The 127,135-nt window shown below is 43.9% G+C and overlaps 1 protein-coding gene across 1 annotated transcript; it reads right to left on the bottom strand.

Annotated features, from left to right (window-relative positions):
• Positions 1–5,885: 5,885 nt before the first annotated feature.
• Positions 5,886–92,247, bottom strand: LOC311123099 (GDNF family receptor alpha-2-like; the record flags this gene model as incomplete). Its single annotated transcript, XM_084197373.1, has 10 exons — positions 5,886–6,020; positions 7,239–7,286; positions 8,298–8,482; positions 8,711–8,851; positions 11,889–11,998; positions 36,377–36,564; positions 36,696–36,889; positions 72,254–72,331; positions 86,838–87,137; positions 92,208–92,247. 10 exons carry the CDS (start codon positions 92,245–92,247, stop codon positions 5,886–5,888), a joined length of 1,419 nt encoding a protein of 472 aa, XP_084053499.1.
• Positions 92,248–127,135: the final 34,888 nt, after the last annotated feature.

Raw genomic sequence — 127,135 nt, 5'->3', positions numbered from 1 at the left:
GACCTCGCTTTGTACACGGGGACATTGTCATGTTGAAACAGGAAAGGGCCTTCCCCAACTGTTGCTACAAAGTTGGAAGCGAAGAATCCTCTAAAATGTCATTGTATGCTGTAGCTTTAAGATTTCCTTTGCTGGAACTAAGGGGCCTAGCTCAAACCATGAAAAATAGCCCCAGACCATTATTCCGCCTCCATCAAACTTTATGGTTGGCACTATGCATTGGGGCAGGTTGCGTTCTCCTGGCATCCGCCAAACCCAGATGGTGAAGCGTGATTCATGACTCCAAAAACGCGTCTCCACTGCTCTATAGTCCAATGGCAGTGAGCTTTACACCATTCCAGCCGACGCTTGGCATTGCACAAGGTGATCTTATGCTTGTGTGCGGCTGCTCGGCCATGGAAACCCATTTCATGAAGCTCCCGACAAACAGTTATTGTGCTGACGTGGCTTCTAGAGGCAGTTTGGAACTCGGTAGTGAGTGTTGCAACTACGGACAGATGATTTTTAAGCGCTACGCGCTTCAGTACTCGGTGGTCCCGTTCTCTGAGCTTGTGTGGCCTACCAATTCACAACTGAGCCATTGTTGTTCCTATACGTTTCCACTTCACAATAACAGCACTTACAGTAGCTCTAGCAGGGCAGAAATTTTACAAACTGAGTTGTTGGAAAGGTTGTATCCTATGATGGTGTCACGTTGAAAGTCACTGAGCTCTTCAGTAAGGCCATTCTACTGCTAATGTTTGTCTATGGAGATTGCATGGCTGTGTGCTCGATTTTATCCACCTGTCAGCAACGGGTGTGGCTGAAATAGCCGAATCCAGTAATTTGAAGGGGTGTCCACATACTTTTGTATATATAGTGTATAATATTTTGAGTTTGCATCCCAATATTACACTTTATATGCATCACAGAAAACTGAAATATTGCAAAACTGTTTCACATATAAAAACTGGATTTCAGCAGTTTTTTAAAAGAAAAATATTAATAACGTTCCACCCATGAGGCCAAAGAGGGCGCTTTTGGTCATTGACTGCAGGAAAGGGTTAAAAACCTGTCTCTCCCCTCCTCTCTTCCTCTGTCTCCCCCCCCCCCTTTCGGTTTGTAATTAGCCTTTTCCCAACGCACTTGTTGCTATAGCGATAGGCAGGAGGGCTGAATGCCCCATTGTCTTTGCTGCTGCATATTCACACACACACACACACACTGACACACACACACACTGCAGATAAATCCTCACATTATCAGCTTATGTTTTAAACACAGTTACAGCAGGAGGATAGAATTAAGACTGTGATTAACTCCTCTCACTGTCAGTGTGTGTGTGTGTGTGTGTGTGTGCGTGCGTGCATGCGTGCACATGTGTCTGTCTGTCTGTGCTCTCACGTTGTGAAAGAAAAATTGATTGAAGATATGTTGTGACCTAGCTTTCCCTGAAATGGAGAGCTAAGGATAATGTACTTGGTGTCCCAGGTCTGAATCAGTCCCTGATTAGAGGAGAATAATTAAAATTAGCACAGACCTTGAGATCCAGGTTTCCTAAAAGTTGATAAAATAATACTGTTTCATTGTCACATACACCGGATCGGTGCAGTGAAATGTGTTGACTTACAGGGTTAGCCATAGTAATACAGAGCCCTTGGAGCAAATAAGGGTTAAATACCTTGCTGGCTCATCGACAGATTTGTCACCTTGTCGGCTTGGTTATTCAAACCAGTGACCATTCGGTTACCGGCCCAACGCTCTAACCTCTAGGCTACCTGAAACCCTCAAAAGTTACACTATATATACACAAAAGTATCTGGACACACCTTCAAGTGTGGAGTCTGTGTCAACTGTAAGTGCTGTTATTGTGAAGTGGAAACATCTAGGAGCAACAACGGCTCAGCCGTGAAGTGATAGGCCACACAAGCTCACAGAACAGGACCGCCGAGTTCAGAAGCGCGTAGCGCTTAAAAATCATCTGTCCTCGGTTGCAACACTCACTAAAGAGTTCCAAACTGCCTCTGGAAGTAATGTCAGCACAATAACTGTTCGTTGGGAGCTTCATGAAATGGGTTTCCATGGCCGAGCAGCCGCACACAAGCCTAAGATTACCATGTGCAATACCAAGCGTCGGCTGGAATGGTGTAAAGCTCGCCGCCATTGGACTCTGGAGCAGTGTAAATGGGTTCTCTGGAGTGATGAATCACGCTTCACCATCTGGCAGTGCAACAGAGAAATCTGGGTTTGGCGGATGCCAGGAGACCGCTACCTGCCCCAATGTATAATGCCAACTGTAAAGTTTGGTGGAGGAGGAATAATGGTCTGGAGCTGTTTTTCATGGTTCGGGCTAGGCCCCTTAGTTCCAGTAAAGGAAAATCTTAACGCTACAGCATACAATGACATTGTCCACAGACCTTTGGTCATGTAGTGTACTTCATAGTAGTAGCTGAGGTCTTTGTACTAAATAAAACCCCTTGCTGAATGTAGGAAGAACACAGACACACATTAGTCAGATCTCATGACGTTTGTATTAACCAATCACACAGAGAACTCAGGTAATGTTACAGATGTTTTTATTCAGGTCTTTAGACACATATTTCATTTACACTGCTGTAGCTCAGTAAAAGCGTACATAGAAACCTGCACCTTATAATCCTCCCCTCCTCTCCTTCCTCCTCTTACTTTCTCTCATTTTCTCTCTCCCCCTCTTCTTCTCTCACAGCAGGAAAAGAAAAGATGACAAGTACAGTAAGACCTGACAGAAATGAGTGTTGGCACCGGCAGTATCCATAGCAACAGATGATTTACACACATTCCCCCGACAACAAGTGTGTGTCACGCCTCTGTCCGTGTTCTGGATCTCCACTAGCCTCACACTCCAACATAGAAAATACTCCACAGAGTCTCAGACGTATAATACACACAATTATAATACACACACACACACACACGCACACAAATATATAATAAAAATGTATACACTCAAACTGCCGCACACGGCTGTGTAGTGAGACATACTTTTTTAATAATGTGTTTATATTGACTCTATTATCTTTTTTACAGTTTTAACAACACAACTGAGATAGAAAACCACTTCAACCTACAATAGTGTCTGCAGAAGTCTGCAAGGTGTCCTTGATGTGTTTCTGTAAGTGTGTGTGTGTGTGTGTGTGTGTGTATTTGCACGTGCGTGTGTGTGTTTGCACGTGTGTGTGGAATGTGTGTGTGTGTGTGCACGCACGTGTGTGTATTAACCATCTGCCAGGCAGTGAGAACTAAAGAGGTTGAGGGAGAAAGTCTGCAAGGTGTCCTTGAGGTGTTTTTGTAAGTGTGTGTGTGTGTGTGTGTGTGTGTGTGTGTGTCTGTGTGTGTGTCTGTGTCTGTGTGTGTGTATGTGTGTGTGTGTGTGTGTCTGTGTCTGTGTCTGTGTGTATGTGTGTGTGAGATGTGAATGTGATAGGTGTGTTACTGAGGTGAGAGACAGAGGAACAGTCCCCCTATCTTGACTTTCTGCTCAATCACAATAGAGTCAGCGCAGTCTGGTCCAATGCCAGTAGAGTCCATCTAATCAAAGTAGAGTCAGAGGCCCTAGCAGGTTAGTCCTCTCCTTGATTGTTGCCCTGGCCCATTCTTCACACTTGAGGTTTAAAGTCAGAGTGCGAATTACACCATGACATTCAGGGGGGTCTCTATCGAACAAAATATATGGCCTAATAATGAAGATTTAAACGGTAAAAATGAGTACTTTTTAATGTGGCATGAAAACAACCAGTCATTATATTTTCATCTGATTATCAAACAAATCACTTCAAAAAGTAGGCTACCTGTGCATGATCATATACTCCAAAATAATTGTATGGCATGTATACTCATGCCATTTGATGAATGGAAATAGACATCTGTTACAAAACACAAAAGTGTGCCTAATGACATTCAGCGATTGCCATTGATTGGGCCGACATTAATTGATGCGTCTTGGTGACAAATTGACATTTTTTGTAGCCTGAAAAGTCGGGACACATGAAATGCGTCGGAAACTGTCCTGGGAAAACGGGATGTTCACCCTAACACACAGGGTCATCTTACTAGATTAGGCTACAATGTGTATTACCATGAAGTTCAAATAGGCCTACCGGTAGCCAGTGATGTAGTGGTAAAAAAATAGGTGGGTAAACTCTGATTGCCAGTTGCGGTGAAAAAAGTAACGCTCCCTATAGCCTACTTTCAAACAGCGTTTACTTGCATTTACCTTCCACTAGGCCGACACCACTGCCGGTAGCCTACCCTCTCAGCCGAGGTAATTTTACACACATGAACACACACGCAGAACAGGTAGCCTACATTCAATATAATACATGAGTTGAATCAAAACATGTTTTACACCCTAGTTCATGAGTTGTCCATAATTCATGAGTTGATGCTTGGAGTCTTCACAGATCGTGTGACATAAAACACTACCTTTCTTTCCTTACATTGATTACATTTATGATAGTGTTATTTGTCTTAATTAAGCGTTTAACAATTGAATTAGAACATTGAACTTAAACCCTGTACGAATCATGGATCTTGGAGATTTCGGAAAATGCACTGTAAGTGTACCTAACAGTTCTCATGGGCACACAAATCCAAAATAATGTAGGCCTATGCCATGGCAAAATCTAATGCTTCTAACCAAACGAGTCACCTTAAAGGCCTACCTACTGTCATTAATGTATACTTGTTGGATGGACTGGATGCACATTGGTGTCTAGCTGTAGGCTAGTTGTTTAGTGATATTGTCGACCATCAGCTGATCCAGGAACGAAAACAAATAACAAATATTGATAGAAAATAATAAAGCTAAATATGGTCTACTACTTCTGGCCACGGATGGCACAGAGAACACCAGTACCAGCGTGCACCTGAAAAACAAAGCATGAGTGCTCTAAACAGCTGACTGACAAAGCAAACAATGATAAATCAACAAATAAATCTAATGCATTTGAATAAAGGCTATTTTTTATCAAGGACACATTGCAAAAAATTGCAAAAATTAGGAAGTACAAGGAAATGTATGCGGTAAAGGAGCTCAGCTGAGGCCAAAATTCAGCAGGACTGAGTGACAGCGGCTCTAACATAGAAATAAATGTTTTAAACCATGACAGAGCGATGGGGGTGTTTGATTCATTTGGAAGCTTTTATTCTCATATTTACCACTGTAAAACATATTTACCACTGCATTTTAAACAATAGGAGAATGGTTTAATTAGCATTATTATAGACTTTTGTTGCATTTAGGGGAGCTAACATCTCATTCAGGGAGTTGAGCACCCCCCGTCTCCCCCGTAATTCGCACACTGTTTACAGTTTCTTTTAATTGCGTATGAGGAGGAATTTCTGGAGGTGTAGTGTCCCATCAGATTTTTTAGGAAGTGAGTCTGTTGTCAGCACACTTCCCCAACTCATTCTGCACTCTATCAGTTAGACATCACAAACTGCCGTCTCAGGCAAAGTGTCTATACACTCAGAAACACATCACGGACAAAGGGTGGTAATGCAGACCTGAGAGTCCACAGTGTTCAGGGTGGGAGGATGGGACAGGGCCTGTGTATAATCATCCATCCAGCGTCTGTCTCCCTTCTCTCTCTCCTTTGTCTCTCTGTAGAATGAGTGCCAGTCTCTTCTCTGTCCTCTCTCTCTCTTATCCTCCCTCACCTCATCACTTCTCCTCTCCATACCTTCCTCCTTTCTTCTACTCTGCTTTAATCTTCTCTCAGTTTTTCTGTTGATGTTGTGTTTTGGTTGCCGTTGACATGGTAGTGGAGGATGTGATGTCAAATAACTTCCTGTGGGTGGCGTTTGGGCTTCGTGTCTGACCCCGAGGACAGGGTTTTGAGGTCATTAGTCAGGAGTGTGTGTGTCTGCTACAGAGCCTGGAGCAGAAGCCCCAACATAGACATGCACACACTCACACACTCTCTCACAATCAGGGTTCCAGGGGCTGCTGCAGAGTGCTGGGCTCTACCCTCCTCTCCCTCAGAACCCTGGGCCAATAACGCCTGAGAGCGAGAGAGAGAGAGAGAGAGAGAGAGAGAGAGAGAGAGAGAGAGAGGGGGGGGGGGGGGGGGGGGGGGGGGGGGGGGGGGAAGGAGAGAGAGAGAGAGTGAGAGAAACAGAGAGAGAGACAGAGAGAGAGACAGAGAAAGAGACAGAAAGAGAAGAAAGAAAGAAAGAAAGAAAGAAAGAAAGAAAGAAAGAAAGAAAGAAGAAAGAAAGAAAAGAAAGAAAGAAAGAAGAAAGAAAGAAAGAAGAAAGAAAGAAAGAAAGAAAGCAGAGAGAGAGAATTAAACATAAGATGTAAATGTGTTTTGAGGAGAGGAGAGAAGATTGAGAGAAGAGAAGGGGAAAGACAGGATGAGTGAATATATGGTTGGATGAACAGAGTGATGAGATAGTTAAAGATGGAATGAACAGAGTGATGAAGATAGTTAAAGATGGATGGACAGAGTAGATGGAGATGCAGAGAAGAGTAAACCAGATATGATAAATGGACAGAATGTGGAGAGTGTTACAAAGCAGGAGGAGAGATTTCAGCCAGGTCGCTCAAGATTCAATTCGAATTGAACATCAATCCATGTCCAGAGGATGTTGGGAGATGCCTTAAAAAAAAATGTCACTAGAGGCAACGTTGAGCGTTAATACCATCAAGTAGGCTTGGGTTTTGCTAACGCAGGGATGGCGGATGGGCATAAGCCACAAGCTCTGGCTCCGAGGGTCGTGTGTTCAATCCCAGTGGTAGACACTATTTATTTAATTTTTTTACCCTATCCCAAACCTTAACCCTTAACTTAACCATTCGGAATGAATGCCTAGACTTAAACTTAAGATAAAAAAGAATTAAGAATGCCTAAACTTAACCGCGAGCTCCGGATGCAAGGGTCATGTTTTCAATCCCAGGGGTAGACATTAGTTTTTGTGTGATTTTTTTTAACCCTATCCAAACCTTAACCTTTCACTTAACCATTCGGAGTTAATGAAAGAGGAGCCGCAGCAGGAGGAGTAACACCGGGTCAAAAACACAAACGTGGATAAACGTCAGACTCTGATGTCAAATGTATTGCTTTCATACAACCTATTATTTGTTCTGTCAGAGACAGACATGCAAACACACACACACACACGCACATGCAAACACACACACACACTCAAACACACACTAATGCACAGACACTAATGCACAGACACTAATGCACAGACACTAATGCACAGACACTCACCTCTTCACACTCAAAGTCACTGGAGGGAATGCACTTTTGTTCTCCATCCTGTAAAAAAAAACACAAACAATCAGCATCGACTTACACACAGCATAAACAACAACACACTCACCTGAATCATATAATCTAGCCTATACTCACTCACTCTCTCTCTCTCTCTCTCTCTCTCTCTCTCTCTCTCTCTCTCTCTCTCTCTCTCTCTCTCTCTCTCTCTCTCTCTCTCTCTCTCTCTCTCTCTCTCTCTCTCTCTCTCTCTCTCTCTCTCTCTCTCTCTCTCTCTCTCTCTCTCTCTCTCCTCTCTCTCTCTCTCTCTCTCTCTCTCTCACGCCAGCATCTCCAGTTATCTCCCTCTCCCATCAGCCCCTCTCTGGGTCTCATTAGCATATCCCCGCCAGCCGCCTGGCTGGAAGAGCCAATCAGATCTTATCTCTTCTCAGAACAAGAAGAGCTGTTTTCATGGCCAGGAAATCAAGACAATAATAGAGAGCAGAAAACTGAGAGAGAAATAACTAGTTAACGTTATTAAACACACACACACTCTCTACGTGATCAGTCTGAATGTCAGGAGTTCCGTGCAGGAGACGGCAGTCCTGGGATTAGACTCCCAGCTGAAGGGCTCTGACAGTTTAAACATACACTACATTATTCACACCCACACACACACGCACATGCAAATTCATGCACAAACGCACACACACGTACGTATACATATACAAACAGCATGAACTATTTCGAACTGATACTTTTGTGTATTCTGTCTGTGTGTGTATTTCCCCCTCCAGCCTCCATTCCAGTTAGACTTATATATAGAGCGGCAGGACCAGATATTTCAGATAATTCAATCATTCATACATTACGCCCCATATCCGCTATGAAAGTAGATACACTACTTCACCTGAACCAATGTCACTACACACACACACACACACACACACACACACACACACACACACACACACACACACACACACACACACACACACACACACACACACACACACACACACACACACACACACACAGACACACACACAGACACACACACAGACACACACACACCTTAAGGTTGGCGCAGGTTGAGAAAACACAGGTGCTGTCCTGAGGCTTGATTTCATTGGCATGGAGAGAGGGGGCGGGCTTAGAGTTGAGTGGTGGCTGTATGGGAGGAAAGGGCGTGGCCAAAGACTCTATAACAGGAAGTACACTCCCCTCTGGACCATAGTCAAACGCCTGGATGGCATTCTCTATAAAAATAGGCAGGAGAAAGGGAGAGAAGAAGAGACAGGTTGTGACTTTAAGAGAGGCAAGATGGAGTGCAGGTATTGTAGGTAGGTCACTGTTATAAAAAAAAAAAACACCTAGGGACCTCTCTCTCTCTCACACACTCACATATACACACACACAAATACACACACACAGTCACACACAGAGACATATATATACACACACACACACGCTGGCACTCCACTCACTGAGGCAGGTGTTGTGTGTGAAGTCTCTGAGGAAGGCGTCACACTCCTTTTCCTGGTTGCCAGTCCCTCTGCAGGAGCACCAGGGAGAGATGGTGCTGTTACTGGGACTGCTGTCCATGTAGTTAGGAGTCACATCAGACCCTGGAGAGAGAGGGAGGGAGGGAGGGAAAGATGATAGTTAGGACCAAGAGTACGTTTGAAGAACACTTCAGCAAATTGCTGTAATATGGAGAAAGTATGTGTGTGCGTGTGTGTAAATCCATTTCAATTCAATCACATTTTGACAGCACCCCTTTTGATTTGAATGAAACCCATTGTAGAAGTGCTCTGAAAGTGACTTTTTTGACCTGAATGTCAAAACAGAAGGTGCTCAAAGTTGACCTATTTTGCATACCCAACCATACCATGTGACATCCATGTCGTCATCATTGGAAAAGATAAACGGTTGAGATTTATATAATTTAAAAGTTTAAAAACAGGGTTGTCAAACTATTTAAAAAATATATATACACTACTGTTCAAAAGGTTGGGGTCACTTAGAAATGTCCTTGTTTTCGAAAGAGAAGCAATTTTTCTGTCCATTAAAATAACATCAAATAGATCAGAAATACAGTGTAGACATTGTTAATGTTGTAAATGGCTATTGTAGCTGGAAACGGCTGATTCTTTATGGAATATCTACATAGGCATACAGAGGCCCATTATCAGCAACAATCAGTCCTGTGTTCCAATGGCACGTTGTGTTTGCTAATACAAGTTTATCATTTTAAAAGGCTAATTGATCATTAGAAAACCCTTTTGCAATTATGTTTGCACAGCTGAAAACTGTTGTGCTGATTAAAGAAGCAATAAAACTGGCCTTCTTGAGACTAGTTGAGTATCTGGAGCATCAGCAATTGTGGGTTTGATTACAGGATCAAAATGGCCAGAAACAAATAATTTTCTTCTGAAACTCGTCAGTCTATTCTTGTTCTGAGAAATGAAGGCTATTCCATGCGAGAAATTGCCAAGAAACTGAAGATCTCGTACAACGCTGTGTACTACTCCCTTCATAGAACAGCGCAAATTGGCTCTAACCAGAATAGAAAGAGGAGTGGGAGGCCCCGGTGCACAACTGAGCAAAAGGACAAATACATTAGAGTGTCTAGTTTGAGAAACAGACGCCTCACTGGTCCTCAACTGGCAGCTTCATTAAATAGTACCCGCAAAACACCAGTCTCAACATTAACAGTGAAGAGGCGACTCCGGAATGCTGACCTTCTAGGCAGAGTTGCAAAGAAAAAGCCATATCTCAGACTGGCCAATAAAAATAAAAGATTAAGATGGGCAAAAGAACACAGACACCGGACAGAGGAAGATTGGAAAAAAAGTGTTATGGACAGACGAATCGAAGTTTGAGGTGTTCGGATCACAGAGAAGAACATTTGTGAGATGCAGACCAAATGAAAAGATTCTGAAGGAGTGCTTGATGCCATCTGTCAAGCATGGTGGAGGCAATGTGATGGTCTGGGGGTGCTTTGGTGGTGGTAAAGTGGGAGATTTGTACAGGGTAAAAGGGATCTTGAAGGAGGAAGGCTATCACTCCATTTTGCAACGCCATGCCATACCCTGTGGACGGCGCTTGATTGGAGCCAATTTCCTACTACAACAGGACAATAACCCAAAGCACAGCTCCAAACTATGCAATAACTATTTAGGGAAGAAGCAGTCAGCTGGTATTCTGTCTGTAATGGAGAGGCCAGCACAGTCACCGGATCTCAACCCTATTGAGCTGTTGTGGGAGCAGCTTGACCGTATGGTACGTAAGAAGTGCCCATCAAGCCAATCCAACTTGTGGGAGGTGCTTCAGGAAGCATGGGGTGAAATCTCTTCAGATTACCTCAACAAATGGACAACTAGAATACCAAAGGTCTGCAAGGCTGTAATTGCTGCAAATGGAGGATTCTTTGACGAAAGCAGAGTTTGAAGGACACAATTATTATTTCAATGAAAAATCACTATTTCTAACCTTGTCAATGACTACATTTCCTATTCATTTTGCTATATTTCCTATTCAAACTCATTTCATGTATGTTTTCATGGAAAACAAGGACATTTCTAAGTGACCCCAAACTTTTGAAATGTAGTGTACATTATTTCGTTTTTTTACCTAAACGTCAATAATCTAAAAACGCGTAAACGTCAGGTTTTTGTGTTGTGCCCGCAATCGGTTGAGACACAACATGCTCTTGAATACAGGGTGGGTTTCATTTTTTGGCTGCTAAAATGGGAATAAATTGGCTGCTAAAATGGGAATAAATTATAAATGTTGACTTTCAAAACGTACCACAAAGACGGTTCGAGGTCCACACATCAGAGAATGTTTTTTATTTTTTTATTTAACCTTTATTTAACCAGGTAGGTTGAATGGGAATATCTGTTGTTTTTAAATGGTACTGTCAAACCTCCATAGGAAACCTACTGAAATCATAGAAATACAGATAATAGAACAGACATGACAATTTAAGTTGACATTCGACGGTGGGTGGACCGGCGGCCATGTTTGTGGTAGTAATTTAAATTTCAATGGTGTGCCAGCAGTGGTCTGAAGGGATCCATTCTATGAATTATATTTATAGGATTGAAATGACACCCACCCTGTATTCAAGAGTATGTTGTGTCTCAACCGATGGCGTGCACAACACAAACATTTGATGATGTAAAATAGGGTCTAAGCTACATCATATGCGAATATGAAGAGAATTAACTTTGAACGTTTTATTTTATTTTATTTTTTAAAGAAATTATAAAATAGTTTGACAATCCTGTTTGTAAGCTTTTAAAGATATCAAACTCAACCGTTTTTCTTTTCCAGTGTTGAAGACATGGATGTCTCATGGTATGGTGGGGTATGCAAAATAGGTCAACTTTGAGCACCTCTATCTCATGAATGTTTTGGCATTCACATCCAAAATGTCACTTTAAATCAAAAGGGACGTTGTCAAAAAGTTTTGAATTCAAATGGCTTTACCCTTTTATTGTCACATAGGTGCAGTGAAATGTGTTGTTTTACAGGGTCAGCCATAGTACTACGGTGCCCCTTGAACAAATGTGTGTCATTTTCCTTTTCTCAAGGGCACATCAACAGATTTTTCACATTGTCGGCTAGGTTTGTGTGTGTGTGTGCGCGTGTACTCACCAATGAGGCCTACGTAGGCCATGAGGCAGCCGTGGTAGTTATCATGGGGACAGCTGGTGATGGAGTGACCAGTCATCTGACAGTTCATATGGAAATCAGCCAGTCTTGATCTACATGCACACACACAGGCACATTTTACATTTTCATCATAACATGGTCATTTTACCATCTTATTAAATTAAGGTCTATGATCATACTGTAGGGTTATTTTATGGGAGATGTTGTTTTCTAAGTCACTGTTGTATAGTTCTAAGATATTGTGAATCAGTTGTTTTGAATTGTAATGTTAATGATTTATCTACCTATCAACTACTTTGCACTTTTCTGATTGGTTGGATGTTAGTTATTTGTTGGAAGAGAACAGGAAATGGTTGAGTCGATGCATGGCTGTAACTGGGTTTTGACTAGATAGTATAACATTTGTCAGAATTGACTTTTCGTAGCAGGTTAGGAGAACTTACGCAGCAGGTTAGGACAATTAACGTAGCAAGTTAAGAGAATTAGGTTAAAGTTAGTTAAAGGGTTAGCTAAAATATGATATCAACTATATCCCATCTAGACATGACACTGTAACTGTGGTCAGTTCATCCAAAGATTATGGATATACTGACAAGATTACATGTCTCTCCACCACAACAATGGGAGTCGTTGTCCACCAAAGGCACAGCAAGCTGTCTAGCTCCCGCCTATCCTTTCTTTGGATTGGTGGATATATCTAATTATTGTAAACCTTTTTTGAATATTCAATGAGGGTTGTTGATGTCAACCGCCTGTATTCAATGGTGAGAGATGCTATGCTACTAGCCTCATGCCATGAATATGCCTAGCCATCTCGAGGCAACTCCGATATAAATTGTTTTTCTGTCAAAGTTGCTGTGATGTCACGTTTCCTACTTATATTAGTACACTCGTAACAACTCAAGGATTACGAAACTTCTATTTGATCAAATAAACCTAACTTTGAAAATAAGCCATTCATTTTTTTGTTGACCAAATTCAACACTCTTTCATTGACCTCCATACAAAAACTCCTTGCTTGGTGGGCGAAACAACAACAAAAAACACCTGCTGGAGGGAGACAGATTTTCCCCTGAGTTGGGCCTCTCTCTTCCTCTCTGGTTCATCATTAAATCAGCAAAACAGTAATCGGTATTCATCCAGTGTTTGTCTACAAAGTGAGTCATCCATCCACAATCTAAAGAACTCTTAAACTACAATACTATCATTGCACATTTTAAAAACATGTGATGTAATAAAAAAAAAAAATCTGAATCCTTCTCCTGTTTTGTCCGGATGACTCTTGAAGAGTCTCAACCCCATGAAGAGTCAACTCTCACAATATTCATCAAATGGCCATTGCGTAGCGGTTAGTTGTGAGTCTTAGTAGCCTCCAATCAGTTACCATTGCAGGTTCGCACCTTCTATCATGCTTCCCTTTTTTGCTGTGAATCCCTTTTTTTTTGCTGTCAAAAACGGAATCTATGGCATTATGTAGGATGCCTAAGACTGAAGCTTGTACTTTACTCAATAAAACGAATTGTTTAAACAACAATGTGCAGAAAGTGTGGTGTCACATAAAACGATTTTCAAAATAATATGCCTTTGCCACGATTTGACCCCATTCCCTGTTGTCTGAGTGTTCTGATCCTCGAGACCCCAACTCTACCTGCCAAGCTACCATTCAGGTGACGCTACATGAAAAACTAAAAATGTGTAAGTACTGTGTCCAGTAGAGGTCGGTGTTTGAAAGCAGCTTGGACTCGAAGAAAGCACCGGAACCACAGTGAAATCAGTAGGATCTTGCATTTTGCAACACATTATTTGAAAAACCAGGTGATCAAATAAAGCTTTGGACGTCATTGATCACGTGATAATGTTTACTTTGAAACGAGCATCGTTACGTGTTAGTTCAGTAGTGCTTTAAAAACTGCATCAGAGCTCCGGTATCAATCATCCCATTACTAATTCTCACAGTCCACTCCAATTGATTTGAGTGGAAAAATAATCAACTTCTATAGACATTTTTTAATGTGCAATATGCAGAAATTGCTCCGCCATTTCCTGGTTGCTAAATTTCTAATAGTTTGCCTAATTTCAGTTTATGTGACACAACAAACAGTCATTGTGTAGATAATCATTTGACCATCTAAATCGCTGTGAAATATATTTTCCATAACCCAAAATATTGTATTTTCAGCTGTTTGAAGCTGGCATACAAAACCGAAAGTAAAAGTAAAAACTAAACCTAAGAACAGGAATCATTGAAACAGCGCACATAGAACAGATCTACCGCTACTTAGACTTGCTTTCAATGAAAATGACAGATCTATACCTCACATTTCTATGTGAATTTGGTTGGGTTGCCCAAAGAGTTGCATATTGCAGCTTTAACAGCTTTTTGAGGAGGAGAGGAAGTGAACACTAGAACCCCAAAGAACCTCTGATGTATTTGTAAACAGCTAGCTAGCTAGCTTATTCTAGTTATTTTCTCAAGGTCACAGTATCCGTGGGTGGGTTGGTCCTTGCGACCAGGGACAAATCTATTTTTGAAAGTTTTCGTTTATAGATTTCCCAAAGAAGCATCGCAGTGGGCAGCATTGCCTGCATGGATAGTAACGTTAGCAGCAGGAGGTGGCGGTGCAAGGATGATGTGTAGCACACAAGTAAGTTGTTTATCATGTTAACCATCTATTCTAGGTAACATCAGCTAGCTAGCTAGCTACATATACTGAAAATAGGATAGACAGCCATCCAATATTAGTTTGATTTGCTAAAAACAACAATGTTAGCTACCTAGGTAGTAGCTAAGCTAGCTAGCTAATTAACAGGTTTCCAGTCCCAAAGAGAGAGCTATGACAATACAAAACACAATTGCAACAAAATATAAAATGTTATTATATCACTTGAGAATAATGAAGCAAGTCCTGGTCTCATTTCTATGTTTCTTAACCTCAGATACAGAGACCTGTGAAAGCTGCTAAACCCTGTCTGCGGATGAAGTCCTGGAGAGACTGAAGGGTATATCTCCAATGAGTTATATATGCCATTGGTTTACTGTTAGAATTGGTTGTAGGACTACAAAAATACTGTTAAAAGTAACAATGTATAGACCTAGAATATGCATGGCCAACCTTGCTCCTAGAGATCTAGCTACTGGGTGTGGAGGTTTCTGTTCCAGCCCAGCCCTGACATTCTGCTTATTATTTGCACTAGACACTATTCATTTAACTATTCAATCAACTCTTGTTTTGGAGATGTATGTCTAAACCCACTAGGCATTCTTTGTATAATATTACATAAAGTGTTGATTCTTTGAATTAAGTATAGTGTCTTTTTTGGTCATTGAACATTCATTTTTTGTCTGTTTTATTTGGTTGTCACTCACTCTAATCGTGTCTGATGGTATTGCACAGATTTGCAGCTAAAGCTGATGTCCTTGATCATTGGTGTGGGTATAACAATCCCTGTATGGCTGACCTAGGATGCAACCCCTGTCCACAACTGCACTTCATACCCACAAAGCAGAGTCCATTATCCTACAAAAACCATTATCTTGGTTGGGCTAGGATAACAATACTTTAGGTCTCATGGCAGGTGACATCACCACACGATGGCTTCTAGGGCTTTGTCTTTCTTTGATTACTTGCATCCTATCTCCTCACCTGTATTGTATCGCAAATGTATTGGAGGAGAAGGTACAAGTTCCCTCCCCTCTGACCTTCTTCTCCAATGGGTTTTGAGAAGAAGGCGATGAGAGGAAGGATGAATTGATAAAGAGCCTAGCACTCACTGTCACGGTTTCGGCCGAGGCTGCTCCTCCTCCTTGCTCGGGCAGGCTTCGGCGGTCGTCGTCCCCGGAGTACTAGCTGCCACCGTTGTATGTTTCATGTTCGTTTGGTTTTGTCTTGATGTTGTACACCTGTTTCCAGTTAGTGTTCATTAGAGTCCTATTTAGTTCTCGTTGTGTGTGTCAGGTGTTGTGTGTGATTGCGATTCTGTTTGGTGTTCTGTGCTACGTGTTTTCCTCCGTTGTTTTGGAGAGGGTTTCTCGCACATGTTAGTGCGCTTTTTGTTTGACGCCTGTGTGCGCCTTTATTTCGCCTCCGGGCTTGTTGAGCTCGTGTACTAAGTGAATATTTCACTAAAGTCTTTTGGACTTAGTTTCTGCGTCCTGCGCTTGATTCCTGCACCACACCCACCTACAGCACCCGTGACAGAATCACACACCTTATAAATGGAATCAGCAGGAGCAACAGCCACACCTGAGTCGCTAGAGGAGCATGTCCGCGGCCAGGATGACCAGATCAGAAAACTGGGGACCGCTCTACAGGATGTCATCAACACCTTGCACTGATGGGAGTCCAGAGGGTTACCCACACCTCCACCTACCTTGCCACCACCATCGGTCGGTCCACCAGTCCCAGGTCCGGAACCCAGTGGGATTCGGCTCTTGCTCCCGAGGGCGTATGACGGCACAGCTGCCGGGTGTCAAGGGTTCCTCCTGCAGGTGGAGCTCTACCTGGCCACTGTCCACCCGGTGCCCTCGGGACACGAGAGCGTTTCCGCCCTCATCTCCTGTCTCACGGGCAAGGCGTTGGAATGGGCCAACGCCGAGTGGAGGAGGATAGACGCCACCACCATCTCCTACGCGGAGTTCTCCCGTCGATTCAAGGCCGTGTTCGACCATCCACCTGAGGGCAAAGCGGCGGGGGAGCGTCTATTCTACCTCAGACAGGGGAGGAGGAGCGCACAGGCGTTCGCTCTGGAGTTCCGGACTCTAGCGGCAGACGCAGGGTGGAATGAACGGGCCCTCATCGATCATTTTCGATGTAGCCTACGGGAGGACGTTCAACGTGAGTTGGCCTGCAGGGACACCAATTTCACCTTCGACCAGTTGGTCGACATGTCCATCCGTCTGGACACCCTGCTGGCCACCCGTGGACGTCCCGAGTGGGGTCCGTCCATTCCACCCTCCAGCACCTCCGAGCCGAGCCCTATGGAGCTCGGGGGTGCTGGCGCTAGAGAAAGGAGGAGAAGGAGCCCGAGGGGGCCTGTCCCCTGCACCAATTGCGGTCGTGGAGGGCACACTGCGGCCAGGTGCTGGGGAGGGTCTCCAGGAGGAGGAGACAACAGGCCACGCACTGGGGAGCATTCCCAGGTGAGTAGACGCCCCACTTACCCAGAGCTCTCTGTTGTGCACTTTTGTATACCTGTTCGTTTTCCACAGGTTGCACCCCATTCCCAGCATAAGGCGCTAGTAGATTCAGGCGCAGCTGGGAATTTTGTTGATCTGAAGTTTTGTTTAGATTTAGGGATTCCCCTCCTGCCTGTTGACAAGCCTTTTCCCATTCATGCTTTAGATAGCCGCCCGTTGGGGTCGGGGTTGATTAGGGAAATCACAGCGCCACTTAGGATGTGTGCGCAGGGGGGTCATGAGGAGACTATACAGCTATATCTGATCGACTCTCCTGCGTACCCGGTGGTGCTGGGAATTCCCTGGTTAAGTACCCATAACCCTGCCATTTCGTGGCAACAGAGAGCTCTCAATGGGTGGTCTGCTCAGTGTGAGGGGCGATGTCTGGGTGTTTCCGTTGGGGCGACTTCGGTGGAAAGTCCAAACCAAGTGCCCGCATTGCACATTCCGCCTGAATATGGGGATTTGGCTATTGTGTTTAGTAAAGCTAGGGCGACGCAGTTGCCTCCTCACAGACAGGGGGATTGTGCGATAGACCTCCAGGCAGGAGCAGCGCTCCCACAGAGCCACGTGTATCCTTTGTCTCAAGAGGAGAGAAAAGCTATGGAGACTTACATAGCCGAATCTTTGAGAAAGGGATACATACGGCCCTCCACTTCTCCTGCATCCTCAAGCTTCTTTTTTGTGAAGAAAAAAGATGGAGGGTTGCGCCCGTGCATTGATTACCGTGGTCTCAATCAGATTACTGTGAAATACAGTTATCCACTCCCTCTGATTGCGACCATGACGGAGTCATTGCACGGAGCGCGGTTTTTCACAAAACTGGATCTCAGGAGCGCGTATAACTTGGTGCGCATTAGGGAGGGCGACGAATGGAAAACAACGTTTAGTACCACCTCGGGTCATTACGAGTATCTCGTCATGCCATACGGGTTGATGAATGCTCCGTCAGTCTTCCAATCCTTCGTGGATGAGATTTTCCGGGATATGCAGGGGCAAGGGGTGGTCGTGTACATTGATGACATTCTAGTGTACTCGTCTACCCGAGCCGAGCATGTAGCCCTGGTGCGTCGTGTATTGAGGAGGCTGTTGGAGCACGACCTGTATGTCAAGGCAGAGAAATGTCTGTTTTTCCAGGAGTCGGTCTCCTTTTTGGGTTATCGGTTGTCCGCGTCTGGGGTGAAAATGGAGGTGGACCGTGTGTCAGCCGTGCGTAATTGGCAAACCCCAACCACTGTCAAAGATGTGCAGCAGTTCTTGGGCTTTGCGAATTACTACCGGAGGTTTATCCGGGGTTTTGGACAGGTGGCAGCTCCCATCACGTCCCTTCTGAAAGGGGGTCCGGTGCGCCTGCAGTGGTCAGCTGAGGCGGACAGGGCTTTTGGGAGACTGAAGGACCTGTTTACGTCGGCTCCGGTGCTGGCGCATCCGGATCCCGCCTTAGCCTTTCAGGTCGAGGTGGACGCGTCTGAGGCCGGTGTAGGGGCCGTACTCTCTCAACGGTCCGGCACGCCACCTAAACTCCGCCCCTGTGCTTTTTACTCTAAAAAGCTCAGCCCGGCGGAGCGAAATTATGACATCGGGGACAGGGAGCTGTTAGCTGTACTTCAGGCCCTTAAGGTGTGGAGGCATTGGCTTGAGGGGGCTCAACACCCTTTCTTCATTTTGACTGACCATCAGAACCTGGAGTACATCCGGGCAGCGAGGAGACTGAACCCTCGCCAGGCTCGATGGAGTATGTTTCTCACCAGGTTCGTATTTAAAATCACGTACATCCCTGGGTCCCAGAACGGTAAGGCAGATGCTCTGTCCCGGCGGTATGACACGGAGGAGAGGTCCGTTGAGCCTACTCCCATACTACCGGCGTCTTGTCTAGTGGCACCGGTTGTGTGGGAGGTCGATGCTGAAATCGAGGGGCGTTGCGTGCCGACCCTAGCCCTCCACAGTGTCCTGTGGGTCGGAAGTACGTTCCGCTCGAGGTTCGGGATCGACTCATTTACTGGGCTCACACGTCACCCTCCTCTGGACATCCGGGTATTGGCCGGACAGTGCATTGTCTTAGCACTAAGTACTGGTGGCCCACGTTAGCCAGGGATGTGAGGGTTTATGTCTCCTCCTGCTCGGTGTGCGCCCAGTGTAAGGCGCCCAGACACTTGCCCAGGGGTAAGTTACAACCCCTGCCCGTTCCACAACGACCCTGGTCCCACCTCTCAGTGGATTTTGTGATAGACCTTCCCCCCTCGCAAGGGGAATACCACCATCCTGGTCGTTGTGGACCGGTTCTCTAAGGCCTGTCGTCTTCTCCCTATGTCGGGTCTTCCTACTGCCCTACAGACCGCAGAGGCACTATTTACCCACGTCTTCCGGCATTACGGGGTACCCGAGGATATAGTGTCTGATCGAGGCCCCCAGTTTACCTCCCGAGTCTGGAGAGCGTTCATGGAGCGTTTGGGGGTCTCGGTGAGCCTTACCTCCGGGTACCACCCGGAGAGCAATGGGCAGGTAGAACGAGTCAACCAGGATGTGGGTAGGTTTCTGAAGTCGTATTGCCAGGACCGTCCAGAGGATTGGGCTCGGTATATTCCCTGGGCGGAGATGGCCCAAAACTCTCTCCGCCACTCCTCTACCAACCTAACCCCCTTCCAATGTGTGTTAGGTTACCAGCCGGTTCTGGCACCTTGGCAGCAGAGCCAGATCGAGGCCCCTGCGGTGGATGATTGGGTGAGGCGCTCGGAGGAGACGTGGAACGGTGCACACGTCCATCTGCAGCGGGCCATCCGTCGACACAAGGCGAGCGCCGATCTCCACCGCAGTGAGGGGCCGGTGTATGCACCTGGAGATCGAGTCTGGCTCTCGACCAGAAACCTGCCCCTCCGCCTGCCCTGCCGGAAGCTGGGTCGGCGGTTTGTGGGGCCTTTTAAAGTCCTGAGAAGACTGAACGAGGTGTGTTATAGGTTACATCTGCCTATTGAATATAAGAATATTAACCCCTCGTTCCATGTGTCTCTTCTCAGGCCGGTGGTAGCTGGTCCACTCCAGGAAGGTGAGATAGGAGAGACTCCTCCACCCCCACTGGACATCGAGGGGGCTCCGGCGTACACCGTTCGGTCCATGTTGGACTCGAGACGTCAGATGGGGGGTCTCCAGTATCTCGTGGAGTGGGAGGGGTACGGCCCGGAGGAACGGTGCTGGGTGCCGCGGAGGGACATCCTAGACCCGTCTCTCCTGTCGGAGTTCCACCGGGGGCATCCCGCGCGCCCTGCTCCGCGTCCTCCTGGTCGTCCCCGAGGCCGGGGTCGGCGCAAGGCTGGTACCGCGCGTCAAGGGGGGGGTACTGTCACGGTTTCGGCCGAGGCTGCTCCTCCTCCTTGCTCGGGCAGGCTTCGGCGGTCGTCGTCCCCGGAGTACTAGCTGCCACCGTTGTATGTTTCATGTTCGTTTGGTTTTGTCTTGATGTAGTACAACTGTTTCCAGTTAGTGTTCATTAGTGTCCTATTTAGTTCTCGTTGTGTGTGTCAGGTGTTGTGTGTGATTGCGCTTCTGTTTGGTGTTCTGTGCTACGTGTTTTCCTCCGTTGTTTTGGAGAGGGTTTCTCGCACATGTTAGTGCGCCTTTTGTTTGACGCCTGTGTGCGCCTTTATTTCGCCTCTGGGCTTGTTTAGCTCGTGTACTAAGTGAATATTTCGCTAAAATCTTTTGGACTTAGTTTCTTCGTCCTGCGCTTGATTCCTGCACCACACCCACCTACAGCACCCATGACACTCACCTGTCAACTAGCTCACATGTGCTACACACTCACCCCTCTGCTACACTAACACACCACCTCCTTCTCCTCAGCCAACAGAGCATACTGTGTGAACTGAGTCAATCTAGCACACACAGAATTCATTTTGTGGGTATTTCATTCTGCTACATTGACTCAGATCACACAGTCAGCGGCTGATTTATACTGTCGGTGTCATAGGAGGTGAAAGGGGTGTGATTAGCAGAGGTGAGTTCTAGTAGCATCTGTGATGTGATGTCATCCCCCCTGCGACTTGAAGTAGTGTTTTCTATCTATTATGAATTTATCTATCCTTGAATAAAGTAAGCATCTCAGCTGCGGGAGGATCTCCTCCTGCAGTTTTGTGCCGATTTGCTTAATTCTGCTACACTCACTGTCCTCCTTCGCCAGTGGTTGGTATGCCAACTACAAGTGTCATTTGATTAGGGTTTGCACCCTGGCCTGGTCAGCCATACAGAGATGGAACTCATAGATTACAGGGCTACTTTGCAGCCCATTTAAAAGTGACCCTTCACGGTGGTGACTCTCCAGGGGATTTTTCTCTTGCCTCCACTATCTGTGCTCTACCCTTTTGGTGACATTGCTTACAGTTGATGTGAGATTATTTATGGCATGCATGCCCAATGCAAACATATGATGGGATTAGTATTGGCCTTGTGGGCATGTCCAATGCACTTGTACAGTGGGGAAAAAAAGTATTTAGTCAGCCACCAATTGTGCAAGTTCTCCCACTTAAAAAGATGAGAGAGGCCTGTAATTTTCATCATAGGTACACGTCAACTATGACAGCCAAAATGAGGAAAAAAAATCCAGAAAATCACATTGTAGGATTTTTAATGAATTTATTTGCAAATTATGGTGGAAAATAAGTATTTGGTCAATGACAAAAGTTTGTCAATACTTTGTTATATACCATTTGTTGGCAATGACACAGGTCAAACGTTTTCTGTAAGTCTTCACAAGGTTTTCACACACTGTTGCTGGTATTTTGGCCCATTCCTCCATGCAGATCTCCTCTAGAGCAGTGATGTTTTGGGGCTGTCGCTGGGCAACATGGACTTTCAACTCCCTCCAAATATTTTCTATGGAGTTGAGATCTTGAGACTGGCTAGGCCACTCCAGGACCTTGAAATGCTTCTTACGAAGCCACTCCTTCGTTGCCCGGGCGGTGTGTTTGGGATCATTGTCATGCTGAAAGACCCAGCCACGTTTCATCTTCAATGCCCTTGCTGATGGAAGGAGGTTTTCACTCAAAATCTCACGATACATGGCCCCATTCATTCTTTCCTTTACACGGATCAGTCGTCCTGGTCCCTTTGCAGAAAAACAGCCCCAAAGCATGATGTTTCCACCCCCATGCTTCACAGTAGGTATGGTGTTCTTTGGATGCAACTCAGCATTCTTTGTCCTCCAAACACGACGAGTTGAGTTTTTACCAAAAAGTTATATTTTGGTTTCATCTGACCATATGACATTCTCCCAATCCTCTTCTGGATCATCCAAATGCACTCTAGCAAACTTCAGACGGGCCTGGACATGTACTGGCTTAAGCAGGGGGACACGTCTTTCACTGCAGGATTTGAGTCCCTGGCGGCGTAGTGTGTTACTGATGGTAGGCTTTGTTACTTTGGTCCCAGCTCTCTGCAGGTCATTCACTAGGTCCCCCCGTGTGGTTTTGGGATTTTTGCTCACCATTCTTGTGATCATTTTGACCCCACGGGGTGAGATCTTGCGTGGAGCCCCAGATCGAGGGACATTATCAGTGGTCTTGTATGTCTTCCATTTCCTAATAATTGCTCCCATAGTTGATTTCTTCAAACCAAGCTGCTTACCTATTGCAGATTCAGTCTTCCCAGCCTGGTGCAGGTCTACAATTTTGTTTCTGGTGTCCTTTGACAGCTCTTTGGTCTTGGCCATAGTGGAGTTTGGAGTGTGACTGTTTGAGGTTGTGGACAGGTGTCTTTTATACTGATAACATGTTCAAACAGGTGCCATTAATACAGGTAACGAGTGGAGGACAGAGGAGCCTCTTAAAGAAGAAGTTACAGGTCTGTGAGAGCCAGAAATCTTGCTTGTTTGTAGGTGACCAAATACTTATTTTCCACCATAATTTGCAAATAAATTCATTAAAAATCCTACAATGTGATTTTCTGGAATTTTTTTTCTCATTTTGTCTGTCATAGTTGACGTGTACCTATAATGAAAATTACAGGCCTCTCTCATCTTTTTAAGTGGGAGAACTTGCACAATTGGTGGCTGACTAAATACTTTTTTCCCCCACTGTACATGTGGCTTGTCATTTCTATACTAAAACAGGATTAGCAAATCCTCACACATTGTTTACATTTTGTTGAGATGTTTTCTCCATTTGAAATGATACTATTGGAAATAGGAAAAGCACTCACACGTCTGAGAAATGATGTGGGTGGGAATCATTTGCTAATAACTTGAAAGAAAATAAAAGGCTGATACTGGCAAGACCAGTGTGTGGGTTTTTATTTTTATTAGACAATTAATGAGGCTAACCATGTTGAAGGATACCAGATCTGACTTCTACAGCTACATGCCTTCATTAAAATGGATTAGTGCAAGCCTTACCCTTGTAATGAAGGTAGGTCTTAAAGTGGAACTGACAGCGTTTTAACTACTTTGCAGACATGAAACAAACAGACAATCATAATATCAGTCAAAAATATCAAATTCCCAGTTTATGCTACAAAACCAACTTTATAAGAGGTTTAAAAAAATTGGTTATATTTGACTTAACATTCCATGACGTACACTAAGGCATTGTTGACAGAATAGATGGCTGCAGTTCAATGCATGATTAATATAATTCACCAATAGATTTCTTGGTAGTCTAAAAAATATTGCTATCAGGTTGTAAATCACAGCTGGCCTGTACATTGTTTGCTGCCTCCATTCGGGATGCAGTGTTTCATTTTCAATGACTCAATATTTTGGACAAAAACTGATGAATGTAACTAAGGCTGAGAATGTCAATACAATCAAACTAGCAAGGGCAATGATCACAAGTCAGTCATAACGTGGCTAAAAGGCTAGCATATCTATTTACGTACCAAGCTAAAAACACGGAACCTAATGTTAGCTAGCTAGCTGCTAGATAACATGTAAACAGCCTAGCAAACCAGCTCTGCTAGGGTGAGTGGGAGAGAGCCTACCTTTTCATGGTTGTTTGATCAATAGGACTGTAAAGTTCCCAAATGTAAGAGGACTCCAGTGGTATTGACATACTGTATTTGCAGAAATCCATTCACGTAGCTTTTGGCGAATGCGTTCTAATGATCTAAAGTAGCGCTGTTGCAACTGCCTGTAAACACACAGTCCAGTTCAAAGTGAATGATGGCAGGCCTGTGTAGCTAATGGCTTGTTTGCATAAAGGCCTACTGTAGCTCTGGTTGGCTATGGTGCACCGATCTGCGTAGACTTCGGTCCTGTACCAGACAGATATTTTTATTAGGTTTTATTTACTGCAGTGTCTATTAATTGTCCAAACGCACGGCTGCTTTCCCACTCTATATTGCTATAGACTTTTCACAAATGCATTAGAATTTCTGGGAAGTATGTATACTAAGAATTTATGAAACCGTGAAAATGACTATATATATAAGTGTTCGCTTGTCAGAAAAAGTTTTTAAAAAGTGTTTTAATAAGATTTCATGTTGCTAAAATGCTGTCAGTTTCACTTTAAGGATTACTTGCACAGGAGAGAGACATTATTAGCAAATATCACTATCATGAGGGTGTGCATAAATTAATATTTTAAGGTAAATTTGATTTCTTTTCAAAATACATGTTGCTTGAAACAAAGTTGCAATTTGTTTGCTTCATGTTATGTATCATCCTGGTGTAATTATATGCAGTTCAACATTATCACCACAAGGTGCCAGTGCTAGCATTTGTATTATAGTCTAACTTTACTGTAAACAAACCCCTAGCCAGGTCTCGTAACATGATATCAATAATACATGCCTAGCACAATCTAGCTGATAATTAAAACTACAGTATGTTTCTTAGTTGAAAGTAAAAGGGCAATACACCTGGGTAAAATATAGTTGTGTTTTGTGTAAGCAGACAAAGAGCTAGGGGAGACAGATCATCACCTCTTGAAGAGCATAGTCAGATCTAAACATTTCAGATTATTCCATGCAAAACAATTGCGCACATTAAGCTCTCTATCATCAGAGTTATACAGGAAGTAGCTGCATGCTTTTCATGATCAGTAAACATCAATTGGTCATGTAATTTCAGATAACCTATATGACGGTAGCCTCACGATATCTCTCAATATTGGCCACCATTAATTGGATATTTGAGTGATATAAATAATAGTGAACTATACCTGACAAGTATGAGTGGTTAGGTTAATTTCCCATTCCTTTGTGGGCTCTACCTGTCTAGCAGCAGAAGGGTGCATTTGCCGATATACTGTTAGCTAATAATGTTTACTACCAGTAGAAACTTTGTACAGTTGGCTAAACATGTTGGTAAGTAGACCTAAAGTACTTGTTCCTCCAACAACATAGGCCAACCTAGCAAAGTTATCTAACATTATCCCCCTTTCAACATTGTTTTTGAGTGTTTAATCACGATTGCCGCTGACAGACATGATAGGCTACATTGATTGAAGGACCACGTCAAGTTGACTAGCTAATAACAGATCACGTCAATATGGCTAGTTAACAAGCTAACTTTCAGGGGATAAACTTGATGGATAGCTATATCTAAATATTGTTTGATTTGCATGCCCTCTTTTGTGGTGATGACAGTAGCGTTAGTCCGACTGACAACTTTACCAGGACAATGTCAAGATCTTTCCAAAAGCCTAAACTCTGATGAAGCAAGCTAAATGACACATGTTGTTTGCTTAGCTAGCGAGCTACAAGCCAAATATATATATATATTTTTTCACCTTTATTTAACCAGGTAAGCCAGTTGAGAACAAGTTCTCATTTACAACTGCGACCTGGCCAAGATAAAGCATAGCAGTGCGATAAAAACAACAACACAGAGTTACATATGGGGTAAAAAAAACATAAAGTCAAAAAATACAACAGAAAATATATATACAGTGTGTGCAAATGTAGCAAGTTATGGAGGTAAGGCAATAAATAGGCTATAGTGCAAAATAATTACAATTAGTATTAACACTGGAATGCTAGATGTGCAAGAGATTATGTGCAAATAGAGATACTGGGGTGCAAAATAGCAAAATAAATAACAATATAGGGATGAGGTAGTTGGGTGGGCTAATTTCAGATGGGCTGTGTACAGGTGCAGTGATCGGTAAGGTGCTCTGACAACTGATGCTTAAAGTTAGTGAGGGAGATAAGAGTCTCCAGCTTCAGAGATTTTTGCAATTCGTTCCAGTCATTGGCAGCAGAGAACTGGAAGGAATGGCGGCCAAAGGAGGTGTTGGCTTTGGGAATGACCAGTGAGATATACCTGCTGGAGCGCAGGCTACGGGTGGGTGCTGCTATGGTGACCAATGAGCTAAGATAAGGCGGGGATTTGCCTAGCAGTGATTTATAGATGGCCTGGAGCCAGTGGGTTTGACGACGAACATGTAGTGAGGACCAGCCAACAAGAGCGTACAGGTCACAGTGGTGTTTAGTGTATGGGGCTTTGGAGACAAAACGGATAGCACTGTGATAGACTACATCCAATTTGCTGAGTAGAGTGTTGGAGGCTATTTTGTAAATGACATCGCCGAAGTCAAGGATCGGTAGGATAGTCAGTTTTACGAGGGCATGTTTGGCAGCATGAGTGAAGGAGGCTTTGTTGCGAAATAGGAAGCCGATTCTAGATTTAACTTTGGATTGGAGATTCTTAATGTGAGTCTGGAAGGAGAGTTTACAGTCTAACCAGACACCTAGGTATTTGTAGTTGTCCACATACTCTAGGTCAGACCCGTCGAGAGTGGTGATTCTAGTCGGGTGGGCGGGTGCCAGCAGCGTTCGATTGAAGAGCATGCATTTAGTTTTACTAGTGTTTAAGAGCAGTTGGAGGCTACTGAAGGAGTGTTGTATGGCATTGAAGCTCGTTTGGAGGTTTGTTAACACAGTGTCCAATGAAGGGCCAGATGTATACAAAATGGTGTCGTCTGCGTAGAGGTGGAGCTGAGAGTCACCAGCAGCAAGAGCAACATCATTGATATACACGGAGAAAAGAGTCGGCCCAAGAATTGAACCCTGTGGCACCCCCATAGAGACTGCCATAGGTCCAGACAACAGGCCCTCTGATTTGACACACTGAACTCTATCTGAGAAGTAGTTGGTGAACCAGGCGAGGCAGTCATTTGAGAAACCAAGGCTATTTAGTCTGCCAATAAGAATGCGGTGGTTGACAGAGTCGAAAGCCTTGGCCAGGTCGATGAAGACGGCTGCACAGTACTGTCTATTATCGATCGTGGTTATAATATCGTTTAGGACCTTGAGCGTGGCTACCCTCACCTATCAGAAAAGACATCAGAAAAGACATGATCAATTGATGTTTACTGATCATGAAAAGCATGTAGTTACTTGTTGTATAACTCTGATGACAAAGCTAAATGTGTAAAAATCGAAAATGTGTAGTCATTTGTAACAAAAAGGGCATTTTTATAGACAGACCTGAAAGCCAGATCAGTGATTATTGCTAAAAAAGCAGGTACAACTATTTTGATAAAATATTTAAATGATTAGTGGGTCTTATGGTTGTGGAAGGCATATGGTATAATTTCACGAGCTCTGACTTCATTAGATTATTGCTGACTGTTTTAAATGCTATGAATTTGACCTTTAATTGTATAACAAAGCTTATTTTGAAAAAACATTTAAAAAATCAAGATATATAGTACCACTCAAAAGTTTGGAGACACCTACTCATTCCAGGGTTTGTCTTTATTTTTTATATTTTCTACATTGTAGAATAATAGCAAAGACATCAAAACTATGAAATAACACATATGGAATCATGTAGTCACCAAAAAATTGTTAAACAAATCAATATATATTTTATATTTGAGATTCTTCAAATAGCCACCCTATGCCTTGATGACAGCTTTGCACAATCTTGGCATTCTCTCAACCAGCTTCACCTGGAATGCTTTTCCAACAGTCTTGAAGGAGTTCCCACATATGCTGAGCACTTGTTGGCTGCTTTTCCTTCACTCTGCCATCCGACTCATCCCAAACCATCTCAATTGGGTTGAGGTCGGGGGATTGTGGAGAACAGGTCAGCACTTACATAGTCTGGAGGTGTCCTGTTGAAAAACAAATTATAGTCCCACTAAGTCCAAATGAGATGGGATGGCGTATCGCTGCAGAATGCTAAATAAATCACAGACAGTGTCACCAGCAAAGCACCCCCACACCTAACACCTCCTCCTCCATGCTTTACGGTGGGAACTACACATGCGGAGATCATCCATTCACCCACACCGCGTTTCACAAAGACATGGCGGTTGGAACCGAAACTCTCCAATTTGGCACCAGACCAAAGGACAAAAATCCACCGGTCTAATGTCCGTTGCTCATGTTTCTTCGCCCAAGCAGGTCTGTTCTTCATTTTGTTGTCCTTTAGTAGTGGTTTCTTTGCAGCAATTCAACCACGAAGGCCTGATTCACACAGTCTCCTCTGAACAGTTGATGTTGAGATGTGTCTGTGAAGCATTTATTTGGGCTGCAATTTCTGAGGCTAGTAACTCTAATGAACTTATCCTCTGCAGCAGAGGTAACTCTGGGTCTTCCATTCTTGTGGCGGTCCTCATGAGAGCCAGTTTTATCATAGCGCTTGATGGTTTTTGAGACTGCACTTGAAGAAACGTTCACATTTCTTGAAATGTTTCGTTTTGACTGACCTTCATGTCTTAAAGTAATGATGGACTGTCATTTCTCTGCTTATTTGAGCTGGTTTTGCCATCATATGGACTTGGTCTTTTACCAAATAGAGCTATCTTCTGTATACCCCCCCCCCCCCCCCCCCTACCTTGTCACAACACAACTGATTGGCTCAAACACATTAAGAAGGAAAGAAATTCCACAAATTAACTTTTAAGAAGGCACACCTGTTAATTGAAATGCATTCCAGGTGACTACCTCATGAAGCTGGTTAAGAAAATGCCAAGAGTGTGCAAAACTGTCATCAAGGCAAAAGGTGGCTATTTGAAGAATCTCAAATATAAAATATATTTTGATTTGTTTAACACTTTTTTGGTTACTACATGATTCCATGTGTGTTTATTCATAGATTTGATGTCTTCACTATTAATCTACAATGTAAAAAATAGTATAAAATAAAGAAAAACCCTTGAATGAGTAGGTGTGTCCAAACTTTTGACTGGTAGTGTTAATCATGAATCGGCCATAAGTTACATTTTTTTGGGGGGATATGATGTTTAGGCCATATCGCCCAGCCCTAGTCTCAATGCTGTGCTGTTGACAATCTCATAGAGGTAAGTCACTCTATGGGAGTGTGTGCACACCTGTGTGTGTTTGGGTGTGTATGTGGGTATCGGTTTATGTGTGTGAGGATGGATGAGCAATGCTTTACGGGAACCTTTAAAGTGGGCACACACTGACCTCTGTGCCCTTGGTTTGGAGGAGCTGTGATGGTGCATGTGGTGTCTGACTCATAGTCCACAATCAAAGGGCGGAGTGTGTGTGTACATGCGTGCACGCATGTGTATGAGTGTGTGAGTTCATATTCAAAAAGAGAACTGTGTTGAAATACAGACAGACAGGAACGGTTTGGTGGTTCCGGTTCCGGTGGCATGCATTGAAACACGTGGATTTCTCATGGCTTTGCAAAAACAACTATGAATTCACTGACTTATTTTCAAATAATTGTCAACATATAACATCACATTAAGGTGGGGACGATCACTGTATTACAAGGAACAATAGCAGGTCTATTTGCTCCAGCAGCTGGCATAGTCTGTCCGTTCACACTTCACCTGTTGGAACATGGCAGCTCTCAACACCCGACAACAGAAAGAGTTGGCCGCTACTATCTGAGAGATTGTTTGTGAGGAAATTACCTCTGCCCTCGACTTGCAATTAAAACCGATAAATACATCTCTTGCACTGATCACTTCTAGAGTGGATACCTACTCAAATAAAGTGAACATTTTGGAGACAGCAGCCAATGTGACAGAGGGGCGATTCCATGACCTGGAAACAGCACAAACTAAGCTAGAAGGGAAATGAATCTCCTAAAAAAGACAACAGAATCACTCAAAAATCATTCCCATAAATTCAATGTGCGGGTCACAGGACTTGAAACTGGTGTGGAAGCGGGCAACCCAACTTCCTTCATGAGCAATCTTTTCTATGAACCATTTGGGCAGGAGAAGCTGTGTCCCATGCTGCTCTTGGTGTAGGATTGTACGAATCCACAGTTTTGACTTCAAACTGCAAATGATTCGCCTTGTAGCGGAATCAGGGGCTTTAACCTTTGCGGAGAAGAGGATCAGCATCTACCAATATCTGAGTGCCGAACTGCCGAAACAGAGGGAGACCTACAATGAGGTGAGATCCCAGCTACGCAAGCTAAACCTGAGATGTGGCTTCATCCACCTGGCAAAACAAATCTTGACCATCAAGAATATAACACACAAATTTTCCACTGCCAAGGAGGCTCAAGACTTCTTCGAGAAGCACATCAAGCCCAACACACAAGGGGATGACCCGACAGATTTAGGCTAAGCCCAGTTTGACTGGCTCAATAGTCAGGTATGCTATCACGCAGCCTAGCCTCAGTCGGGGTCTCAACTTATTGTTGAAAGTTATAATAATAGAATACACAAGGTGCAAGTTCGAAATTTGGTTGTGCATCAACTGTTTTTCTCTTGTTTTGTCAGTCACTGACAGTCACTCAATTAGCCATGTCAGCTAACAATTTTTAGATTAGTAAGTTAGTTTAGCAAGTTATCTAAACTTGGAGTAATCAGTGTATTCCATTAGCGCCGGCTGTTGGCTATTCAGCCGGTTACAGAATTATTTTCAGCCAGCTACATTTTCGACTTAATATTAACTGGGCTACTTTTCATTTAAAAGTTTCAACGATATGCATCTTCTAGCGAACTATTGATAGGATAGGCGCCTGTCAGTCACAAAGCGAGTGATGTCAGAGAAACAAAGCAGAGAGGAAGAGGGGAGAAGTGAAAGGTTTCACGCTCGCCAAAATCTGTTCAAAATAAGCCCAATGCGTTTCTATGGGCATATTTTGGACCTAAGCTTGTCGCCTGCCTTCCTGCCTTTGGGACAACGACTCCCATTATTAGGGCGGAGACATGAGTAACTCATCATTATATATAGATCTCTGGTTGCAGTCAAATTTCTTTACACAGAGGAGGGAGAGAGAGCATGATGCTCATACATTTGCACGTCCCATGTAATGTAAGTGGTAACAATAAGTTGAAATCCACGACTTAGCCTAATTATTGTTTTCTGACACATTCATTTATTTTATTTTGCGTGTTTCACATAGCACAACTGAACAGCAAGTGTTGACTAGTTTATAAAAGGTGTCGAACTGACTGAATAAAGTCGATCTCCTATATCCCTTTGCCATTCTTAAATCATGCAATGTGGTTATATGTCCATGGTATAGCATTGGGACAAGTAGCCTAAACCAAAGAATTTCCAAGGTTTCCTTTCGTAGGATGTTGGGGCTTGCCAGACAGTGACGCTAAAGTGAGTGACTCTCGTCTCGTCAGCCAGCCTACCGAATCGCATCGGTGAGAGAGCCGTTCATTTTGCTCCCTAATTTGCATAGCCTACTAGTAGGCCTTTTTGGCGATTATCTTCGGATAAATTCTGAAAACATTCGATGAAGATGGTGAATCATCACTGCAGGAACAATAGGTGTGGAGAGACTCATTCTGGTCCAAATATAATAAATAGGGCCCTCACTGAATCCAGGCATTAAAACGAAATTCAACAATATTCAAAAATGTATTGATCTTATTAGGGAATCAACTACTGTAAATGTATTGAAAATGTATTAATTTTCCCAAATGTATCATAAGACATGAACAGAATGAATCAGTGATTCATATTTCCTGCAACATTCTGAAGAGGCAACGAGAATGCCCCTGTCTCTGCGTGCGTCTACCACTTTGTGTAGCCGTTATCGATGATGCTAATGAAAACAGTCTTCTGGTAGATGGGAAGGCTTTCCAAAAACCTTCTCAATTAAATGTTAACTACAAAGTAGCCTATTCTTACCTTGCAAACTTTATTTGTCACATGCACTGAATACAACAGGTGTAGACCTTACTGTGAAATGCTTACAAGCCCTTAACCAACAATGCAGTTCAAGAAAGAGTTAAGAAAATAATAAATTATTATGCTTTAAAATATGAAGTGTGGTACTCAGTGATGTGTTTTGTTGGATTTGCCCTAAACATAATGCTCTGTATTTAGGACATAAAGTTAATTTCTTTGCCACATTTGTTTTCAGTTTTACTTTAGTGCCTTATTGCAAACAGGATGCATGTTGTGGAATATTTTTGTTCTGTACAGGCTTCCTTCTTTTCATTCTGTCATTTAGGTTAGTATTGTGGAGTAACTACAATGTCGTTGATCCATCTTCAGTTCTTCTATCACAACCATTTCACTCTGTAACTGTTTTATTAAAGTCACCATTGGCCTCATGGTTAAATCCCTGAGCGGTTTCCATCCTCTCAGGCAACTGAGTTAGGAAGGACGCCTGTATCTTTGTAGTGACTGGGTGTATTGATACACCATCCAAAGTGTAATGAACAACTTCGCCATGCTCGAAGGGATATTCAATGTCTGCTGTTTTTACCCATCTACCAATAGGTGCCCTTCTTTGCGAGGCACTGGAAAACCTCCCTGGTCTTTGTAGTTGAATCTGTGTTTGAAATTCACTGCTCAGCTGAGGGACTGAGGGTACAGAGATGAGGTAGTCATTCAATAATGATGTTAAGCACTGTTATTGCACACATAGTGAGTCTATGCAACTTATTATGTGACTTGTTAAGCACATTTTTACTCCTGAACCGATTTAGGTTTGTCATAACAAAGGGGTTGAATACTTATTGACTCAAGACATTTCAGCTTTTAATTTTTTATGAATTTGTTACAAAAATCAAAAAACATAATTCCACTGTGACATTATGTGGTATTGTGTGTAGGCCAGTGACACAAAATCTCAATTTAATCTATTTTAAATTCAGGCTGTAACACAACAAAATGTGGAAAAAGTCAAGGGCTGTGAATACTTTCTGAAGGCACTGTAGACCTAGAACTAGACAATATCCAAAAGAACTAACACTATACACTGAATTTATACATTTTCAGTCATTTGTGTCTTTCTACGCAATACCACAACACTTTTTTTCATTCTGGGAGGTGAACTCGATAAAATACTAAATACTTATGTTGTGTATTTCAAATGGAATCAAGAGGCACCAAAATAGAGCTACCTTCTGCATATACAGTGGGGAGAACAAGTATTTGATACACTGCTGATTTTGCAAGTTTTCCTACTTACAAAGCATGTAGAGGTCTGTAATTTTTATCATAGGTACACTTCAACTGTGAGAGACGGAATCTAAAACAAAAATCCAGAAAATCACATTGCCAGACTTCAATCCACCGCATTACACTGACACTCGTGACAGGGTGTGAACGATGCTGACCGGGTGTAGACAAAGAAGAGCTCTCCAGTAGGTGTACCAAAACATTCAAAGGCCATTTCCTCAAAAGTGAGGTTACAAGTTTATGAACTTTGAAAGCAGAATTACTTTCCCATTGTTCTTCAACTGTAGTGTATGATATACCATTTTCTAGCTCTGAGTCTCTACTTGTATCCAGTGTAAAAAACACAATTTCAAATGTTGCTACATAAGACCCGATTCGAGCAGGTCGGTCACATACTGTATATACACTGCCTTCAGAAAGTATTCCCACCGCTTACTTTGTTCCACATTTTTTGTTACAGCCTGAATTAAAAATTGATTAAACTTAGATGTTTTTGTCACTGGCCAACACACAATACCAGATAATGTCAAAGTGGAATTTTGTTTTTCAGATTTTTTAAAACAAATTATTTAAAATGAAAAGCTGAAATGTCTTGAGTCAATAAGTATTCAACCCCATTGGTATGGCAAGTCTAAATAAGTTCAGGAATAAATATTTGCTTAACAAGTCACCTGATAAGTTGCATGGACTCACTCTGTGTTGCAATAATAGTGTTTAACATGATTTTTAAATGACTACCTCATCTCTTTACCCCACACATACGATTATCTCTAAGGTCTCTCAGTCGAGCAATGAATTTCAAACACAGATTCAACCACAAAAACCAGGGAGGTTTTCCAATGCCTCGCAAAGAAGGGCACCTATTGGTAAATGTGTTACAAAAGCAGATATTGAATATCCTATTGAGCATAGTGAAGTTATTAATTACACTTTGGATGGTGTATCAATACACCCAGTCACTACAAAGATACAGGCGTCCTTCCTAACTCAGTTGCCGGAGAGGAAGGAAACCGCTCAGGGATTTCAAAATGAGGCCAATGATGACTTTAATAAAACAGTTACAGAGTTTAATAGTTTTGATAGGAGAACTGAGGATGGATCAACAACATTGTAGTCACTCCACAATACTAACCTAAATGACAGAATGAAAAGAAGGAAGCCTGTACAGAACATCCTGTTTGCAACACAGCACTAAAATAATACTGCAAAAAATGTGGAAAAGCAATTAACTTTTTGTCCTGAATACAAAGTGTTATGTTTGGGGAAAATACAATACAACACATTACTGAGTACCACTCTCCATATTTTAAAGCATAGTGGTGGCTGCATCATGTTCAGGATAAAAAATAAATGGAATGGGGTAGGCACAGGCAAAATCCTAGTGGAAAACCTGGCTCAGTTTGCTTTCCACCAGACACTGGGAGATGAATTCACCTTTCAGCAGGACAATAACCTAAAACACGAGGCCAAATCTACACTGGAGTTGCTTACCAAGAAGACAGTTAATGTTCATGATGGGTTGGGATTATCTTTGTATGCATTTCCTTTATTGTTTTTGTACCTGTAACCCCCCCCATCATGAACATTAACTGTTGGGCACAAAAAGATATACAAGACAGACATTCAGCGTGACAGTTAGCTGCTATGTGCTGTATTCTAGTGTTCATAAGCTAACAACCTTGGCTGGCTAAAGTGATGTGCATGCATATCTAATGAGGACATGGACTCTCTCTCCTCTCTATTTCCCCCCTCTCACTCTCACTCTCTCTCTCTTTCTCCCACCTGCTCTCTACACTCTCTCTCCACTCTCCTTCTATCCTTCTCTTTTTTTCACCCTCCCCAGCTCTCGCTCCTCTCGCTCTCTTTCCCTCTCTCTCTGACCCTGACTTGTCAGTCACAGTAAAGCAGACTCACAGTTATCCCATGGGAGACACCTTATTATAATATCTACATTAGCAGAGGCAAAAAAAACATACACACACATATCCACACAAATACACACACACACACACACAATATACAGTGGAATTATAATAACATATAAATGCATAACTGACACTGCTGACCTTGAAAACATAATCTAGTCAGAAATAGCCTAAACTCCCATTTAAACAACTTGTACCTATATTTTACATGAGGAGAGGAGAGGAGAAGAGAGGAAGGGAGAGGAGATATGAGTGTGTAAATGAATTACTTAAAAATCATACAATGTGATTTTCTGGATTTTTGTTTTAGATTCCGTCTCTCACTGTTGAAGTGTACCTATGATACAAATTACAGATCTCTACATGCTTTGTAAGTAGGAAAACCTGCAAAATCGGCAGTGTATCAAATACTTGTTCTCCCCACTGTATGTGCGTGGGTATGTTTGTGTCTGTTTTTGGTTATAATTAGACTGTTTTGTCTAAACTTTCTCTTTAATTAATCGTCCCTCACTGGGACTGCTCATTTACATATTTACCATATTTGCATAGCTAATGAGTTCCTTGCTGCCTGTTGCAATTAGCATCCAACTCAGAGGTTGCCCCAAGTTACACCCGTTACCATCTCTAACTCTTCTCTTAATCTCTCTACCGCTCTCTCTTTCTTTCTCTCTCTTTCTCTGCTCTCTCTTTTCTTTCTCGTTCCATCTTTGCTCGCTCTCTTTCTCTCTCTCACTCTTTAAATCGCCCTGAAAGCCTTTCAGTACACACACACACACCAAACCACCCAAACAGATCCACACACCGCTGGGTTATTTTTGACATTATGTAGGAGGCAGAGAGGAAATTAAATGCATGAGGCAGTCAAAATATTCGGATCCCAGTGCTCAGGTGTGGGTGTGTATATGTATGTGTATGTGTTTGTTTGTGTGTTCATGCATCGATGAGCGTGCACACTTGAGTGTGTTTGGAATTATGTTTGTGCATGCGTGTGCAAATACGCGTGTACACTTGAGTGTGCGTTTTGTAGAAGTGTATGTGTGTTTGTGTGTGTGTGTCTGTCTGGGTCTGTTTACCTGCAGAGTGCGTCGGAGCGGCAGGTGCGTCGTAGCTCTAGACAGGAGGGTCTGTGTTTCTCCTGGTGGGAACAGGCAGGTACAATGGTCTGTCTACGTCTCTCAGCACAGGCCTGGTCCGGACACGAGCAGAACAACAGGGGGTAACTCAGCTCCCACTGCACACGCTCAAAGAACTGACGCAGCGCCTGGGAACACAACATAATAATATCATTATTGTCATCATCATCATCATCCACTATGTGATGGGGCTCTGGTCAGAAGTAGTGTATTACTAGGGAATAGGATGTCATTTGTGACAGGTCCAACCACCACCCACCTTGTGACATCGTTTGCGACTGCAAGGCTCCTGGTTGGCCAGTGAGGGCTGAGAGGGCTTGTTGCAGATAGCGATGTAATTGGAGCGTTGTCTCTTGCAGGTTTCATTGAGGTTGCAGGCCTTGGCTGCATCGAGACATGGGTTACAGGGTTTCCCTGGCTCTGAACAGGGGCTGGCCTTGGACAGAGAAGAGTCTGGGAGATGGGTTGGATAGAGAAAGAGAGAGAGGCAGAGAGAGAGAGAAAATTATGAGCACAAAAAGTTAACAGACACAGACACACTGTGTAACCCCAGTGTTTGTCTTGTTACACATCACTAGCGTCTAATGTGACTGTGGCTAAATATAAACTCACTATATTATCTGTTTAATGAAGCTACAACAGAAACCCACACATGCGCACACACACACACACACAGTTTAATGAAGCCATACCGTGCATTGGGAGGAGAAATGTAAGTGTTGTAAAGATCAAGGCCTAACACAGTTTGTTGTAGTGGGAACACATTTTATATTTGCATTTTTATTTCATACTCCACATCCTATATTAGACTTCTAATCACAAGCGGCCGGTGGCATCTTAATTGGGGAGAACATGGTTCATAGTAATGGCTGGAAAATATAAAATACTAGACCCCCCCCCCCCCCCCCCTTCTAACTCTGACTCTACTGATAGCTACGTGGAATTATGGATTATGGATTAAATTATGGATTAACGTCAATTTTATTTTATTTTTTACATACTATCTACCTGCAGTGAAGCTGCTCAACATTTACATTACATTCAGTCATCCAGCAGACACTCCCATCCAGAGCGACCCACAGGAGCAACCAGGGTCAAGCACCCTGCCCAAGGGCATAAGGACAGATCCCCCACCCAGACCTCTCGGCCACCGGCCCTAGCTCCCAACCGCCAGGCCACCAACTATCCAAGATCCCCCCACAGTTCCCCCCGAGAGCTGCCCCTCAACCATCCAAGACCCCCCACAGTACCCCCCCTGAAAAAAACTCCCCTTCCACTCCTCACCCCCCCCCCCCCCCCCCCTAAGAGTATTAGTATATTAGTAATTGACTGATCAGGTCTCTCCAATCTCCCAACAATGCTATTTCTGGGGTCAATTTTAGATTAATGTTATGTTTTTTCAGCCATACCTGAACTGAAACAAGAAACAGGCTAACTGAGGGCAATATGAGAACAAATGGTCTATTGATTCTGTATCCTCGCAACAAAATCTGGAGAGGTTGTATGCCCCAAATATTGAATATTTTGTTGGTGGCATAATTTTTACTGATAAGCATGAAGTCTTGAATCTTGTATTATTTTATATATCAACTCATGCACCCTGTGCCATGGAATTGGTAGATCAAAAATCTCTTCCCAGCTATTTTTCAATCTGTATGGCACAGCGGTCAACATCCTGGTCCCCAAATGAAACAGGGTTATATTCCTATTTATGCTATTTTTGTTTCTCCGCAAGTATTGATCCTTTATATTGGGCAGACAGACCAGTTCCCTACCTCCTCCTGCTACCAACTGCCTCCTCCATTTTTGGGGTAATGCTGTAATCAATTGGTTGTAATCTTGGATTGAGCATACCTTCCCATACAATTCGGATAGCTCCATGAAAGACATACAATATTATTTAAAAACAAAATACCCTTCTCAAACATATTTTCCATAAATACAGGTATTTTATCAACCAGCACATTTGAGTTCAACTATAACATTTATTGTAATATTTGTTCTATCTTTTCTGTGGGATTAAATTGAAATTGTAACTAGCTCTGCATTGCTTGTTTGAAAAGAGAAATACTTTGAACAAGGTTTCATTTCATTTCTGCACAAAGGCAAAAAGGCCATTTTTAAACAAGTGATGATATTTTCTTAGTAATCTACTTGAGAAGGCCTTTTGAAAATCCGCTATGAATACCAGGCCTTCTTAGATGTTTCATGTTTATTTTTTTTATTTTTTTATTTCACCTTTATTTAACCAGGTAAGCCAGTTGAGAACAAGTTCTCATTTACAACTGCGACCTGGCCAAGATAAAGCTGTCAAGGTGTGCTGTATGTGGAAGGTGCGGGAATCAGGCGCAGGACACAGAAGCTTCGTACAACAGTCTTTAGTGGTGAAATACGAGCACAAGTGCTCGGAGACGAGCGATACGCACACAGGCGTAAACAAACAGGAAAAAATACATAAGCGCACAGAAAGTGCGAAAACCTCTCCTAACACACAAGGAGGGAAAACCAATACCGACACGTAGCACACAATAACACACAACACATGACTAACAAAGCGAGAACTTATAGGACACATAATCAACGCTAACTAACCACAGGTGTACAACAATCAGACAAAAGCAAATGAACATAGAAACATACAACGGTGGCAGCTAGTACTCCGGGGACGACGACCGCCGAAACCTGCCCGACCAAGGAGGAGGAGCAGCCTCGGCAGATTCCATGACAAAAGCAAAGCAGTGCGATAAAAACAACAACACAGAGTTACATATGGGGTAAAAAAAAACATAAAGTCAAAAAATACAACAGAAAATATATATACAGTGTGTGCAAATGTAGCAAGTTATGAAGGTAAGGCAATAAATAGGCTATAGTGCAAAATAATTACAATGTCGTATATTGTCTCCAACGTATCGTCCATGTAAAAACCTGTCTGATCACGATGAACAATACCTGGTAAAACCTTTTTAGTTGTGAGTGCTATGCATTTTGCTAGATTTTTGCATCACAACATTGAAGTGTAAGATGCCTCCAGTATATGCCATCAAGCCCTGGGGTTTCTCCAGACTGAAAGGATTTAATAACCTCAAAAAGTTATTCCTCTGTCATTTGGCCTTCGCAGTGATCTTTTTGTGTATTTGTTAAATGTTCTAATTGTTTTATTACTTGGAAAGAATTCCTTACAGTTATCGTCATTTAGAGGGTGAGGAGGAGATGGAAAATAAAACATCTGCTTAAAATATTTAGCTTCCTCTTTTAAAATATCATTTGTAGAATCATGGATGACTGTCTTTAGTAACGAGTTTCTGCTCATTATTTTTGGTAGCATACCTGTGTTGAAGATTCAGGAAGAATTAGGTGAATTTTTCTCCATATTCCAATCACGTTGCTTTATTTTTGTAATAGATTACATTAGATCGGTCTTGAATAAATTCCTCTAACTTGTTTTGTACCTCTGCAGTACTGTTTTTATTGCTATCTACCTGTACTATTAGTTCCTGTATTTCCCTTGTTAGCCTTGTATCTTTAGACAGAAACTGCTTTTTCTTTACAGATGAATATTGAATTGATTGACCTCTGAAGGTACATTTAAAGGTATCCCAAACAATAAGGGGATTTTCTGAACCTATATTATACTGGAAAAATTCAGTTATAAATTATTTTGTCTTTGTTAAGAACAAATTGTCCTCCAGTAGACTTTGATTACATTTCCAATATCCCTGTCGAAGTGGAAATTCTGTAAGAGTTATGTGAAGGCCAATTAGATGATGGTCCGATCTCATTCTGTCTCCTTTCAATACTTTTTTAACCTTTGATGCAAGAGAGAAACAGACAAGAAAGCAGTCAAGAAGACTATCTTTATTAAGTCTTCTCCATGTACAGTGAGGGAAAAAAGTATTTGATCCCCTGCTGATTTTGTACATTTGCCCACTGACAAAGAAATGATCAGTCTATAATTTTAATGTTAGGTTTTTTTGAACAGTGAGAGACAGAATAACAACAACAAAAACAGAAAAACGCATGTCAAAAATGTTATAAATTGATTTGCATTTTAATGAGGGAAATAAGTATTTGACCCCCTCTCAATCAGAAAGATTTCTGGCTCCCAGGTGTCTTTTATACAGGTAACGAGCTGAGATTAGCAGCACACTCTTAAAGGGAGTGCTCCTAATCTCAGCTTGTTACCTGTATAAAAGACACCTGTCCACAGAAGCAATCAATCAATCAGATTCCAAACTCTCCACCATGGCCAAGACCAAAGAGCTCTCCAAGGATGTCAGGGACAAGATTGTAGACCTACACAAGGCTGGAATGGGCTACAAGACCATCGGCAAGCAGCTTGGTGAGAAGGTGACAACAGTTGGTGCGATTATTCGCAAATGGAAGAAAAAACAAAAGACCTGTCAATCTCCCTCGGCCTGGGGCTCCATGCAAGATCTCACCTCGTGGAGTTGCAATGATCATGAGAACGGTGAGGAATCTTGTCAAACTACACGGGAGGATCTTGTCAATGATCTCAAGGCAGCTGGGACCATAGTCACCAAGAAAACAATTGGTAACACACTACGCCGTGAAGGACTGAAATCCTGCAGCGCCCGCAAGGTCCCCCTGCTCAAGAAAGCACATACAGTGGGGAAAAAAAGTATTTAGTCAGCCACCAATTGTGCAAGTTCTCCCACTTAAAAAGATGAGAGAGGCCTGTAATTTTCAACATAGGTACACGTCAACTATGACAGACAAATTGAGAAAAAAAAATCCAGAAAATCCCATTGTAGGATTTTTAATGAATTTATTTGCAAATTATGGTGGAAAATAAGTATTTGGTCACCTACAAACAAGCAAGATTTCTGGCTCTCACAGACCTGTAACTTCTTCTTTAAGAGGCTCCTCTGTCCTCCACTCGTTACCTGTATTAATGGCACCTGTTTGAACTTGTTATCAGTATAAAAGACACCTGTCCACAACCTCAAACAGTCACACTCCAAACTCCACAATGGCCAAGACCAAAGAGCTGTCAAAGGACACCAGAAACAAAATTGTAGACTTGCACCAGGCTGGGAAGACTGAATCTGCAATAGGTAAGCAGCTTGGTTTGAAGAAATCAACTGTGGGAGCAATTATTAGGAAATGGAAGACATACAAGACCACTGATAATCTCCCTCAATCTGGGGCTCCACGCAAGATCTCACCCCGTGGGGTCAAAATGATCACAAGAACGGTGAGCAAAAATCCCAGAACCACACGGGGGGACCTAGTGAATGACCTGCAGAGAGCTGGGACTAAAGTAACAAAGCCTACCATCAGTAACACACTACGCCGCCAGGGACTCAAATCCTGCAGTGCGAGACGTGTCCCCCTGCTTAAGCCAGTACATGTCCAGGCCCGTCTGAAGTGCATTTGGATGATCCAGAAGAGGATTGGGAGAAAGTCATATGGTCAGATGAAACCAAAATATAACTTTTTGGTAAAAACTCAACTCGTCATGTTTGGAGGACAAAGAATGCTGAGTTGCATCCAAAGAACACCATACCTACTGTGAAGCATGGGGGTGGAAACATCATGCTTTTGGGCTGTTTTTCTGCAAAGGGACCAGGACGACTGATCCGTGTAAAGGAAAGAATGAATGGGGCCATGTATCGTGAGATTTTGAGTGAATACCTCCTTCCATCAGCAAGGGCATTGAAGATGAAACGTGGCTGGGTCTTTCAGCATGACAATGATCCCAAACACACCGCCCGGGCAACGAAGGAGTGGCTTCGTAAGAAGCATTTCAAGGTCCTGGAGTGGCCTAGCCAGTCTCCAGATCTCAACCCCATAGAAAATCTTTGGAGGGAGTTGAAAGTCTGTGTTGCCCAGCGACAGCCCCAAAACATCACTGCTCTAGAGGAGATCTGCATGGAGGAATGGGCCAAAATACAAGCAACAGTGTGTGAAAACCTTGTGAAGACTTACAGAAAACGTTTGACCTGTGTCATTGCCAACAAAGGGTATATAACAAAGTATTGAGAAACTTTTGTTATTGACCAAATACTTATTTTCCACCATCGTTTGCCAATAAATTCATTAAAAATCCTACAAAGTGATTTTCTGGATTTTTCTTTCTCATTTTGTCTGTCATAGTTGACGTGTACCTATGATGAAAATTACAGGCCTCTCTCATCTTTTTAAGTGGGAGAACTTGCACAATTGGTGGCTGACTAAATACTTTTTTTCCCCACTGTATACAGGCCCGTCTGAAGTTTGCCAATGAACATCTGAATGATTCATAGGAGAACTGGGTGAAAGTGTTGTGGTCAGATGAGACCAAAATCGAGCTCTTTGGCATCATCTCAACTCGCCGTGTTTGGAGGAGGAGGAATGCTGCCTATGACCACAAGAACACCATCCCCACCGTCAAACATGGAGGTGGAAACGTTATGCTTTGGGGGTGTTTTTCTGCTAAGGGGACAGGACAACTTCACCGCATCAAAGGGACGATGGACGGGGCCATGTACAGTCAAATCTTGAGTGAGAACATTCTTCCCTCAGCCAGGCCATTGAAAATGGGTCGTGGATGGGTATTCCAGCATGACAATGACCCAAAACACACGGCCAAGGCAACAAAGGAGTGGCTCAAGAAGAAGCACATTAAGGTCCTGGAGTGGCCTAGCCAGTCTCCAGACCTTAATCCCATTGAAAATCTGTGGAGGGAGTTGAAGGTTCGAGTTGCCAAACGTCAGCCTCGAAACCTTAATGACTTGGAGAAGATCTGCAAAGAGGAGTGGAGCAGAATCCCTCCTGAGATGTCTGCAAACCTGGTGGCCAACTACAAGAAACATCTGACCTCTGTGATTGCCAACAAGGGTTTTGCCACCAAGTACTAAGTCATGTTTTGAAGAGGGGTCAAATACTTATTTCCCTCATTAAAATGCAAATCAATTTATAACATTTTTGACATGCGTTTTTCTGGATTTTGTTGTTGTTATTCTTTCTCTCACTGTTCAAATAAACATACCATTAAAATCATAGACTGATCATGTCTTTGTCAGTGGGAAAACGTACAAAATCAGCAGGGGATCAAATACTTTTTTCCCTCACTGTATATTTGTTTAGTCTCCAAATATTCGCTATTTCTAATGTGTCCATGATATTTGTGATCTCCTTAAGGGCACGAGGATGATAGTTTGTAGAGTGATTTCCTTTACGGTCCATTGAGGTACTTAACACTGTGTTATAGTCTCCCACCATAATTATTTGATCGTTTGTTGCCTGTAAGTTCAATATATTGGTATAAATCTTTTGGAAGAAAGGTGGATCATCCTGATTTGGACCATATAGCTTAATCAGCCAAATCATCCACTTTCATATTCAAAAGGATCTTCCTTTCGGATCCTTCCTGACTGTTTGCACATTTGGATCGACATTTTTGTTAATTAGTATCATCACACCTTTTCAGTTCCTTTTTCCATGACAGAAAATTATTTCACCGCCCCATTCCTTTTTCCACGCAACTTCATCTAAAGATGTAGAGTGAGTTTCCTGTAAACAGTACTGTATATGTTATATTCCTTTTCTTTTAGCCATGTAAAGACTGATTGTCTTTTCTTATAATCTGCTAAACCATTACAACTATAACTGACTATACTTATTTCTCCCCTTTCCATAACTAGATACTATTCTCAGTCTAAATTGACCATAATTAGTGCTTGTAAAGTTGCCATAAGAGGTATCATGACTGTCAGAAACAAAGATTTCAAATGTCTGATGTTCAGAATTCAAGAAACAGGTTCTAGCAATATGCACAAAGCAACTGGTGTTTTCATGTTATTTCTGTTCAATATATATATATATTTATTCCATTGCCTGTTTGCCTGTGAGCCAATGCCTCAGATGTTAGAACATTTTGTCAGGATATTATGTGTGTAGTAAATCTGAATAGGTTGATGTGTGTGATATTGGATGTGATTTAGTGAAAGTGTGTATGATGTCTGAACGAGAGTAAGACTATAATGTGTGATGTGTAAATAGATAATAACCCAGTCAATTTGCATGGTTCAGTGTCTATGTGTGTAACATGAAGTGAGTGTAGCCTTAATATTCAAGATGATCATTGTAATCCATATAGTATCAACATCAAAGTTGCATTAAACATCATATTCATAGAAAGAACACATCCCAGCATTTCCATAGTAATTGACATTTCAGATGATTATGAACGAGACACTGCATTACTTTAATAATAATAATAAGCCATTTAGCAGACGCTTTTATCCAAAGCGACTTACAGTCATGTGTGCATACATTTTTGTGTATGGGTGGTACCGGCGATCGAACCCACTACCTTGGCATTACAAGTGCCGTGCTCTACCAGCTGAGCTACAGAGGACCACAGAGACGGCTTCACTACAGTACAAATGTATCCCGTACAAAATGTTATTTCCTAATGTCCCTGTTCTGATATCTTCCCATTGCTTGTCGTAAACATAAATAGACATGTAGACAGACAAACAAGAACCATTTTGAATTATAGAAAGTTCTAGACAATAGAGAGAGGGGGGAGAGAAGGAGAGAAGAGAGAGAAAGAGAGCGAGCGAGATCAAGTGTGTGTGTGTGTGTGCGTATGTTTGCGTAAGTGAGCGTGTAATTGAGTGTGTGTGTGCGCATAACAACTTCAAACTGTTCTGATATTTTACAGTCCCCATAATTTTTTCTGTAACCTGGTGTCCCCGTAGAATTTAGTATAGCCATGGTGTTATGGAGCTGTCTCGGAATAGCTGTACGTCTATAAAAAGTTTGTCCACAATGAGAAAGGCACGCTTACCCCTCTCCCTCTGTTGCCTCTGTACAGGATATTGCAATGTCCGTTTATCTCCCAGGGAAATTGGTCGTTTAGACCGAATTTTGTGGTTACAGGGTTAATCCCGCGTGGTTACAGGGTTAAAACAGAAACAACTCAAAAGTTAACAGTTTAGGCATTTATTCTGAGTGGTTAAGATTAGGTCTATGGTTTGGGTAAGGCTTAAAACAAAATAATTAAAAATGACACACTATTACCATCAAGTATCACCAAGTATTCTCACGGCTTGCTAGAGCATTGTGAACTGAGGTGGCACAGTGGTCAAAGCAGTGTGCGCAAGCTCTGAGCATCACGAGTTTGTGCCCAGTGCTGGGCAATCGTTTTTTTCTTTTTTGTTGTGAGCGCCCGAGGAAGGCATATATCGTTTCCTCAGGACCTTTTCAAATGTTCAAAATCGAAGTCTATTTCTAGTGATCAGGCTGCTAATAGAGCAGAGGTGTGTTCAACAAGGGAAATAGTTTGTGAAAGTTGGCTGACGTTAGCTAACATATTCCATTTGTTTTGTGTTAGCCGTGACCATTCGCTAACGTTAGCTAACAGTCTGAGAAGGTAGTGTGCAGCGAACGTAAGTGTCTGTTTCGGGTCTAAACTGCCACTAAACATAATCAAGTGGCCATGTAGACTTTCTACTATATTTAGTAGGAATTGCTAAGTCATTTTCAGTTTGAATATTGTCGCTAAAAACGAACAGTAATCCTTACAAAAAGTAGCTGTTTGATGTTTCACCGTAACATTTTGGAGTGTTCATTCAAATCGTTCAACTGAAATTGTTACTCTGGCAACATGTAGCCTTGTTGAACTCGCCTCAGGACTGGCATAGGATATGCGTTTCCAATAGTAATGTGAAGTCAGCACACAGCGTATTAGCTTCCATAGTAGACTAAGTACAACTAACACGTGTCCTGTCTGTCAAGCCTTATAGAGCATGATTGTTCCCCCTACGGCAACTCTGACACACACACAGACACATGCACACACACACCCTTCCTCCTCCTCGTAGTGTATTGATTGTGTGAAATGAGCTGAGCTCAAGGTGATTGTAGTAGACAAGCTTTAATGACTGGAGAATAAAGACTTCATTACATGTGTGCACTGATGTCCATATTCAATTCAGGTGTGTGTGTGTGCTTGCGTGCGTGTGTGTGCATAATCCTTTACATGTAATTGATTACTAAAAACTGTAACAGTAATCCGTTATGTTACCAGCAAAAAAATTTGTAATCAAATTACTGATACTTTTGAAAAATGATATGATTACTTCTAGGATTACTTTTAAATTCAGAAAGAATGTTTGCAAAACAATTATTTATGACAACCTTATGCTTTATCAATGACATTCAAATCAGCATTGAAAAAAGGCTCAAGTTTAAGTTTGTTCCACCTGAACGAATCAGACTACAAGTCAGAGACCACTATAATGACACAAACAAATGCGTTTTAATGGATCGCAGGAAAAGAGCAGGAATAGGCTTTTTGTGGGCTACAGTCCACGCTGGCTTCCAAATGGTGTGACTGCTGTCGGAATTCATTATACATCCAATTTGAATAAACACTTGAAGGTGAAGACAGCAGCAGCGGTGTAGCCTACTGGTGATATGAATATAACGTATTAACAATATCTACAGTACCAGTCAAAAGTTTGGACACACCTACTCATAATAGTGAAGACATCAAAACTCTGAAATAACACATATGAAATAATGTAGTAACCAAAAAAGTGTTAAACAAATCAAAATATATTTTACATTTCAGATTCTTCAAAGTAGCAACCCTTTGCCTTGATGACAGCTTTGCACACTCTTGGCATTATCTCAACCAGCTTCATGAGGTAGTCACCTGGAATGCATTTCAATTAACAGGTGTGCCTTGTAGAGAAGTTAATTTGTGGAATTTCTTTCCTTGTTATTGCGTTTGAGTCAATCAGTTGTGTTGTGACAAGGTAGGGGGGTATACAGAAGATAGCCCTATTTGGTAAAAGACCAAGTCCATATTATGGCAAGAACAGCTCAAATAAGCAAAGAGAAATGACAGTCCATCATTACTTTAAGACATGAAGGTCAGTTAATATGAAACATTTCAAGAACTTTGAAAGTTTCTTCAAGCAAAAACCATCAAGCGCTATGATGAAACTGGCTCTCATGAGGACCACCACAGGAAAGGAAGACCTAGAGTTACCTCTGCTGCAGATGATAAGTTAATTAGAGTTACCAGACTCAGAAATTGCAGCCCAAATAAATGCTTCACAGAGTTTAAGTAACAGACAAATCTCAACATGAACTGGTCAGAGGAGACTGTGTGAATCAGGCCTTCATGGTCAAATTGCTGCAAAGTAACCACTACTAAAGCACACCAAAAAGAAGAAGGGACTTGCTTGGGCCAAGAAACATGAGCAATGGACATTAGACCGGTGGAAATCTGTCCTTTTGTCTGATGAGTCCCAATTTGAGATTTTTGGTTCCAACCGCCGTGTCTTTGTGAGACGCTGAGTAGGTGAACAGATGATCTCCGCATGTGTGGTTCCCACCATGAAGCATGGAGGAAGAGGTGTGATGGTGTGGGCGTGCTTTGCTGGTGACACTGTCGGTGATGTATTCAAGACACACTTAACCAGCATGGCTACCACAGCATTCTGCAGCGATACACCATCCCATCTGGAAAAGTAGCCAACAAGTGCTCAGCATATGTGCGAACTCCTTCAAGACTGTTGGAAAAGCATTCCAGGTGAGGCTGGTTGAGATAATGCCTAGAGTGTGCAAAGCTGTCATCAAGGCAAAGGGTGGCTACTTTGAAGAATCTAAAATATAACATATATTTTTAATTTGTTTAAAACTTTTTTGTTACTACATGATTCCATAGGTGTTATTTCATAGTTTTGATGTCTTCACTATTATTCTCCAATGTAGAAAATAGTCAAAATAAAGAAAAACCCTTGAATGAGTAGGTGTGTCCAAACTTTTGACTGGTACTGTACATAGCGCAATTATGTAAATCACACTGCTGCTCTCTCATTTAGCTATTTGCGCCTTATGGATTGTGATTGCTGTCGATGGCTGCTCCCAAATGTATATACTTTGGTTGTTGGCCAAGATCTCGCGATACATGGCCCCATCCATCCTCCGCTCAATACGGTGCAGTCGTCCTGTCCCCTTTGCAGAAAAGCATCCCCAAAGAATGATGTTTCCACCTCCGTGCTTCACGGTTGGGATGGTGTTCTTGGGGTTGTACTCATCCTTCTTCTTCCTCCAAACACGGCGAGTGGAGTTTAGACCAAAAAGCTATATTTTTGTCTCATCAGACCACATGACCTTCTCCCATTCCTCCTCTGGATCATCCAGATGGTCATTGGCAAACTTCAGACGGGCCTGGACATGCGCTGGCTTGAGCAGGGGGACCTTGCGTGCGCTGCAGGATTTTAATCCATGACGGCGTAGTGTGTTACTAATGGTTTTCTTTGAGACTGTGGTCCCAGCTCTCTTCAGGTCATTGACCAGGTCCTGCCGTGTAGTTCTGGGCTGATCCCTCACCTTCCTCATGATCATTGATGCCCCACGAGGTGAGATCTTGCATGGAACCCCAGACCGAAGGTGATTGACCGTCATCTTGAACTTCTTCCATTTTCTAATAATGGCGCCAACAGTTGTTGCCTTCTCACCAAGCTGCTTGCCTATTGTCCTGTAGCCTATCCCAGCCTTGTGCAGGTATACAATTTTATCCCTGATGTCCTTACACTGCTCTCTGGTCTTGGCCATTGTGGAGAGGTTGGAGTCTGTTTGATTGAGTGTGTGGACAGGTGTCTTTTATACAGGCAACGAGTTCAAACAGGTGCAGTTAATACAGGTAATGAGTGGAGAACAGGAGGGCTTCTTAAAGAAAAACTAACAGGTCTGTGAGAGCCGGAATTCTTACTGGTTGGTAGGTGATCAAATACTTATGTCATGCAATAAAATGCAAATTAATTACTTAAAAATCATACAATGCGATTTTCTGGATTTTTGTTTTAGATTCCGTCTCTCACAATTGAAGTGTACCTATGATAAAAATTAGAGACCTCTACATGCTTTGTAAGTAGGAAAACCTGCAAAATCGGCAGTTTATCAAATACTTGTTCTCCCCACTGTATGTGTATTTTAACACAATAATGGATAAATTGAAGAAGTTTAAGCTGCCTATCAATCATTGTTTTTGCGACCAGTGAAAAATGCGCTCTTCCAACAGCATAGTGGGGATCCCAGCCTATGGAATTAAAGTTTGAGGGAGTTCCTCCCTTTTAAACTCCTCTGTGGTATTGTGCTCCACATACTGTCAAAAACTAGTTTAATGTAGCCCTTTCCTGCAGTCAAATGACCTAGTGGCCTCATGGGTGGATTGCTATTAATATTTTTCCTAATTTCCTAATTAATAAACATTATTTCAAAAACCCTGCCTAGAATCCGGTGTTTCTATGTCTAACAGTTTTGTTATATTTCAGTCTTCTGTGATGTATATAAAGTGTAGTATTGGGATGCAAATAAAAAAGTTTATACATTTCAACTCTACATTATATCTGACATGGTACAGGTGTCTTGTTTTTGACCCCATAACCATGTGTGTGATGTGTATACTTTTGCTTCAAAGTAGATTTGTTGAAGACTCTGTGTGACCCTGATTTAGCCCACTGCAGTAAAAGGTTAAGAAGACCACAAGTGGGGATTTTATTGCTCAATCAAATTTGTGCTGATTAAAACACTTATCGAGATATTAAAGTGTCATCAACAAAAAACTAAAACAATAGGCCTATAGCAAATGCATCATATGGCATTAATTTTTCACATGCAAATAACACTTTTTGGTAGCACTCAATGAGAGCAGCATTTATTTGTAAACTCGAAGCAATGAACCCAATCCTTCATGACAACAAAATCATAGACAACAGAGTAGGCTAATAAATCCTTCATTTTGGGGTTATGCTCAGGTAAAATAATTTGACTAATCTATATTTTCATATTTCCAAGTCCTATTCTTGAAGATCAAGGGTATTCAATTAATTGGAATGACTGGAAATCGGACAGATATAGCCTAATTGTATTACTATCTTTATTGAAGTAGAAAGCAATGGGTTAGAAGAAGCCAACATAACCCATAAAGTAAAATGCAACATCAATTTATGGCCAGCTATGTAAACTTTAACATTGATTTATCCTGCAATAGATGTCGTTCAATTGGTAATATTCCATTTTGTCTTCTTCTAATGCCTCTTATGGGAAAGTAATCTAAAAGTAACTGAAAGTAATCAGATTAAGTTACTGAGTTTGGGTAATCCAAAATGTACATTACTGATACAAATGTTGGACAGGTAACTAGTAACTGTAAAGGAATACATTTAGAAAGTAACCTACCCAACCCTGTTGATTGTAATCTAACCTGTGTCTTCTTGTTAAAAGGCCCTGTCTATCTCTTAATCACATGTCAATCCTTCTCCTCTCCTCTCCTCTCCTCTCAACAAAATATCATGGTTTGACCAATTTTACTTCAGATTCCGATGTCAAATTTCTAGCTGTTTTGGATACCCTGCGTTGCTCCTCCTGCTGCAGCAGCCCCCCTGGTTGCACCGCTGCTGTTGCCGATGCCTCACAGCTGGTTACATTTATGCATTAATTCTGAATGTTTAAGTTTAGAGTTAAAGGTCCAATGCAGCTGTTTTTATCTCAATATCAAATCATTTCTGGGTAGATATTAAGTACCTTACTGTGATGGTTTTCATATAAAATGGTCAAAAAGAAACAAAAATAGCTTCTTTGAAAATAACAATTTCTCAAGCAAAAATTTTGCTAGGACTGTTATTGGCAGAGAGGTTTGGAACACTCTTTCTTATTGGTCTATTCACTAGGCAGACCAAAACTCCATCCCGCCCAAACAGGCTGACACAGCTCTCACACTAAAAGGACATCAGATGCTCTATTGGGATGAGGTCTGCGGACTGCGCCGGTCACTTAAGTAAACTGAACTCACTGTCATGTTCCAGGCAATGTTTTCCACTCTTCAATTGTCCAGTGTTGGTGATCGTGTGCCCACTGGATCCGCTTCTTCTTGTTTTTAGCTGATAGGTGTGGAACCCGGTGTGGTTTTCTGCTGCAATAGCCCATCAATGACAAGGATCTACAAGTTGTGCGTTCCAAGATGATGTTCTGCACACCACTGTTGTACTGCGCCGTTATTTGTTTGTGGTCCGCATGTTGGCTTGCACGATTCTTGCCATTCTCCTTCGACCTCTCTCATCAACAAGCTGTTTTCGCCCACAGGACTGTCGCTGAGTGGATATTTTTTGTTTGTCGCACCATTCTCAGTAAACCCTTGACACCGTTGTGTGTGAAAGGCCCAGGAGGGCGGCCGTTTCTGAGATACTGGAACCGGCATGCCTGGCACCGACGATCATACTACGTTCAAAGTCACTTAGGTCACTAGTTTTGCCCATTCTAATGTTCAATCGAACAGTAACTGAATGCCTTGATGCCTGTCTGCCTGCTTTATATAGCAAGCCACGGCCACGTGACTCACTGTCTGTAGGAGCGATACATTTTCGTGAATGGGGTGGTGAACCTAATAAACTGTCCAGTGAGGGTATATAAAACACAGGAAAATCTAGTTTTTGACAGCACTGGGCCTTTGGGAAAGGGATAAAACAAAAACAACTCCACAGTTAAGTTTACGCATACATTTTGAATGATTAAGTTAAGGGTTAAGGTTTGGAATAAGGTTGCCTATCACTGGGATTGAACATGCAACCCTCAGAAGTGGAGCTCGCGGCTTACGTCCATCCACCACCCCCGTCTACTTAATTGTAATAGCGCTCACCGTTGCCCCTTTTGGGTACCTGGACGGACGTCGGATTTAGAAGTGGATCTTGAGCGACCTAGCTGCTCCTCCCCTCCCCTCCCCTCTCTTCTACTCCCCTCTCCATCCCTAGCCTATCCTCTCCTCTCTTTCCTTTAATAAACGAAGTGAGGGATCCCAAGAGAGGGAGAGTGAGAGATAGAGATGGAGAGAGAGAGGGGAGAGAGAGAGAGAGAGAGAGAGAGAGAGAGAGAGAGAGAGAGAGAGAGAGAGAGAGAGAGAGAGAGAGAGAGAGAGAGAGAGAGAGAGAGAGAGAGAGAGGGAGAAATAAGTATCTGGAGTGAGTGCATGGGCCAATTAGAGTGTTGCCCTGGGTCGGCTGTTATCTCTCTCTCACATAGCCTTTACAGCATCTACACACAAAGCCTTGCCCCCAGGCACACACAGACACTCACTCACACACACACACACATACACACACACACACACACACACACACACACACACACACACACACACACACACACACACACACACACACACACACACACACACGTGCACCAGGCGCATGCACACGTACACACACACACACACACACACACACACACACATACACACACACATACACAAACATACACAAACACGTATGCACACATATACTATGTGTATACACACACTTACACACATTCACGGTTTCTTACCCATATGTTTTATTTAAGTACTGCAGTCAGGCAGCCTCTCAACTTACATCCCTCACACACACACACATCGTATCGAGGCATGATCTAACAAGGTTAGAGAGAGGGGGCAGCGAGGGAAGAGGAGAAGAGAGGACAAGGGGGAAGTAGAGAAGTGAGGAGAGGAAAAAGAGAGGAGGAGGGATTTGACAAGGAGGGGGAAAAGAAGAGAGATCAAGAGTCGCCTGAGATCAGGGTAGACACAGCTGGCTAGCCTGACAAATGCCATACACACACATCCATAGTTAGAAAGATGGACAGAATATGATAGAGAACGATATGGAGAATTACAGATTTATAGATGAAGCTAGACAGAACAGAGCAGAGACATACTATACAGAGAGACCTACAGTATACTGTACTGTTAAGTACCCCAACAAGAAACAAAAAATGTGTTTATTTGGAACCAACAAAGAGTCACTGACAACAACCAAAATGAAACAGCTGGGGTTCTAGGAGGGGTTGTCCACTGAAAGTTGACTAGCAACAACAACTGGGACCTAAAAGACACCCACCATGAGCGCCCACAAGATTTGCCCAAAAAGAAGCAAACAAAATAAAACCCACACCAAACTTAAAGACAGGAAGCAAACCAAAGAGTGGAGCAAAACGAAAACAGGGAAGATCAGAAGAGACAGGTTAGAAATCAAATAGGGAGAGCCAACTAAAGGTGTTAACCCTCCACATCTCTCAAGACAAATGGAGCACTGGGCCAGCCGCTCTTAAATATCACCTCACAGGTGACACACCTTCCGACTAACGAGATGACAAGCCAGCACAGGTGTAACGCACACTGACTAAAGAGGTGACACCAATCGGTGCCTGTAACATTACAGACAGACCTACAGTATACTGTACAGACAGACCTATGATGTGTCAGATGAAAGAAGAACCTTGTTAGAACCAGACTGATAAAAAAACTGCTGAACATGGAACGTATTCAAACCCCCTCAGACAATAGATAATAATGATCAATATCTAGAGTCCCCTTGTACTCAGAAGGTACTGCAGGGAACACATACAAATTAGCTAATGCGCACGTAGCAGGGTAGCACAACAGGCATACAAAACACACACGCAAACACACACACACACAAGCACATACTATCACGTTTCAGGAGAAGACCCAGATGCAGACAGTGTCGAAGTAACAAAAGTTTATTACAAAAACGGGGCAGGCAAACGACAGGTCAATGGCAGGCAGAGGTCAGTAATCCAAATCAGAGTTCAAAAGGTACAGAATGGCAGGCAGTCTCAGGGTCAGGGCAGGCAGAGGTCAAACTAGAAAACAGGAACTTGAGAAAGCCAGGAGCAAGGGGAAACCACTGGTAGGCTTTACGAAACAAAACGAACTGGCAACAGACAAACAGAAAACACAGGTATAAATACACCGGGGATAATGGGGAAGATGGGCAACACCTGGAGGGGGGTGGAGACAATCACAAAGACAGGTGAAACAGATCAGGGTGTGACACATACGCACACACAAAAACACACATACAGGAGGGTAAACTACAGGTGTAATACCTTGCTAAAACCAAGTATAGAGTTTATTTGTTATAATTCATTGGTATTAGATTTAAAAGGTGATCGACTAGCTCCTGATTTGTAATGTCATTAATGCATTTCTTTTGAAGCAATGTTTAAAAATTTTTTACAAGTGAATAGGTTGGTTTACTTTTAAGTTTAAGTTTCCCACGTATCTCGTAAAAGTTTTGAACAATGAGGTAACTTGTTAAGTTGTGGCCAATGGGAGAGTGGACTGGTTGCTGGGAAAGAAAAGAGAGGGAAAGGTTGAAAGAAGGGAGAGGAGAGACGTTAGTGGGGTTGGTGAAGGAAAAACGACCAAAGGAAACGATAAAGAGAGAACAAAACCATAACTACAGAGTTTTTTAAAGGGAAATCCTGATTTTATTTCTATAAGAGAGTGTTTATTATTTAGTTAAGAAAGACCTAGTGGAGACTGAAGCTGCCGTCGCATTGTGGAGACATTCGACATCCTAGAGGTTAGCCTAGCATCGTGCAAGACTTGGAGAGAATTGCTTGTGACGATCAACGGTGTTCGGGTTTCCAACGGATGTCTGTTTCTGCTACGGAGTACTGGCTGCATTGATAGCTGTGTTCACCTGTGGATCTTGTGAGGACACCAGCACGGAGCTACTATATTTTGCTGAGGCATTATCTACAAGTAGTGAGTAACTACAAATGTGGGGTGGACTTTGGGACTTTATGTGTGTCGTCATTTTTTTTATGAGCTCCAACGCGCGCCCAGGGTTTAAGCAAGCTTGCAAATAATTTGGACATGGGTTGTGGAAAAATCATTGGGGTTTATTATTTTTATTTATTTTGATGTGATACATTGAAAATTGATTAATATAGATCTTGAACCTTATGTCTGTTGTATTGGTGGAGTCATTTACTGTTTCAGTTTCATTTAATGCATGGGAAAGCATATAATAATAACCAAGTCTATAATCTTTCTATCTGAAGTTAATACCCTATTTGTCATTCACCCTAGCAAGTTTACAATAGGGATTCTTATTGGAGATGTCCTTCTCACCTAATATCCCATGCTGTTCTGATATTCTAAATAAGGTAATATTGTGAGAGTCAAATTCGAGCCTGGTGAGAGGGTTACACAGGAAACAGAGGGCAGAGCAAGCCCCCAATCACGGCAATCAGTACCGATGCACCAAGTCTGGAAACAACAGGACCCTGCAGCTTCTACCTCCAAGCCATAAGATTGCTAAATACATTTAGTTATTTAAAAAGTTAACCAAATAGTTATCCAGACTGCATTGACCCTCTTTGTACTCACTTTTTTGACGCATCACATACGCTGCTGCTACTGTTTATTATTTATCCTGTTGCCTAGTCACTGTATTCCTAGTTATATGTACAGTACATACACTATATATACAAAAGTATGTGGACACCCCTTCAAATTAGTGAATTCGGCTATTTCAGCCACACCTGTTGCTGACAGGTGTATAAAATCGAGCACACAGCAATGCAATCTCAATAGACAAACATTGGCAGTAGAATGAGCTCAATGACTTTCAATGTGGCACCGTCCTAGGATGCCACCTTTCCAACAAGTCAGTTAGTCAAATTTCTGGCCTGCTTGAGCTGCCCCGGTCAACTGTAAGTGCTGTTATTGTGAAGTGGAAAAATCTAGGAGCAACAACGGCTCAGCCACGAAGTGGTAGGCCACACAAGCTCACAGAACGGGAGCCCTGAGTGCTGAAGTGCGTAGCATGTAAATATTGTCTGTCCTCACTTGTAACACTCACTACCGAGTTGCAAACGGCCTCTGGAAGTAAGATCAGCACAAGAACTGTTCGTCGGGAGCTTCATGAAATGGGTTTCCATGGCCGAGCAGCCATACACAAGCCTAAGATCACCATGCGCAATGCATAGCGTTGGCTGGAGTGGTGTAAAACTTGCCACCATTGGACTCTGGAGCAGTGGAAACGCGTTATCTTGAGTAATGAATCACGCTTCACCATCTGTAAGTCCGATTGCCGAATCTGGGTTTGGTGGATGCCAGAAGAACGCTACCTGCCCCAATGCATAGTGCCAACTGTAAAGTTTGGTGGAGGAGGAATAATGGTCTGGGGCTGTTTTTCATGGTTCGAGCTAGGCCCCTTAATTCCAGTGAAGGGAAATCTTAATGCTACAGCAAACAATGAAATTCTAGATGATTCTGTGCTTCCATCTTTGTGGCAACAGTTAGGGAAGGCCCTTTCTCGTTTCAGCATGACAATGCCCCCATGCCCAAAGGGAGGTCCATACAGAAATGGTTTGTCGAGATAGGTGTGGAAGAACTTGACTGGCCTGCACAGAGCCCTGACCTCAACCCCATCAAACACCTTTGGTATGAATTGGAACGCCGATTGCGAATCTGGCCTAATCGCCCAACATCAGTGCCCGACCTCACTAATGCTCTTGTAGCTGAATGGAAGCAAGTCCCCGCAGCAATGTTCAAACATCTAGTGGAAAGCCTTCCCAGAAGAGTGGAGGCTGTTATATCAGCAAAAGGGGGACCAACTCCATATTAATGCCCATGATTTTTGGAATGAGATGTTGGACGAGCAGGTGTACCTCAATTACCTCGTACCCCAGCACATCGACTCTGTACTGGTACCCCGTGTATATAGCCAAGGTATCATTGCTCATTGTGTATTTATTATTACTTTTCTTATTACGTGTTATTACTTTTCTATTATTTCTCTATTTTCTCTTTCGCTGAATTGTTGGGAAGGGCCCGTAAGTAAGCATTTCACTGCTAGTCTACACCTGTTGTTTACGAAGCATGTGATGAATAGAATTTGATTATTTGATTTGAAACTGTGATGTATGACTAAGCTGGTAATTGGAGCTTATCTGCCAGAACAGCTAAAAGTAACTATATCCCCTCTTCCTCCCTCCTTTTTCCTTTCTCTCTCATTCTCCTCTCCGATCCTCTCCTCCCCCCTTCTCTCCTCTGCTTTCCTTCCCTCTCCTCTCTTCTCCTTTGGTCCTCTCCTCTCTACCTTTACTCTGTTTGGCTCTCTTTGCCTTCTTCTCTTCTCTCTTCTCTCTTCTCCTCCCTAACTGTTTACTATGTTTTTTGTGTCACTGTTATGACAGTGATTTGTAACTTCATAACATAGGGTTGTCTCACAGCTCATCCCAACTCTCTGTCCAACAGCAAAAACAGTTAAACATCCCAGTTGAACTCACTCTGACAAATGTATCAAAGCAGCTGTCTTCTGAGAAATACAGTATGCATGTAGACACACACACACACACCCTATTTCTCTCCCTCTCTTTCACACACACATTTGCGTCAGAGCTGTCTATATTGATGTGTCTCAGTGCTTTGGATAAAGAAGTGTGTTTGTTGGTGATTGTTTCTCCGCTGTCTGCTAAAATGTCCTTTGTCACTCACATACACACACACACTCCCTCTCTCTCTCTCTCTCTCTCTCTCTCTCTCTGTCACGCTCAGCCTTTCCCTCCAATCGATTGGTAACAGTCTTGTCTAAGACATACTTTAATGTCCTACTCCTTTTCCTTCCTCTTTCTTCCGCACACGCTATTTAAAACTCCTCTATATCATCCTCTTATCTTCCTCTCCCTCCCTCTCTCTAGCTCTGCTTCCTTCTCCCTCTCTTGTTGCTTCCATCCCTCTCTCTCTCTTTCCCTACCTCCCTTAATCTCTCTCTCTCTCTCTCTCTCTCTCTCTCTCTCTCTCTCTCTCTCTCTCTCTCTCTCTCTCTCTCTCTCTCTCTCTCTCTCTCTCTCTCTCTCTCTCTCTCTCTCTCTCTCTCTCTCTCCATCAGGTCTCAGATATCTGCATGGTGAATGGATAGTGGATCGAGTACTATCTAGGGATGAGTGGGCATCTTCACATGAGATTGTTACAAATCGAATCAGACTGATAGGATCATTTTATCTCTGTCTATAAGGTCATCGCCTCACTCTAAACAACACAAGCACGCACATGCACGCACTCACATGTACAAACGGAATGGTGGAGTCTTTGGTCTTTGTGTGTGTGTGTGAATGTTATTTATTCTGCAGTGAAGCTGTCTCCTAGAGAAGCTGCAGATTACCTCTCAATGCTTTAAATAATGAGAATTGTGAACTGGCGCATACAGAAATTGGAAAGAAAATAGCTTTTCGTGACAGGACGGAGGATAGCTTCAGTTACAGATACACACACACACACACACACACACTCGCGCACACACACATGCTTCTGTTACAGACAGAAAGACACACACACACGTTCAGAAGATAGCTTCTGTTTGTTCATCTCAATCAACAGAGGAGCAGTGCGCTGAGCTTTCCATATTTGTATTCTGAGTAGCCCCTCCATATCCGAATCACACTCACAAAGACCAACAGACCTGGGTTCAAATACTATTCATGGTATTTCAATTACCTCCATAGACATTTGGTAGTAAGTATTTGGGAGAAAATAAAACGTATGCTATTTATAAGAAATAATTAGAAAATACTCAAATACACAAAATTAAATAGTTAAAAAACAAATAATCAAATGCACACAAGGTTATTATAGTTTCATGATATAATATTGTTTTTTTATTTATTTTTATTTGAAATTCAGTTCAGTTTCAGTTAGTTTTCATACTTGATTTACTCGTTTTTATTTAGTTTAAGTGAGGATTAAAACATTTCAATTCCATTTTTATATTATTTAGCTTCAGTTTTAGTTTTAGTGTTATGGCTAAGAGCCACTTATGTGTTGTAGGGCTATAGATTTTTTTTGGGGGGGGGATTTTACTTCTTGCCACTGGAGGGCAGTAATGCATACGGTGTTGGGCCAGGACCATCTCTGATGGCGTCTGTGAGAGCATGGGGGCGCAATTAAGGCCAGCTCAATTTTGAAATAGTCAATTTTCTTTGCGAGTAAAATTCATTGGCTGATCCCTCCTGATGACCCGGCTGTCACGACTCCAACCGTGTCATTAAGTCATGCCAACTGGGTCATCAGGAGGGATCAGCCAATGAAGTTGGATGTCCCACCCAGTTGACTAAATCTAAAAGGCGAAAGTGCTCAATGGCATTGCCCATGCTAACGCAGGCTTTTGGCCACTAGAGGACTCCATACAACTCTATGGACTCATAGGTTTGGTTAGGTTTAAATTATAAATCAATCCTAATGTGACTTGGATTTAAAGGATAAGTGCCTAGACTGATGCAATACATATGGTGGAAGGAAACTCTTGTCCATGTTTACACCAATCCAACGCTTTTTTTACTTTAGCATTAGATGTTAGAAGAATCAAGTAACTTTACCTTTATCTGACAGAGAGAGAGGAAAAAACAACAAATGAAGTCATGGCCATTTGACGTGTTATGTTTATGTAATATTAAAGATGTATCTCTGACTAACCCCTTCAAATAGGGTTAATAAAAACAGCTACAAACAACAGCAAAAACAAAAGCAATACAACACTTCTTCACAAATCTATCAGTTCACAGCCAGTGTGTGTGTGTGTTTCTGTTCAAGAAGACTACGCATTCCAGAGAGGTGGTTGTTCGGTTTCTCAAGCCTGACGACAGTTGTCAACAGACAGAAAATATTCTCTCCATGAACGCTTGGGATGCAGGGGCAGAAACAGTCATCCTTCCATGCCAGAACTGGAGAGGTGACTCTGTAAACATGCCCCCTTTACCTCTTCCAGGTATTTCCATAGCTCACACGGGGCACTTAATGCCCTGCCAGGTTAACCCTCTGGCAGGACAGTGATCTCAGACACAATCTTCGATGTGAGGAAGCTATATTTCTGAAGCACTGTGGTCGAGAGGCTTGCTGAATTCATCGTGCTGGCATCTTCCTGGGGTCCTGCTGCTCCACGGCTGTACTCTCTGATTTGCTGAAGTACAAAAGACTCTGCTTCCTTTTCAGTGGCTCCATCTCTGTTGAGCGAAGTGCCAGAGACACAATTGGGTCCATCAGGCAAGGTGCTGCAGGGGTTGGATCGAAGTTGGCTGCCAGAGGATTGGTGCCACGGCACCACATCAGACAGTGACTGGCTGTCAGTTTGAAGTTGGTCAGTGTGGATTGCCAATGGCTCCAGAAACTTCACAAACTGCTCTAGCTTGGCCCAGTCACTGGTCAGCAAGTTGGTCGGTGTGGATTTTCTAAAGGCTCCAGCAACTTCACAAGCTCTTCTAGCTTGGCCCAGTCACGCTCCGTGCTCACCCTCATATTTCTTCCCTGTTAGCTAGTGATAGCTAGTGATAGTGATGCACAAGCTAGGCCTATTTTAAACATCAGCATCTACTGGCAGCATTTACCCACAAGATTCAGAAGCTCAAAAACCCCATTAGAAAAATAACAACTTGAAAACCACATTAGATTTTTGCCCAAAGTTTAGAAGAAAAAAACAAAAACAAAAACAAATTAATTATGTTTTATATTTAATTTTAATTAGTTTCGCAGTCAAAGATAATGTTTTCAGTTATTGTTCACTAGTTTACTCCAATTATGGGAGGGGTGGTGGGGTTGGAAAGTAATAAAGGAAAATATATATTTTTTAAAGGATATGTATATATATGTATCGTGGCAGATCAGGGGGTTGGGTCAAGACGTTTACACAGATCAGACACGGACAGAGTATGAGTAGCTTGGTTTCATGGGTGTTTATTAATAAAATAATCAAAAGAAAAGGTTAGGTCTCCCCCATGAGATTCTCTCCAGGATACCATCTCCAACTACACGGAAGTGACCTTACTTCCCCCAGTCCTCTCTCATGTGCTGCCCTTCTGGCAGCTTTATGGGCCATGCACAGCTGGTGAGCAATCCGCCCTTAATCACTCACCAGCTCCCAATCAGCCCCAATTAGTCCTGTCCGGGGAGCCCGTCGACACCTGGCACGTCCAGCAGATGGAGCCACCGCCTCGTGATGTATACTCCATCTGTTACCAGGCCTCGACGAGTCTCCACCTGACCTTCTGTACCTGGTCAGCTTTCGGCTGATGTACATGATGGGGTGCTCCTCCCCTTCGTGTATCTGGACCACCATCTGCACCTGGAAATCGGGCGTTACGAGAATCGGATGGGAGAACAGCACTTCCTTCAGACGGCTGAACGCCGCTTCTGTCTCGTCCGTCCATTTCACTGTTTTCGGGAGGCGGACCCTGATTAGATCGGTAAGGGGGAAAGCTATAGCCGCAAAGTTGGGAGTAAACCGGCTATAGTATCCTGCCAGTCCCAGGAAGGACTTGACCTGTGTCTTGGTGCGTGGAACAGGCCAGTCACGTTCCGCGTGAACCTTCCTCTCCTGGGGCTTGACGTTCCCCTGTCCGATCAAATACCCCAGGTACTGCACGTCGTTGAACCCTAGCTTGCATTTCTTGGGGTTTGCGGTCAACTCGGCTTGTCTGAGCGCGTCCAGCACCGCCTGGAGGTGCGTCAGGTGCTCCTCACAACTTTGGCTGTGGATGATGATATCATCCAGATAGGCTGCTGCGTACTGCTGGTGGGGTCGAAGCACTCTGTTCATCAATCGCTGGAATGTGGGCGGGGCTCCGTGGAGACCGAACGGGAGCACCCGGTACTGGTACAGACTGTCTGGTGTCGAGAACGCCGTCTTCTCCCGGGAGGAGGCTGCCAATGGTACCTGCTAATATCCTTTGGTCAGGTAAAGGGTGCTGATGTACCGGGCCTTTCCCAATCGGTCGATTAGCTCATCCACCCTCGGCATGGGGTAGGTGTCGAATACGCTTATGTCATTCACACCCCGGAAATCATTACAGAAGCGGAGGCTACCGTCCGGTTTGGGCACCAACACGATGGGGCTGCACCATGCACTGTGGGACTCTTCAATGACCCCCATCCTCAGCATAGCCTCCACTTCTTGTTTCACAGCCTTCCGTCGGGCCTCCGGAATTTGATACGGCCTCTTTCTTACCGTTTCTCGGGTACAGATTTCTTACATCCGGGTACGGATGTGGTGTTCAATGAGGGTCGTGCGGCCCGGCTTCTCAGAGAACACCGCTGTGTTCCGATCGACAAGCTCCCGGAGCTCTTACTTCTGGGCCGGGTCGAGGTCCTCACTGCTCGAGTCCACCACTGGTACCGTTGGCGTCCTGGGTCCCGACCATAACACGGCCAAGGCTGTCCTCTTGCGCCACTTCTTCAACAGGTTTACGTGGTAAATCTGTTGAGGTTTCCGTCTCCCCGGTTGCCATACGCGGTAGTTGACAGGTTCCAGTTTCTCGACCACCTCGTATGGTCCGTGCCATGTGGCCAGGAATTTACTTTCGGCTGTGGGGATCAACACCAACACCCTGTCTCCCACCTGGAATTCTCAGGGTTGGGCTCCACAATTGTAGACCTGGGCTTGGTGCGCGTTGGGCCTTCTCCATACTTTCCCTCACGACTGGCCATATGGCTGTCATCCGTGTGGCAATGGAGGATTGGGGTACTTCTCGGATTGAGAACATTAGGTGGGGTAGCTGCTGGTCCGAGTTCTTCCTGTCCTGCTCGATGACCTTCCGCAGCATCTGTTTGCGTGTTTTGTTAAAGCGCTCAACAAGCCCATCCGTCTGCGGGTGAAAACGGAGGTCCGGATCTGCTTGATCTGCATGAGGGCACACAACTCTTTCATGAGACTTGGTCTGTTAGGATCTCGTTCGGGATGCCCACCTGGCTAAAGAGGTGGAACAGCTCCCGGACGATTCCCTTGGATACCGTCGCCCGTAGGGGAATGGCCTCGGGATACCGGGTGGCATAGTCTACTATTACCAATATGTACCTGTGTCCTCATGCAGTCTTTACCAGGGGTCCCACTATGTCCATGCCGATGCGTTCAAAGGGCACCCCGATGATCGGCAGGGGGACTAGAGGGTTTCGGAAGTGTGCTTTCGGGGCAGTGAGTTGACACTCCGGGCAGCTGCGACAGTAGTCTTCCACGGCCCTCCTCATCCCGGGCCAGTGGAACCGGGCGGCGACCCGTTCCCGGGTCTTCTCCATTCCCAGGTGCGCCCCAACAGGTGGGTGTGGGCCAGCTGAAGAACGATTCCTACGTACTGTCGGGGCAGCAACAATACCTCTCGAAGTTCCCCTTGTTGGTGCAACACCTGATACAAAAGGTTATTCTTAATTTGGAAATGTGGGTATCGCCAGTCACTCACCCCCGGAACTAGCTGTCCATCCACTGCTATCACTTGGGCTGCGGCAGCTTTCAAATTTGGATCCTCCCACTGGGCCGTCCCGAATTGTCCCCTCAGTTGGCCCCCAAAGGGGGTCTCGACTGGCCCCTCGAAATCGAGAAGGGGAAGGCTGTTGTTCCCCAGGGGGTTCGGGTTCCGGCTCCCCCTCCGACTCCGGACCCGTGGAGTCAGGTTGGTTAACCGGTGGCGTCTTGGCCGCACAGGCGAGGGGTTGTCCCCGCTCTCTTCTTCCGCCGGCTATATCTTTTTTTTCAACTCGTGCCCCCCTAGGGCTGCGAACAGCGGAAAATCCCGTCCCACTAGGATAGGTACCGGCAGCTCTGGTACTGCAGCTACCATCATCTGGCAGCTCCCTTGTGGTGTCACGATGTTGGTCCATACGGCGGGATACCGCTTTGTGTCACCGTGAACACAGGAAATGGACATCTCCCTACCCCGTCCAGTCTCCTGGTTCAGCAGGCTCGTGGTTATGAGTGTATCCATGCTTCCGGAGTCTAATAGCGCTTCCGTGTCGTGTCCGTCAACCTTCACCGGGACCATGGGTGCAGTTGATTCATGGTGCACCCAACAGGAGGTGACATAGTTCACGGTGTGACCCACCTGGTCTCCGGTGCTAGCTGATGGCATCGACTCCTCTCGAGCAGGGCAATTCCTGGCAATGTGCCCCCGGGCGCCACACTCAAAACACCTCCGTTGGTCTCCATCTACCTGGGGTCGGCGGTGGCGGGTCTCTCTATGGGTTTGCGGTCCCTTGGCCCTGCCAACTGTCGGTTCGGGGGACACCGCGGTGGGGTTGTCCTTCCGTCCCCTCGCACAGGTCGCCGACTTGTCCCGGCTCCCCCTCATTAGGGCCTGAGTGTTCTGATGTGTCTCCACTGCTTCCAGGAGGCCCTCCAAGGTCTGGGGCGTGCATAGGCTCGCTGCCGTCTTCATGTCATGGGGTAGCGCCCGTACGAAGCGATCCAGGACCACTTTGTCGAGAAGGGAGAGGGTGGATACGTTGGTTAGGAGCCATGCTCTGGTGACGCACAGAAGGTCGCTCATCTGGGCTCGGGGGTATGCGTCGGGTACAAACCTCCAGTTGTGGAACCGTTGAGCCCGATGGGCCAGGCTGTACCCGGAGTGGCTGAGTATCTCCCGTTTGAGTCTGTCGTAGTTAGCCGCCTGTTCGTCGTTCAGGTCCCAATACGCCTTTTGGGCATTCCCAGAGAGGAACGGGGCCAGCAGACATCCCCACTTCGGCCTTGGCCATTCTTCCCGTTGCGCTGTCCGTTCAAACGTACAGAGGTATGTTTCAATGTCATCGTCTTTCGTTACCTTGGTTAAAAACTGGTTGGAATGGGATTCAGGAGACGCTCCTCCTTGCAGCTTCCTGACTTCCTCCACAAGGCGGACGTTTTGTAGTCGCTGTTCCTCCAGCGTTCGTTCCTGAACCGCCTGTTGTGCTTGTTGGGCCCGGACGAACTGAGCTATCAACTCGTCCATGCTGATGCTGTGTAAATGTCAACCCTGACCCGACCACGTTATCAAGATGCCCGTATTCTCCACCACTTGTGGCAGATCAGGGGGTTGGGTCAAGACGTTTACACAGATCAGACACGGACAGAGTATGAGTAGCTCGGTTTCAAGGGTGTTTATTAATAAAGTAATCAAAAGCTTTATGGGCCTTGCACAGCTGGTGAGCAATCCGCCTTTAATCAAACAAATCAAATCAAACTTTAATGGCCACATGCGCCGAATACAACAGGTGCAGACATTACAGTGAAATGCTTACTTACAGCCCTTAACCAACAGTGCATTTATTTTTTATAAAAAAGTAGAATAAAACAACAACAAAAAGTGTTGAGAAAAAAAGAGCAGAAGTAAAATAAAATAACAGTAGGGAGGCTATATATACAGGGGGGTACTGGTGCAGAGTCAATGTGCAGGGGCACCGGCTAGTTGAGGTAGTTGAAGTAATATGTACATGTGGGTAGAGTTAAAGTGACTATGCATAAATAATTAACAGAGTAGCAGCAGCGTAAAAAGATGGGGTGGGGGGGCAGTGCAAATAGTCCGGGTAGCCATGATTAGCTATTCAGGAGTCTTATGGCTTGGGGGTAGAAGCTGTTGAGAAGTCTTTTGGACCTAGACTTGGCACTCCGGTACCGCTTGCCGTGCGGTAGCAGAGAGAACAGTCTATGACTAGGGTGTCTGGAGTCTTTGACAATTTTGAGGGCCTTCCTCTGACACCGCCTGGTATAGAGGTCCTGGATGGCAGGAAGCTTGGCCCCAGTGATGTACTGGGCCGTACGCATTACCCTCTGTAGTGCCTTGCGGTTGGAGGCCAAGCAGTTGCCATACCAGGCGGTGATGCAACCAGTCAGGATGCTCTCGATGGTGCAGCTGTATAATTTTTTGAGGATCTGAGGACCCATGCCAAATCTTTTCAGTCTCCTGAGGGGGAATAGGCTTTGTCGTGCCCTCTTCACGACTGTCTTGGTGTGTTTGGACCATGATAGTTCGTTGGTGATGTGGACACCAAGGAACTTGAAGCTCTCAACCTGTTCCACTACAGCCCCGTCGATGAGATTGGGGGTGTGCTCAGTCCTCTTTTTTTTCCTGTAGTCCACAATCATCTCCTTTGTCTTGGTCACGTTGAGGGAGAGGTTGTTATCCTGGCACCACACGGCCAGGTCTCTGACCTCCTCCCTATAGGCTGTCTCATCGTTGTCGGTGATCAGGCCTACCACTGTTGTGTCGTCGGCAAACTTAATGATGGTGTTGGAGTCGTGCCTGGCCATGCAGTCATGGGTGAACAGGGAGTACAGGAGGGGACTGAGCACGCACCCCTGAGGGGCCCCCGTGTTGAGGATCAGTGTGGCAGATGTGTTGTTACCTACCCTTACCACCTGGGGGGCGGCCCGTCACTCACCAGCTCCCAATCAGCCCCAATTAGTCCTGTCCGGGGAGGCCGTCGAGACCTGGCACGTCCAGCAGATGGAGCCACCGCCTTGTGATGTATACTCCATCTGATACCAGGCCTCAACAAATCTCCCCCTGGTGGCTGACCTGCTGTACTCCACAGTATGTATATGTATTTATATGTATGTATTTATGTATGTATGCATGTATGTATGTATGTATGTATGTATGAATGTATGTGTATATGTATGTATTTATATATGTATGTATGTGTATGTATACACACTACCATTCAAAAGTTTGGGGTCACATAGGAATGTCCTTGTTTTCGAAAGAAAAGCAAATGTTTTGCCCATTAAAATAACATTGTTAATGTTGTAAATGGCTATTGTAGCTGGAAACGGCTGATTTTTTATGGAATATCTACATAGGCGTACAGAGGCCCATTATCAGCAACCATCAGTCCTGTGTTCCAATGGCACATTGTGTTTGTTAATCCAAGTTTATCATTTTAAAAGGCTAATGGATCATTAGAAAACCCTTTTGCAATTATGTTAGCAAAGCTGAAAACTGTTGTGCTGATTTAAAGAAGCAATAAAACTGACCTTCTTGAGACTAGTTGAGTATCTGGAGCATCAGCAATTGTGGGTTCGATTACAGGCTCAAAATGGCCAGAAACAAAGAACTTTTTTCTGAAACTCGTCAGTCTATTCGTGTTCTGAGAAATGAAGGCTATTCCATGCGAGAAATTGCCAAGAAACTGAAGATCGCTGTGTACTACTCCCTTCAAAGAACAGCACAAACTGGCTCTAACCAGAATAGAAATAGGAGTGGGAGGCCCCAGTGCACAACTGAGCAAGAGGACAAATACATTAGAGTGTCTAGTTTGAGAAACAGACGCCCCACAGGTCCTCAACTGGCAGCTTCATTAAATAGTACCCGCAAAACACCAGTCTCAACATCAACAGTGAAGAGGCGACTCCGGGATGCTGACCTTCTAGGCAGAGTTGCAAAGAAAAAGCCATATCTCAGACTGACCAATAAAAATAAAAGATTAAGATGGGCAAAACAACACAGACACTGGACAGAGGAAGATTGGAAATAAAGTGTTATGGACAGACAAATCGAAGTTTGAGGTATTCGGATCACAAAGAAGAACATTTGTGAGACGCAGATCAAATGAAAAAATGCTGGAGGAGTGATTGCCATCTGTCAAGTATGGTTGAGGCAATGTGATGGTCTGGGGGTGGTAAAGTGGTGGTAAAGTGGGAGTTTTGTACAGGGTAAAAGGGATCTTGAAGAAGGAAGGCTATCACTCCATTTTGCAACGCCATGCCATACCCTGTGGACGCCGCTTAATTGGAGCCAATTTCCTCCTACAAAAGGACAATGACCCAAAGCACAGCTCCAAACTATGCAATAACTATTTAAGGAAGAAGCAGTCAGCTGGTATACTGTCTATGATGGAGTGGCCAGCAGAGTCACCGGATCTCAACCCTATTGAGCTGTTGTGGGAGCAGATGGCCGCATGGGACGTAAGAAGTGCCAATCAAGCCAATCCAACTTGTGGGAGGTGCTTCAGGAAGCATGGCGTGAAATCTCTTCAGATTACCTCAACAAATTGACAACTCAAATGCCAAAGGTCTGCAAGGCTGTAATTGCTGCACATTTTTTACATTTTTAGTCATTCAGCAGACGCTCTTATCCAGAGCAACTTACAGTTAGTGAGTACATATATTTATTTATTTTTTTCATACTGGGCCCCCGTGGGAATCGAACCCACAACCCTGGCGTTGCAAACGCCATGCTCTACCAACTGAGCTACATCCCTGCCGGCCATTCCCTCCCCTACCCTGGGCCAACTGTGCACCGCCCCATGGGTCTCCTGGTCACGGCCAGCTATGACAGAGCCTGGATTCTAACCAGGATCTCTAGTGGCACAGCTAGCATTGCGATGCAGTGCCTTAGACCACTGCGCCACTCAGGAGAACAAATGAAGGATTCTTTGACTAAAACAAAGTTTTAAGGACACAATTATTATGTTTTCATGGAAAATAAGGACATTTCTAAGTGACCCCAAACTTTTGAAAGGTAGTGTATATATACAGTGGGGAGAACAAGTATTTTATACAATGCCAATTTTGCAGGTTTTCCTACTTACAAAGCATGTAGAGGTCTGTCATTTTGATCATAGGTACACTTCAACTGTGAGAGACTGAATCTAAAACAAAAATCCAGAAAATCACATTGTATGATTTTTAAGTAATTAATTTGCATTTTATTGCATGACATAAGTATTTGATACATCAGAAAAGCAGAACTTAATATTTGGTATGGAAACCTTTGTTTGCAGAGATCATACGTTTCCTGTAGGTCTTGACCAGGTTTGCACACACTGCAGCAGGGATTTTGGCCCACTCCTCCATACAGACCTTTTCCAGATCCTTCAGGTTTCTGGGCTGTCGCTGGGAAATACGGACTTTCAGCTCCCTCCAAATATGTTCTATTGGGTTCAGGTCTGGAGACTGGCTAGGCCACTCCAGGACCTTGAGATGCTTCTTACGGAGCCACTCCTTAGTTGCCCTGGCTGTGTGTTTCAGGTCGTTGTCATGCTGGAAGACCCAGCCACGACCCATTTTCAATACCCTGGCTGAGGAAAGGAGGTTCTCACCCAAGATTTGACGGTACATGGCCCCGTCCATCGTCCCTTTGATGCAGTGAAGTTGTCCTGTCCCGTTAGCAGAAAAACACCCCCAAAGCAAAATGTTTCCACCTCCATGTTTGATGGTGGGGATGGTGTTCTTGGGGTCATAGGCAGCATTCCTCCTCCTCCAAACACGGCGAGTTGAGTTGAGGCCAAAGAGCTCGATTTTGATCTCATCTGACCACAACACTTTCACCCAGTTCTCCTCTGAATCATTCAGATGTTCATTGGCAAACTTCAGACGGCCCGGTATACAGTGGGGGAAAAAAGTATTTAGTCAGCCACCAATTGTGCAAGTTCTCCCACTTAAAAAGATGAGAGAGGCCTGTAATTTTCATCACATCAACTATGACAGACAAATTGAGAAAAGAAAATCCAGAAAATCACATTGTAGGATTTTTAATGAATTTATTTGCAAATTATGGTGGAAAATAAGTATTTGGTCACCTACAAACAAGCAAGATTTCTGGCTCTCACAGACCTGTAACTTCTTCTTTAAGAGGCTCCTCTGTCCTCCACTCGTTACCTGTATTAATGGCACCTGTTTGAACTTGTTATCAGTATAAAAGACACCTGTCCACAACCTCAAACAGTCACACTCCAAACTCCACTATGGCCAAGACCAAAGAGCTGTCAAAGGACACCAGAAACAAAAGTGTAGACCTGCACCAGGCTGGGAAGACTGAATCTGCAATAGGTAAGCAGCTTGGTTTGAAGAAATCAACTGTGGGAGCAATTATTAGGAAATGTAAGACATACAAGACCACTGATAATCTCCCTCGATCTGGGGCTCCACGCAAGATCTCACCCCGTGGGGTCAAAATGATCACAAGAACGGTGAGCAAAAATCCCAGAACCACACGGGGGGACCTAGTGAATGACCTGCAGAGAGCTGGGACCAAAGTAACAAAGCCTACCATCAGTAACACACTACGCCGCCAGGGACTCAAATCCTGCAGTGCTAGACGTGTCCCCCTGCTTAAGCCAGTACATGTCCAGGCCCGTCTGAAGTTTGCTAGAGTGCATCCAGAAGAGGATTGGGAGAATGTCATATGGTCATATGAAACCAAAATATAACTTTTTGGTAAAAACTCAACTCGTTATGTTTGGTGGACAAAGAATGCTGAGTTGCATCCAAAGAACACCATACCTACTGTGAAGCATGGGAGTGAAAACATCATACTTTGGGGCTGTTTTTCTGCAAAGGGACCAGGACGACTGATCCGTGTAAAGGAAAGAATGAATGGGGCCATGTATCGTGATATTTTGAGTGAAAACCTCCTTCCATCAGCAAGGGCATTGAAAATGAAACGTGGCTGGGTCTTTCAGCATGACAATGATCCCAAACACACCGCCCGGGCAACGAAGGAGTGGCTTCATAAGAAGCATTTCAAGGTCCTGGAGTCTCCAGATCTCAACCCCATAGAAAATCTTTGGAGGGAGTTGAAAGTCCGTGTTGCCCAGCGACAGCCCCAAAACATCACTACTCTAGAGGAGATCAGCATGGAGGAATGGGCCAAAATACCAGCAACAGTGTGTGAAAACCTTGTGAAGACTTACAGAAAACGTTTGACCTGTGTCATTGCCAACAAAGGGTATATAACAAAGTATTGAGAAACTTTTGTTATTGACCAAATACTTATTTTCCACCATAATTTGCAAATAAATTCATTAAAAATCCTACAATGTGATTTTCTGGATTTGTTTTCCTCATTTTGTCTGTCATAGTTGACGTGTACCTATGATGAAAATTACAGGCCTCTCTCATCTTTTTAAGTGGGAGAACTTGCACAATTGGTGGCTGACTAAATACTTTTTTTCCCCACTGTATGTGCTTTCTTGAGCAGGGGGACCTTGCGGGCGCTGCAGGATTTCAGTCCTTCACGGCGTAGTGTGTTACCAATTGTTTTCTTGGTGACTATGGTCCCAGCTGCCTTGAGATAATTGACAAGATCCTCCCGTGTAGTTCTGGGCTGATTCCTCACCGTTCCCATGATCATTGCAACTCCACGAGGTGAGATCTTTCATGGAGCCCCAGGCCGAGGGAGATTGACAGTTATTTTGTGTTTCTTCCATTTGCGAATAATCGCACCAACTGTTGTCACCTTCTCACCAAGCTGCTTGGGGATGGTCTTGTAGCCCATTCCAGCCTTGTGTAGGTCTACAATCTTGTCCCTGACATCCTTAGAGAGCTCTTTGGTCTTTGCCATGGTGGAGAGTTTGGAATCTGATTGACAGGTGTCTTTTATACAGGTAACAAGCTGAGATTAGGAGAACTCCCTTTAAGAGTGTGCTCCTAATCTCAGCTCGTTACTTTTATAAAAGCCCCTGGGAGCCAGAAATCTTTCTGACTGAGAGGGGGTCAAATACTTATTTCCCTCATTAAAATGAAAATCAACTTATAACATCTTTGACATGCGTTTTTCTGAATTTTGTTGTTGTTATTCTGTCTCTCACTGTGCAAATAAACCTACCATTAAAATTCTAGACTGATCATTTCTTTGTCAGTGGGCAAATGTACAAGGTCAGCAGGGGATCAAATACTTTTTTCCCTCACTGTAGCTTTTTGGTCTAAACTCCACTCGCTGTGTTTGGAGGAAGAAGAAGGATGAGTACAACCCCAAGAACACCATCCCAACCGTGAAGCATGGAGGTGGAAACATCATTCTTTGGGGATGCTTTTCTGCAAAGGGGACATGATGACTGCACCGTATTGAGGGGAGGATGGATGGGGCCATGTATCGTGAGATCTTGGCCAACAACCTCCTTCCCTCAGTAAGAGCATTGAAGATGGGTCGTGGCTGGGTCTTCCCCCACTGTATATGGGGGATTGGAAGTGATGCAGACAATTACATGAATGGAAGTTACAATCTATCTGCAATATTAAAGCTGATCTACCCCCTAAAAAATTTATCATAATAATAATATTAATAATAATAACATTAATATTTTCAGTATAGTTTAGTTTTTCAAATGTTTTAGTTTACTAAATTATTTTTCCAATTTTAGTTTTTATTTTAGTTTCAGTTTTCGTTTACTTTAATAACCTTGATTTGAACCCAGGTCTGCACACCAACCCTGTTACCTATTTAGACATAGACTATACACACACATATCCAGTGGTAGGCTACCTGAGATGATGGAGGCGTGTCTAAACTCTTCTGAGAATTCGTGGAGCTCGTAGGGCGACATCTCATAGAAGTCCTCCCCTGGAATAAAAAAAAAACATAGAGAGATTGAGTTTGTGTGTAATGTGTGTGTGTGTGTTAGAGAAAGCGAAAGAGAGAGAGAAAGAAAGAAAGAACGAAAGAACGAAAGAAAGAAAGAAAGAAAGAAAGAAAGAAAGAAAGAAAGAAAGAAAGAAAGAAAGAAAGAAAGAAAGAAAGAAAGAAAGAAAGAAAGAAAGAAAGAAAGAAAGAATGTGATGAGTGTGATAGAAGGAGTCAGGTGCAGGAGGGTAATCACCGAATGCAGAGTTTATTCTGTCGTACACAAAAAGTGCTGGATAGCGACAAACGAAACAGGCACACGGGAACATCTACCCTGGCAATACAAGGTAATGGTAGCTCCAACAATAACAGGCACAGAGGAAATATCTACCCCGGCAATAACAAGGTACGAATAGCTCCACTGAGCTACACTACTCTCACAAATAAACAATCACCCACAAAGACAAGGGGGGCAGAGGGAACACTTATACACAGACTAATGAGGGGATAAGAACCAGGTGTGTGTGATTGACAAGACAAGACAAATGGAATGATGAATAATGGAGCGGCAGTGGCAAGTAAGTCGATGATGACTAATGCCGAAGCCTGCCCAAACAGGCTGACCAAGACCCCCAGACGTTCCATGAACACCTTCCAAACTTTGGACGTGAGCTGGGGACCTCGGTCGGACACTATATCCTCTGGCACCCCATAGTGCCGGAAGACGTGAGTAAACAGGGCTTCCGCAGTCTGCAGGGCCGTGGGGAGACCGGGCAGAGGAAGGAAGCGGCAGGACTTGGAAAAGAGGTCCAAAATGACCAGGATGGTGGTGTTACCTTGGGAGAGGGGAAGATCAGTCAAGAAATCAACACTAAGGTGAGACCATGGTCGTTGTGGAACTGGTAAAGGTTGTAACTTACCCGCTGGTAGGTGCCTAGGTGCCTTACTCTGGGCGCACACTGAGCAGGAGGAGACGTACACCATTACGTCCTTAGCCAAGGTAGGGCACCAGTACTTTCCGATCAGGCAGCGCACTGTACGACCGATACCTGGGTGACCAGAGGAGGGTGACGTGTGTGCCCAGAAGATCAGATGATCACGGATAAGAGCAGGCACGTACCGCAGCCCAGCTGGACACTGAGGTGGAGATGGATCTGTGCGTAATGCCTGCTCTATATCCGCGTCTATCGCCCATACTACTGGCACCACAATGCAGGAGGCCAGGAGTGTTGTCTCTGGGCCTCTCTGCTGTGTCATACAGCCGAGACAGTGCATCTGCCTTCACGTTCTTCGTACTCGGAATGTATGACAGTGTAAAATCAAACCGGGTGAAGAATAGGGCACACCTGGACTGGCGAGGATTCAGCCTCCTCGCTGCCCGCATGTACTCCAGGTTACGGTGGTCTGTCCAGACGAGGAAAGGGTGTTTTGCCCCTTCAAGCCAATGCCTCAACACAAAGGCACAGGGGCGGAGCTTGGGTGGCGTGCCCGAGCGTTGGGATAGGAAAGCGCCTATCCCTACCTCGGACGCATCCACCTCCACTACGAACGGTAGTGATGGATCGGGGTGGGCCAGTACCGGGGCTGAGGTGAACAGACCCCATGTCAGCCTCAGCAGACCAGCGGAGCCGGGACGGCCCACCCTTCAACAGGGATGTAATGGGAGCTGCGACCTTGACAAAGCCCTGGATAAACCTCCGATATTAGTTGGCAAAGCCAAGGAAGCGCTGCACCTCCTTAACCGTGGTTGGAGTCGGCCAATTACGCACCGCTGAGGTGGTAATGCAGTATCCGAGGAAGGAGACGGACTGCTGGAAAAACATACACTTCTCTGCCTTGGCATAAAGGTCATTCTCCAAAAGTCGGGCCAGCACTTTGCGAACCAGGGGCACATGCTTGGCGCACGTAGCGGAATACACCAGTATGTCATCGATGTAGACCACCACACCGCGACCAAGCATTTCCCGAAACACCTCGTTCACAAGTGACTTCCTTTACAAACCCGGACCCTAATGGTCGACTATCAAGTGCTCTGATGGGGAGTGGAATGGATAGGGGAACCAATTAACCGTAGGGCATCACCAGGTATTCATAATGCCCTGTGGTTGTGCTGAATACTGTCTTCCACTCACCCCCCTCCCGAACACGCACCAGGTTGTATGCACTCCTGAGATCTAGTTTACTGAAGAAGCATGGCCCATGCATTGACTCAATCACTGAAGGAATGAGGGGGAGAGGATTACTAAATCTTATCGTTTCCTTGTTCAGTGATCGATAATCAATGCACGGGCGCAGACCGCCATCTTTCTTCTTCATAAAGAAGAAACTCGAGGAGGCGGGTGAAGTGGAGGGACGTATATACCCCATGCCCAGGGACTCGTGACGTATGTTTCCATAGCCCCCGTTTCAGCCTGTGACAGGGGGTACACATGACTCCTGAGAGGTACACATGACTCCTGAGAGGTACAGCGTCTACCCAAAGGTTTATCGCACAATCCCCCGCCCGATGAGGTGGTAATTTAGTCGCTCGCGTCTTTGAAAACGCATGCGCAAAGTTGAGGTATTCGGGGGGAATGCGCACAGTGGAGGTACCGTCTGGACTTTCCACCGTGGTTGCACCAACGGAAACACCTAGACACCTACCCTGACACTCTCGCGACCACCCCGTGAGAACCCTCTGCGGCCATGAGAAGGTGGGGTTGTGGAGTGCTAGCCAAGGGATACCTAATACCACAGGGAAAGCAGGAGACTCAATAATCGAAAGTAACCTGAGTCTCCTGGGTGATCATGGTGACTGGTACAGTGACTTCCTTTACAAACCCGGACCCTATTGGTCGACTATCAAGTGCTCTGATGGGGAGTGGAATGAATAGGGGAACCAATTAAATGTCTTGACGGCGTGAGAATGCCCTGTCCATAAAGTTCCCAGCTGCGCCTGAATCGACTAGAGCCTTACACTGGGGAACTACCATGTGATTGGGAAAATGGATAGGTAGGGTACAATGCGCAGCAGAGAGCTCTGAACAAGTGTGGGTGTTCGATACCTGGGGTGATGCGAGAGTGCCCTGCCTGCCACCTCCAGGCCCAAAAGAGTGTTGACTACGACGTGTGGTGTACTGTCCCTTCGTGCCACCAGAGTGGCACTGACGCTGTCGTCCCCCGCTCTCTCGGACGGCGGCTCCACCCAGCTCCATCAGCTCGGGATCCGAGCCCCGTTGAACGCCCGTGGTTGGGATATCTGGATCCCTCCGGGTGCTGGGGTGTAGGTGGCTGGATTAGGTTGGCCAGCTGGTCTCGACAGATCGGGTCCTCTCCTCTCCAGGCATTGGACCACCTGAAGAACCTGATCCATCACTTCCCCCAAGCTGGCCAGCATCGTGGAATGCTCCTGGACCCGTGCCACGACTCCAGGCATGCGCTCGTCTCCCGCTGACTCCATAGCAGGTGGGTGATTCTGTGATGAGTGTGATAGAAGGAGTCAGGTGCAGGAGGGTAATCACCGAATGCAGAGTTTATTCCGTCGTAAACAAATAGCGCTGGATAGCAACAAATGAAACAGGCACAGGGGAAAATCTACCCTGGCAATACAAGGTAACGGTAGCTCCAACAATAACAGGCACAGGGGAAATATATGCCCCGGCAATAACAAGGTACGAGTAGCTCCACAGAGCTACACTACTCTCAGAAATAAACAATCACCCACAAGGACAAGTGGGGCAGAGGGAACACTTTACACGGACTAATGAGGGGATAAGAACCAGGTGTGTGTGATTGACAAGACAAGACAAATGGAATTATGAATAATGGAGCAGCAGTGGCTAGTAAGCCGATGACGACGAACGCCGAAGCCTGCCCGCACAAGGAGGGGAGGCAGCCTCGGCGGAAGTCGTGACAAAGAAAGAAAGAAAGATGTAAAGAGGTATCAAGGCCTGTTTAGCATTGGGATTGAACCAAAGACAGCAGCCATCAAACAGTTAGAATATAACATTTAAAAAAGCTAAGACATAAACCATTTATTTTTCAATTCCAGCAACAATGTAGCCTAACTTTTAACAGTTGACTACACATTATCAAGCATTCACAGTAGACCTGACAAAACACATTCTATTCTGCTGGTGACTCGCCAATGATGTGTGTGTGTATGTGTGTGTGTTTGTGTGTGTGTGTGTGTGTGTGTGTGTGTGTGTGTGTGTGTGTGTGTGTGTGTGTGTGTGTGTATAGAGGTGTATGGTACCTTAGGGGTTTAGTGAAGCGGGTGACAAGGCTCCATGTTTATGTATGAGGCTCTGAAACAAGGTTTCTGTCTGTAAGACTGATTCACCTGCAGCCATACATATTGTTACTGACTCAACCTCTCCTCTCCTCTCCTCTCCTCTCCTCTCCTCTCCTCTCCTCTCCTCTCCTCTCCTCTCCTCTCCTCTCCTCTCCTCTCCTCTCCTCTCCTCTCCTCTCCTCTCCTCTCCTCTCCTCTCCTCTCCTCTCCTCTCCTCTCCATTCCAGAACACATGCACTAACACACACACACACACACACACTCCTGACAAGTCTTCATTGCAGGGGCGTTCAGATTACAGGTGGGTAATTTATGTAAAGTCGCTGTTTCGCTTCCAACAGATCACCTCTTATTACATGTGTGTTTCTCTCTCTCTCTCTCTCCCTCTCTCTCTCTCTCTCTCTCTATCTCTCTCTCTCTCTCTCTCCCCATGTGCTCAGGAGAGAGCTGCTGTTACTAGCTGACCACCTGCCTGGGTAACAGAACCCTCAGTCAGAACGCCAGTCACAATGTCTGGAGATGAGTAAGATAAACATCAATGCTCACAACACTAATTTGGGTGTTAACGGTAACAATATAAGCATGGACATAACAGTTGTTATGTGGTTCACCTCCACTACATCCCTGGGTCTACACAGCTAGTATTTACTGGCTCTGGCACTTTACATTCCTGGTCATACACACTGGTGTATAGGCGTCCATGTTATTCAACTTTCGTTCTGGTCTATATTAGCTCAGTGTTAGTTCAAATTCTAGTTCAAATTAGCGCAATGTAACTTCAAGGTTAAAATACTTGAAATTACAGTGGCTCAGTTTGCTAGAGGAAGAGTGTGTGTGTGCGTTTGTGTGTATGTGTGTGTGTATGCGTGTATGTGCATGCGTGCGTATAGTGTGTGTGCGTAGAGTGAGTGCTGGTTTATAGGCGTGATTGCATGCGTGTTGTGGAGTAAGCTGAATTTGAGGCGTGAGGAACTGCTGTAGCTGCACTCATCTCTCTAGGCCTCCTCTCATCTTTCACTCCTCCCTCTCATCCCCTTTTTAATTATTACTGACAATACAGAACACATACTCACCCACTCTTAATATACTTCCTCTCTCTCCCTTTCTCCTATCTCTTTCTTGTTGATCTGTTTTCCTCTCTCTCTCTCTATCTCTCTCTCTCTCACTCAGTCAAACTCTCTCTCTTTCTTAATTCAATTCAAGGTGCATTATTGGCATGAAATACATTCAGCAAACGTTGTCTCCATCTCCATCCCCCTCTCCCTTTTTCCTCTCTCCCTTCCTTTCTCTAGCTCCCTCTCGCTGTAGTGATGTGTTAGTCTGAGTGTATCTGAGTCTGCTGCTTTGTGAGCTAAAATAAAGAGCAGCATGTAGTTAAACAAACATGGATCAGAGCAATTAATACAGCTATTACTGTCAAGGAGAGAGGGAGGGAGAGAAAAGAAAGAGAGAGAGAGAGAAAGAGAGAGAGAGAGAGATAGAGAGAGAGAGAGAGAGAGAGAGAGAGAGAGAGAGAGAGAGAGAGGAAAGATAAAGTGAGAGAGAGAGGAAAGATAAAGTGAGAGAGAGAGAGGAAAGATAAAGTGAGAGAGAGAGAGAGCGCAAGGGAGAGAGAGAGAAAGAAAGAAAGAAAGAAAGAAAGAAAGAAAGAAAGAAAGAAAGAAAGAAAGAAAGAAAGAAAGAAAGAAAGAAAGAAAGAAAGAAAGAAAGAAAGAAAGAAATAAAGAAAGAAAGAAAGAAAGAAAGAAAGAAAGTGTGAAGGGAGGGAGGGATTGAGAGAGTGGAAAGAGAGAGAGAGAGAGAGAGAGAGAGAGAGAGAGAGAGAGAGAGAGAGAGAGAGAGAGAGAGAGGTGTACAGTAGGGATGTAGATTTGTTTTGTTTATCCTGTAATGAGTGAAGCTAGCAGAATGAGAGAATAGTTACATTTAATTACCTACTCTGTCTGTGTGTGCCTGCCTGCGTGTGTGTGTGTGTGTAATGAGCGAGCTATGTGTGAGTTCTTAGTGGGTCTTTCTCCTCTAGCTAAGCTGCATACTGAGCAGTTTCTCAACTCTCTCCTGGGGGACCGCCACACAGTGCACAGTTTTGTTCTAGTCCAATACTGACTCTAAATCACCAGCAACACACGCACGCACACACACATCAACGCACAAACACACGCATGTTCTCACCGTCTTTTTCTGACTATTCTGTCTTTGGACTCTTTTAATAATTTCTCTGATGAATCGCTGTTCCTTTTTGCTCTATTGTGTGTGTGTGTTTGTGTGTGTTTCCTGACAGAAAATGAAGTGAGTAAACAGAGAACAACAGTGCCATTCCTCAGTGGCACAGCACTAATCTGCCTCAGACTGACTCATTAGCGCTGAATGCTAAATAACTCCCTGATTAGTCTGAATGGCAAATGAGTTATTTATTTGCCCGAATGCTACATACCCCAGTGATAAGCTTGTAGGCTAAATACCTGAGTCAACGCTAAATGAGTAATCTGTTAGCCTGCCCTGGATGCTAAAAGCCTGAATTATCCTTGTTGATGTGTTAGCCTGCATGATAAGTACCTGAGTCAATTCTAGACACCTGAGATTAGCTTGATCACTAAATACCTGAGTAGGAATCATTAGAGTGAATGGGGAAAAGGTGATTTATTAGCTTGGATGCTAAATTTTGGCAGTGCCAAGCTGCTCTTTGTTCGACAATTTGTCGCAGAGAATAATACCTTATGAATCATGCTCTCCCTGTGTGTGTGTGTGTGTGTGTGTATGTGTGTGTTTGTGTGTGTGTGTTTGTGAGTGTGTGCGTCTTTGTGTGTGTGCGTGCACGCATGCAAACTTGAGGGATCGGGCTCAGTCCTGTCAATCTAATTAGCACTTAACACAAAGAGCCGTCAAATGACGGACAAGAGCTGTGTATAACAGCCAATCAGAGTTAACCCTAATTAAGCAAACAGTGTGGGACTGGCTGCTTCTAATTTCTGAAAATACTGTGTGTGCTTGCATTATATGTCACATTTTACTTGTAAATGATCAGATTAGAAGCAACAAATAATGGTTCTCATCTGTGTGATGACACACCTGCAACCAAGGGGGTCCTAAACAACCACAACTACTTATTCATAACAAGACAGGATGACTCACTGATTAGGAGCAGTTACTCCGGCCATTAGAAACAGTAGTAACACTGTGAATATATGGCTGATATATAAACACATCTGTTATGTTGTTATTTGATATACAGAACACTTTCATTCTTAAAAAGGGGGGGGGGGGGGTGATAAAATAAGCTGAAATATGGAATTGTTTTAAGATGGTCATACTATGGATCGTTTAGCTATTTGATTTAGAATTGTAGGACCCCTTTAAGTATACCTTTTTCATACAAAAATTATTTGATAAAATATAGAATTTGGCCTTCACTACTATAGCCCAGAGAAACACATTGAACAACACATTCATGAATGGCAAAAAAGACAGTCAAAACATAAATCATGAGAAACAAGGTTTTGAAGTGTTTGTCCTATACCTAGGAGATACAGTTGAAGTCGGAAGTTTACATACACCTTAGCCAAATACATTTAAACTCAATTTTTCATAATTCCTGACGTTTAATCCTAGTAAAGATTCCCTGTTTTAGGTCAGTTAGGATCACCACTCAGAATAATAGTAGAGAGAATGATTTATTTCAGCTTTTATTTCTTTCATCACATTCCCACTTGGGCCAAACGTTTCGGGTAGCCTTCCACAAGCTTCCCACAATAAGTTGGGTGAGTTTTGGCCCATTCCTCCTGACAAAACTGGTGTAACTGAGTCAGATTTGTAGGCCTCCTTGCTCGCACATGCTTTTTCAGTTCTACCCACAAATGTTCTATAGGATTGAGGTCAGGTCTTTGTGATGGCCACTCCAATACCTCCACTTTGTTGTCCTTAAGCCATTTTGGCACAACTTTGGATGTATGCTTGGGTTCATTGTCCATTTGGAAGACCAAGCTTTAACTTCCTGACTGATGTCTTGAGATGTTGCTTCTATATATCCACATAATTTTCCTTCCTCATGATGCCATCTATTTTGTGAAGTACACCAGTCTCTCCTGCAGCAAAGCACCCCCACAGCATGATGCTGCCACCCCTGTTCTTCACGGTTGGGATGGTGTTCTTCGGCTTGCAAGCTTCGCCCTTTTTCCTCCAAACATAACGATGGTCATTATGGCCAAACAGTTCTATTTTCATTTCATTAGACCAGAGAACATTTCTCCAAAAAGTACGATTTTTGTCCCCATGTGCAGTTGCAAACCGTAGTCTGGCTTTTTTATGGCGGTTTTGAAGCAGTGGCTTCTTCCTTGCTGAGCGGCCTTTCAGGTTATTTCGATAAAGGACTCGTTTTACTGTGAATATAGATACTTTTGTACCTGTTTCCTCCAAAATCTTCACAAGGTCCTTTGCTGTTGTTCTGGGATTGATTTGTACTTTTCGCACCAAAGTACGTTCATCTCTAGGAGACAGAACGCGTCTCCTTCCTGAGTGGTATGACGGCTGTACTTGCGTACAATTGTTTGTACAGATGAACGTGGTACCTTCAGGCGTTTGGAAATTGCTCCCAAGGATGAACCAGACTTGTCTACAATTTTTTTTCTGAGGTCTTGGCTGATTTCTTTTGATTTTCCCATGATGTCAAGCAAAGGGGCACTGATTTTGAAGGTATGCCTTGAAATACATCCACAGGTACACCTCCAATTGACTCAAATTATGTCAATTAGCCTATCAGAAACTTCTAAAGCCATGACATCATTTTCTTGAATTTTCCAAACTGTTTAAAGGCACAGTCAACTCAGTGTATGTAAACTTTTGACCCACTGGAATTGTGATACAATGAATTATAAGTGAAATAATCTGTCTGTAAACAATTGTTGAAAAAATTGCTTGTGTCATGCTCAAAGTAGATGTCCTAACCGACTTGCCAAAACTATAGTTTGTTAACAAGACATTTGTGGTTGAAAAACAAGTTTTAATGACTCCAACCTAAGTGTATGTAAACTTCCGACTTCAACTGTAATTTTGATGTCTTCACTATTATTCTACAATATACACTACCGTTCAAAAGTTTGGTGTCACTTAGAAATTTCCTTGTTTTCGAAAGAAAAGCAATTTTTTTGTCCATTAAAATAACATCAAATTGATCAGAAATACAGTGTAGACATTGTTAATGTTGTAAATGGCTATTGTAGCTAGAAACTGATGATTTGTAATGGAATATCTACATAGGCATACAGAGGCCAATTATCAGCAACCATCAGTCCTGTGTTCCAATGGCACGTTGTGTTTGCTAATCCAAGATTATCATTTTAAAAGGCTAATTGAGCATTAGAAAACCGTTTTGCAATTATGTTAGCAAAGCTGAAAACTGTTGTGCTGATTAAAGAAGCAATAAAACTGGCCTTCTTGAGACTAGTGGAGTATCTGGAGCATCAGCAATTGTGGGTTTGATTACAGGCTCAAAATGGCCAGAAACATAGAACTTTCTTCTGAAACTCGTCAGTGTATTCGTGTTCTGATAAATGAAGGCTATTCCATGCGAGAAATTGCCAAGAAACTGAAGATCTCATACAACGCTGTGTACCACTGCCTTCACAGAACAGCACAAACTGGCTCTAATCAGAATAGAAAGAGGAGTGGGAGGCCCCAGTGCGCAACTGAGCAAGAGGACAAATACAATAGAGTGTCTAGTTTGAGAAACAGACGCCTCACAGGTCCTCAACTGGCAGCTTCATTAAATAGTACCCGCAAAAGACACGTCTCAACGTCAACAGTGAAGAGGCGACTCCGGGATGCTGACCTTCTAGGCAGAGTTGCAAAGAAAAATCCATATCTCAGACTGGCAAATAAAAATAAAAGATTAAGATGGGCAAATAACACAGACACTGGACAGAGGAAGATTGGAAAAAAGTGTTATGGACAGACAAATTGAAGTTTGAGGTGTTCTGATCACAAAGAAGAACATTTGTGAAACGCATATCAAATGAAGAGACAATTTCTTCCTACAACAGGTTCATGACCCAAAGCACAGCTCCAAACTATGCAAGAACTATTTAGGGAAGAAGCAGTCAACTGGTATTCTGTCTATAATGGAGTGGCCAGCATAGTCACCGGATCTCAACCATATTGAGCTGTTGTGGGAGCACCTTGACCGTATGGTACGTAAGAAGGGCCCATCAAGCCAATCCAACTTGGAGGTGCTTCAGGAAGCATGGGGTGAAATCTTTCAGATTACCTCAACAAATTGACAACTAGAATGCCAAAGATCTGCAAGGCTGTAATTGCTGCAAATGGAGGAATATTTGATGAAAGCAAAGTTTGAAGGACACAATTATTATTTTAAGTGAAAATCATTATTTCTAACCTTGTCAATGACTACATTTCCTATTCATTTTGCTATATTTCCTAGTCAAACTCATTTCATGTATGTTTTCATGGAAAACAAGGACAGTTCTATGTGACCCCAATCTTTTGAACGGTAGTGTATATATATACATATTTAACCCATTTTTTGGGTAGGCACAAAACTACCTTCCTTCCATTCATTTTTTAAAACCGGTTCCGGTTATCTTCAGACGAGTCCCGTGACACTTGTGGGGGTCATAGAGAATCTCCCCTTTCCACAGTGGGGTCACATTAGTTTGTATCCCAAACGGTACGGACACTACAAACAGAAGTTGGCACATCAGCTGTACCAACTTCAGACGAGTCCCCTGACCACCATCGTGTTTGTGAGAGTCTCTCCTTTCCATAATATAGGTCAAACCGTTCGGACGCTAAAGACATTTTTGTAAGAAGACCGATTTTCGGGATGTCTCATGGTCTGACAAACACCGCTCTAGCTCTGCCACCTTTCACCGCAGATGCGGAAGTGCAACATCGGCAGATGCTGTGGATTGAGACACATTCCAATGCAAAACAACAGATATCTAGCTTAAACTGACGGATTTTGATGGAGATTGTTGTATTATGTAACTTAGATTGATACACCTGTTCGTCAATCGACTCTAGGGGGTTGTGCTGATGTGTTTTCCCTCAGCTGTTGACAGGATCACAAACGGAATAATAAACGTCTCTATACTCTTAGAAAAAAAGGTTCCAAAAGGGTTCTTTGGCTGTCCCCATAGGAGAACAAACCCTTTTTGGTTCCAGGTTAGGGCTGTTGCAGTGACCATATTACCGCCACACTGGCAGTCATGAGTCAAAATTCAACGTGACCGTTGAGTCATGGTAATCTCCTTTTATACATTCAGGACATGCGTTGGTAGTATCCAACTCGCTAATGGCCTAGTACACAGGGCTATATTGTCCTTCTAACCACTATGACATCAATGCAATCGGAAATCACATCAAACACTTATCATCAAAACAGTATTGTGCTTTTAAAACTCACCTCACTATGATTGATCAATTTGAAGAAAGAAGTTCATCAACAGGTTTCAACTGAGTGGAAAACATGGTCACTGTGGATGTTGTTTCAAAGCTTAACAACGAAATGGACAGCACTTTCTAAGGTGATGGATGAGAGAACAGTGTGTGTAGCCTGAGGCAAGGAACAGAGCGTAAGCTTTCTTTGCAACTTTCTCAACTTTCATCAATAGCCTATATTCACATAATGCAGCCCATATGTTTTGATATCTAAGACATTCTAAGGTTTGTATCATTAACAACTAAAGTTGCCAAATAACTCTAAATGTAGCGTAGCCAATAGGACCTCTTTAAATTGATCATGTTTACGCTCAACATAGCCTTCATATGCGCACTCACTCCGGAATGGGAAAAATATTATTTATATTTTATTCAGCTAAATTCAATTATATTATTCAATAAAATCATATAATATAAAATAATGACACAGGACTTATGAGCATATCTTGTCTGTTAAATTAACTAGCCTACAGCCTATGGCATGCCACATAGCCAGATAACATACAGTAATAGGCCAACTCATATTATTTTAATCTGAAATACATTTTCTTCATATCGTAATGTTTCTTTAGACCTACCTAAAATAAATAATGGATTTATTGTTATGGTGTATATTCAATTGATTTATTAGACTTGTTAAAATGTAGATGTTCCTAAGGCGCGCACCAGCATCTTGTATGTGTGGAGGCCTGGAGATGCTAAACGTGTTTATGTTAGTTAACCGCCAGCCACAGCCCTATTCCAGGTTAAACCCTATTTGGTTCCAGGTAGAACCCTTTTGGGTTCCATGTACGTAGAACCCTCTATGGAAAGGGTTCTACATGGAACCTAAAAGAGTTCTACCTGGAACCAAAAGGGGTAATTTAAAGGGTTCTCCTATGGGGACAACCGAACAACTCTTTTAGGTTCTATATTGCAGCTTTTTTTCTAAGAGTGAATTAGATGTGTGAATCATTTCCTCCCTTTTTGTCTTCTCTCCTTTTCTCTCTTTTATCCTCCGTCCTTTCCTTTCCTTTTCTCTCCTGTCATCTGCCCTTCCTATCTCCTATTTCTTTCCTCTCCTTTCCTCTCCTGTCATCTGCCCTTCCTATCTCCTATTCCTTTCCTCTCCTTTTCTCTCCTGTCATCTGACCTTCCTATCTCCTATTCCTTTCCTTTCCTTTTCTCTCCTGTCATCTGCCCTTCCTATCTCCTATTCCTTTCCTCTCCTTTTCTCTCCTGTCATCTGACCTTCCTATCTCCTATTCCTTTCCTTTCCTTTTCTCTCCTGTCATCTGCCCTTCCTATCTCCTATTCCTTTCCTCTCCTCTCATGTTCTCATTTCCTTTCCCCTCCTCTACTCTTCACCTCTATTCTATTTTCCTCTCTTCTCTTCTCTTCTCTTCTCTTCTCTTCTCTTCTCTTCTCTTCTCTTCTCTTCTCTTCTCTTCTCTTATGTTATCTTCTCTTATTTTATTTTCTCTTCTCTTCTCCATTCCCTTTCTTTCCTCTCCTCTCCTCTCCTCTCCTCTCCTCTCCTCTCCTCTCCTCTCCTCTCCTCTCCTCTCCTCTCCTCTCCTCTCCTCTCCTCTCCTCTCCTCTCCTCTCCTCTCCTCTCCTCTCCTCTCCTCAATTCCTCTCTTCTCCATTCCATTCCTTTCCTCTCTTCTCTCTCCTTTCTCCTCTCCTTCCTCTCATTTCCCCTCTCCTTTACCCCCCCCCCCTCCCCTCTCTTCTATTCTCTTCTCCTCTCCTCTCCTCTTCTCTCCTCCCTCTAAGACCATGTTCCCCATAGTAAGTGCTGTTTGGTGAGGCAGTCTATTTCTGACTAGACTACAGAGTATCATACACACCCAGTACTGCGCTGCTGTCCTTTCAGCTTTATTTCTGCTTGGCTGAAACACACACACACACACACACACACACACACACACACACACACACACACACACACACACACATACACACACTAACACACACACATGGGATGCTTATATAAACACAGCATTTTAGTTTTCAAAGATTTCTTCATGGGCAAAACAGGGAGCCACAGTGATGAATGTATTATATCTAATAACAGTCACACCCACACCTAGAAGCTCTCTTTCTCTCTCTCTCTCTCTCTCTCTCTCTCTCTCTCTCTCTCTCTCTCTCTCTCTCTCTCTCTCTCTCTCTCTCTCTCTGTCCGTGCCCTTGAGCTCTATGTGTCACCACTCATGCTGAGGGTGAGCGTGTGTGTGTATACCCTTGCATGTGTGTATGTGTGTGTGTGTGTGTGTGTGTGTGTGTGTGTGTGTTGCAGGCATTGTTGGCAGCAGACGTCCAGAGAGGAAGAGAGAACAAAGAGAGAAGCTCCTTAATGAGGCCTACTGCCGCAAAAACTAAACTAGGCCAGCTTTCCCAGCCCAGCGAGAGAGTGTGTGTGTATTTGTGTGTGTGTGTTTGTGTATGAGCCAAAGTGCCACAGAGCCGCAGTGAGGACACACACACACACACACAAACACAAAAGGAGCATTGAATTCTGAGCCAGCAGAGGTACTGGAGGTCATATCCAATCAAATCAAACCAACTGACAGGATGTATTCCGTAATACTACATTACAATTCCTTCATGAGGAATGTGAAGAATGTAAAACCAACAATGAAATCCCGGCAAGCACCAAAAAATATGTTTTGGATTATCCTCAACAATAAGATTATTGAACAATCTTGTTCCATTACACTGACATGCACGTACACACATGAAACTGCCTGCGTAGGTGCACCTACGTGTGTGCTACTGTGCCCCCCCTGCGTAACTCACCAGTCTCTGTCAGGCCCTGGTGTATACTCCAGTAGTTCTGCAGACACTGTAATTCCTTCTTCATGGCTCTCTTACACCGACAGTCGTAGAGCGACGAGTCCTGTAGGACCTCTATGGCCCCCTGGCACTCCCTGCCAGCCAGCATGGTCTGGCGATCCCGCGCCCCGCCTGACAGGCACTGGCGCATGATCCTGTAGCTGGAGCTGCACTGGCTGTCCCCGTTACACAGCTCTAATGCCCGTACGCAGTCCAGCGGCTCCCTCCATCCATGCCCACACACACACACCACACACACACACCCTGCAGCGGAGAGAGAAGAGAAATAATGATTAGTCATAATGTTAACAATAGTTAACCCTGACCCTAACCTGACCCTAACAACCCACCCACATAGCATCTGGCGGCGAAACATCATCATTATATTCATTTCAACGCTTAACTTTAACCACAACATCCTACACCCACACACATACACAGACGTACACACCATCTGGGGGAAAAAAGGTGATATTGATATACACTACCGGTCAAAGGTTTTAGAACACCTACTCATTCAAGGGATATTCTTTATTTTTACAACTTTCTACATTTTCTACATAAGACATCAACAGTATGAAATAACACATATGGAATCATGCAGTAACCCAAAAAGTGTTAATCAAATCAAAATATATTTTTATATTTGAGATTCTTCAAATAGCCACCCTTTGCCTTGATGACAGCTTTGCACACTCTTGGCATTCTCTCAACCAGCTTCACCAGTAATGCTTTTCCAAAAGTCTTTAAGGAGTTCCCACATATGTTGAGCACTTGTTGGCTGCTTTTCCTTCACTCTGCCGTCCGACTCATTCCACACCATCTAAATTAGTTTGAGGTTGGGGGATTGTGGAACCTGGTCATCTGATGTAGCACTCCATCACTCTCCCTCTTAGTCAAATAGCCTTTACACAGCCTGGAGGTGTGTTGGGTCATTGTCCTGTTGAAAAACAAATGATAGTCCCACTAATCCCAAACCAGACGGGATGGCGTATCGCTGCAGAATGCTGTGGTAGCCATGCTGGTTAAGTGTGCCTTGAATTCTAAATAAATCACAGACAGTGTCACCAGCACCCCCACACCATAACACCTCCTCCACCATGCTTTACGGTGGGAAATACACATGCAGAGATAATCCGTTCACCCACACCGCGTCTCACAAAGACACGGCGGTTGGAACCTAAATTCTCACATTTGGACTCCAGACCAAAGGACACATTTCCACCGGTCTAATGTCCATTGCTCATGTTTCTTGGCCCAAGCAAGTCTCTTCTTCTTATTGGTGTCCTTCAGTAGTGCTTTCTTTGCAGCAATTCGACCACAAAGGCCTGATTCACACAGTCTCCTCTGAACAGTTGATGTTGAGATGTGTCTGTTACTTGAACTCCGTGAAACATTTATTTGGCTGCAATTTCTGAGGCTGGTAACTCTAATGAACTTATCCTCTGCAGCAGAGGTAACTCTGGGTCTTCCATTCCTGTGGCGGTCCTCATGAGAGCCAGATTCATCATAGCGCTTGATGGTTTTTGAGACTGCACTTGAAGAAACTTTCAAAGTTCTTGAAATGTTCCATATTGACTGACCGTCATGTCTTAAAGTAATAATTTCTCTTTGTTTATTTGAGCAGCTTTATTTTTACCAAATAAGGCTATCTTCTGTACACCCGCCTATCTTGTCACAACACAACTGATTGGTTGAAACGCATTAAGAAGGAAAGAAATTCCACAAATTGACATTTAAGAAGGCACACCTGTTAATTGATAGATCCAGGCAGATATGGATCGCCTTCCTTGGGAGCAGACGGAGGCAGCAAGGGAGATAAAATGGCGACTGAAAAGGTCCCGATCACGAAGGAAGCCCGAGAGGCAGCCCCAAGAAAATAATTTGGGGGGGCACACGGAGTGGTTGGCAGAGCAGCAGGAGGCCCTGGAAGGGCTGATGGTGGAGAGGGAGATAGCGATAGAAGAAGCCGCTATGATAGATGCCCTCCAAGACCTGCAGCTCAGTACTCTGAGAGAGGAGACCACCGCCTTACGGGAGCTGTTAGTTAAGAGGGAGCAGATGCTCTCCCTTCAGAAGGAGGCACTGCAGGAGGCCCACATGGAGAAGGAGTCAGTGGATGCACAGAGAGAGGAGCTGGCCAGGCAACAGGAGGAACTGAGAGAGGAGTTAACCCTCCAGCAGCAGAGAGCTCGGGCCTTAGAGCAGAGGCTGGCGGAGCCAGGTTTAGCAGAGCCAACTTGTGTGACCGTGCAGGCACCAGGCTATGTGCCGGCTTTACGCACTGTGCCGCCAGTGCGCCTTCACAGACCGGTACGGCCCGTGCCTGCTCCTCGCACCAAACCAGTGGTACGTGTCTCCAGCCTGGTGTGCCCCAAACCTGCTCCTCGCAACAAACCAGTGGTGTGTGTCCCCAGCCTGGTACGGCCCGTACCTGCTCCTCGCACCAAACCAGTGGTGCATGTCCACAGCCCAGTGTGTCCTGTGCCAGCGCCCCGCACTGGCACGAAGCCTCCAGTGATGATCCATGGCACGAAGCCTCCAGTGATGATCCATGGCACGAAGCCTCCAGTGATGATCCATGGCCCGAAGCCTCCAGTAATGATCCATGGCATGAAGCCTGCAGTGATGGTCCATGGCCCGGAGCCTCCTGCGACGGTCTGCAGTCCAGAGTCTCCAGCTCCAGTCAGCTGCTCCACTTCTGTGCCAGAGCAGTCTGCTCCACTGGAGCCTAGTCCAGTGCTGGTCAACTGCTCCACTCTTGTGCCAGAGCAGTCCGCTCCACTGGAGCCTAGTCCAGCTCCGGTCAGCTGCTCGACTCCAGTGCCAGAGCAGTCCGCTCCACCGGTGCCTAGTCCAGCTCCGGTCAGCTGCTTCACTCCAGTGCCAGAGCAGTCCGCTCCACCGGTGCCTAGTCCAGCTCCGGTTATCTGCTCCCTACCAGAGCCGTGGCCGTCCGCTTAACCGGTGCCCAGTCCGGGTCCGATCGTCTATCTTCCCCCATGCCGGAGCCATCCGCTCCACCGGGGTCCGAGCCGGAGCCAGACGTCAACCCCTCTCCAGGGTTGGGGTCTCCCACACCAGGGTCCAGACAGAACTTGGTGCATCACGGGGGGACTGCTGGGGCGGGATCAGACGTCAGCCCCTCTCCAGGGTCGAGGGCTCCCACACCAGGGTCCAGACAGGGCTTGGTGCATTGTGGGAGGACTGAGAGGGGGAGCATCGCGCCGGGGTCCAGACCGGACTGGGCGTGCAAAGGGGAGGCAGGATGGGAGAAGTTTACTGCCTACGTCATGTCCGAAGCCGGAGCCGCCATCGAGGCTAGATGCCCACCTGGACTCTTCCCCAATGAGTCAGGTTTTTGCGGCCGGAGTCCGCACCTTTGGTTGGTCAGGGTGTGAAATCTAGTTTATATATTTCTATGTTGGCCCGGGTGTGGTTCCCAATCAGAGGCAGCTGTCAGTCGTTGTCTCTGATTGGGGATCATACTTAGGCAGCCATGTTGCCTACCTTAGTTGTGGGATCTTGTTTCTGTTTCTGTTTGGCTTGTTTGATGTTTAGCCTCTTGAACTTCACGTTCTGTTGGATTTTGTTATTTTGTCGGTGTTTATTAAAATAAATGACTATGTACGCACACCACGCTGCACCTTGGTCCGATCCTTTACACAACGAACGTGACATTTGTTTAACACTTTTTTGGTTACTACATGATTCCACATGTGTTATTTCATAGTTTTGATGTCTTCACTATTATTCTACAATGTAGAAAATAGTACAAATAAAGAAAAACCCTTGAATCAGTAGGTGTTCTAAAACATTTGACCGGTAGTGTACATTAAACTCCCACACAGCACACACTCCATCTGGGAGATTATTAAATAGAATCTATATACTCAATTAAATATAATGTACCTGAAAAATTGTTTATAGCTCCATTACAATTATAACAACAACAATGTGTTTTCTAATTACTCTGTTTGTTCATGCTGGTGTAAATAATATAACATTTTCCCTCAAGGTCAAAGCTAGAAAATAACTGCCAAAGCTGTGTGTGTGTGTGTGTGTGTGTGTGTGTGTGTGTGTGTGTGTGTGTGTGTGAGTGGTAGCAGTATAGCTGAGAGATCACTCCAGATTCAAGTAGAAATTTTACGTTTTTGCAGGTCCCCAGGATGTCGGGAGACTGTCAGCTGTGTGCATAAATACAGGGCGTCGTGAGATGAAGTCAGTTTACTAGTCAAAAATAGACGTTTATCCAAGGATGTCAAACACAGTGATATCTTGTTGAGTATAGAGCTGGCTGCAGGCTGTTTACAGGGGAGTTCTGTGTTTACCTCATCATCAGTAAAAACACCACTGTGTCAAATACTGTCTGGGGCAGTAACCTCTACTCTATCCTCCTCTCCCTTTATCTCTTCTTGTCCATCCTCCTCTCCTCCATCCTTCTCTCCTTTACCCTATTCTCCTCTGCTCTTCTCTCCCCTACTATCTCCTCTCCTATCCATCCCCTCCTGTCCTCCCCATCCCCTCCATTCCATTCCACTCCTCCCTCTCTCCTCCCACTATCCTCTCCTCCCCTTCTCTCCTCCCCCCTCTCTCTCTCTTCCTCTCTCTCTCTTTCACCTCTTCCCCTCTCTCTCTCCTCTCACTCTCCATCCTCTCCCTCTCCCCTCTTCTCTCCTACCCTATTTTAGATCACCTCAAAACATAAATCTATGACAATAAATGGTGAAAATGCCAATAATGTTAATATAGGTAAACAGCATAATCTTCTGGATTTGTTAGTAATGTGTTCTAGATTCATCTATAAAACTCTCATAGCGATCACACCGTGCGCGGGCTGGACAGACATACAGGTAGCACGCTGAGGGCTGAAAAGTGACAGACCATAGTCTCGCGCCACAACCGTGAACAGATTTCAGGACCAAGGACAGCTCCGCCGCGCGAGCCGAGTCCTCAGGCACACCCGCAACTACATTCATACACCCACACACGCACACACGAGCAAGCAGCTGAGGCGGAGGGAACATGCCCCATGCGCTGTCCCTTTGACCGTCAGATCCTACCAGAAGGGAGAGCTTGCACGTCCTGTGTGTTTCACCATCTAAATAACTATTGTGTTATACATTACCCTGAATCACTTTTAGATGCTTATTATGCCTTTGTGAGGTCATATAATTATAAATTATTAGGTTATACATTCTAAAAACCTTCACCAGCAGCAGCAAGGCACCAGGTGGAGGCATGACTGCTTATAGTTATATCCTTAACTGCATTTTTGGGCGTGGAGTGGGTGCCCTCTTACCTGTGTGTGTGTGTGTGTGTGTGTGTACTCACCCAGCAGAAACAGCACGCTGAGAAGGTTCAGCAGAATCATGGCAGGTTCCAGAGCAGTAATCCCGAAGTCACGAGGCGAATGCGAGCTGTCCGGTTTAGCCGTTAACGGCTAAATAAATTGGTAAATCGGTAAAACAGAGAAACATCTCCAACACTGCTCCTCGCCAGTTAATAATCCAAAAACCAGACCCGCGCCAGAGGAACCCAGAAACACACTCAGGTCTTCATTTGAAACCACACACACATATAGTAGGCTACACAGGCACGCACATACGCACTCACACAGACACACACACACACACTCTGACGGAGTGTTTTCATGTGAAATGGACTGATAACGTTAACATCCTCTCTGAAAGGAGCAAGAGTTGGAAAAAAAAAGTTCCCCGCTAATAACGACTGTCCATGTGAGACAGAGACCAGCCGCGGAGCCAATAACCTGCTTGCTGGCTGTCCCGGTATCCGTTAAAAGGTTCGAGAGTGCCCCGTTCCGGGCCAGGAGAGGGCTGGTCTCTCTGACATCAATTGGCTGATTCCGTTAAAAACGCTCTCTTCTTGACCACGAGCCACACGCAGTCAAACTTTCCACTGTTAGTATGTGATGGAGGACGGTGTGTGCGCGTGTGTGAGCTAGAGAGAGAAAGAAAGAGAGAGATGGAGAGAGAGGGGCAGAAAGGACGTCAGACAGCAGTATGCTATTTCAGTATGGTTCTTCCGGTCTCGTGGAGGCAGCTGATGGATGTTTAGTCCAGATGTCCTTAAATCAATTAAACTTCCGAGACCGGGAGTGGTACACCCTCCAACCCGGGGAGACAGTTACCCGGTAATAGATATAGCGGAGAGTTCTAATTCACTCCCAGAGCCTCGAGTCCGCCTGTCCGCCCGCCTTTCCGTTAAAGCGGGAGAAAAGCAGCTCGTGTTCTATCATAGGAAAACTCTCTCTCTCTCTCTCTCTCTCTCTCTCTCTCTCTCTCTCTCTCTCTCTCTCTCGGCCCTCGGGGCTGTGCAAGTCACCGCGAACGATATGAGAGTAACCGTGCTTTACACAACACACACTAACTGCCTATACACACACACAAACACAAACAGACATACACACAGGGATTTTATAGAGAACCGAGACGGTGCATGACCTGGGGTGTAGGGCACTCATCAAAGCGAGTGAGCCTAATACACACTCACACACACACACACACACATAATACAAAAATCCCCATCAAATTCCATCTTTTTAAGGTAGAGATACAGTGGGGAGAACAAGTATTTGATACACTGCCAATTTTGCAGGTTTTCCTACTTACAAAGCATGTAGAGATCTGTAATTTTTATCATAGGTACATGTCAACTGTGAGAGACGGAATCTAAAACAAAAATCCAGAAAATCACATTGTATGATTTTTAAGTAATTATTTTGCATTTTATTGCATGACATAAGTATTTGATACATCAGAAAAGCAGAACTTAATATTTGGTACAGAAACCTTTGTTTGCAATTACAGAGATCATACGTTTCCTGTAGGTCTTGACCAGGTTTGCACACACTGCAGCAGGGATTTTGGCCCACTCCTCCATACAGACCTTCTCCAGATCCTTCAGGTTTCGGGGCTGTCGCTGGGCAATACGGACTTTCAGCTCCCTCCAAAGATGTTCTATTGGGTTCAGGTCTGGAGACTGGCTAGGCCACTCCAGGACCTTGAGATGCTTCTTACGGAGCCACTCCTTAGTTGCCCTGGCTGTGTGTTTCGAGTCGTTGTCATGCTGGAAGACGCAGCCACGACCCATCTTCAATGCTCTTACTGAGGGAAGGAGGTTGTTGGCCAAGATCTCGCGATACATGGCCCCATCCATCCTCCCCTCAAAACGGTGCAGTCGTCCTGTCCCCTTTGCAGAAAAGCATCCCCAAAGAATGATGTTTCCACCTCCATGCTTCACAGTTGGGATGGTGTTCTTGGGGTTGTACTCATCCTTCTTCTTCCTCCAAACACGGCGAGTGGAGTTTAGACCAAAAAGCTCTATTTTTGTCTCATCAGACCACATGACCTTCTCCCATTCCTCCTCTGGATCATTCAGATGGTCATTGGCAAACTTCAGATGGGCCTGGACATGTGCTGGCTTGAGCAGGGGGACCTTGCGTGCGCTGCAGGATTTTAATCCATGACGGCGTAGTGTGTTACTAATGGTTTTCTTTGAGACTGTGGTCCCAGCTCTCTTCAGGTCATTGACCAGGTCCTGCCGTGTAGTTCTGGGCTGATCCCTCACCTTCCTCATGGCCATTGATGCCCCACGAGGTGAGATCTTGCATGGAGCCCCAGACCGAGGGTGATTGACCGTCATCTTGAACTTCTTCAATTTTCTAATAATTGCACCAACAGTTGTTGCCTTCTCACCAAGCTGCTTGCCTATTGTCCTGTAGCCCATCCCAGCCTTGTGCAGGTCTACAATGTTATCCCTGATGTCCTTACACAGCTCTCTGGTCTTGGCCATTGTGGAGAGGTTGGAGTCTGTTTGATTGAGTGTGTGGACAGGTGTCTTTTATACAGGTAACGAGTTCAAACAGGTGCAGTTAATACAGGTAATGAGTGGAGAACAGGAGGGCTTCTTAAAGAAAAACTAACATGTCTGTGAGACGGAATTCTTACTGGTTGGTAGGTGATCAAATACTTATGTCATGCAATAAAATGCAAATTAATTACTTAAAAATCATACAATGTGATTTTCTGGATTTTTGTTTTAGATTCCGTCTCTCACATTTGAAGTGTACCTATGATACAAATTACAGACCTCTACATGCTTTGTAAGTAGGAAAACCTGCAAAATCGGCAGTGTATCAAATACTTCTATCTGGGGGGGGGGTGTATCTGTTTTTTGGGACTCCTCTGAAGTCTGTACCACCGATGTGCCAACGTCTGTCTGTAGCGTTCGAACGGTTTGGGCTACAAACTAATACCCACTTTAAAAAGGGAAGACTCTTGAGCATTCTTATATATATATATATATATTTCCTGAGCATTCTTATATCCTAGATATAGGACAGAGACTTCAAAACCTTACTCTTTATGATTTATTATTTGGCTGTTTGTTATGCCATTTATGAATTTGTTATGCAAATTCTATATTTGATCAAATAATGTATAAAAAATGTATATATCTACATGGGTCCGAATATTCAAAATCAAATAGCAAAATGATCCATGGTATATCCATCTTAAAACAATGACATACTGTATGTTAGCTTAGTAGAACCCCCCCCCTCCCCATGAGTTAAATCATTACCAGTATTACTCTCTCTCTTCTCATCACTCTCTTTCCTCACATCTTATCACTCTATTTATCTTTTTCATTATCTCTCCTCTCTCTTTCTCTTACTCCCTCGCCCCTCTTTTTTCCCATCTTTATCTCCACCAACCCCCCTCTCCCTCTCCTCTCTTCCCTCTCTCCCTCCTCCCTCTCTCCCTCTCTCCCTCTCTCCTTCCCAGTGGAAGACAGTGGGGTCAGTCCCAATGAGCCGGACCTTTAATTTAATTACCCAAGCGGGCAGAAAGACAATTAAGACTAATGAATAATTAAGGCTGATTAATGAGCTGAAGTTAAAGGATACATCAGTGATAATGATGGAGTGATGTTAAATGGGCATGTTAGATGAGAGGGAAAGCCCTGGGGCTGTTTGAGCTCAAGGGCACAAGGTCAGGAAATCATACCTGGGATCTGAAACTAGCTTACTGATTAATCACACACAATGTATCTGTCAATCTAGGATTTGAACCAGTAATCTTCTGGAAGAGAGGAGATTGTTTTACACATTGGTTAATTCAACTCTCTCTCTCTATGCCAGTCCCATTATAAGAGCAGAAGGATAGTTGTGTCCTTCTCAGCGTGTTCCAATCTTCAAGGTATTTTCTCTCCATTCAGTAGAGGAAGCTACAGGTAGGATCTAAATTTGAGCCTGTTTGCTACAGCAGGAAAATAATCCTGCAGCAACAGGAAATTGGAAATATTATGTGGATTATAATTAATGGACATTTTTGTAGGGGTTGATAAATTTTTCATAAGGGAAAATCAAGTCTGAAATTTCAAAGTGGAAATTACAAACTTCAAAAGCCTTTTTAAACCTTAAATACACCACAAATTTAAAATGTCCTGCATTGCAGGAAAGTTTACCAGCAACAGGGTGGTCAAATTAAGATAATATGTCTGTATAGGACTATCAATACATCCAGCGCCTATACTGACTGCTATAGCAGTTAGATCAATACAGCATGTGTGTCAGTGCATTCGGAAAGTATTCAGACCCCTTGACTTTTTCCACATTTTCTTACGTTACAGCCATATTGATGTTTGATCGGGTTCAAGTCCGGGCTCTGGCTTGGCCACTCAAGGACGTTCAGAGACTTGTCCCGAAGCTACTCCTGCGTTGTCTTGGCTGTGTGCTTAGGGTTGTTGATCTGTTGGAAGGTGAAACTTTGCCCCAGTCTGATGTCCTGAGCATTCTGAAGCAGGTTTTCATCAAGGATCTCTCTGTACTTTTCTCAGTTCATCTTTGCCTCGGTCCTGACTAGTCTCCCAGTCCCTGCTGCGGAAAAACATCCCCACAGCATGATGCTGCCACCACCATGATTCACCGTAGGGATGGTGCCAGGTTTCCTCCAGACATGACGCTTGGCATTCAGTCCAAAGAGTTCAATCTTGGTTTCATCAGACCAGAGAATCTTGTTTCTCATGCTTTGAGAGTCCTTTAGGTGCCTTTTGGCAAACTCCAAGCGGGCTGTCATGTGCCTGACTCTACCATAAAGGCCTGATTGGTGGAGTGCTGCAGAAATGGTTGACCTTCTGGAAGGTTCTCCCATCTCCACAGAGGAACTCTGGAGATCTGTCAGAGTGACCATTGGGACAATTCCTTCGACCTCATGGCTTGGTTTTTGTTCTGACATGCATTGTCAAAATGTGGAAAAAGTCAAGGGATCTGAATAATTTCCAAATGCACTGTATGTGAGTGTGCATGACAGTTTTTGTGTGTGGATAATTAAATGTGTGTATTAGTGTCATGAATCTCCCTGGGTGAGGATCAAAGGCCTCATATCAACTTGGCAAATGGCCGACAACAACCAGACTGTTATGTGGGCAGCTTGTCTCTCCCTTTTCTGTTTCCCTTCCTCCTTGTTTTGTCCCCTCTGTGTCTGTATCTGTATGTGTGTTTGTCCCCTTTATGTGGGTGTGTCTGGAGTGGATCAGGGGGCGGGCTCAGGATCTGCCTCTCCTGTGCAGCTGCGGGTTGTTTCCAGTGATTCCTGCCTACGCAGCTGCATCCTATTCTCTAATCATCCTGCACTTCTAATTCCGGGGCATGGCTCTCCACCGGCGCCAGATCGTTGTTCTTACCAGAGCGTTTCGGACATACCTCCCAACCTGCCTGCCTTCCTGCCTGTCGGTCTGCCTGCCTGCCTGCCTGCCTGCCTGCCTCAGCCTCTCCTTCCTCCGGAGCCGACTAGCCCACTCTGTTCCTTTACTTCAGTGGTTTTTGGACTAGGACAATTTTTACTTTTATTAAATATTTTGTTTCTTCCACTCCCTTTGTCGTGTTTGTTTCTCTGAGTGCTGGGTTGAACCAAAGCCTAACAGAACGATCTGGCCATGGACCCAACAGAGAGACAGCACGGGGCAAACGAAGACAGCTTCCAACAAGCTATCCAGGCTCAAGGAACGTTGCTAGGACAGCATGACCAACTGATTCGGACTCTTTTGGAAAATAATCATCAACTGCTGAACCAGGTGACTCAGTTAACTACACAAGTCTCTAATTTGTCTGTTATCAGTTCTCCATCTCTCTCTGACCCCCAGTTTGATGCACCCCAAGTTGGTTCCTCGGACATGATGCAGGCTTCGTTCCATCGGGAACCCCCTGTCACGTCGCCTGAACCGTTCCATGGAGAATTGGACAAGTGCCGGGGATTTTTGCTTCAGTGTGACTTGATTTTTCGGCAGAGACCACTGTCATTTTCTACTGATTCCTCTAAGGTACATTATGTTCTGGGGTTGTTAAGAGGGAGAGCTCTGGTTTGGGCTGAGGCTGTGTGCTCAAATCAAACTTTGACTGGATTGACTTTCGCTGATTTTTCTGCTAAATTGAAGACTGTTTTTGACCATCCTGACCATGTGGGTAATTCCTCCAAGATACTTTTTAATTTGAGGCAGGGTTCTAACAGTGTGGCTGAGTACTCTATTGAGTTCTGGACTTTGGCAGCGGACTCCAAGTGGAACAATGTGGCACTTCAAGGAGCATTTCTAAACGGTTTGAATGAAGCCATTAAGGATGAACTGGCTGCTCGTGACGAGCCACATGATTTACATTCTCTCGTTTCCCTGTCCATTAAGCTAGACAACCGGTTGCGGGAAAGGCGTCGGGAGAGAGGCGGTCGGCCGCATCTAGGAGGACGAGTTCCCCAGCCTTCAACCACTCGAGTCTCGCCTCCCCGGAGCCGGCAGCTTCTTGTTCCTGATTCCATCCCGAGCACAGAGGAGGAACCTATGCAAGTGGGTCGAGCTCGACTACCTCCAGCAGAGCGGCAACGGCGCCTCCAGGCGGGTGAGTGCCTGTACTGTGGAGACGCCACACACATTCTGGCTACATGCCCTAAGCGGCCAAAAGACAAGGCTCGCTCGTAACGGTGGGTCTACTTGCGAGCCCAGAGTTAGATCCTGAACCCATCATTCCCCGATTACAAGTACCTGTAACCTTACGTTTCCAGAGTCATTCCCTGCCACTCTCAGCTCTCATAGACTCAGGTGCAGAAGACAACTTTATTAGCCACCAGTTCGTTACACAAGCTCGTATCCCCTTGGAGCCACTACCTACCCCCATTCGGGTCACAGCCCTTGATGGGCGCCTCCTCGCGGAGACAACTCATCAAACCACCCCCGTTTCCCTAGTGATTTCTGGCAATCATTGTGAAAGCATTCAGCTAAGAGTTATGTCTGGCTCAGCTACCTCCCTAATCCTTGGCTTCCCCTGGTTGGCTCTTCACAACCCACAAATTGATTGGACACGTCACACCATTCTCAGTTGGAGCACTAACTGCCATTCTGAGTGCCTTAGGTCAGCGGTTCCCCCCACTAAGTGTAACCCAACTCATCCCTCAGCTCCTCTTGATCTGTCATCTGTCCCCAAAGAATACCATGACTTAGCGGAGGTTTTCAGTAAGGACAAGGCTCTGTCTCTACCACCACATAGGCCTTATGATTGCCCTATTGAACTGCTTCCTGGTGCTCCCTTGCCCTCTAGTCGCTTATACAATCTGTGCCGACCGGAAAGAGAGGCAATGGAGCAGTACATTGGTGATTCTCTGGTCTCGGGCATAATCCGTCCCTCGTCGTCTCCTTTGGGTGCAGGTTTCTTTTTCGTGGAAAAGAAGGACAAGTCGTTACGCCCCTGTATCGATTTCAGGGGTTTAAACAACATAACTGTTAAAAACAAGTATCCCCTTCCACTCATCAACTCTGCTTTTGAACCTCTTCATGGCGCCACAGTTTTCTCCAAGCTTGACCTGCGGAACGCATACCATCTTGTGCGGATCAAACCCGGGGACGAGTGGAAGACCGCTTTCAACACTCCACTGGGACATTTTGAGTATTTGGTCATGCCCTTTGGGCTCTCAAACGCCCCTGCTGTTTTCCAAGCTATGGTGAACGATGTTCTTAGGGATTTTTTGAACCGTTTTGTCTTTGTATACCTGGATGATATTCTTGTTTTTTCCAAGTCACCCGAGGAGCATGAGTCACACGTCCGTCAAGTCCTTCAACGGCTCTTGGAAAACAAGCTCTACGTCAAAGCAGAGAAGTGTGAGTTCCACAAACAGTCTACATCGTTCCTTGGTTTCATCATTGAGAGCGGGCAGGTGAAGGCGGACCCCGAGAAGATCCGGGCAGTGACGGAATGGCCCATACCCACCACCCGTAAGCAACTTCAACGATTTTTGGGCTTTGCTAACTTCTACCGTAGGTTCATTAAGGGTTTTAGTAAAGTGGTGGCACCCCTTACTAGGCTCACATCCCCAAAGGTCCCTTTTCTGTGGTCCCCTGAGGCGGAGCAGGCGGTAGGGATTTTGAAGGAACTGTTTTCCACCTCCCCTGTGTTGATACACCCCAATACCTCTCTGCAGTTTGTTGTGGAGGTGGACGCGTCGGGCTCAGGTGTGGGAGCCGTCCTCTCCCAGCGCTCCCCCACTGACCAAAAGCTTCACCCCTGTGCTTTTTTCTCCAAAAAATTGTCACCCACAGAACGGAATTACGACGTTGGAAACCGAGAACTGCTGGCGGTCAAGCTAGCACTGGAAGAATGGCGGCACTGGCTGGATGGAGCTGAACTGCCGTTTGTGGTCTGGACAGACCACAAGAACTTGGCTTACATCCAAGCCACTAAGAGACTCAACTCACGCCAAGCCAGATGGGCCCTGTTTTTTAGCAGGTTTAACTTTATTCTTACATACAGACCGGGGTCAAGAAATGTTAAACCAGATGCTTTGTCCCGCCAGTTTGCTGACCCTTCGGAGACCAGCGAGCCTGAGGCAGTCCTGCCTTCCTCATGCGTCGTGGCGGCTGTTCAGTGGGAGATCGAGTCTCTTGTGAAGACTGCACTTGCCACGGACCCGGGACCGGGTGATGGACCTCCCAACCTACTCTTTGTTCCCGAGACGGTCCGGTCTCAGGTGTTGCAGTGGATTCACACCTCCCGTTTTGCTGGTCACCCTGGGATGAGACGCACGTTGACGCTGCTTAGGAGACATTTTTGGTGGCCTTCAATGGAAACTGACGTTCGGGCTTTTGTGGCAGCCTGTTCAACCTGTGCTCGGGGCAAAGCCTCCCATCAGTCCCCTTCGGGGCTGCTGCTACCCCTCCCAGTTCCCAGCCGTCCCTGGTCCCACATAGCCATGGATTTTGTCACCGGCCTACCCAAGTCTGAAGGTAATGATACTATACTTACCATTGTGGACAGATTCTCTAAATCTGTTCACTATATAGCATTACCAAAATTACCGTCTGCCAGTGAGACAGCGGACCTCCTAGTCCAACATGTATTCCGTCCCCATGGAATACCTGTGGACATCGTATCTGATAGAGGCCCACAGTTTACTTCCCGTGTTTGGAAGGTTTTCTGTTCTGCTTTGGGTGCTTCCGTTAGTCTGTCCTCAGGGTTTCATCCCCAGACCAACGGTCAAACAGAAAGAGCCAATCAAGACCTCGAAGCAACCCTTCGTTGTGTGGCTGCTCAACATCCATCATCCTGGGCCAAACATCTGCCTTGGATAGAGTACGCCCACAACTCCCTCACCACCTCTGCCACTGGTCTTTCACCCTTCGAAGTTACCATGGGTTATCAACCCCCTCTGTTTCCTGCTCAGGAGAAGGGATTGGCTGTTCCTTCGGTTCAGGAGAACCTCCGCCGCTGCCAGAGAGTGTGGCGCGATGCTCGGGAAGCGTTGCTTCGGACCACCGACAGGAACAAGAGGACAGCGGATAGGAGCAGGACTCCCGCACCTGTGTTTCATCCTGGTCAAGAGGTTTGGCTGTCGTCTAAGAACGTACCTCTTCGTACCAAATCACGCAAGCTGTCTCCTCGGTACCTGGGTCCGTTTGTGGTGGAGTCCATCATTAACCCCGCTGCGGTTCGTTTGAAGTTGCCTTCAGCCATGAAGATACACCCTACTTTCCACGTCTCCCAACTGAAACCTGTGTCCTCCAGCCTTTTGTGTCCGCCGGCTGTTCCACCTCCACCTGTTCGTCTCATTGACGACCATCCGGCCTACACCGTCAGTAGGCTACTGGACTCTCGGAGGCGGGGTAGGGGTCTCCAATACCTAGTCGATTGGGAAGGTTATGGACCAGAGGAGAGGTCTTGGGTCCCTAAGCGTTTTGTGTTGGATCCTCAGTTGATCACGGACTTCCATCACGACAACCCTGACAGACCTGGTGGGTCGCCAGGTGGCGACCATTGAGGGGGGGGTACTGTTATGTGGGCAGCTTGTCTCTCCCTTTTCTGTTTCCCTTCCTCCTTGTTTTGTCCCCTCTGTGTCTGTATCTGTATGTGTGTTTGTCCCCTTTATGTGGGTGTGTCTGGAGTGGATCAGGGGGCGGGCTCAGGATCTGCCTCTCCTGTGCAGCTGCGGGTTGTTTCCAGTGATTCCTGCCTACGCAGCTGCATCCTATTCTCTAATCATCCTGCACTACTAATTCCGGGGCATGGCTCTCCACCGGCGCCAGATCGTTGTTCTTACCAGAGCGTTTCGGACATACCTCCCAACCTGCCTGCCTTCCTGCCTGTCGGTCTGCCTGCCTGCCTGCCTGCCTGCCTGCCTCAGCCTCTCCTTCATCCGGAGCCGACTAGCCCACTCTGTTCCTTTACTTCAGTGGTTTTTGGACTAGGACAATTTTTACTTTTATTAAATATTTTGTTTCTTCCACTCCCTTTGTCGTGTTTGTTTCTCTGAGTGCTGGGTTGAACCAAAGCCTAACACAGACCCTCTTACTTACAGGGGGTGGGGCTGTGCCGGTCTTGACGCCTTAATAGTGCCATAAATTAGAGATAGGAGAAACTATCTCTGGCCCTCTAGTATGGTGAAAGGAATGTCCTTTGTTTCAGAGACTTTTGCCGCCCAAAAACTTCAACATCCAACAATGAACATTGGGACAATATATTTCAACATCCAAACGTTGGGAATGATGAGAAATGGAATATGGAAAATTAATGTATATTTTGTGATGTCATTAAAAATTGTATAAAGGCGTTATAACAAAAACAGTGTGACTTGAAGAGCTTTTACACTGTGGATATCAGGTTTACATCCTTTACCTTGTGTAGAAAATATCAAGGAGGAAGAAAATGTTTTCGTGAAGATAGGAATGTGATTTTAGCTTTCTAACAAAATCATAGTGATAATAATACTTTTGCCTCGTAACTAGCCATGCCCGAGGGAGTTTAGAGAGCGTGTCAGTATGACGGAAATGCCCCTCTTTACCAGAGTGCATAAAAGACTGAGATAAGAATGATCAGATCAGGCTAGACGGACCTCAATCTGCAGCTTTTGTCCATATTGGTCTCGACCCTGAAAATCAACCCGAGGTGAAGACGACAAAGTTGCCTCTACTAACAATCAATGTTACGGCTGAGTAGCTGTTCTAAGGACTGTATCTAAGAAGGTGAATTTAAGTGCGACCATCCTGTTACTCTTTTCAAACTACCCTACTCTCATCACCCCACAGGGGATCATCGACACGGCTGATTAGCCGTCCTCAGAAGACCACTTCCAGAACGAGTGAAAGTAAACAGACGACTAAGAAGAAGGACATTGTGACCTCTTGTGGACAATCTGAGCCTTACATCTGAGCCTTACATCTAAAAGGTCATCCGAAAAGAGAAGGCCCAATCGACCCTTCCCACGAAGGCCTGGGTCCAACAGAGACGATGAAGACAAACACGTAAATACATGCATTACTACTTACCAAACGGGCGGCAGTACTGGGCAAAGTATTAGGATTACTATGAGAATAGGTCCATGTGTATCCAAGTGTTTTTCTCTCTCTCTCTCTCTCTCTCTCTCTCTCTCTCTCTCTCTCTCTCTCTCTCTCTCTCTCTCTCTCTCTCTCTCTCTCTCTCTTTAACTCGCCATCTTTTGTAACAAGTATCATATTGTGTTGGTCTGCTAGCGACCCATTTTCATTGTATTAAGTTTCTAATCCCTACCTATACCGTGTATGTGTTTGTATCTTGTGTTTTCATTTTAAATAGTTAGTAAATAAATAATTTAATCAATTTATGTGGTACGGAATGATCAGTAAGACCCGGGTTCGTGCAGACTTAAAGAGCCTACGACATTCAGAATGAGACTGATATGAGGTAAATGATTAATAAATGACTGTTAAATGATAAGAGATATCTATCTATCTTTAGAGTTAATTTGGGAAACCGTAACTCGTTAAAAAACTTTTCCCGTGGTGCCCCAAATTCCTAATGAGTTAATTGTTACATGATGTATTAAATCTAGTAACAATTAAACATAGTAGGTAAATATTCGATAAATAATAGTCATCAAAATAATGAAAGGCACGTCACGACATTAGTGTATGTGCATGTCCATGTGTATGTACACACAAGAGTGTGTATGTGAATGTGTGTGCACAGGCATGTCCTTTTGAAAGTGTGTGTGTGTGTCAGAGGTGGTACTAAGTCACTATTATTCAAATCACAAGGTTTAAGTCTCAAGTCCAATTTGTAAGTCGCTCTGGATAAGAGCGTCTGCTAAATGACGTAAATGTAAATGTAAATGTAAAGTCAACTCCCAAGCAGAACGGGTCAAGTCTCGAGTCAAGTAAAAAAATATATATACAGGCAATGATTTGTTCAACTACTACTAATCTTTGTTTATTTATTAAGGAACCAGATAGCCCTTTTCATTGTTTTGTCTACAACACATTTTGATTATGTAATAATTATTTTTAACAACAAATTCCAAATGCAAGTTTCATAAGTAAATTATCAATTTCAATTTTGACATACCAAAAGACCAGCAGGCCTATGCTAGTAAATGTCGCTTGATGCCCCATTGCTGATGAGCTTGCAAAGCAAACAGTTCATGTTCTTGATCACCAAATAATTTTTTAAGCTGCATATTAATTTATGGCAATCCTCTCTCCCTACAATTTGATGTTTGCGCTGCACCCGATCCTATAGCTGTACAGCAAATCAGCAATCTGTTCGCTAGCTCAGGATTTTGTTGTTGTTGCCTGTGCTACAGTAACTAGTAAAGACCCAGTGCACTACTTTGTGAAAAAATAAAATGTTCCCAAAAAATAAATAATTGCCCGCCCTACAGACTGCTATAGACAGGACTAGTAAAGGCCCAGTGCACTAATTTTGAAATTAAATGATCATTTAATTATTAATTTAAATAATAATAATTATTATTATTTAAAAAAATAAAAAATAAAAATCTGAGTTTTACTTCCCGTGGCTATGGCTCAGTGGTTTTTAAACCTTTTGACCCACGACCCCCAAAAAGGAGTGGTTCAAAGCTTGCGACCTCTGTGCACGCACATGCACACGCACACAATCACTGAGCAAATGTAGCCTGTCATTACAGCCATAAACGGTGATGCAAATTAAAAACTCAAAATACAGAAAAAAAACTGTGTTTTACGCTTGAATTCTGAGCTGAAAGTCATGTCACATTGTCACTTCTCTGGAGTCCAGAGCAAGCAGGATCATATGGCCTACCTGTATGCAGCAGAGGTTGCAGGATTGGATGGAAAGAATGAGCTGTCTGTAGCATTTTTCTTTCTCACAAATATCGTAGTTAATTCGCCAGAATATGTTACATCTTCATCCCATAAGTATTGAGGTACTGTAGTGCGATGTTACAGCTATCTTTAGACATATAACCAGTACCACCACTGAGGTATACATTGAGTTTACCAACCATTAGGAACACCTTCTTAATATAGAGTTCTTAATATTGAGTTGCCCCCCCCCTTTTTCCCATTCTAACGTTCCATCGAACAGTAACAATGCCTCGATGCCCCTCTTCACGGCTACATGACTCACTGTCTGTAGGAGCAAACAATTTTCGTGAAAGGTGTCGAAAGCGTTCCACAGCGATGCTGGCCCATGTTGACTCCAATGCTTCCCACAGTTGTGTCAAGTTGTCTGGATGTCCTTTGGGTGGTGGACATTCTTGATACACACAGGAAACTGTTGAACGTGAAAGACCTAGCAGCATTGCAGTTCTTGACACAAATCAGTGTGCCTGTTCAAAGGCACTTAAATATTTTGTCTTGCCCATTCACCCTCTGAATGGCACACATACACAATCCGTATCTCAAATAGCTTAAGGATTAAATACCCTTTTTTATCCTGTCTCCTCCCCTTCATCTACACTGATTGAAGTGGATTTAACAAGTGACATCAAAAAGGGGTCATAGCTTTCACCTGGATTCACCTGGTCAGTCTATGTCATGGAAAGAGCAGGTGTTCTTAATGTTTTATATGCTTATTGAATAATTATAACCCATCCAAACTAGGCCTATCTGAAATATGAAAATGATCAAAAATGAAATCACCAGGTAGCCTATTGTTGTGTGTCAGGTGCTGAATGTGGATGTGGTGTAGGAATCAGGAGCAGGACACAGAAGCTTCGTCCAACAGACTTTAGTCGACGACAACAATACAAACTAACGGGCCTCTACGAGCCCGGAGGCGAGCGATTACGCAATAGTGCGCAAAACACCAAAATACAAAAGATACGCAAATAGTGCGTCTATACTCAAAACATAGGAGCAAAATATACACGGCACCTAATGACAAGCGGAACAATTACACACAACACACAACAAACAAAACGAGAAACTTATAGGGGACATAATGAACACTAAAAGGAAACAGGTGTACAAGGAAGACAAAACCAAACAAACATCGATAACTTACATTTACATTTACATTTACATTTACGTCATTTAGCAGACGCTCTTATCCAGAGCGACTTACAGTTGGTGAATACATTTTTTTTTTTTTTTTTTTTTTTATACTGGCCCCCCGTGGGAATCGAACCCACAACCCTGGCGTTGCAAACGCCATGCTCTATCAACTGAGCTACATCCCTGCCGGCCATTCCCTCCCCTACCCTGGACGACGCTGGGCCAATTGTGCGCCGCCCATGAGTCTCCCGGTCGCGGCCGGCTGCGACAGAGCCTGGATTCGAACCAGGATCTCTAGTAGCACAGTTAGCACTGCGATGCAGTGCCTTAGACCACTGCGCCACTCAACGGTGGCAGCTAGTACTCCGGGGACGACGACCGCCGAAGCCTGCCCGAGCAAGGAGGAGGAGCAGCCTCGGCCGAAACCGTGACATTGTGGCAGAGATGCGTCCATAGTAGATTGCTAAACAGTACTTTACATGGATAATATTAATGTACTGTATGTACATAGCCGTGGGGAGTAGTTTGGGTGCTGGGGTCCTAAATTATTATTTTTGCCTGCGCTGCAGATGGCTATATTGGTCCACTTATACAGGACTAGTAAAGGCCCACTGCACTACTTGTGCATCAAATTTTTTATTTTATGTATTTTTATTCAGGTTTTTCAGGGGGTACTGCAGCACCCTCAGCACCTCTACTTCCCGCGGCTATGTGTACAGTGAGGGAAAAAAGTATTTGATCCCCTGCTGATTTTGTACGTTTGCCCACTGACAAAGAAATGATCAGTCTATCATTTTAATGGTAGGTTTATTTGAACAGTGAGAGACAGAATAACAACAAAAAAATCCAGAAAAACGCATGTCAAAAATTTTATCAATTGATATGCATTTTAATGAGGGAAATAAGTATTTGACCCCCACTCAATCAGAAAGATTTCTGGCTCCCAGGTGTCTTTTATACAGGTAACGAGCTGAGATTAGGAGCACACTCTTAAAGGGAGTGCTCCTAATCTCAGCTTGTTACCTGTATAAAAGACACCTGTCCACAGAAGCAATCAATTAATCAGATTCCAAACTCTTCACCATGGCCAAGACCAAAGAGCTCTCCAAGGATGTCAGGGACAAGATTGTAGACCTACACAAGGCTGGAATGGGCTACAAGACCATCGCCAAGCAGTTTGGTGAGAAGGTGACAACAGTTGGTGCAATTATTCGCAAATAGAAGAAACACAAAAGAACTGTCAATCTCCCTTGGCCTGGGGCTCCATGCAAGTTCTCACCTCGTGGAGTTGCAATGATCATGAGAACGGTGAGGAATCAGCCCAGAACTACACGGGAGGATCTTGTCAATGATCTCAAGGCAGCTGGGACCATAGTCACCAAGAAAACAATTGGTAACACACTACGCCGTGAAGGACTGAAATCCTGCAGCGCCCGCAAGGTCCCCCTGCTCAAGAAAGCACATATACATGCCCGTCTGAAGTTAGCCAATGAACATCTGCATGATTCACAGGAGAACTGGGTGAAAGTGTTGTGGTCAGATGAGACCAAAATGGAGCTCTTTGGCATCAACTCAACTCGCCGTGTTTGGAGGAAGAGGAATGCTGCCTATGACCCCAAGAACACCATCCCCACCGTCAAACATGGAGGTGGAAACATTATGCTTTGGGGGTGTTTTTCTGCTAAGGGGACAGGACAACTTCACTGCATCAAAGGGACGATGGACGGGGCCATGTACCGGCAAATCTTGGGTGAGAACCTCCTTCCCTCAGCCAGGGCATTGAAAATGGGTCGTGGATGGGTATTCCAGCATGACAATGACCCAAAACACACGGCCAAGGCAACAAAGGAGTGGCTCAAGAAGAAGCACATTAAGGTCCTGGAGTGGCCTAGCCAGTCTCCAGACCTTAATCCCATAGAAAAACTGTGGAAGGAGCTGAAGGTTCGAGTTGCCAAACGTCAGCCTCAAAACCTTAATGACTTGGATAAAATCTGCAAAGAGGAGTGGGACAAAATCCCTACTGAGATGTGTGCAAACCTGGTGAACAACTACAAGAAACGTCTGACCTCTGTGATTGCCAACAAGGGTTTTGCCACCAAGTACTAAGTCATTTTTGCAGAGGGGTCAAATACTTATTTCCCTCATTAAAATGCAAATCAATTGATAACATTTTTGACATGCGTTTTTCTGGATTTTTTTGTTGTTATTCTGTCTCTCACTTTTCAAATAAACCTACCATTAAAATGATAGACTGATCATTTTTTTGTCAGTGGGCAAACGTACAAAATCAGCAGGGGATCAAATACTTTTTTCCCTCACTGTAGATAGGCTACTCTGTTTTTGCCAGGCGCATTCTGGTCACTAAAATGGATATATACAGTGGGGAGAACAAGTACTTGATACACTGCCGATTTTGCAGGTTTTCCTACTTACAAAGCATGTATAGGTCTGTAATTTTTATCATAGGTACACATCAACTGTGAGAGACGGAATCTAAAAAAAAAATCCAGTGTATGATTTTTAAGTAATGAATTTGCATTTTATTGCATGACATAAGTATTTGATACATTAGAAAAGCAGAACTTAATATTTGGTACAGAAACCTTTGTTTGCAATTACAGAGATCATACATTTCCTGTAGGTCTTGACCAGGTTTGCACACACTGCAGCAGGGATTTTGGCCCACTCCTCCATACATACCTTCTCCAGATCTTTCAGGTTTCGAGGCTGTCGCTGGGCAATACGGACTTTCAGCTCCCTCCAAAGATGTTCTATTGGGTTCAGGTCTGGAGACTGGCTAGGCCACTCCAGGACCTTGAGATGCTTCTTACGGAGCCACTCCTTAGTTGCCCTGGCTGTGTGTTTCGGGTCGTTGTCATGCTGGAAGACCCAGCCACGACCCATCTTCAATGCTCTTACTGAGGGAAGGAGGTTGTTGGCCAAGATCTCGCGATACATGGCCCCATCCATCCTCCCATCAATACGGTGCAGTCGTACTTTCCCCTTTGCAGAAAAGCATCCCCAAAGAATGATGTTTCCACCTCCATGCTTCACAGTTGGGATGGTGTTCTTGGGGTTGCACTCATCCTTCTTCTTCCTCCAAACACGGCGAGTGGAGTTTAGACCAAAAAGCTCAATTTTTGTCTCATCAGACCACATGAGCTTCTCCCATTCCTCCTCTGGATCATCCAGATGGTCATTGGCAAACTTCAGACGGGCCTGGACATGCGCTAGCTTGAGCAGGGGGAACTTGCGTGCGCTGGAGGATTTTAATCCATGACGGCGTAGTGTGTTACTAATGGTTTTCTTTGAGACTGTGGTCCCAGCTGTCTTCAGGTCATTGACCAGGTCCTGCCGTGTAGTTCTGGGCTGATCCCTCACCTTCCTCATGATCATTGATGCCCCACGAGGTGAGATCTTGCATGGAGCCCCAGACCGAGGGTGATTGACCGTCATCTTGAACTTCTTCCATTTTCTAATAATTGCGCCAACAGTTGTTGCCTTCTCACCAAGCTGCTTGCCTATTGTCCTGTAGCCCATCCCAGCCTTGTGCAGGTCTACAATTTTATCCCTGATGTCCTTACACAGCTCTCTGGTCTTGGCTATTGTGGAGAGGTTGGAGTCTGTTTGATTGAGTGTGTGAACAGGTGTCTTTTATACAGGTAACAAGTTCAAACATGTGCAGTTAATACAGGTAATGAGTGGAGAACAGGAGGGCTTCTTAAAGAAAAATGAACAGGTCTGTGAGAGCCGGAATTCTTACTGGTTGGTAGGTGATCAAATACTTACGTCATGCAATAAAATGCAAATTAATTACTTAAAAATCATACAATGCGATTTTTCTCTCACAGTTGAAGTGTACCTATGATAAAAATTACAGACCTCTACATGCTTTGTAAGTAGGAAAACCTTCCAAATCGGCTGTGTATCAAATACTTGTTCTCCCCACTGTATGCCCGCCTTTGCTGATGAACGGTCATTGGTCAACAGTCAAGACGCACAACTTTTAACTTCTGAAGCACAGATTAGATGTTTTTGAAACAAGAATTTGGTGCAAAGCCTTAGGCCTATGTTAGTGACCAGATCAAATAAGCAAAGATATAAATATAAAATACAAATGGTAGGCTATAGGCCTATGTAGCCTATTAAAATAAGTAATATATATTTCCCATTCAGTTTCACACTTGCAACCCACAAAACCTTCTCACTGTGCTAGCTCACCCGATCTGTGTTCATTGATAGTTTACTGGTCCAGTCAGAGGGTCGGGTGTGCGTTTCACTAGCCAATCGTTTTTTTTTGCGAGTGCGATATTGTCTCTGGCTGCATTGAGAGTAATCAACGCAGACTCTGTGCCACAAAATGAGTGACAAAATGTTACAAAACCTGGCCAGATAATTTCAAGTCATCAGTCTCAAGTCAATGTCGAGTCCCGAGTCTTGAGGCTCCAAGTCCAATAAAGTCTGAAGTTATTTTATTTTTTATCAAGTCAAGTCTTACGTCATCAAATTTGTGACTCCAAGTCATGTGACTCGAGTCCACTCCTCTGGACATGCATATCTTTATGAAAGTGTGTGCGTGCGTGTGTGTGTGTACATGCATGTCTTTGTGAAAGGATGGATTTGTGTGTGTATGTGTGTTCCACGGATATTGTCCTACAGTTGTTTTTGGCAGCAGTGTGTTTGGCAGAAAGCCTGAGCAGATACACTCTCCCACTCACATCTGAGAAACAGCCCACTGCTGCTACTAACTGTGTGTGTTTGTGTGTGTGTTCATGCGTGCTTGTGTACGTGTGTGTGAGTGTTTGTGTGTGTGTGCGTGTGTGCATGCATGGATGAATGCGTTTGTCAGTGTTTCTCAGTATTTACATAAAATGTTGCCGATGGGCTGACTGACAAGGTTATCTTCTCAGAATGGCAGCAGACAACATCACCATTTTCTCTCCCTCACACACACACATCTATTCTCTCCTGTGCTGACCAAAAATGTTTTGTTGTAATGGACAAAAGTTACATTTTATTTAGACCAGGCAGCTGACAACAAAAATACACTCTCATATGGAAGGTTTTTTATTCATAACATCGAATAACACTTACCAACTATATGTGACAAAAATGACTGCATAAAGGCTAAGTGAAGGACCAAGAATGAAGCGACCAATAATTTGGTTATGCCAATGGAATTGTGTCTATATATTGTTTTTGGGTCACTCTTTATTTGGATAGTCCGGATTTTTCATCTGTAGATGCTCTACAGATGGTCATACTATCAACAAATGGTTACGGTTAGGGTTAATGTTAGGTTTGGAATAAGGGTAAGGGTTAAGGTTAAGGTTAGGGTTAGAGCTAGAGCTAGGGTTAGGTTTAGTGGATAGTTAGTTGAAATGTTACTGATAGTCTGTAGATATTCTGTAATGCATCTACAGATGGACTATCCAAATAAAGTGTTTCCTGTTTTTGTGTTGTTTTTATTAGTTGGTGTGAATACATATATGGTTAGTGTGTATATATCATAAGCATGTGTTGCTAATATACAGTATCATTAAAGTATGCTAATATACAGTATCATTAACATGTGTACAGTATAGCATGTGTCCTTTCCAACAAGATCTCATAGTTTCCCTTCGAAATTCAATGTATTATAGATGGCCTATTTTTTATGCATTAATTCCCTGTGGTTACAGTGTTTATTCCACGTGGTTACAGGGTTAAATCAGAAACAACACAAAGGTTAACAGCTTATGCATTAATTCCGAGTGGTTAAGATTAGGGTTATGGTTTGGGGAAGGCTTAAAACAAAATAATTAAAAACAACGCAATAGTATCATCAAGTATTCTCACGGCTTAAAAGAGTATTGTGAACTGTGGTGGCGCAGTGGTCTATGCAGAGCGCTCTGGCTCCGAGCAGTGCGCTCTGGCTCCGAGCATCACGAGATCACACCCAGTGCAGAATACAATTTGGAGAAACAGGCCAACAGTCATACCGTTCTTGACCTGTTTATCAATTATGACAGATATGACACAGTACTGTAACCACAGAATCTGATGTCATTATCATCTCTCATCTCTCTCCCTCTCTCCCCCCTGCCACATCCCTATCTCTCTCACTCTGGCCTTATATGACATTAGGGAATTTGCTGACATTAATGTAATAATGTTATTAAATAATGGAGACAGACATCTGCTGGCGGAATATGTAATCATATCATATCTATTCCTATCTCGTCATCGCTGATGACTATCTCTCTGGGCAAATCTCTGCAACAGTAAATTATAAACCAATCCCTTTGTAGAGCAAAACGTTTGACATGAAACACGTGACTAAAAACTTTTTTCAGTTTTTCAAGTTCTCTAAGATCAAAGGCAAGGCAAGGCCAATCGTTAGACTGAGGCATAAAATACACCTGCTGTCAGTCTAATCTCTCTCTGGGTATCTTTACATCAAAAATATATCTGGGGATGAATGATATATGATGATTGGCTTCTCAAACATCTTCATATCCAATCAGAATGGACCTGGAGTAATGATGACATTTGACCTCTGGGGTTGGGGTCACTGGGGGTCATCTAGGGTCGCATGCTCTGATTGCCACCCCCAGGAGTTACCGTGGAAATCAGTCCAATGAGTGAGAATGTATTACTTTAGCAGGCTCTCACCAGGGGTGGAGGGCTGCTTATCTTATGATAATCTAACTGTACATATCCAGACACACACACAAGCACAGAGGCACGTATGAAGACCCAGACACACGTACAGTGAGGGAAAAAAGTATTTGATCCCCTGCTGATTTTGTACGTTTGCCCACTGACAAATACATGATCAGTCTATAATTTTAATGGTAGGTTTATTTGAACAGTGAGAGACAGAATAACAACAAAAAAATCCAGAAAAACGCATGTGAAAAATGTTATAAATTGATTTGCATTTTAATTAGGGAAATAAGTATTTGACCCCTCTGCAAAACATGACTTAGTACTTGGTGGCAAAACCCTTGTTGGCAATCACAGAGGTCAGACGTTTCTTGTAGTTGGCCACCAGGTTTGCACACATCTCAGAAGGGATTTTGTCCCACTTCTCTTTGCAGATCATCTCCAAGTCATTAAGGTTTTGAGGCTGACGTTTGGCAACTCGAACCTTCAGCTCCCTCCACAATTTTTCTATGGGATTAAGGTCTGGAGACTGGCTAGGCCACTCCAGGACCTTAATGTGCTTCTTCTTGAGCCACTCCTTTGTTGCCTTGGCCGTGTGTTTTGGGTCATTGTCATGCTGGAATACCCATCCACGACCCATTTTCAATGGCCTGGCTGAGGGAAGGATGTTCTCACTCAAGATTTGACGGTACATGGCCCCGTCAATCGTCCCTTTGATACGGTGAAGTTGTCCTGTCCCCTTAGCAGAAAAACACCCCCAAAGCATAATGTTTCCACCTCCATGTTTGATGGTGGGGATGGTGTTCTTGGGGTCATAGGCAGCATTCCTTCTCCTCCAAACACGGCGAGTTGAGTTGATGCCAAAGAGCTTGATTTTGGTCTCATCTGACCACAACACTTTCACCCAGTTCTCCTCTGAATCATTCAGATGTTCATTGGCAAACTTCAGACGGGCCTGTATATGTGCTTTCTTGAGCAGGGGGACCTTGCGGGCACTGCAGGATTTCAGTCCTTCACGGCGTAGTGTGTTACCAATTGTTTTCTTGGTGACTATGCTCCCAGCTGCCTTGAGATCATTGACAAGATCCTCCCGTGTAGTTCTGGGCTGATTCCTCACCGTTCTCATGATCATTGCAACTCCACGAGGTGAGATCTTGCATGGAGCCCCAGGCCGAGGGAGATTGACAGTTATTTTGTGTTTCTCCCATTTGCGAATAATCGCATCAACTGTTGTCACCTTCTCACCAAACTGCTTGGCGATGGTCTTGTAGCCCAATCCAGCCTTGTGTAGGTCTACAATCTTGTCCCTGACATCCTTGGAGAGCTCTTTGGTCTTGGTCATGGTGGAGAGTTTGGAATCTGATTGATTGATTGCTTCTGTGGACAGGTGTCTTTTATACAGGTAACAAACTGAGATTAGGAGCACTCCCTTTAAGAGTGTGCTCCTAATCTCAGCTCGTTACCTGTATAAAAGACACCTGGGAGCCAGAAATCTTTCTGATTGAGAGGGTGTGAAATACTTATTTCCCTCATTAAAATGCAAATCAATTTATAACATTTTTTACATGCGTTTTTCTGGATTTTTTTGTTGATATTCTGTCTCTCACTGTTCAAATAAACCTACCATTGAAATGATAGACTGATCATTTCTTTGTCAGTGGGCAAACGTACAAAATCAGCAGGGGATCAAATACTTTTTTCCCTCACTGTATGCTGGTATTACAGGCCTATACACACACAGGCATTATGTGTGGGTACAGAACGCTCTCTCCCTGGCTGCTCTAAGGCCTTATTTCTCCCACTGCACTGGTCATGCAGACTGACACTCCCTCAAACCACCACCAGCCAGGTCACCTCAGATCCAATGCAGTATTCGATGTTCGTCCACTAGGGGCAACAGTGAGCGTTATTACCATCTAGTATAATCTTGCGGCTTGCTAGGGCGTTGTGGGTGCCTAGACATAACCGTTTAATTGTTTCTGTTTTAACCCTATCCAAACCGTAACCCTTAGGGGTTAAGGTTAGGGATAGGGTTAACCAATCGGAATGAATGCCTAAACTCAACGTTTATCTGGACAAACGTTGAATACTGAAATCAGATCGTGTCAAACCGTGAGATCTTGTTGATCTCACATCACTATAGTCATACTTATGGTAGTCCATCGTATCCGATGATGATTTCCAACTTCTGAGTTAAAAGTGAATTCTTTGGTGGCTGTAGAGTCCCTTCCGAGATCCACAAACATTATAGTGCCTTCAGAAAGTATTCACAGCCATAGACTTTTTCCACATTTTGTTGTGCCTGAATTTAAAATTGATTAATTTTTGATTTTGTTTCACTGATCTACACACAATACCCCATAACTTCAAAGTGGAATGATGGTTTTAGAAATTGTACTAATTAATAAAAAATGAAAAGCTTTGTCGTGACGTGCCTTTCATTATTGTGATGACTATTATTTATCGAATAATTACCTACTATGTTTAATTGTTACTGGATTAAATAAATCATATAACAATTAACTCATTAGGAATTTGGGGCACCACAGAAAAAGTTGTTTAACGAGTTACCGTTTCTCGAATTAACTCTAAAGATACAGTGGGGAGAACAAGTATTTGATACACTGCCGATTTTGCAGGTTTTCCTACTTACAAAGCATGTAGAGGTCTGTAATTTGTATCATAGGTACACTTCAACTGTGAGAGACGGAATCTAAAACAAAAATCCAGAAAATCACATTGTATGATTTTTAAGTAATTAATTTGCATTTTATTGCATGACATAAGTATTTGATACATCAGAAAAGCAGAACTTAATATTTGGAATAGAAACCTTTGTTTGCAATTACAGAGATCATACGTTTCCTGTAGGTCTTGACCAGGTTTGCACACACTGCAGCAGGGATTTTGGCCCACTCCTCCATACAGACCTTCTCCAGATCCTTCAGGTTTCGGGGCTGTCGCTGGGCAATACAGACTTTCAGCTCCCTCCAAAGATTTTCTATTGGGTTCAGGTCTGGAGACTGGCTAGGCCACTCCAGGACCTTGAGATGCTTCTTACGGAGCCACTCCTTAGTTGCCCTGGCTGTGTGTTTCGGGTCGTTGTCATGCTGGAAGACGCAGCCACGACCCATCTTCAATGCTCTTACTGAGGGAAGGAGGTTGTTGGCCAAGATCTCGCGATACATGGCCCCATCCATCCTCCCCTCAATACGGTGCAGTCGTCCTGTCCCCTTTGCAGAAAAGCATCCCCAAAGAATGATGTTTCCACCTCCATGCTTCACGGTTGGGATGGTGTTCTTGGGTTGTACTCAATCTTCTTCTTCCTCCAAACACGGCGAGTGGAGTTTAGAACAAAAAGCTCTATTTTTGTCTCATCAGACCACATGACCATCTCCCATTCCTCCTCTGGATCATCCAGATGGTCATTGGCAAAATTCAGATGGGCCTGGACATGCGCTGGCTTGAGCAGGGGGACCTTGTGTGCGCTGCAGGATTTTAATCCATGACGGCGTAGTGTGTTACTAATGGTTTTCTTTGAGACTGTGGTCCCAGCTCTCTTCAGGTCATTGACCAGGTCCTGCCGTGTAGTTCTGGGCTGATCCCTCACCTTCCTCATGATCATTGATGCCCCACGAGGTGAGATCTTGCATGGAGCCCCAGACCGAGGGTGATTGACTGTCATCTTGAACTTCTTCCATTTTCTAATAATTGCGCCAACAGTTGTTGCCTTCTCACCAAGCTGCTTGCCTATTGTCCTGTAGCCCATCCCAGCCTTGTGCAGGTCTACAATTTTATCCCTGATCTCCTTACACAGCTCTCTGGTCTTGGCCATTGTGGAGAGGTTGGAGTCTGTTTGATTGAGTGTGTGGACAGGTGTCTTTTATACAGGTAACGAGTTCAAACATGTGCAGTTAATACAGGTAATGAGTGTTGAACAGGAGGGCTTCTTAATGAAAAACTAACAGGTCTGTGAGAGCCGGAATTCTTACTGGTTGGTAGGTGATCAAATACTTATTTCATGCAATAAAATGCAAATTAATTACTTAAAAATCATAGAATGTGATTTTCTGGATTTTTGTTTTAGATTCCGTCTCTCACAGTTGAAGTGTACCTATGATAAATATTACAGACCTCTACATGCTTTGTAAGTAGGAAAACCTGCAAAATAGGCAGTGTATCAAATACTTGTTCTCCCCACTGTATCTAGATATCTCTTATCATTTAACAGTCATTTATTAATCATTTACCTCATATCAGTCTCATTCTGAATGTTGTAGGCTCTTTAAGTCTGCACGAACCCGGGTCTTACTGATCATTCCGTACCACACAAATTGATTAAATTATTTATTTACTAACTAATTAAAATGATAACACAAGATACAAACACATACATGGTATAGGTAGGGATTAGAACCTTAATACAATGAAAACGGGTCCCAGCGGACTAACACAATATGAAACTTGTTACAAAAGATGGCGAGTTAGAGAGAGAGAGAGAGAGAGAGAGAGAGAGAGAGAGAGAGAGAGAGAGAGAGAGAGAGAGAGAGAGAGAGAGAGAGAGAGAGAGAGAGAACACTTGGATACACATGGACCTATTCTCATAGTAATCCTAAAACTTTGTCCAGAACTGCCGCCCGTTTGGTAAGTAGTAATGCATGTATTTACGTGTTTGTCTTCGTCGTCTCTGTTGGACCCAGGCCTTCGTGGGAAGGGTCGATTGGGCCTTCTCTTTTCGGATGGCCTTTTAGATGTAAGGCTCAGATGTAAGGCTCAGATTGTCCACAAGAGGTCACAATGTCCTTCTTCTTAGTCGTCTGTTTACTTTCACTCGTTCTGGAAGTGGTCTTCTGAGGACGGCTAATCAGCTGTGTCGATGATCCCCTGTTTGGTGATGAGAGCAGGGTAGTAGATGATGGTTTGAAAAGAGTAACAGGATGGTCGCACTTAAATTCACCTTCTTAGATACAGTACTTAGAACAGCTATTCAGCCGTAACATTGATTGTTAGTGGAGGCAACTTTGTCGTCTTCACCTCGTGTTGATTTTCAGGGTCGGGACCAATATAGACAAAAGCTGCAGCATGAGGTCCATCTAGACTGATCTGATAATTCTTATCTCAGTCTTTTATGCACTCTGGTAAAGAGGGGCGTTTCCGTCATACTGAAACGCTCTCTGAGCTCCCTCTGGCGTGGCTAGTTACGAGGCAAAAGTATTATTATCACTATGATTTTGTTAGAAAGCTAAAATCACATTCCTATCTTCTCGAAAACATTGTCTTCCTCCTTGATATTTTCTACACAAGGTAAAGGATGTAAACCTGATATACACAGTGTAAAAGCTCTTCAAGTCACAATGTTTTCATTATAACGCCTTTATACCATTTTTTATGACATCACAAAATATACATTAATTTTCCATATTCCATTTCTCATCATTCCCAACGTTTGGATGTTGAAATATATTGTCCCAATGTTCATTGTTGGATGTTGAAGTTTTTGGTCGGCAAAAGTCTCTGAAACAAAGGACATTCCTTTCACCATACTAGAGGGCCAGAGATAGATTATCCTCCTCTCTAATTTATGGCAGTATTAAGGTGTCAAGACCGGCACAGCCCCCTTGTAGGTAAGAGGGGCTGGTTGCTGTCGGCCACTTGCCAAGCTGATATGAGGCCTTTGATCCTCAGCCAGGGAGAGTCATGACAGCTGAAATGTGTTAAATCCCTTTGTAATTGCAAGCCTACATAATTTCAGGAATAAAAATGTGCTTAACAAGAGGAGAGGCAATGGAACTGAAGTTCCTAATGAAGCGGTGGCAGAAGTTGGCAAACCCCAAAAAACATTGTAGTCCCTTTATGGTGGTTGGGACTGGCCGTCTACCTTCCTCTCCTCCATAACCACTTCCTGCAGGCTGATCCGATATCCCAAAAAGGAGACAGCGGCCTGATGGAACTGGCACTTCTCCGCTTTTTCGTACAGATCATTCTCCAGGAGGTGTTCCAGGACTACCCTGACGTGGGCGATGTGCTCCTAAAAGGTGGCCGAGTAGATCAGGATGTTGTCGATATACACAACCACCTGACGCCAAAGCATGTCCCGAAACACCTCATTCACGAGTGCCTGGAACACTGACGGAGCATTGGCTAATCCATAAGGCATCACCAAGTACTCGTAGTGGCCAGATATCGTGCTGAAGGCCGTCTTCCATTCAGGAAGCAGGTGCAGTCGGTGAGTTTAATAGGAACGAACATAAAGTGAGTACAAAAACAGGAGTAGCGTCTAAACATGAAAACAGGAAACAATACTACCTAATGGGTGATACAACTGAGTACTAGATAAAGGGGAATTAATCAGGGAGTGATGAAGTCCAGGTGTGCCTCATGATGGGGCGCATGTGTGCGTAATGATGGTTGCCAGGTGTGCGTAATGATGGGATGCCAGGACCAGTGGTTGGAAAACCCTTTGAGCATGGTGAAGTTATTAATTACACTTTGGATATTTTATCAATACACCCAGTCAGTAGAAACATACAGGCGTCCTTCCTAACTCAGTTGACGGAGAGGAAGGAAACCGCTCAGGGATTTCACCATGAGGCCAATGGTGATTTTAAACTAGTTACAGATAGGATAACCTTTTGGATGGATCAACAACATTGTAGTTACTCCACAGTACTAACCTAAATGACAGTGTGAAAAGAAGGAAGCCTGTAAGGAATAAATTTTTTCCAAAACATGCATCCTGTTTGCAAAAAGGATGTTTGGGGCAAATCCAACACAACACATCACTGAGTACTGCTCTTCATATTTTCAAGCATGGTGGTGGCTGCATCATGTTATGGGTATGCTTGTTATCAGCAAGGACTTGGGAGGTTTTTCAGGATAAAAAGAAAAGGAATAGAGCTAAGCACAGGCAAAGTCCTAGAATAAAATCTTGTTCAGTCTGCTTTCCAACAGACACTGGGAAACAAATCTACTTTTCAGCATGACAATAACCTAAAATGCAAGTCCAAACAACCTTTTACTGCAATGGGCTAAATCAGAGTCACTCAGAGTGATTCTTTGAAACAAAAGTGTACACCTCACACACATGGCTATGGGCTTAAAAAAAGAATACACCAGTAATATGTCAGATATACAGTTAAAATGTATTCACTTTTGAGTTTGCATCCCAATATTACACTTGATGTAAATCACAGGAGACTAAATCTTTATTAATTTTAAATTTATATTATATTATTAACATTCCACCCATGAAGGGCGTTTGGTAATTGACTGCAGGAAAGAGCTGCACACTAGAGTTCCTTACCAAGAAGACATTGGATGATCCTGAGTGGCCTAGTTAAATTTTTTACATCAATCTTCTTCAAAATCTGTGGCAAGACTTTAATATAACTGTCTAGCAATGACCAACAACCAACTTGACAGATCTTGAATATTTTTTCTTAAAGAAAAATGGGCAAAAATTGTATAATACAGGTTTGCAAATCTCTTAGAGAGTTACCCAGAAAGACTCACAGCTGTAATCGCTGCTAAAGGTGATTCTAACATTTATTGACTCAGGGGCTTGAATACTTATCTAATCAAAATATATTTGTTTTATTTTCCATTAATTAGTTTTTAGCATTTTTCTTCCACTTTCACATTACAGTATTTTGTGTAATCCCACTTTTTAATATATATATATATATAATTTGTATATACACTACTCAAAAAAATAAAGTCAACACTTAAACAACACAATGTAACTCCAAGTCAATCACACTTCTGTGAAATCAAACTGTCCACTTAGGAAGCAACACTGATTGACAATAAATTTCACATGCTGTTGTGCAAATGGAACAGGTGAAAATTATAGGCAATTAGCAAGACACCCCCAATAAAGAAGTGGTTCTGCAGGTGGTGACCACAGACCACTTCTCAGTTCCTATGCTTCCTGGCTGATGTTTTGGTCACTTTTGAATGCTGGCGATGCTTTCACTCTAGTGGTAGCATGAGACGGAGTCTACAACCCACACAAGTGGCTCAGGTAGTGCAGCTCATCCAGGATGGCACATCAATGCGAGCTGTGGCAAGAAGGTTTGCTGTGTCTGTCAGCGTAGTGTCCAGAGCATGGAGGCGCTACCAGGAGACAGGCCAGTACATCAGGAGTCGTGGAGGAGGCCGTAGAAGGGAAACAACCCAGCAGCAGGACCGCTACCTCCGCCTTTGTGCAAGGAGGAGCAGGAGAAGCACTGCCAGAGCCCTGCAAAATGACCTCGAGCAGGCCACAAATGTGCATGTGTCTGCTCAAACGGTCAGAAACAGACTCCATGAGGGTGGTATGAGGGTCCGGCGTCCACAGGTGGGGGTTGTGCTTACAGCCCAACACCGTGCAGGACGTTTGGCATTTTACAGAGAACACCAAGATTGGCAAATTCGCCACTGGCGCCCTGTGCTCTTCACAGATGAAAGCAGGTTCACACTGAGCACATGTGACAGACGTGACAGAGTCTGGAGACGCCGTGGAGAACATTCTGCTGCCTGCAACATCCTCCAGCATGACCGGTTTGGCGGTGGGTCAGTCATGGTGTGGGGTGGCATTTCTTTGGGGGGCCGCACAGCCCTCCATGTGCTCGCCAGAGGTAGCCTGACTGCCATTAGGTACCGAGATGAGATCCTCAGACCCGTTGTGAGACCATATGCTGGTGCGGTTGGCCCTGGGTTCCTCCTAATGCAAGACAATGCTAGACCTCATGTGGCTGGAGTGTGAACATGCAGTTCCTGCAAGAGGAAGGCCCGCCCGTTCCCCAGACCTGAATCCAATTGAGCACATCTGGGACATCATGTCTCGCTCCATCCACCAACGCCATGTTGCACCACAGACTGTCCAGGAGTTGGCGGATGCTTTAGTCCAGGTCTGGGAGGAGATCCCTCAGGAGACCATCCGCCACCTCATCAGGAGCATGCCCAGGCGTTGTAGGGAGGTCATACAGGCACGTGGAGGCCACACACACTACTGAGCCTCATTTTGACTTGTTTTAAGGACATTACATCAAAGTTGGATCAGCCTGTAGTGTGGTTTACCACTTTAATTTTGAGGGTGACTCCAAATCCAGATCTCCATGGGTTGATAAATTAGATTTTCATTGATATTTTGTGTGTGATTTTGTTGTCAGCACATTCAACTATGTAAATAAAAAAGTATTTAATAAGATTATTTCATTCATTCAGATCTAGGATGTGTTATTTTAGTGTTCCCTTTATTTTTTTGAGCAGTGTATTTTTCAACTGTACTGTGATGTTTCATAAAAGTTCTGAACCCTTCTATTCTCATTGTTTCTACAGATTGTAAATTGAAAATCAACATTTTTGCTAAAAGTATTATTATATTATTGATCGATTGACTATGACTTTTCAGATCACCCAGTAGTGCTATCTGCAGGGTTAGCTCCAGGTAAATATTGCAATCCTTCAGCCATTCCTGGACCTGTGACCAGAAACAAGCTACAAATGGACAGTAACAAAACAAATGATCTAATGATTCTGTCTCTTCGCAGCAAAATCTGCAGAGCTGGGAAGATTGTATCCTCCATATAAATAACATTCTATTGGTAGCAAGAATTTTGTATAATAATTTTAATTGAAATTTCGAAGTTTTGAATCCGGCGTTGTTTTGCATATCAGTTCATAAACACTATGCCATGGAATCGGTACGTCAAAAATCTCTTCCCAACTATTTTGCAATCTATATGGGACGGCTGTCAATCCTTTGGTCCTCAAATTAATAATATTAATATGCCTTTTAGCAGACGCTTTTATCCAAAGCGACATACAGTCATGTGTGCATACATTTTTACGTATGGGTGGTCCCGGGGATCGAACCCACTACCCTGGCGTTACAAGCGCCATGCTCTATCAATTGAGCTACAGTGGGGAAAAAAAGTATTTAGTCAGCCACCAGATGAGAGAGGCCTGTAATTTTCATCATAGGTAAACGTCAACTATGACAGACAAATGAGAAAATAAAATCCAGAAAATCACATTGTAGGATTTTTTATGAATTTATTTGCAAATTATGGTGGAAAATAAGTATTTGGTCACCTACAAACAAGCAAGATTTCTGGCTCTCACAGACCTGTAACTTCTTCTTTAAGAGGCTCCTCTGTCCTCCACTCGTTACCTGTATTAATGGCACCTGTTTGAACTTGTTATCAGTATAAAAGTCACCTGTCCACAACCTCAAACAGTCACACTCCAAACTCCACTATGGCCAAGACCAAGAGCTGTCAAAGGACACCAGAAACAAAATTGTAGACCTGCACCAGGCTGGAAAGACTGAATCTGCAATAGGTAAGTAGCTTGGCTTGAAGAAATCAACTGTGGGAGCAATTATTAGGAAATGGAAGACATACAAGACTGATAATCTCCCTCAATCTGGGGCTCCACGCAAGATCTCACCCTGTGGGGTCAAAATGATCACAAGAACGGTGAGCAAAAATCCCAGAACCACACGGGGGGACCTAGTGAATGACCTGCAGAGAGCTGGGACCAAAGTAACAAAGCCTATCATCAGTAACACACTACGCCGCCAGGGACTCAAATACTGCAGTGTCAGACGTGTCCCCCTGCTTAAGCCAGTACATGTCCAGGCCCATCTGAAGTTTGCTAGAGTGCATTTGGATGATCCAGAAGAGGATTGGGAGAATGTCATATGGTCAGATGAAACCAAAATAGAACTTTTTGGTAAAAACTCAACTCGTCGTGTTTGGAGGACAAAGAATGCTGAGTTGCATCCAAAGAACACCATACCTACTGTGAAGCATGGGGGTGGAAACATCATGCTTTGGGGCTGTTTTTCTGCCAGGACGACTGATCCGTGTAAAGGAAAGAATGAATGGGGCCATGTATCGTGAGATTTTGAGTGAAAACCTCCTTCCATCAGCAAGGGCATTGAAGATTAAACGTGGCTGGGTCTTTCAGCATGACAATGATCCCAAACGCACCGCCCGGGCAACGAAGGAGTGGCTTCGTAAGAAGCATTTCAAGGTCCTGGAGTGGCCTAGCCAGTCTCCAGATCTCAACCCCATAGAAAATCTTTGGAGGGAGTTGAAAGTCCGTGTTGGCCAGCGACAGCCCCAAAGCATCACTGCTCTAGAGGAGATCTGCATGGAGGAATGGGCCAAAATACCAGCAACAGTGTGTGAAAACCTTGTGAAGACTTACAGAAAACGTTTGTACTGTGTCATTGCCAACAAAGGGTATATAACAAAGTATTGAGAAACTTTTGTTATTGACCAAATACTTATTTTCCACCATAATTTGCAAATAAATTCATTAAAAATCCTACAATGTGATTTTCTGGAATTTCTTTTCTCATTTTTGTCTGTGATAGTTGACGTGTACCTATGATGAAAATTTCAGGCCTCTCTCATCTTTTTAAGGGAGAGAACTTGCACAATTGGTGGCTGACTAAAAACTTTTTTTCCACACTGTATACTTTTTAAATACTTTTTTATTTATCACAATTTTCTTTAACCAATTATGGTCTTTAATGCAGGGCTGACAGACAAGGTCCTTACTTTTTCCCCCTTCCACTTTCCTCTTCCATTTTTGCGGTAATGCTGCAATTATTTGGTCGTAATTTTGGGTAGAGCATACGTTTCCATATGTTTTTGTTAGCTACATATGTGACATAACTCCACCAGTCCTACCTATGCTATCATTTTTTTTTTTTTTTTTTTTAATCATTTACGAAGATTAAAGATAGTTTTTTTTAAATCAATTAGTATATTTGAGTTTAACCACAATATTTGTTACATTATTTGTTCTGTTGTTTCTGGAAGATTAAATTGAAATTGCAACCAACTTTCTATGGTTTGTTTTAGAAATAGTGATATTTGGGAGATGATTTCCTTTTCAAATAACTGAAAGTGAGAGGTTGTAATCTCAATAAAGGGGAAAAGGCCATTCTTGGACATGGGGTAAGACAATCTTACTAATTTGCTAGAGAACCAGTTCGGATTTAAGTATAACTTTTGTATGACTGAAGCTTTTAGTGATAGGTCTAATGCTTTAATATTTAATCATTTCTGTCCTCCGAATTCATATTCATTATATAAATAGGCCCGTTTAATTTTGTCTGGCTTGCCGTTCCAAATAAAATTGAATAGTATTTTATCATATAATTTAAAAAACTGTTCGCTAGGCGTAGGCAAGACCATAAGCAAATAGGTAAACTGGGATAATACTAAAGAGTTCATCAGGGTGATTTTTCCACAAATAGACAGGTATTTACCTTTCCATAGCAAGCTCTTATCTATTTTTGCTAACTTTCTATTAAAATGTATTGGAGTTAGATCATTTATTTCATTTGGGATATGTATTCCGAGTATATCCACAATACAAACAGACTATTTTATTGGTAAACTACATGGTAATGTAAAAATAGTATTTTTTTAGTGATCCAATACGTAATATAGTACATTTATCATAATTTGGTTGTAATACAGAGAGGTTAGAAAATGTATCTAGATCCTCTATGAGGCTGTGGAGGGATTCAAGTTGTGGATTTAAAAGAAAACATGAATCATCAGCGTACAATGACACCTTTTGTTTTTAAGCCCTGGTTTTCTAATCCCTTGATATTATTGTTGGATCTGTTGTCACGATTCTCTAAAGCAGAACCCAGAAGCAGACCAGGACAAGGTGAGTAGAACGATCCGGCAGGGAATGGATGTCAGGTCAGAGCTTATGAAGTGGAGAGGTGATTATCAGGACCAGGTGTGCAGATAGCTGATGAGATGCAGGTGCGGGTAATCGAGAGATCTCCCGCCTAGCCTCGTCGCCCGGCAACCAGACAGGGTGCGTTCAGGAACCTCAGGAAACAGACTCCAAGACAGAAAACAGGCAACTCAGGCAAAAACAGACTCAGGAAGCGGGATTCATGACATCTGATTTTAATAGCTAACATTTCGATGGCCATAAGAAATAGATATGCCGATATTGGACAACCTTGTTTTACTCCTCTTGACAGTTTAAAACTTTCGGAGAAATAGCCATTATTTAGTATTTTACACCTAGGGTTACTATACATGATGTTAACCCATTTTATAGGAGATTCTCCAAAATTGAAATGCTCCAGGCATTTAAATATAAACTCCAGTCGTACTTTATCAAATGCCTTTTCAAAGTTTTCTATGAATAGCAGGCCTGGTTTCCCAGATTTTTCATAGTGTTCTATTGTTTCCAGTACTTGCCTTATATTATCTCCAATGTGTCGTCCATGTAAAAAAAAAATTGTCTGATTAGAATTAATAATGTCCGACAATACCTTTTTAATTATATGCGCTATACATTTTGCTAGAATTTCTGCATCACAACACTGAAGTGTAAGGGGCCTCCAATTTGTATCCTGTTTCAGTAATAATGAAATCAGACCTTCTTCTTGAGTGTCTGATAATCTACCATTTACACAGGAGTGGTTAAAACAAACTAATAACGGTCCTCTGACTATATAAAAATGGTTTGGTATACCGCGACTGGAATGCCAAGATGTCCAAGATGGCGTAGCAGTGCGGTCGTGTACTCTTGTGTGTCCGTGTAAATAGCCATTTTTTTTTTTTTTTCGTACATATTTCCCTATCACACTTTTCATCCTTCCTCTAAATATACTTTCCTGCAACCCGCCTCACTCAATGTGGAACGGATTCTATTATTGACTTACCTTTTATCTAGAATATCCAGTTGAAACTAGCTAGCCAGCTAACTAGCTACTTGCTATTAGCCACCGTTAGAGTTTTTTCACCCAGAACATCGGATTTTCTGCCGGAATAACTGAATCACTGGAC

Source organism: Coregonus lavaretus, assembly GCF_964263955.1.
Source record: "Coregonus lavaretus genome assembly, contig: HAP1_SCAFFOLD_1372, whole genome shotgun sequence".
Classification (NCBI taxonomy): Eukaryota; Metazoa; Chordata; class Actinopteri; order Salmoniformes; family Salmonidae; genus Coregonus; species Coregonus lavaretus.
The sequence above is the reverse complement of the archived record's forward strand: the minus strand, read 5'-3'. Positions and strand labels throughout refer to the sequence as shown.